At 32.4% G+C, this 122,701-nt stretch overlaps 3 protein-coding genes and 1 non-coding gene across 9 annotated transcripts; 3 read left to right on the forward strand and 1 right to left on the reverse strand.

Moving 5' to 3' along the window:
* Positions 1–34,266: 34,266 nt before the first annotated feature.
* Positions 34,267–34,338, forward strand: TRNAG-UCC (transfer RNA glycine (anticodon UCC)). The gene has a single exon. It is a non-coding gene; the product is annotated as a tRNA-Gly (tRNA).
* A 2,924-nt stretch (positions 34,339–37,262) lies between these two features.
* Faa (fumarylacetoacetate hydrolase) lies at positions 37,263–44,048 on the forward strand. 3 transcript variants are annotated; one of them, XR_013027766.1, is made up of 2 exons: positions 37,263–39,593; positions 40,320–44,048. XR_013027766.1 is itself a non-coding variant. In XM_076499198.1 (2 exons), exons 1-2 carry the CDS (start codon positions 37,398–37,400, stop codon positions 40,351–40,353), a joined length of 1,290 nt encoding a protein of 429 aa, XP_076355313.1. In that variant the 5' UTR covers positions 37,263–37,397; the 3' UTR covers positions 40,354–44,048. The 3 variants fall into 3 exon arrangements, 1 of the variants encoding a protein (XP_076355313.1); XR_013027767.1 differs by having other exon boundaries at positions 37,263–38,867; XM_076499198.1 differs by having other exon boundaries at positions 37,263–38,653.
* Positions 44,049–53,467: 9,419 nt separating this feature from the next.
* Positions 53,468–60,347, forward strand: LOC143249406 (uncharacterized). Its single transcript, XM_076499202.1, has 2 exons — positions 53,468–53,648; positions 54,613–60,347. Exons 1-2 carry the CDS (start codon positions 53,579–53,581, stop codon positions 55,887–55,889), a joined length of 1,347 nt encoding a protein of 448 aa, XP_076355317.1. The 5' UTR covers positions 53,468–53,578; the 3' UTR covers positions 55,890–60,347.
* Positions 60,348–62,803: 2,456 nt separating this feature from the next.
* Positions 62,804–121,410, reverse strand: LOC143249405 (poly(A) RNA polymerase GLD2-like). Of its 4 annotated transcripts, XM_076499199.1 has the most exons (14): positions 121,203–121,407; positions 113,583–113,747; positions 111,658–112,033; positions 102,454–102,604; positions 96,854–96,968; positions 95,800–95,897; positions 93,079–93,142; positions 91,501–91,567; positions 90,729–90,805; positions 84,076–84,204; positions 74,621–74,667; positions 70,127–70,260; positions 68,681–68,796; positions 62,804–66,927 (listed from the first exon to the last, which is right to left on the reverse strand). In XM_076499199.1, exons 3-14 carry the CDS (start codon positions 111,897–111,899, stop codon positions 66,794–66,796), a joined length of 1,374 nt encoding a protein of 457 aa, XP_076355314.1. In that variant the 5' UTR covers positions 111,900–112,033; positions 113,583–113,747; positions 121,203–121,407; the 3' UTR covers positions 62,804–66,793. The 4 variants fall into 4 exon arrangements, 3 of the variants coding, with proteins under 3 accessions (XP_076355314.1, XP_076355315.1, XP_076355316.1); XM_076499200.1 differs by lacking the exon at positions 113,583–113,747 and having other exon boundaries at positions 121,203–121,409; XM_076499201.1 differs by lacking the exons at positions 84,076–84,204; positions 113,583–113,747 and having other exon boundaries at positions 121,203–121,409.
* Positions 121,411–122,701: the final 1,291 nt, after the last annotated feature.

The raw sequence follows: 122,701 nt of genomic DNA on the forward strand, positions 1-122,701 counted from the left end.
GATAGAGAGTCACAAGAATATATTGCTGGCCTAAAAACTCTTCTGTTTCATCAGATGTAAGAGGAAAAAAAGTTTAATTTTCAACGCACGTGTAATGAGCTACAAACACTAAATTTTGACAAAAAATTCATTTAATTATATCGCAAAAAATATTTCTAAAATACACTTTGCAAAAAAAAGGCCTGTGATGTAAATTTTTAAATCATTTACCTAATGTTAACCAGACTTTTATTATTATATGGTTGTGGACACTGTAATAACTATGCTTTCAATTTTACCCGCCCTACCAGTTTATAAAGAAGGAAGCATTTATCGTTCAAGAAGAATACGAGGGATAAAGAAATGAATTTGATTCTTATAACTATCAGTTTTAGCTATAGAATCTTTCATCAGAAAAGCCCTGAAAAAAGTGAAAATTTCATAAACTACTGAAGTATTTCGTAAACACTAAAAAACATTGTATTTTGAAAGTATTATAACAATCTCTTATACAGCTAGTACCTTAATATTTTTATTGTAAGAAAATGAAATCATTCAAAACTCATTTATCTTCCGATAATTTTGACAATACTAGTAGATCAGGAGTTGGACTTTAGCGACATCCTTAAGTGAACCCAGTTTTTAAATATTGATCAAATGAAACGCAGTTTCACCAGCGCCACAAAGGTTTTCACTCTCATTTTTATAACGTGCTCACAAGTTCTGTTTTTAATAGAAGTTGTCGAGAAAGAAAATCCGAAGCTTCAAAAGTGACGTTATGTAACGCAATGTATGCTCCTGATGTTATACACGACAAGCCAATAGATATATTGGCAACTAATGTTAACTTCTGATCAAAACAAACTATATATATATATATATGAAGACTGACAATTAACCTAGTAACAAATATAGCTTATTTAATTTGCTGTTTTTACATTAGTACTTTAATAATTCAAATGCATTATTTCATCAATTAGGTTCCGTCGTTGTAAGCGATGTCTGAAGCCATCATCCCAATAGTATGTCACGAGGTTGGGTAAAGTTAGATTTACTTTGCCTTAAATCCTTATTTTAAGCTAAAAAAACACAACATAATAGACCTTATAACAAAGATATGAATAGTAAAAAAAGGAAATAATGATAAAAACAGATAAATATTCTAAATAATACTATAATGAAAGTAACAGTAGAAAAAGAATATATTACAACTTACTTACAGTACACATATAAACCTCTGTTTACTTCATTCCTTATCGAATATTTCCTATTCCTTGAAACACTTAACATCAGTATGCATAAACATTAATATAATGCTCTTCACTAATGGCCCCCGTTTTCTAACATTAGGCCTAAAAGCTTAAAACATTACCAATCGGTCTTTTATAACCGCAATGGGCAGAGCACAGATAGCCGATTGTATAAATTTAGATTTAAAAACAAACAAATTGTTAACAATGTCTTAAGACCAAAGAAAGCTCTCTATACGGCTCACACAATGCAACTTTAGAGTGCCTTGATAACTGAGTTGCTGTTCAACTTTACAGTTGGGAGCAGGATAGTAAAGGTGTTATAGTACCTTGATTGGTTTGGTTTGTTTTGAATTTCGCGCAAAGCCACACGATAGCTACTGCGCCAGCCGTCCCTAATTTAGCATTGCAAGAGGGGAGACAGTTAGTCACCACCACCCATCGACAATTCTTGGTCTATTCTTTTACCAACGAATAGTGGGATTGACCGTCACATTATAATGCTCCCACGGCTGAAAGAGCGAACATATTTGGTGTGACGGGAATTCGAACCCGCGACCCTCAGTCAAAGTGCCCTAATCACCTGGTCATGCCGGGCTTACAAAACGTGTGTATTGTATAATATATTTGTTTTTAACTTGAGTTTCTTGTAATAGTGATAAAATAATAATTTATTTTCAATTACTCAATGTTTCTAACTGCTGTATATTTATCGTCTCTGTGTTCATAATACTGTGTATATATATATGTATATACTAAGAAACATAACGCTAGAAAAAACGAACGAATGGTATCAATAATTTTTTACTGATGGGACTCGAATAATTATAGAATGAACATGATCGAACGAAATGAAACAATATCATAAAGCTCTGGATTCATAAAAAAAAAAAGCATGGCCCAAGCAAGCAACAAGCAATATGACAATACCGCAACGCCACTCCATTGCTCATTCATTAAATTTGAGTAGCATTCGATAACACGCTTCAAAATATTTTATTTCACGTTGCATTTTTTACGAAATTAAACTTTTATAACTCGTTGTGAGGTAGATCGTATAACAATAGAGATAAACGAATACACCCTCGAATGAAAAAGATGTGCATTTGTGTGTATATTCTTACCAGTGCGTGTATTTAAACATAATTTCTGCAATATTTGAATCTACATAAGCATAGTAACCGTTCATCTTATGACGAAACTGGAGCTTACAATTAGTTAAACCAATCGTTAGGTACATGTATATCATAACCTTAACATATGCATCAAAGACGTCAGGTACATATATATCATCATACTGTTAACACGTGCATCGAAGACGTTTTTATTACTAAAATATTTAGAGAGGGGATCTGTCAAATAACAGCCTCAGACTTAAAGTGTTTGAAAACATTCAAATATATTATTTTAATTATACAAGATTTTTTAAAGTTTGGGAAAGAGTTGTTTTAAGTCAATGTTACTTAGTCCATTAAATAACGTTTATAAATTTATGATTGCTTTCCGACACCATTAACACACCAACAGTTGATTTTGTTGTTGTTGTTGATGATGCTATAAGAACAAATAGTAGGGTTAAAGGTAAGGTACCATCAGAAAATGAATATTATACAAAATTATCCACCCATTTATGTGCCTGCTATCATGGCCAACAGTACAAATTACATAAATAACACATTGTCAAATCGTGATTTCTGGCTGTTTAGTAACGTTAAAAATACATAGTAAATATAAACATACTTAATTTGATTATAATGTGTGCATCAAGTCCGTTGAAATTTTCCTTCAAAATTAAAGATGTAAAAACCGTCAAATTCTAGTCGGTGTTAAAGTTTAAAATTATATTAACGTCAACGACAGCTTAGAGAAGCAATTTCCAACCTTAAGTTTATATCGCATGATTTTAACTCAGATGTTACTTCGATGATCACGAATTCTAGGATTTTATAAATGTACCGGTTTCTTCCATTGTAGGGTAAATTGTATTTAAAAGAAATAATACTGTTAATATAGAAAATTATTCGTTAAAGATTAGCGCCAGTCTCCTGGTATAAACACAAATTGTTAAGCATACAGCAGGTTTTGCTAGTGTCTTTTTCATTTGGCACTCATAGAGTTAAATAAGCAAACGGAAACTAGAAACCACACCATTTGTATTTGAATTTTAAAAAAATACAATAACAACAGTGTTTACAGTGTGAAAGTTCTGATTTTCAATAATTACAATCTTTCAGTCCATTGAGTCATCATCAATTTCTAATTTCCTGAGCTACCTGGGACTCAAACCGAGAACAATGGTTAAGAGGAATATATCATGATAACTACAATATTGCGCATTATGCAATACCAAGTGGAAAAGTACAATTATAATAAAGGTGCATGTTTAAAGCAAGATTCATTGGTTTATCGCTCCACTTTTGAGCTACGACCAAAGGAAAGATAGACGGCCAGCAGTACCCTCCGCCACAAGAACTATGTCCTGCTTCTGCACTAGAATAATGGGGTTGACTGGCAGTTATATAACACTTCCACATTTGAAATAGTGTGTTTAAGCACATTGGGAGAATTTGTTACCTCACATGCACATTTGTTGTTATTTCCTGATGAACTCGGGAAAGGGGGGAACAAATTTGAATAAATGAACAACTTTTTTGAAGTAATATCAATGTGCTCTATAATTATTGTATCAATACGTTTTATCTCAGACAGATAGTTCCATAAACAATGTTGGGATGACCTTAATTTGACCTTTATATCATGCCGTCGTCCAAGTAACAAATGTACCCCAGTATCTCTAATACCATATTCCATACAGACTTCGCAACAAATGGGTCTACATATGATAGCCACATTATGTACGTTTATTCACTTGTTTCTGTGTCCTGTGTATAAGTATTCACGTGTAATACTTTTCATTGTGTGTATGTAGTTAAATACACTTGATCTTCTTATGTGTCAATTTATTGCTTTAGTTCAATGATAAAGATAAAATATGTTTCGTCTAAAATTTTCTAAGTTACGAAAATACCACTAATTATTGTTTTTCATAATATTCGCAGGCTCTTTTTATGACATTTTGATTTCTACCTAATACATTTGTATTACGAAAGCCGGTGTTATTTTATTTCTTGTCAAAATACACTTTGACTACTTCATCTAAAATGATAACAAATTGTTTCATCAGGTGGTTAAGGCACTCGAGTCGTAACATGAGGGTCGCGGGTTCGAATCCCTGTCACACCAAACATGTTCGCCCTTTCAGCCCTGGGGACGTTATAATTTGATGATCAATTCCACTATTCGTTAGTAAAAGAGTAGCCCAAGAGTTGGCGGTGGGTGGTGATGACTAGCTGCCTTCCCTTTAGTTTTACTCTCTTAAATTAGGGACGGCTAGCGCAGATAGCCCTCATGTAGCTTTGCGCAAAATTCAAAATAAACAAATAAACCTAGTGAAAAATAAAGTAGTCATCTTCGTGCGTGTAGTAAAATGCTTTATGTTAATGTATTTCTAGTGCAATACAATGCTTAACTCATTGCTCCTTATAAAATGGCTGAACTTTTTTATATCGAATCAATCTTTGAATATAAAATCCTTCTGTTGGTAAAAATAAAAATATGCTACATAAAACCTAAAACCTAAAATCTATTTAGAGAAAAGCTAAGGCCCAGCAAAAGCTTTTAATGAAACACGGAAACTTATGTATTTCTCGTTTGTTTTCAGTTGTTTGTTTATTTATTAATACAAGAACTAATATTTATTTTTAAAAATACGCGAAATGCTGGAAGAGATAATACACCTTACAAAATACAGCTGCTTTATCAAATATTGAAAGGTTTTTGTTGTTCGGTTTCAGAACGTTGTAGTTACCATTTTACTTCGTTAAATTTACAGTTAATTAAACGAAACATATTAACGTAAACATTACAATTCGTTGCTTCAAGTTGCAATACCTGTACAGTTCCGAGAAAGCTGTTGCACTTTTTGCTTCCTATAACAGAACATTAGTTTCTTCTGGAATTCACTTCATTCAAACTTGTCTTATCATTTCTCCATATTTATTAAGTTTTGTTTATGTTGTTCACGACTCGTAGTTCTGTTGTTTTATCTTATTCCAAAGCTACACAGTTTATTATATGCGCGCTGTCCATCGCGAGGAATAGACTTCGAATTTTTGCATTGTGATCCTTAAAACTACCACTAACCCATCGTGACGTGCCTTCGGCGTGCTCTCCCCACCAGTGGCACACCAAAATGTCTGTGAACTTACAACGCTAGAAACCAGATTTCGATACCGGTGGTGGACAGAGCACAAATAGCCTATCGTGTAGCTTTGTGCTTAATTACAAACAAACAAAGGTTACAGCGTAATCTTGAAATTTTGAAAAAATAATTATATATGATCATTTATTATAATTACTTGTTAATGTGAGAGTTTTTGTTGTTACCACAACAACCTCCAACTGGTAAGTTTTAATTCCGCTTGATACATCATTCAAGCTCTTAAAAATATTTTTATTTTTCAATTTTTTTTCATAATATTTGATTTGATTTTACATTTTTCTTGTCTGCCATTATTATAATTGTTTGCCTTTGATTCTTTATTTACTTTAGGACCATGGTCGATGAGGAAGAATTTTTGTCTGATTTTGGAACCTAAACTTTACTTACAGACAAAAAAGAATTTCATATGAAGAGCTCAAAAATTATTCTTAAGTGCACATTTGTCTATAGATGTCTGTTACTGCAGTAGAAATGTTTAATCGTTCTGTACTTACGATAAATTTGTTGCAATCAGATACCAACTTCGTTGCCATGGTTACACTTTTTGTTATTAATCGTTACCTGAAAAGTAACTGTCATTTAGTGTTTCATCCTTTAGATGCCAAACTGCAGGACAAAAACTGATTGATAGCTAGTGACTGATAAAAGAATAGTTAGTAACTAATTAATAATTTAATTTAGATGTTCTTTAACAGTACTAAACATGACAATGTGTATTCGCTGATCGCAGATTAAGATTCATTCAGTTTTACGTATAATTCATGTTTTGAGATGGAAGAGATAATTCATCTGGCTAGGGTTCGGAAGGTCCATCTTCGAGCCACGATACACTGTTTAATACGCTCCACATTTTCAGCTAAAGGACATTATAAATGTGACAGTTAATCCTGCTTCTCTCATAAGTGTTGCCACGTAAATGGCCGGTGCTGGTGACTGTTCACCTTCCCTTTGGACAGTAATTCTAAATAAGTCTGACTGTGCCTGAGCCCTTTGGGTCTCTTACTTGCGCGATTCTTTCCCCGCTGGTACAGTGGTAAATCTTCGGATTTACAATACTAAAATCAGCGGTTCAATTCCCTTCGCTGGACTTAGCAGATAGCCCCATGTGGCCTTACTATAAGATAGCACACACACATACTTGTGCGATTATCCGATGCGTTACTCAAGGTATTGTTGAGCTTGAAAACCTTAAGATAATTTACACAATGTAAAAGGACTTATCCTTTACTTGTAAAACGATATCTAGCACGGTAACCCGTGTGCGATATGTAAACTTTCAGAGCGTAATATAGATAACCAACAAAACAGCATGACACTGAAGCTTTGACACGTCATATATGAACTCCTTTTCTATCAGATCTAAAGCTTCATATTTTCCTTTTCTTTAGAAGTTTAACGACTTTCTTCTTAACATTTTAACCTACAAACGCCACTTGAAGAAAAGAAAGAAATGTAAATAATTTTATTTCGTTGAGAACGAGTAGTCTATTCAGATTCAATCATTTCTGTCAAAGTTTTAGTTTCTAAAGTGCATTAAAGTATGCAGATTTGAATGAAGAGACGTGTTTACAGGTTCCACTTTATACCGTATTCTTTATGATAGAAACAACTCTTTCGTTTCGTGCTACTCTAATCTCTTTCTTTAGCCTTCTAAGAAGAGAAACGCTATGCTTTAGATTTTATAATACATTGTCTAGTGTATTCAGTGTTTGCGTGGTTACGCTAGTACTGGAAACAAAACAAGGAACCAGATTAAATATGGAAAGAGTTTTACCAAAATAACTCGCATGAAAAGAAAAGGTGATTTTCGAAAGAAAAGCACTGAACATTCAAATTATGTTATCAAAAAACAAAAATTAGTTTCCATGAAATGACAACTGAATATTTAGTGTCGAGGATGAATCATAAAAAAAGGAACCTTACCATAACCAAAATTAGTGACCAAAGCAAGTCTATAGCGTTTTCTTAGACATTTGGTATTGAAAGTGTGAATTTTCAGTACGTATGTATAGAACTTTATTATCAATTTATTTGTTTTGGAATTTCGCACAAAGCTACACGATAGCTATCTGCGCTAGCCGTTCCTAATTTAGCAGTGTAAGACTAGGAGACAGCTAGCCATCACCACCCACCGCCAACTGTTGGGATACTCTTTTACCAACGAATAGTGGGATTGACCGAACTTTATAATGCCCATACGGCTGAAAAGGCGAGCATGTTTTGGTGCGATGGGGATTCGAACCCGCAACCCTAAAATTATTATTTTCAATAATAAATTGTTTTGATTGTTATTGAGAGCCAAGCTACACAGTACACTATTTTCGCTCTGCCTATCACATTTATCCAAACCCGATTTTTAGCGTTGCAAGCCTACATTTTTACTAATAAGTCAAAGGTGTTGGGGGTGAGGGCATTCATGATAAATATTACAAAGAGGATTTGTGGGATTAATGGTTTGGATATTTAAGTCAATTTTTTATGTATTTCCATGTGAGTTATAGGAATGGAAAACTAACGTATTTATAAATGTCATTACATATTCAACGACTTTGCGTCATGTAGTTATTTTTAAATATGAAAAAAAACAAACAGAATGGAAGTACGTTGCTATGGTAATCGATCGACTGATCCCTGTCTTTACTCCAATACCTGCCTCGAGGGTATTCTCGGCATTTCTCTTTTAATCACCTTTTTTTTACGACTTGAACAAGCCAACTGTAGTTAAACGATCCAAAGTGGCTGAGATGCAGGAAACATTTCATGATTGGTTTGATAAATAAGGCTATTTGTAAGAAAATCCTTCCAAACGAATAATGATATCACTTGCGTTATATTACACTTCTTTTTGACATTGATGTATGTGCTGCCATCTCTTGGTAAACGTATAATGACTTATTCCGAATATTATTTAGGTTAATAAGGTGAAAAAACTCGTATTACTAAGTTTGAAAACTGATGACTCTGAAGCTTATTAAATTGAAGAAACACGTAACAGAAAAACAAGTTTAGAATGGTGGATAAATGAAACTTGCTCAATAATAAACAATAATGGATATTCTGATTTTTGAATTCTATTAATTCAAAATAAATAAATACATTTGACATATATTTAAACAAATTTAACGAAACATGAACTATTTGTGTCTCAGCTTCACAAACAACGATTTTTTTCCCATTTAATGCAAGGCCTTCGTTGTGTAATCTGAAAAACCAATTATCTTTATTGTTAAGTTTCTAGGTATACAATTAGTAACAGGTATAGCGTACAGGCAGTGGAAGCACTTTGAATGTGGAGGAGCACAACCCTCTAGCGACACCTTTCGCAGCTAGTCATCACCAACCGCCACCAACTCTTGGGCTACTCTTTTACCATCGAATAGTGGGGTTGACCGTAACATTATAACACCCCTGTGGCTGAAAGAGCGAGCGTGTTTGATGTTACTGGAATTTCAACCTGCGTCCTATAGAGTGCGAGTCGAGAGCCCTAACAACCTGGCTATACCAGGCCTTTTGTGTGTGTGTGTGTGAAGAATGGCACTTTATTGCTTTACAAAAAATTGGGGCATGTCCCCACTCCTGTTTCCAGTGAGTTGTGACCCAAGAAAAGACCCTAACTTATAAAAAAATCAACTAATCCGAAAAAAATCTCTTATATAAATGTTGACGCACCACTCCGATAGACTTGGATTATATCTAGGTCCATCATCACGCGCTGGTGAAAAGTAACTAAAATAATGGGTTAATTTCTCAAACACGCCTAATGTGTTACTTAAACTTTATTTTAAGTTTAGTGGAGTTCTACTAATAATCTGATTACGTCAAGCAAATTCAATCATGTATGTTCTGTGATTAATCAAGTCCCACTCGTTTTATTAGTTTTCTGCTTACACGTAGTAACGTAATGAATACAGTATGTTTTTTACAACGTTACCAGATAACTAAACTCTTATTAGATATTTTACGATGTCGTAAATGTTTCAAGTTGCAGTAATGGACGTAAGTGATGAAAACTGAACTTTGAAGTAAGTTTCCTTACGATACGAATGCTGATTTTTATAAAAGTATGGTAAACAACCACTTATATATATATCTATGTATTTGTGTGTTCAAAGCTACTCGAGGACTATCTGCCATAGTCGTCCCTAATTTAGCAGTGTAAGACTAAAGGGAAGGCACCTAGTCATCACCACCCACCGCCAACTCTTGGACTACTCTTTTACCAACGAACAGTGGGATTGACTGTAACATTATAACGCCCCGATGGCTGAAAGGGCGAGCATGCTTGGTGATACGGGATTCAGACCCGCATTTGTGTGTTCAAAACTCTCGGATTGCTTTCAGCCGTGTGTACGAGTCGAACGACAAAGTAATTTTGGTCTGCTCGTGAAGTGCTTTACGTCTCAAACGAAAACCTTGACACACTTGACCATGCCGGGTCGGGTGAAAGAAAGAAAGTAAACACCAATATATGCATGTATACATAAGTGATTAAAAGCTACTTTCTTGATAAAGCTACTGACAACACTAACCTCAATGTATATACTGGGTTCATTTTTAATTGCTAATTCATTGGTAAAAGAGTAGCCCAAGAGTTGGCGGTGGGTGGTGATAACTAGCTGCCTTCCCTTTAGTCTTACACTGCTAAATTAGGGACAGCTAGTGTAGATAGCCCTCGTGTAGCTTTGCACGAAATTCAAAAAACAAACAAACAAAAGCTTACGACTTTGAAAAATGGATTTGGATACAAATGGTGGGAAGAGCACAGACAGCTCATTGTGTAGCTTTGTTTTTAACAACATCCAAAGCGAATTACTTTACACCAATATTGTACTTGTTTGCATGTGTGTACAATAAATAGCTTTGGTTAAACATTTTCAAACTGAAGCCTAAATTGTTTTCAGTAATATCTTTTATATTTTCTACAAAACATAACGCAGTCGTTTAGAGATACTAGGACGTGTTTTGGAAAGATAAACATGACTTCTGTTTTTCTCTAAACAATAAACGTTTGTCTTTATCTCTTTTAAACACGTTTCAGTAATATTATTTCAAGACGAACGACAACAAAAAACAAAAGCTCATAAAATAAAAAGTTAGTTTAACAATAATGGCACACAGTCTCCACATCTACTGGGAAATTCTTTTTGCTGTTTACCTCTACTCACAGTAAATGAGAGGGCAATACTTAACACCATTGAAAGGAAAACAATCATCCTGGATCTGAAGATCCATTATTTTGAAAGCAGTTCCAAAAAAACCCTCCATACTGTTTAGCACTTGGTGTTTCCCAGGCAGTCGCAACGAGAAAATAAGGGAACTACTGTATGGTAAAAGGCCCTTTCACTAAGCATTACCTGCTTAATAGAATCATTAATTGGTAACCATCAAGACTTGTTACTTTTCTCTAGTGTGTACTGGATTCACCTATAAGTAAAATAACGGACTGTTAACACGACTACTTCACCTACTCGACTTCGAAAAATTCAAAGATAACAATAAATTTGGTTTGAATTTTGCGTAAAGCTACATGAGGGCTATCTGCGCTAGCCGTCCGTAATTTAATAGTGTGAGGCTAGAGGGAAGACAACTTGGAATCATCACCCATCGTTGACTCTTGGGCTACTCTTTTACTAACGAATAATGGAATTGACCGTCAAATTATAATGCCTCAATGGGCGAAAGGGTGAGCATGTTTGGTGCGATGGTGATTCAAACCCGCGACCCTCATATTACGAGTAGAACGCCTTAACCAGCTGACCATGCCGGGCTAATACGTTTTTAAATATCTAATCAGTTTATAAATTACGTTGAAAAGTACTCAGTAAACAGCCCCCCGCTAGTATGTCTACAGATTTACAACCCTAAAATCAGGGGTTCGATTCCCCTCAGTGGGCTCAGTTGATAGTTCGATGTGACTTTGCTATAAGAAAACACACGCGCACACAGTAAACTGTACTGCATATATATATGATTTATTATTTAACCAATTGTGTGATATTGTGTACCGCTAGCGTCATTATATATATATAATGTAAACATTATTTAAATAGTTAAGTTAATGTTCACATTGAAAAGAAATAACTGCATTACAAACAGCAAAACCAAACCTTCATTGAAATATAACATATCTATAACACAAAACAAGTGTTAACCAAAACGCTGCACAAGGAACTAAAGTCACCAGAGCTCAGGAAGTAAGATGTATCATGGATTTTAAGGTGTCTGAGGAAGTACGAACCACACAGTAGCAGGAATACACCGTTTATTAGTCTCAACTTACGTTCGCAAAGTCTTACATGCAAAGAAATAACAAAATAAAAATAAAGTTTGAGGGTAAAATGGGGTTGCTCAAGCCCACAACGCCTTACATCTATATCAGCCTTCACTACCTGCAGACAGTGGTGGAAAGGTGGCTGCTCTCGGAAGAAAATAAGTGAAAAATAAAGAATGAAAAACAGAGGATGTTAAGTAAGAAAACCAGAAGTTGGTGTTCAATTCCCATTATGGTAGTTAAAGCTCGTGTCTTATACTCCACATTACAATATATGCTATTTGATTATGTTATAGAGTGTTTTGGTTGAGGCTTGTTTATAGATATATAGATGAAATGTGTTGTTTAATCTACTGTAGTTATAGGCTTGACTTTGTTTTTCATTATCTGTTTTTGTTAACGAAATGAACAATAAAGCTGGCATAGCACATCTGCAAAAAACCCGATGTTACGTATAAAATCCGGCATAGATATGACATATTAGTTTAAGGATGTCATGCCAGTAGTGTTAGCACATATTGAACAATAAGTTTATCTTGTAATGTTTCATTACAGTATTTGGATATCTGACTTACTTTTTAAAGTTGGAAATTTTTAACAGAAGTAACTTTGATTTTCTATTTATTACTTGACAAACGTTTTATTCCACAATCTATCTTGTTACATACTTATATTACCCGCATGTGTATGACGAGAGGATTTCCAGTACATTTATATTAGAACGATTTTGGAACCTCACTACGTCGTTATAAACCATGTCACCATATCTACTCATGCTTTATCTGATGACAGTGTATCTTAAGAATAGTCCTATGGTATAGTTTCCATTACAAAATATTTTATCTTTAGGTTGTCATGTCCAAAACACACCACATCTTCTAATGAGTTTCTATAATCCATCTAGTATACGAGGGCAACTGTTTCCGAGCGCCTGTTTTAACAGTCCAATCGCGCAAAAATACGTAGATACCGCATCTAGCTAACTGACCTTTGTATGGAAGTGAGAATACAACTTTCATTCCGCTCCTGTTTGAAACATGCAATGGTTGAACACATAACTAGTAAAGCATCTTGTGTACTCATAATTTGCGTCACTTTTCTAAATCTTTCTTTGTGTAATGTGGCCTGGGTAAGTGGACAGCTTTTGTATCTCACATTTATATTTGTGGGTTCTGACTTATTACATAACGTTGTTCTTTGCTTATCATGACTGAAGTATGAGCTATTACAGGTTGTTTGTTCTGGATGACCCTACTTGATCCATTGTTCTCTGGTACCATTAAGTAAATATCATACTGTCATATTTGAAATGTCCAATCTGAACACATCTTTGATTTTATAGCAGATATATAAGAGATGTACTATACCAGTTTTATTAATTTGTTTATAAAAAACAGATAATTAGTGAAAAACCAAAAGTTAAGTAGTTGATTTTTATTCAGCCAACCGTAGCAGTTTATTTTAAAGTTCGCGCAAAGCTACGCGATGGTTATCTCATCTAGTCGTCCCTAATTTAGTAGCGTAAGACTAGAGGGAAGGCAGATAGTCACTATCACCCACCTCAAATGCTTGAGCTACTCTTTTAACAACGCATAGTGGGATTGATCGTCACATTATAATATCCTGAAGGTTGAAAAGGCGAGCATGTTTGGTGCGACGGGGATTCGAACCCGCGATCCTCAGATTACGAGTCAAGCACCTTAACCATCTGGCCCAGCGTAATAAGTATTAATTTAAGTAATGGCAACGATTTTTTTTTTTTTTTTTGTTTCAGAGGCCAAGCAAATATTTATGAAAGAACAAACCGTACGAATGTTAATGAAAACTAAGGGAGCGTGTTGAAATACTCATAGCATTTGGAGATTAAGTGTATTAACCTTTCTGTCGCTTTTGTCCTCATCTAATAATCCTTTGTTGGAAGCAAAAACATCAATATATAATAGTTTATTTAATGATTACGATGAAAGGTGTTGCAGAGTGGAAAGAATATTAATTCAAAGTTATACCATGGTAATGGTCAAACATGGTTACCTATGTATGGTAATAAATAATCCTTTAAAACCAAATTTTAGTGAAGCAAATATATAATTTTTCTTATAAAACTAGACATGAAGCTTAAATTATTGTATGATATAAGTTATTTATTTTTCAATTAACATCCTTTTCACAGCAAATAGATGTAAAACTACGTTGCATTGTATATTAATGATTATATTAATATGAATTATGCAGATAAAATGCTAGGACATGCAAAAAGTACATAACGTAATTAAATCTAGAAGTTAAAACCATAAAACAAAATAACATAGGAAAGACTATATATCTGACTGTGTAGACAATATTGAATATATTATACATATGATTGTCGACACGTGTCAAAATTGTTATCTAAACTTTGATTCCACAAAGATATTAAAGATATACTTGTTCATGATCTTACTTCATGTAAACATGTCCTTAATAGATATGTAGATCAGATTACAAAATCTCTGGTGTAAGAAAAAATAAATTGTCAAAAATGAAATGTTTCATAATGAACTACTTTATTGTCAACACATATAAAATTAGACTAAACGTATATCCAATACAAAGAAATACAATCAGCCATATCATCTGTCTTGCTCAAATAACACTTTTATTTTTAAAAACAAAATAGTAGATGCAATAAATGCTGAGTAAAGAAGTTAAAACTATCAAGTAAACGCAAGTTGAGACATTGGTTGTGATTGTCACGTGGCTTGCTGAATTATATATTAAAATATTTTAACATAATATACACTTTACACTACTGCAAGGGGTGACAGTACAGAAATATAAAGATTCCAGTTGATAGTTGTTTAGTATATTGCATGCACTGAATGCATGTAAAGCAGCACCACATACTCCACACTCTTGATTACTCTTTTGACCAACAAAGAATGGAATTGGCAATCACATTATAATGCTGAGATGGCTGAAATAGTGGAATATATTTGGTAACAACATCCACACCCGCGACTATTAGATTGCAAGATAAATGCTGTAACTAACAAGCCATACCCGGCATCACATTAAAATTACTTTGCTTTAATCGTGTAGCCCATAGTACTTGTTTTTGGAATTAACATGATAGTCTGCTCTACTAGTGCACAACATCAAGAAATAAAAGAGTAAACGTTCAGTACATGACAAAAACTTTGCTTATATTCAGTTTGAAAGTTAGATACGACGTTAGTTATGTTTGTTTGTAACTCAGCACGAAGCTGCACGTTAAGCTTCCTGTGCTCTTCCCTCCATACGAGTATCGAACCCATTTTATAGTGTTGCAACCCTACAGACTTATTGCTGAGCCACTGCGAGAGGGGGGCGTTAGTTATGTGTACTCGTCACATGCGCTTTGTGAATACAAAGCTTTTCAAGTGTAATTTACAAGTTTTTTCTACTTTGGAAAACAGTTCCCCCACAATCATCAAGTTTTTTTTATTTGCTGTTTTAGTGATTGCTTCTGTGATGGATGTTTATTTATGACTGGGTGCTGGCTTTACCACCTCATAACAAGTGGGTTTTTGAGAGTAAGTTTCGTCCTGTTAGTTCTTAAAATGTTGAAAACCACACAATTACATAAAATTGACATCACATTTTCATGTATTCACATTCTTTAGTAGAAAAGTATTGACTGTTTTCAAACAGCTCGTTTGTAAACTTGACAACTTGGACAAAGCCGTGGAGGGCCAGTTACGTTGATTAACGACCCATGACAGCACAACACGACTGGTGGGTATCAATACTATTACATTACGAGGGTTTTTCTCAGATTGTCTTACGCTACTCATAGTTCACAACATGTTAAGTGTGACGGAATTACCATCATATGTCTATTTCAATATCGATATTTGTTTAAGTTAAATTCATATTTATAAATGCACATAACTTATATTGTTAAATCCGAATTGCAAAATTCTCACCTGTTTACTAAAGTTGTAGAGGATTCTCGAGTGTGAGAATCAACAATATACGTGTGTACGTAAACTTTGGTAAATTGTCAATATTGTTGTGCAGGTTGAAATTTCTAGAAACTCTCCTCACGCCTATAAATGTAACCAACGCGGAGCGCCAAGAGACAGTGTATATTATTAGTTTGCTATAATTGGTGTACTATAAATCTTGAAAGCTATAACTGTGATTAACGTTTATTAATCGGAATCTTCAAGTGTTTGGCCAGGAATGCTTGTAGATCTCGAACATTACAAACCGTTTAACTTCAGTGGATTCACAACAGGCATTAGTATTTTTACGAAAACATTATATAACTTCAGAGGGGAAAAACTCGACGTGTTATCAACGAAGAAGACTCAATATTGTTTGTAAATTTGTAACGTTTGTACATATATCATTACTTGTAATAACTGTTATTGTAAATTGTACTATTGTACGTATATTAAAATATATTCGTATTAAAAAGGAAAAATGTTTGTATCAATCTTGTCGGCAAATATCACAAATTTGATACATATTAATATTTAATTAACTTCTAAATTAGAATTAAAATTTATGGCTATTTGAAATCATAATACGTAATATAATAAATTCGGGATCTCAATCAGAGATAAAATTCGACCTCAGTTAAAATACAAATCATAACTTAATTTATATTTGTCAATAACAACAAGATTTGATCATGTTTGAATATAAAGGTTCTCTTGAATCACCCTGCCTCAAAAACTATAAACAAATAACAAAAATGGATTGCACGAATGTCAGATGGCCCTCGATGTGCTTCAGCTGTTTATTATAATTGTGATAAAAGCAGTAACATTACTTTTCACACCGTTAAACACACTATCAAACTGTAGCGTGTGTAGCTTTCTATGTTGAATCAAACGTGTGCCGGCCCGGCATGGCCAAGCGTGTTAAGGCGTGCAACTTGTAATCTGAGGATCGCGGGTTCGCATCCCGGTCGCGCCACACATGCTCGCCCTTTTAGCCGTGGGGGCGTTATAATGTGACGGTCAATCCCACTATTCGTTGGAAAGAGTAGCCCAAGAGTTGGCGGTGGATGGTGATGACTAGCTGCCTTCACTCTAGTCTTACACTGCTAAATTAGGGACGGCTAGCACAGATAGCCCTCGCGTAGCTTTGTGCGAAATTCCAAAAACAAACAAACAAACTTGTGCCCATTTAAACCAATGTATCTATTCAAAACTACTCATTTCAAAACAGTATTGTGATATAAGGCTAATTGTAGTTGCTTGAGGAAGTCCATCATTTGTTGCCTTCAGAAGTATCGCAAAATACCTTTTTGTTGCTTAACATATGTTAATTATTCGCAGATGCTTTGTCCAAACCACCTTTATTTCTTCATTGTTGTATAATTGACAATTTTGTATAAATATCATCTTTCAAGACCTCTAGGTAATTTATAAGTGCATCATTTTAGGGGAGGAGGAAGAAACATCACTTCATAACCACTATTGTATCTTCCTATTGTTTCCTTATAATGTTAAAGGGTTTATCAATTTACTGTATTTTCATAATCACACACTTCACGATCAAACCTACCTATCACACACGTCTAGTACACATGCAGAACTACGAACAAATACCATGTGATATTTTGTGACGTGTAAAACTGTGTCATCCTGGAAGTGCATTTTCATGGTGCTTTTATTTCATGACGCATGACCAATCTTTTCACTTGGCCACACCCTTGACAGCAATTTTAAAAGACTTGTTGTGAACTTCATTTTCTTGACTGTCTTTTGGCGTTAAACTAAGCTAGGATTGCTCGGAACTATTTTTTTTACTGCTGTTAGCCCTTCTGGCACGTGTAATAATTGTACTGTTCAACATTTAACATGTAAAGATTGACCAGTGAGAGTACGTGAAATGTAGACCAGCTATAATCATCTGAATCTGATCTTTTTTTGTCGTTGAATATAACACCATTACTTGGCTATAGAATACAATACCATCATGACCCTTGGTGTTATTCTTGTTGAACACAAATGACAAGCATCGACCTAAACAATTTGTGTTTTATTCCTCAGTCAAAGTGATAACATCAAAAACAAAACATCGCAAGACCGCAAGACGACTATTATACATTCTCAAATAAAACAAAACTACCATTAATATGGGAAAACCATCTCTCATCTCTAAGTTGCATTGTTTGGCATGAGCGAAAGCATCGATGTTGGCATCCCTGTACCAGTGGGTGTGAAGCTGACCCAGCGATGAAAGCCGTTTTTGAAACATCATTTATCTCAACCGTGTTTTAATATAGTGAAGTGTGCTGAACGATTTCTCAACAGTAATAATACTGTTAGGCATCGTCGCCTGTGTGGTGAGAGAAGCATCAGTTTTAGGGTAGGGGTCTTTGTCTGCCTGATCCACCATATAATGAATGTTAGAATTAAGCTACATCATGGGCTAACGGTGCTCTGCCCACCACGGGTATCAACACCCAGTTTCTAGCAGTATAAGTCTGCAGATACACTACTGTGCCATTGGAGGGGCATGTTCCATGTATCAATTACTATGTGGTCCTCTATATGTAAGATAAGGCATCATACAACGCAACCATCCCACGAAACAAGTAGGATCTTCAGGATCTTCTTGAATGAAGATCACAAAATATATCACGTCACACACAGACATAGATTTTGTTTTTATTTTGCAATGATAAAATAACTATAGGAAAGTAATAGTGTTTAATGCTGAAAGCGCACTTTAAGGGCTTTGTCTGACCAATATACAAATTGCTTTTTTTAAGAGTGCATCTTTAACCCTGATGGTTACGTTGATAGTTTTTCATCATAAATATCCATATATTCTTCTATCAGTGCAGCAAATTATTCAAGAAAGTATTTGAAATTGGCAGAGATCTGTGAGCCACACTCTGGTACAGCGGTAAGCGTACAAATTTACAACGCTAAAATCAGCGGTTCGATTATCCTAGGTGGGCTGAGCAGGTAGCCCGATGTGGCTTTGCTATAAGAAAACACACACACACAGGTCTGTGATGGTCTTACTGCGAATAATTTTTTGCAAGTTCTACAGTAATTCCTTTAAGCTGAATACAAAAATGATTTCTGTTTTTCTCCATTACGTCAAAATTTTCACAAAACATCGTATGTACTTTCACATAAGCGAATCTTTTTAACTGAAATCAGTTCACATTTTGTTATGCTACAATGCTGACAACCACTGGCTATAGATTTCTCTAGACCAACCATGGCGTGAGAATCTTATCAATCATTCTAAAACCCCTGAAAAACACGCCACTGGTATATGAACAGTTAACAGGAAGCATGACCTCTCATTTGATAGTATTTATTTGTGCGTGTACTTTGACTTTGTTTTTCCAGCTTCTTGTGATACAAATTAACTCGCCCGTGTTTTTAAATCCTAACATTTGCGTTAAAAATTACATAAACTAAGGAGCGTTTCTTTAAACTGTTCTTGATTTATCTATACCAGTTTCCACATAAGCTATGGTATGGAAAAGTCCTCGTAAGTAGTGATTTCTAAAAATTATATTTGTTTATATCTGCATTGATATTTTATGCATCTATTAGTTTAATTCCGAAATAGGCAAGTTAAAGTAAATATGAAAAAAATTGCTGTCTACGATCTATATATCACAAACTTTAAGTATATTGGTTTTCAGTGTTTCTCCAGCTTGCAACAATTAAGCTACAACAGTCGTATTTTTGTTGACTTAAGTTAATATTTCTTCTAGTTTAATTCTTTTCAACAAACACTCACTATTAAATATATATTTTTAATGCTCATATTCTCTGCCTTTCCTTTGTTCTATAAGTTTCCTATATCAAGATGCTTTATTCTATGAATTGAAGTGTTGTACCCTGAACATTGTGTCTTTTAAAAATGGGTAGACTGTCTGACAAAAAGAATTTGTTCAAATACTGCATGACGGATTGTGAAACTGCTAAAACATTTCTTTATAAAACTTAGTCACACAAAGTTAGAAGTATGAATAAAGCATTCTCTTACCCCAGTAGCTTTATTTAGGGCAATTCATATCTCATTATCTTATCGAATTAATCATAACTAGTCGTGACCATTATAACGCCCCCACGGCTGAAAGGGTGAGCATGTTTGGTGTGACAGGGAGATGAACCCGCGACCCTCACATTAGAAGTCGAGTGCCTTAACCATCTGGCATTGCTGAACCAGGATAATCTTATTTGAATATGAAAAAACTCTCTGATTGTGTGTTCACGTACTGATAAGCCAATGGAGATCAACAAACTGTGCATGCGTATTTTAGACTTAAATAAGTCGATAGAGCCCACAGAAATTGTATTTATTATAATGTTAATTTTTTAAGGAAAGTACACGTTGGTTAAGTGTTGTCTGCAAACGAATAAACTAAAATTGGAATCGAAATCAGTTGTCACGTGATGGCAAAATCATTGTCCCATTATATACCATACTAGTTGAAATAAAACGTTTGGCTAAGTAAAAAACAGGTGTGGTGATTGTTAATGGAAAAGCCAATGTTGTAATCCGGACTTCTCGGAAAAAAGTATTTTTAACGATATCATGCAGCGTTTGGTTGAGAAATTTGCGAGTTTCAGTTTGATTTGGTTTGTTTTGTTTTGAATTTCGCGCAAAGCTACACGAGGGTTATGTGCGCTAGCTATCCCTAATTTACCAGTCTAAGATTAGAGAGAAAGCAGCTAGTCACCACCACCCACCGCCAAGTCTTCGGCTACTCTTATACCAACGAATAGTGGGACTGACCGTTACATTATAACGTCCCCACGTCTGAAAGGGCGAACATGTTTGGGGGAAACATTTCGGACAAATAGAGACAAACGTAAGCACACTATTTACTAACTTCCGCACTCGTTCTCTGGACTGAAGTTTTATAAATTCGTGATTAATGGAAGGTTATATTAGGACATGAAAAGTTGCTTCTCTTATTAGTAATTATAAAAATTTCCCACAAAAACTACAAAGCGTAAAATATAAAAACGAAAATTTTCATGTATCTCCGCATGGTCTCAACAAATCTTTATATTAAATTTTCTGAAGATCCATTCAAAAGAGGTGAGATGGTGGTAAAAACAGCCCATAAAAATTACAAAATGCGAAACTGAACATTTCTATATCCTCCCGCATGTACGAAATGAATCTCCACACTTATTGTAGTGAAGACTCATTCACATCCTGCAAAGTAGTCACATGGACACATCAGATAGTTCGTAGTTCAAAACCAGTTCGGTCAGATACAAGTAAAGAGATATCTCTCGCTGTCAACGTAAATGATTCGATAAACTTTTTCTGATGAAACAACAGAAGCGTTTTTGGATCAATTGTGAAATAACGGTTGTTACAGTCGAGAGTGTGAACGAAATAACGGTTGTCACAGTCGAAAGTGTGAACGTAACGGTTATCACAGTCGGCAGTGTGAACTGAGTAGCGATTGTCACAGTCAGCGAAGGGAAATAAATAACGGTTGTTACAGTCGACAGTGTGAACTAAATAACAGTTGTCACAGCCTGCAGTGTGAACTAAATAACAGTTGTCACAGTCGACAATGTGAAATAAATAACAGCTGTCACAGCCTGCAGTGTGAACTAAATAACGATTGTCACAGCTTGCAGTGTGAACTAAATAATGATTGTCACAGCCTGCAGTGTGAACTAAATAATGATTGTCACAGCCTGCAGTGTGAACTAAATAATGATTGTCACAGCCTGCAGTGTGAACTAAATAATGGTTGTCACAGCCTGCAGTGTGAACTAAATAATGGTTGTGAACTAAATAATGACAGCCCTGCAGTGTGAACTAAATAATGATTGTCACAAGTGTGAACTAAATAATGATTGTCACAGCCTGCAGCTTGTGAACTAAATATTGTCACAGCTTGCATGATGATTTCAGCCTCCTGCAGTGTGAACTAAATAATGGTTGTCACAGCCTGCAGTGTGAACTAAATAATGGTTGTCACAGCCTGCAGTGTGAACTAAATAATGATTTTCGCAGCCTGCAGTGTGAACTAAATAATGATTTTCACAGCCTCCTGCAGTGTGAACTAAATAATGATTGTCACAGCTTGCAGTGTAAACTAAATAATGGTTGTCACAGCCTGCAGTGTGAACTAAATAGCGAAGTACGTTAAAGATTTAAAAAGTGGTTAAGTCGCACAGTTTATTAATGGGAAAGCATCAGTGAGATTCTGGGAGAGAATAAAGCCTCAGATAAAGTTGGCATTAACCACTTCAATAGTGATTAATCAAACAGGCATCAGTTTAAACTTTCTTTTCATTTGATTTCACGTTAAGAAGACCTGCATGAGAATCACAACGAACCCCTTGTGGGAGGCTCATTACAGGCATTGTGCGTTGTCATAGCTACGAGAGAACCTCTTTAATCTAGTAGAACTAAATGTAGAATAGGATATGATAATCAGAAGTAATTATATCTAAAAACAAAACAAGTTGTTGCCAGAAAACAAGTCGCTAGTCAGCGCACCAAATCACTCAGTGTTTACTCTCGTCAGTCTAGAGCTTCCAAATCAGCCTTATTCAAATTCTACTTGACCCTCCATTGTTCTCCCAATGGTTAAGCAGTAAGTCTGAGGACTTATAATGTTAAAACACGTTTGTTTCAATACCCGTGTTGGGCATAGCGGATCCTACTTATTGTGAAACTTTGCGATTAACAACAAATCAAATAGATCTATCGCGTCTTATGAAACAAGATTTAAGTATGAAGTAAGATATCAATTATTTAAATTTGTATAGTAAAATTAAAAAATTTTAAGGAACAAAAACAATAAAACTGAAGAAGTGTTTATAAAATGTAATAAATATTATTTCAAACGTTGTTTCTAAGAATTGATAAGCGCTAAGTGTAACCGTCATATCTTACAAATTTCCAATAAATGATTTATTCGTTGTACGAAATTTAAGCCTGTTTCCGTGAGTGTTACGTCAACTCTTTAGGTTTAATAACCTCCACAAATTGTTACCGACTGCAAATTATTGGTGTTATTTAAAATAAACACTATTTGTAGCAGTGAAAAATAATATTTGTTACGCTAATTTTATCTCCCGCTGGCACAGCGGAAAGTCTACATATTTACAACGTTAAAATCAGAGGTTCGATTTACCTCGGTGGACACAACAGATGGCCCAATGTGGCTGTGTTAAAAGAAAAATACATGATTATGATTTTTTTTTCAAATAAAAATCTTAAATTCTTCTGTGGTTCTTATTTGGGATATGCTAAATCTGGTCTAGGCCACGTATAAAAATCCATCGTGATATATTATTTTTTGTTGTTGGCTATTCCAGGAATTCATTTATTATATTATATTTATTATATAGATTTGTTAACTTGTTTTTTGATTAGTAAACTGCAAAAAGGAATTATAACTTAGCAACAGTTTTGACTTTTTTTAAGACAGATTCCTTCTGACTCTGCAGAGAAGCTGTTCATTTTCTCGAAAGAACCAAGACTTGCTTATTATTTCACTGGGGTTTCCATCTTAACTTCTTTTCACTATCAAGATGAATTTGGCCTGACATGACCTAGTTAACCGGTTAAGTCGTTCGTCTCGCAATGTGAGTGTCGCAGGTTTGAATCTACATCACTGAACATACTCGCCCATTTAGCCGTAAGGGACTTATAATGTTATGGTCAATCCAACTATTCATTAGTAAAAAAGTAGCCCAAGTGTTAATAGTTGGTGGTGTTGAATAGCTGACTCCTATCTACCAGAAACAGCTTAACGTAGGTAGTTCTCGTGTAGTTTGCGCGAAATTCGGAATAAACCAAATCAATCAAGATGAATTAATTTTAATTTGCTTCAGTTTCTTTCATTTTATATTAAAAAGGTCCTACTGCTACTGACAATTTTTTGTTTGTCTTCTAATTTATTCCAGGAAATCAAGAGTTTCATTTTATTTTTCTTTGGATCTCAAGATCTTACCTTGTCTCTTATGTTTCATCTTCAACAAATTTCTACACTTCTTTTTTCAAAAATTACATCCACGAACATATTGTTTTCCAAGAGATCAGTAACTGTATACAGATTTACCCTTGAATTATCACAAAATCGTCTGAATCATATAATATTTTGGTGCCGTAGCGTTAGTGATGTGTCTCTCCATTTCCTCCAGAGTATTTCACTTTTCTCTTTTGTTTTTTAAAGAAGTACAATCAAAGAGATACGTCTGAATTTTGGATAAACGAGAACCAGAACAGTTTTATAGAGAAAACTGAGAATCTAAAATTAGCTTTTAAGTGTCGAGTGTTCTTCTTTACACAAGAAGTGTTTTGGAGCTTTGTGGTGAGATCACGGTTGCTACAATCGATAAAAATTTGAAATACGCTATGTCTCCATCTTTGAAGGGATAAGCAAAGGAAGATCACATCATTTAAGAGTTTCACTGGATGGTTGCATGTAATTTCTGGACCCAGGAATAACAGGAAGTGTTTTGTGATAAGCTATAAACAATCTCGAGTAGCACCGTCATCCAACGTTGTGGATGAAACAAAGCCAAAAGTATATTGTTTCATTGCAACAGCTCAACCATATTTGCTCGAAGAATTATATTGTTGATAACAAGATACATGCAGGTTATGGTTTGTATTTATGACAGCAGAAATACGAGCTGGAATGATAGTACGTATATAGTGCATGAAAAAGTAACTGATACCAATGATTCATTTAATATTACTTTGACTGAGCCACACAATTGTCTCTACACCTGCGACCATTAATCAAAGATTATACACATTCTCTATGCTCAGATAAACAGCAATAAACCAAGAGATCACTGACGAATTTTGCTGATATATTCGTTGGAATAGGGAAAACAAATATTACCAAGCATGATATGGATATAAAAAAACATCCTATAAAGTAATCATCACACAGGTATCTTAGAGCATCTGAGATGTAAACAGCACGGAGATAAATCAGATGCTGAAATATATAATTATTCAACCTTTAGAAAGTTTGGTTGCTGAAAATTAAAGTCCTCCATGTTTTTACGTTGACTGCAGGGAAGTAAATATTATAAGGTACAGTGACTGATGAATACCAGTTGTGTGGTTTGTAATAAGAATTATGTCTAATTGGACAATGTTTAGGTGTTTGGTCGCAAGTTTCAAGTTGTTGATGAAAACTGAAATATGATATTTCTACATTTCAAACAAACATGTCTGAAACTGAAGCGGACACAGAAATATTCTCTCGTATAGAATATTTCGAACATACTGAAGGTATAGATAGGTATAGATAGATAAAACAAAAGTGTTAAGATAGCTTAAATCTACCAACAAGAAAGGAGTCAGAAGCTTTCTTGGCTTTATTTCACACTAGACATTTCAAGACCAATTTTTCGATGATAGAAATGTTACTTTCAGTATTAACTACAGCAGAATCTCATTTTAAATGGTCTGAACGCTGTATAAAGCGATTACAGCAATTTAAATGTGCTGGTTTTAACTTATCTAAAGAAATTTTTCATTCATCCTGAATATCGTTGTCAATGACAGCAAAATCAAAACACGTTGGCATGATCCATGTTATAGCATATTCAAGCCACTCATTTGTGTCCACCATAAACTCGTACCAATATACATCCAGTACATATAGGAGTATAATCATGAAGTCTCCTGTTCCAGTTTTTAATATAAAACATATCTTATATTATTCCGAAGGAGAAATAAATTAATCTTACACACAGTAAAGCGATAAGGCACATATAGTGATTGGCAAGTATGGTAGGTTGGTTAAAAATAAATCTGCATATGTTGAAATAAGCGTATGCATGTGGTAAAGGTCTGGTGCATATGTGTTTTCATTGTGAAGAATAAACCCTCAAATAATCAGTGAAGATTGAATGAAAGTGATAGAGAACAATGTCTTCTGTAGTTGAATCACAGACTAGCTACGATTTACCTTTAGGCCCGGCACGGCCAGGTGAGTTAAGTCGTTCGACTTGTAATCTGAGGGTCGTGGGTTCGAATCCCGGTAGCACCAAACATGCTCGCCCTTTCAGCCGTGGGGGCGTTATAATGTTACGGCCAGTCCCACTCTTGGTTGGTAAAAGAGTAGCCCAAGAGTTGGCGGTGAATAGTCTCACACTGCTAAATTAGCTACGGCTAGCGCAGATAGCCCTCGAGTAGCTTTGCACGAAATTCAAAACACACACACATTTTCCTTTAAATAGAAGTGAAGAGTGAAAATATTCATTTACCGTTTTATCTTTTTTGAACTCTCTTAATGTGGTGAATTTATTTAATTTATTTTTTGCCCTATAACCCGACTGCTGTCGACAGGTAGGCCTTTCTTAATGAGGGGCAAACTGGAAAGACAGAGTAAATCTAAATATGAGAAAAGGTGGAGTTGCATTATGGCAGACCATCATGAAAACCCGAAAGTGTTTTGATTAGCTTTCAGTGGATTATTGTGTCTCATTTTCATTGTGCAGCGCTTAGGGTTTGGTTTGTTCGTTAAAAAATCACAAAGCTACACAGTTGCCTATTTGTGTTATGTTCATTGCAGATATCGAAACCCGTATTTTAGAGTTGTATGTCATACAAGTTTCTGCTAAGACACCAGAAGACAAACTCACAGGAAACTAGAATGTTAAATATTAAGAGGTTAATGAGGTTTAGTTTCAAAGGAAAAAATAGCAAGTGCAGTTATACTGAATACTGATAAATTAAAATAGAGATATGATGTATCTATTAACTAACAAGAAACGATAAAGTAGACAAAAATAAAAAAGCACATCCGTAAAAAAACACAAATAAATATTAAGAAAGATTAGAAGAAAACATGGAAAATTCACACCACGCATAAAAAATGGATAAAACTTTTATTTTTCTGAAAAAAAACTAATTAATGTTCGAAGATCGTTGATTAAATGATATAGGTTAATTCCAAACGGTTCAACGATATTTGAAGACCAATCCAAGAGACTTTTTTTAGTCTGTCTTTGTTTTGAAACCAGTTTCATTGCCTATCGAAATCACATCACTAATTAAAAGAATGAGTTGAATGAAGTGTTGGCCAACAGAGACTTCTTTTCAGTGTTAATAGAAAATTTATAATTATTGAATCGTTCTCTAAGAGTAATTTGGATCAATCCTATGTACTGGTGATTGTATTTTTACATCCTATGAGGTAACTCGTATTACTGGCTGTGCAAGTGATGTTTCTGGTAATTTCAAAGTTTTTGTTCATATTAATTTGAAAAAAAAGTTGGTAGATATTTTTAACTTGCAGGATAGACAACGACTTTTATTACACGGATAACACCTATCCTGTGGTGGGATATAATTCACTTCAACATAAGCAAGTATATCTTTAAGAATTCTACTCTTCCAGAAGAAGAAGGGGAAATTCAGGAAAATATTTCCTCAGGAAATCAGTCAGTTGTAGTAGGTGGAAACGTTTTTGTTCAGAATATACAAACTATTTCTAGGTTTCTAGTGATAGGTTATAAGAAGGTTATATTTGACCCTTTAGTATTACATTGTTTAAAAAACTAATAACACTGAACAAAAAAAAATCCTTAATCTGTCAATTTCGATATCTCTATAATATAACTGGTTTCAAATATTTGTCCGTGTATTCTACTTTACTTCATCAGCATGTATTTTATTCAATCAGAGAGCTTTACTGTAGATGATATTCGGTTTGTTATGGGCGGGATGGCAGCTTTTAAATGAATATATTGTGGTCAGTCAGTAAATTTTCTGTGTACATTAGTGTTTCACGTGCCACATAAGTATAATGTCAACAATAATGTACACAATCACGCGCCTAGTCATCCACGGGAATAATTTATCCAAAGATGCCAAATTCGAAGAGTTGTGCATGCCTTGTGACTTTAAGAAGAAACTTTGTTCAGTGGTGAGGGACTCGACAGAATATAATAATAGAATGTGTTAGCACTTATTGTGCCATCACAATGGTGCATAACCATACATCAAGTCATCTCATTGAGGACTTAGTAGGCTCCCAACCACACTTCAGCACCATCACATAATTATGGAAATGAAGTAACACATATAAACGCACAAGTGTTTAAGTAGACGACAAAGGAGGATTTGGACTGCTACCTCAAATAGTTTAAACACGTTATTACTTTGAATGGATGGACTCAGAAACAGCAATGCAACGTCCAATGTTGAGTATTGATGGCCATAGGCCTTATTATCATAAAACATTTAGACACAGGGCATCTTTACAACTGGAACATAATATTCAGTGAGTTCTGCTACAAATTTATTTTTTTCAAGAATACGGCAACTTATATAGTACTGGAACATGGAGACCCGTGTTGTTTGTTTAGTAGTAGATTATCAAAGGAAATTGCATGGGAAGGCAGTCCCAAGCAAATCTCTCACAGATTATGATAAATATTTATTGGTATATTCATAGAAGGACTGTCAAGTTAATCAGATGGGCCTGACAAACATACCATCCCTCACAGAAACAGTTTCATTAGTGATGTAGTTTGAAGTAGTCACTTTGAACTGCTCACTAGAAAAGAGAAAAAATAGTGACTAGTAATTGCTACTGTGAACTCAAATACGAGATAATCTTCAAAGCAACAAAGGCACGGCAACATAATGTTTCCTCACCTCTACTGCAGCAGCTGCCACAAGGCAGCATGGTACAGCAACAATAATTTTCCATGTGTTAGCAGGGTTTCCCTACCCATGTGCCATGACTATGCCACCATTGCAGCCAGAGATGCTATAGTGATACGAGCATGAGAGAAGAGTGTATTTTAAACATGGTGCATTTGTTTCTTAGTTGTGAGAATGCTCGTATCTTGTTGTCAGACAGGACTATCAGACACATGTGTCTTTCAGACTAACACTGCAACAGATTAAAGAAGGTCAGCAATTGGAATAGCTGCTGCATTATTTATTAATTTAAATTAGTACAGCCTGAATTAAATCTAGCCACAAACTTGAAGAGTAAAACAGTCAGCTTAAGAACTATTAAGGTAAGGGTTTTTAGTTCTGCTTAATATCACCAATTATTAAATAAAAAGACAGTGGTTAAGAGTTTTATAGAAATATAGGGTGGTTTGGTTGTAATATATTTTTATTTTTTATATCTTGTAATATTACAAAATAGGTGAAAGTCGGAAATTTTACTGTAAAATTTTAAGGTGGTTTAATTCCACCTTAAGGTTGTGTCTAAATATAAAAATAAATTCCTTTTCACCAGGTATGGAGCAAATATTGCAGATCAATAATCGAATACAATTGTAAATACTTCATATTTTTATGAATACGAACATACAAGAATGTATTCGTGAATACTTTGTCAGGTAATATACAATAATTATAAAACAACATATGATAAGATTTCATTACTTTTATTTATGAAACAAACTTTTTAGAAACTTAAATAAACAAAATCTGAAGAGTAGAATTTCAATAACTTTATTTTTTCTAAATCCAATAACAAAGTTTTAGAGCAAAAGATATATTTTAAAGGGGACTTATAGATATTACAGCTGTCCACTGTTATTTATGAACATCAGTCTCACAAATGTCTTGTTAGTAAGGTGGTATCAATCAGATCTGAGGGTTTTCTTCTGATTCTAAACAAACGCTCAATGGAGGCAAAAGAAACTGGAAAATTCAGGTAGAATATGACTGATATATATAGGGAATGAAAGCTTTTCATGGATCTTCCAATAATTTAGAGAATTGCTATCCTCAGGAATGCAAGAACCATCGAAGATGAGGTGATTTGTTTCTTGGAGGCAAAAAAGAAACTAAAAATATTAGTTCTTTTGTGCGTTGAGGATTTACACCCCTCTTTTTGTTCCATGGTTGTAGGATTATTCATTGAAAAAAATTTCTTGACTTCGTGTTGCAGGAGTATTTGATTAGATTCATAGACCATAAGTTCAGTAAAACACCAGTCAAGTTTAAATCTGGGATCCAATGCTACAGCGAAGCAAGAAACACTTGTTGCTCATACTGAGTCATCCAGGTGTAAACACATTTCTTCAATGCAGAGACAAATTGTAAATTATATTTGCAGTGCATTTTGTCAGTCTTTGTCATCAGCATATTAACACATGGCACTGCATAACTGAAGGTAACAATGTTCTGACCCTGGATTAAACGTGTTGCCTCATTAAAAGTTGTTAATATTCTCATCAAATATGTAAGTATAATTTGATTATGAAAAGTAAGTTGTTGTATCATTTGTTGAATTATCCAGTTTCCTCTGGGTAATCTTTAATGAAGACTTAATCATCTTAATTTCTGAGTTCCATCTTGTTAATGTTACCAACTGAACTTTGGCCTCTCTCTTAAGCATATGAGCACCATGCTTTAATTTTCGAAAGTAGGACACCATGACTGATGGTTTGGAAATTACTTTCTGCAATGGACCAACTTTTTCCATGCCATCCCTGACCACAAGCTGTAGTGTGTGGGTAAAGCAGGGATAATATTTAGGAACAAATTCGTATAAATTGTCTGCTAATTTAGATTCGTCTTAAAGCTCATCTTCTGAGTCACTATTTGTAGATGAGCTATCACCATCTCTCACAAAACATAATTCATATCTAGTCATGCAAAAAGGCTTGATCATTTTGGATGCGTTATTCGATGTCACAATATTCTGTTGTTGATGGTAAAAAGATTTATTGTTTCATCGTATTCAGCTGCAATGTTATTAGATGTGTGACACCTCTTGAAATGTTAGCATGTCATCATGATTATTTACAAATTTCAGTCAAGTCTAAAATGACCAGTTATTCCACTTCAAGAAAACTATGCATTTTTCTGCCACTCCAGATGTCCACAGTGACATTGATGTTAGGTACAAGTTACAATAAGAAATGACTTTTTGTTGGGCATCATCAAATATACTCTTGATTACATTATGAGCAGATATTTGCAACTGGGAAAAATGTAACGAAAATCCATTAGATCTTTAAAATCTCTTGTTTCCATCACTGAGAAGGATTGAAGTGTACAAGCAACAAAATTAATGAGTTTGTTTGTGATATGCTTCTGACAAGAGTTTATAGACTTATATGTAGTTGATTATGTGCAGTACACTTTTATTGTAGGCTGCTGCACCTGAGCAGAGCAGATGCAGACTTATGTGGCTTTGCCTCATGATTACGCTAAATATGCAAAATCATATCTCACATAATATAGAATGATAAAAATAATAAAAATATATGATACTAAATAAATGAAAACAATAAAAAATAAAATTGAACATGCGTGAGAAATATAGTTCACCTGTGTGTATTGTATAATTTACATATAATATAATTCATGCCAACAGGTTAGAAGTACTTTCCCTGAAGTATAAATACTCCACTCATAATACTTACACTTTGACTTGATATGACCAGATCTAGCAGTAGAAGGTATGAAGTATTCATATACCACTGAAGGTAGTTTGGTAATAATTCTAAACGTTTCTCGAGTGAATTGACTAAATTACTAACTGTTTAACACATAAACTTTTGAAGTGGTTGGAGATACTGATCTGATTTAATCCTTTCACAATGGACATCCTTCACTGTGCATTTCACAATGTTTTTTGTAAGTTACATTCAAAAGTTAATTAAACCACTTTTTATTCATGCAGTTCCAAGTAGCATTATGAAAACTCGTAGCTAACAATCCATATTTTAATAGTATATAAGTTTTAAGCTCGTAATTATACAACACAATATTTTAAAAATCCTCAATTATCGAAAGCTTGATAAATGTGACTTTTTTATTTATGCATCCCTTCTTATGCAATTTATTTTTCATTTCTTCAAGAAGCAAGTTATGTATAAAACGTATAATGTTGTCATTGTTCAGACAAAGCATAATTTTCATAGTATTCAATTTTATTTGGTAATACAGAAAACAGAAAATTCAGACTCGTCTTGCCACAGCCACCTATCACATCCTCTTTTTGAGGATTTTTCAATAGTTCTCGCTGACGTTCAACATTGTATTATTTATAACCAATAGATATCCAAGATTTCATCTACAAAGTGACTTATCATATTTGTTGTTTTCTGTACATAAAAGTGTTGATTTCTTTAAGTACAAACTCTGTTCCCACAAGAAATTGTCACATTGAACGATGTAACTATGACAGTCTAGAAGTCTGATAAGTACGAAAGTTGACATTTGCTCTTAAAATATTAAATATTCTCAAACTCATTCAGCAAATACGAAAAATTATAATGTGTGTACGTGTTTTCTTGTAGCAAGGCCACATTGGGCTATCTGTCAAGCCCACCAAGGGGAATCGAACCCCTGATTTTAGTGATGTAACTCCATAGATTTACCGCTGTACTAGCGAGGGGTAGAATTATAATACATACCAAATTAAACAAAAATGCTTTATTAGCGTACTAGAAAAGTTTATCATACATGGAATAGCGTAGCACAAAATAACAAGGCATCACCACGAAAATCACGTTTTGGATTTTAACTGGACGTTTTGAAAAAAATTGAATTTGGGGTTGGGCCGAGTAGCCTGGGTTTTACCCTAAGTTATTTTTTACTATTTTAAAATATATTTGATCGCTTTCTCGTTGTTTGTATTGACTTCTGACGTGTGCCGGATTTACCTGGGTAAGTAGAAAAAAATCTGAGAAGCATATTATGCTTTCCAACAAGCAAAACGATAAAGTAAAGTGCTAACAATGAAAAATTCTGCTTATATATTTATTGGCATAGGCAAGAAGCGACGGATACTGGTACTATGCATGCGATTGCTGCATTAATTCAAAAAACCGCAGTTTATTAATTAGTGGCAACAACGTTCGAGAACATCTTTCAATCATGCTAAGATAGATGGAATCGAGGGAAGAAGTCCAGTGTTCTCTCATAGCATTGAGTATTATATCTAAACAATATCAACTCGGCCAACAAAGGACATTACAGTCACGACTTGCTGTAACCCTTGCCTAGCATGGCCACGTGGTTAAAGAACTCGGCTCGTATTCTGAGGGTCGCGGGATAAAGTCCTTGTTACACTAAACATACTGGCCCCTTCAGCCGGGGAGAGAGGTAGTGCTTAAATGATGTTTAATGTTTAAGTGACGCCTACGATAAAATGTTAGTAATGTTGTTAGTCATAACTGACCAGCGCCCTTTGTTTCTCTGTGCTATCTTCTACTATATACCTGTATTGAACCTCAGAAATGCATTTTGATGAGAAACTTTTGGAAAGTAGTGTTATGCGCTACTTTACATGCTCTCAATATTTTTAAGCTACGTATTTCACCTTTTATTAATTACTAAAACTTGCAATATTACCTTTACATTTTGTTTTGTTTTTGTTTCACGTACACCATCTATAATCAAGTAGTTCACAGTAGTTTGATTTTTTCTTGTGTTTGTTCTCAACAGCAATGCCAGAAAAAAACTATACGATGAATAAGAACACATGAAAAATGACTGCATTACGTTTCTCCCTGCTGCTAATCATAAACATTATTTTACTACTTAGTATATTGCGTATTACATTTTTCTTCAATAAAGTTATATAAAGAATGAAAAACAACATTCTGCCTTCTGAAAGTACTCAGACTATTGGTATTTTTGTATTAGTATTTATTTAGTTTTGACCCATTGAAATTTCTTTGTTTTATTAATATAAAACCCACATTTAGTTATTAATGAGGTAAATAAGAAGCTCACCATAGCTAGTGTAAATAAAACTAACAAATGAAAATAGTTTTTAAAAAATGAAGTTTGAAAAACTCATAGTAATTCATAGCTTTTAAAAGTATATATTGATTATTAAAATATTATATATATATATATAATGCCATTCTCAAATATCTTTATACTTCGAATGATAAGATTTTGATGAACATTCTGAGTCATTATGCTCTCCCAATCATCAGACAGGGCATGCAAAATAAATAAACAATTAAAAACTTTACGTCCATAGGAAGAAGAATGATTCTAACAATAGGAAATGTGTAAATAAAATATTGTAAACTCATTCAGATATTAGATTCCTTCTTTAAAGGAACATTCAAATTGAGTGAATCCTGAGTTCATTTATTATGTTCATATTAATTTATTTGCCTTTATTATCTAGTAACAGAATATTGAAATCTCTCAATTAACAATATAAACATCAACTGGAAATAATAATGCCAAGTATTTTTTCGTTGCTTTGGTTTCCACAATAAGGTAATAATTCCCTTGTATATGTTGTATGCCTGTGTGTCACGTTTTCTACCTGTTTTAATAATATTGAATATTTTGGTTGAGTAACTTCTGTGCTGTAACGGCGATAACATGTTGTCTAGAATGTGTTTTAAAATTATGTTGTCACAGATTATTATTTCTTTGTTCTTTATAATGTTTCATAATAACAAGTTGAATGGGATAATTAATTGTAATACAAATAAAAGTCAACAGATAGCATTGTTAAGGTTGGCTATTTGAAAATGGGAATTAAAAACTGAGACAATCAGGTCTAACATGCGACGGTGGTATAGTGGTTAGCATAGCTGCCTTCCAAGCAGTTGACCCGGGTTCGATTCCCGGCCGTCGCAATGACAATATTTTGGAGGAAGAGGTCAAATGTACCTGACCCTCCTGGGTATTTAACAACATCAACACTCAAATACCCACACAGTCAACTTGGAACGATGATCATTCTTAGCACGGAAGTCGAAGAGTGTAGTAGGATTGTAGTTCTACGTACGTTTGTAATATAGCACGGACAAAACGAAATTATGGCTCGCACGAAACAAACTGCAAGAAAACAACTGGCCACTAAAGCTGCCCGAAAGAGCGCTCCAGCAACAGGAGGTGTAAAGAAACCTCATCGTTACAGGCCAGGAACAGTAGCCCTCCGTGAAATCCGTCGATACCAGAAGTCAACTGAGCTGTTCATTCGAAAACTACCTTTCCAGAGACTGGTGAGAGAAATTACCCAGGACTTCAAGACTGACCTTAGATTCCAGAGCTCTGCTGTCATGGCTCTTCAAGAGGCCAGTGAGGCGTACTTGGTGGGTCTCTTCGAAGACACTAACCTCGAGGGGAATGAGCCTAAATGGAGATAGAGGTATTGTAACTTACCCTCGCCAATGATCAGGTCTACGTATGCAAAATTGATATTTTCGACATTATTTTATGGAAAAGATAACTATTGTAAATCAAACATCCTATCTTGCTCTTCACATTATGTTTTGTAATGTTTTATTGGTGATAATTACATGAAGTATTTGTGGAGAAAAACAGCTAAAACCCATCTAGTCAACCAATCACTGTTTACCATAGGTCTTTTGTGGGGAGTTGATTGTTAGACTATTTTTTATGAGGGAAGATGTTACATAAGTTTTAATATAGCAGTTCAGGTCACTGTTTATTACAGATTTTTTTTACTGGGAAGGTGGATGTTATGAGTAGTTTTAGTGGAAATGTGATTTATAAACACTATTTGATAAATCAGATCAATGAATACCACAAACCTTTCTGCAAATATTTGATGTATTCTGTTTAGTTAACGACATTAATTGAAAACATTTTTGATTTTTTGAGTTGACAAATCATTATTATACTGATTTAATCAGCTACATTTCTAGAGGGACAGCAGCTGATCGTCACCACTCACCGTCAACTCTTGGACTGTTCTTCTCTTAACGAATAGTCGGATTTACCATAACATTATAACGCTACCACAGCAGAAAGAGCGAGCATGTTTAGTGTGACGGAAATTCGAACCCGTGACCCTCAGATTATGAGTCGAGCGCCATAACCACAACCACCTGACCATGCTTGGCCTAAGTCTTCACGTATAATTAAAGTAATAGCTCTATCTTATTGAAAATGAAATTATTTTCTTTAAATTACTGAGATAGATCATCCAAATTAAAGGTAAAATTGTTAACTTTTATTTGCACTTTTATACTTATTAGTTTAGTATTCGCCTACTGCCTCCGTGAATCTTTTTTCTCTAGCACCTCGTATTTCTTCAACCAACCAAACAATTTCAAAAACACACGCCATCGTACTTCAGTCGCTTGTGACCGGCAGTGGAAAATAGTTAATAAATAATGCGTAAAGTTAAACTCAGAACACGTTGTCAGTCTAATTGTACTGTAGTTAGTGAAATGTGAATGTGACAATGGTTTAGAGAAAGAAAGTACTTCCATAAATGCATCTACGTCACGGTTATTAACTTTTGTTGTGTGGATGTACAATGTGATGAAAAGAGTTTTGTCATCTAATTCTTATTCAGAAGGTCCACGGTTGGTCAGCGGTAAGTTTCCTGACTTACAATGCTAAAGTTTAGAGTTCAGTTCCCTGCGGTTAACGACATGCAGGAATTCCATTGTATAGCTTTCCCCTAATAAAAACAACAGCAATTAATAAAACGTTAGTAATAGTCGCTAACTAGTTGTATCTTTTTAAACTGGACGTGACATCAAAAACCTCAAACAATTTAGCATGAAGCCAAATTATATTAGGCCTGGCATGGCCTAGCGCATTAAGGCGTGCGCTTCGTAATCTGAGGGTCGCAGGTTCGCGCCCGAGTCGTGCCAAACGTGCTCGCCCTCCCAGTCGTGGGGGCGTTATAAAGTGACGGTCAATCCCACTTTTCGTTGGTAAAAGAGTAGCCCAAGAGTTGGCGGTGGGTGGTGATGACTAGCTGCCTTCCCTCTAGTCTTACACTGCTAAATTAGGGACGGCTAGCACAAATAGCCCTCGAGTAGCTTTGTGCGAAATTCCAAAACAAACAAACTAAATTATATTATGAAACTATATTAACCTTACGGTAAAATTTTGTAATATTTAATTTACCTGGTTCTTAAAGCATGAAATATACCAACAGTACAAGTCTTTGAGAATAAAAAATAATTTTTTATTATCCGTACACAGTGAGGCTGTCTAATAAATTTGGAGAAATTTTGTCTTGTTGTTTTGCATATTGTCCGCCAAATTAATATTTTGTTAGATTTTAACACAGAAACTTCATAATTAATATATTAACTAAAACATTATATGTGCTTCCATATTAAAATAAATATAAAAACAAAATTATAATAAGCTGACAGATATATAAAATAATTTTACTTTGTTTATCGTGCTTGTCTTGAGCGTAATAAATTTTATTATTCTTTTCTACCGTTTCGAGACTTTTAACTATATTTATAAATATTTGTATACAATTTTACCAATGTATATGAACTAACAATATTTAAATATTAAGGAGGCAAATTTAGCCTTGCAAGTTTAAGCGAAGATTCATTGGATGATGGTAGATGCCAGTATTACTTTAGTCTTACGGTAAGCTTATGGACATACAACACTAAACTCCGAAATTCGATTTCCTGCTGTAAACTCAGCACTTAACACAACATAGCTTGCGATAACGCAGACACAAAGCAAAGTTTTACCATTCCTGAAACAGATTATTTTTTAATTAGCAGATAACTTGGCAAGGAAGCGAGATGGCGCTGTTATCCACGTGGTATATCAGGTTTGCTCATTCGTCTTGATACGTAGTTGGTGTAGGTCGAAACTTGCTAGTCGAAGAAACTGCAACTGTAGAAATTTTGAAAAAGAGTTTATTGTAGTAAAAGCAGACCCACATATTTTTTTCATTATGAAATCGTTTATCAGCGTTACTCCAGACTGCCATTTTCCTATCCAGAATTTACCATATGGAGTATTTTCAACTTCAAATGACCCACGCCATAGAATTGGAGTTGCTATTGGTGACCAGATTCTAGACTTGAGTGTTGTGAAACATCTTTTTGACGGGCCACTGATGCGTGATAAACAACATGTTTTTGAAGCTTCAGTCTTAAATCCTTTAATGGCACTGGGTAAAGTAGCGTGGCAAGAAATACGTGCTAAAATTACTGAATTATTGTCTTTAAGTGTTCCAACTTTACGAGATGACCTAGCTTTGCGTAAGCATGCATTTGTTTCTCAAAATGATGCCACGATGCATTTACCGGCAACAGTTGGTGATTATACTGACTTTTATTCATCTATTGATCATGCTACAAATGTTGGAATAATGTTCCGCGGAAAAGAAAATGCTTTAATGCCAAATTGGAAGTATCTCCCTGTTGGTTATCATGGAAGAGCATCGTCAGTTGTTGTATCTGGTACACCAATTCGAAGACCTAATGGACAAACACGACCAAATGATTTAGAACCCCCAATATTTGGTCCATCCAAGCTACTAGACATTGAACTTGAAATGGCCTTTTTTACTGGGCCATCGACTAAACTTGGTGTACCCATTCCAATAAATCAAGCCCAAGATTATATTTTTGGAATGGTATTGATGAATGACTGGAGTGCACGAGATATTCAGAAGTGGGAGTATGTACCTTTAGGTCCATTCTTAGGCAAAAATTTTGGAACATCAATCAGTCCATGGGTGGTTTCAATGGAAGCTCTTAAACCATTTTGTTGTGTCAATGTCAATCAAGATCCTAAACCTCTTCCTTATTTGCAGCATAGTGATCCATACAATTTTGATATCAGTTTGCAAGTAGCCATAAAGCCAGAGGACTCAGAAACACAAACTGTTATTTGTCAGTCTAACTTTATGTATTTGTATTGGACCATGAAACAACAACTAGCACACCATACAATTACAGGTTGTAACATAAATTCTGGAGACCTTTTGGGTTCAGGAACCATTAGTGGACCAATTCCAGGCTCATATGGATCCTTACTAGAGTTGACGTGGAGAGGCACCAAACCTTTAACATTGGAAGATGGAAGTACTCGGAAGTTTCTCAAAGATGGGGATGAAGTTATCATTACTGGTTATTCTCAGGGAGATGGTTATCGTGTGGGATTTGGATCATGCACAGGAAAAATCCTTCCTGCTCTCCAGTTGTAAGTTTCAAAGGTGTTAAGTGTTTTAATGGAAATGTTTATGAAAAGTGTGGTGGTTGGTGTATAATAAAATATTTTTGCATGAGAATTAATAAAATACATATATATTTGCATTTTGTGAAGTGTCTGGAATGGGAAATAAAGTTTAAGATGGAGATAGTTATCATGTGGGGTTTGGATCATGCACAGGAAAAATCCTTCCTGCTCTCCAGTTGTAAGTTTCAAAGGTGTTAAGTGTTTTAATGGAAATGTTTATGAAAAGTGTGGTGGTTGGTGTATAATAAAATATTTTTGCATGAGAATTAATAAAATACATATATATTTGCATTTTGTGAAGTGTCTGGAATGGGAAATAAAGTTTAAGATGGAGATAGTTATCATGTGGGGTTTGGATCATGCACAGGAAAAATTCTTCCTGCTCTCCAGTTGTGAGTTCCAAACATGTTAAGTGTTTTAATGAATTAATAAAATACATATATATTTGCATTTTGTGAAGTGTCTGGAATGGAAATAAAGTTTAGAGAAGGTGTGGTGGTTGATGTTATAATAAAATATTTTTGCATGAGAATTAGTAAAATACATATATATTTGCATTTTGTGAAGTGTCTGGAATGGTAAATAAAGTTTAAGATGGAGATAGTTATCATGTGGGGTTTGGATCATGCAAGGAAAAATCCTTCCTGCTCTCTAGTTGTAAGTTTCAAAGGTGTTAAGTGTTTTAATGGAAATGTTTATGAAAAGTGTGGTGGTTGGTGTATAATAAAATATTTTTGCCTGAGAATTAATAAAATACATATATATTTGCATTTTGTGAAGTGTCTGGAATGGTAAATACTATTTCAGATAGAAATGAAGTTATCATTCCTGGTTATTCTCAGGGAGATGGTTATCATGTGGGATTTGGATCATGCACAGGAAATATCCTTCCTGCTCTCCAGTTGTGAGTTCTAAACATTAAGTGTTTTAATGAATTAATAAAATAAGTATATATTTACATTTTATGAAGTGTCTGGAATGGTAAATAAAGTTTAAAGAAAGGGATGCAGTAACCAGTCTCTTAATTAGAATTTTTTAAAGGTCACTTGTGTTTTAGTCTGATTTCCTATGCACCAGTCATCTATATTTTATCTCAACACTCATTTATAATATTACCAATAACTTAGCTATAATCTTATGTTTTCTAGTAGTGCATCATAAAACTAAGATCCTTTTAAACTTGTGTAACTTAGTGTTCTGAAGTATTGGATTAGAAATATTTGAGTTATCATGACTGTGCTGTTTTTTAAATCATTCTGCAGCTGTGCCTTCATCAAAGAAATGTTGAATATAGTTTCAGAACTTTAATTTTTACCAATAAGTTTCATTGTATGAAAACTTTTTTTTTAAAGATCCATAGATATTAGGTATGTATGGATTGCAGACAGTTATGACTTACTTAGAAATACCTATAATATGGAAGATTATTTTAAAGTACATTATTGTGTAGATTTTATTTTCATAAAAAGAACATATGGTCAAAATTAACAGTAAACACCATATTTGTATAACTCTCTAAAGATGGTGGTGTCAACGGTGTATTAGGTTTTAAGAAAATACAAAAGTTCTTTAATAAATATTCAAGTTATAAGAATATGTTTTGATATTTTTAAACTAATTTTGTCTATAGGCAGTATCAGCTGAAAGGGGCATCTAAACTGTGAAGATTCACATTTTCCATCCTCAGACAAAACAGACTGTATGATGTACAGTCTGTAGATAGCAAAACACCTTATGTTATTATGAATGATAATAAAACGGTTAAAATATAAGTAATAGCATTTTGATGTAATTAATTAGAAACATTTAAGTTATAATGACTGTACCAGTTTAAAATAAATTCTGTTCCAGCTGTATGTTTATCAAAGAAATTTTGAATAAAGTGACAAAACTTTATTTGTGCTGAGAAGTTTCACTGTATAAAAACTGATTTTTGTAAAAAAAACTTTATAGGTATTTGTTGTATACAGATTATAGAAAAATATGATATAATCAAAAATATCTGTAATGTGAAAGTTATTTTTTTAAAGTACATTACCATATGGATTTTGTTTTCATAAATGTAAGTATGGCCAAAATTATTAATTTAAACACTATATTTCTATAATGTAGCAAGGGTTATGATGTCAACAGTGTAGTTTTAAGAAAATTCGACAACGTAATAACTGAACAAATTATAACAATATTTATGTCAAAAGAAAGGATTTGGGGGTCATGTGGGTTACATTCTGCTCAAACTAAGCAATGAGGTTGAATCTCTTTGGGATTCTGTTAGTGGCTATAAAGAAATAACATGTTTAGTTGAAATTTGTTACATGTCAACTGATTAAATTAACACTACTGTGAAATGAAGAACATAGCTGCTAATGAGACTATAATTATGGGAGATTTTTAATTTTTGGCATATAGATTAGGAAATGCTTGAGTCAAGTCATGAGGGAGAAGGGTTTTACAAACCATTTAGGGAGAAATTAGGAAATAAAAAAAATGAAAAAATATTGGCTAAAAATATAAAAAAATAAATAGTAAGGATTTCTTTCAATACATTAAGAGCAAGCAAAATGTTAGAATGGGAGTAGGGGCTATGGAGAATGACACTGAAATGCTGATATCTCATAATTATGGGATGGCTGTTATTGAATTTTAATTTTTTCAATGTTTCCTAATGAAGATTTAAGACATATTTATTATCCTGAATAGTTACAAGATGACCACATTAATTTTTAGCTTAAAAATACAGAAGTTTAGAGAATGATAAATGATTCCTCTCCGAGGGTTTTAAAGGTGTTTAAGGATTTGATATGGAGCTACTAATTTCTCTAAGTCACTGATTAGTAGGCCGATGCCAGAAGATGATAAGATGACTAATGTTACTCCTTATTTCAAAAGAAGTTATAAAAAGTGGCCTAGTATTTATCCACTTTAGTCATACATCAGTAGCTGGAAAAGTTTTTGAAGGTCTGATAAAAGATGGCATGAAAAGTTATTTAAAAACTGTAAAACTTTGTTAAATAGTCAACATATTTTTACTAAGGGAAAACCTTGCCTTGTTGATCCTTTTACATTCTTTACAGAGGTTAATGCTTATTTAGGTGAAAATGTAGTGAAAGGAGACAATCTTGGCATTCTGGCAATCTTGGCAGTCTCATAAACCGTCCAAGCAACGTAATGTTGCTAGTGATAGTACAAATAGAAATTTAGGTTATTAGCTACAGCAATATTGAATACAAGTCTAAATGTGTCATAATGTCATTATATAGATCATTTATTAGACCATATTTGGAGTAGAATGTTCAATCTTTGACTTCTTATCTTAAAAAGGACATCGGATAGTTGGGAAAATGTTTATAGGATAACACAGGAAATAGATAGGTTGTGATACAAGGCTAGGTAAGTTCTCTGCAGCTGTTTTCTCTTGAAAACAAAGCATTGGAGAAGATCTGGTGGAGTAGGAGTCATCTTAGCTAAGACAATTTTATTTTTCTAACATGGTGGTTGGCCTTTGGAGTGGATAGTTTTATGCTGTGGAAGATGCAATTAATTTAAAATGGTTTAAGGAAAAGGTTCATAAATATTTGAGTGATAAGGACTGGCTTTGAATACTTTGCTCTTATTTTAGAGGTTAGTATATTGGATGGGATGGTCTAGATGGACCAACAGATCCCTTGTTGCCCTTAGTTTGTACGTGTAAATATAAACTAGGATGATTTTACCCTTTATCTTTGTGCTAAACAGGTCATATGATGTGCAACCTCTAAACGTACATTCCTGTACTATTATTGAAATTACTATTAATAATAAAATAGTTAAATATTTCTCAGTAGAAAACACAAGCACCACTTAGAATGAAAAGATTTTGTGTTCTTAGTCGGTTAGTCTTTTATTAAATATAATTAACTACAATAATTCTTGTACTGCACCTGTTTGAAATTATGGATAGGCTGAGGAAGTACTGAAGTTACAAAAGACGTTTATGTTTATTTTTTAATTCAGCCAGTTATGATCGTCTTGTATAGCCACCTCTTAAAACTTGAGGTTTAATCCGGCTTAAGCCTTAGGAAAGTGTTTCATGGTTATCATAATAGCAGCTGAACATTTTGTTCTGCCCTGTGGTTTTAAGTAAACATAATACTGTAAGTTACAGCGTTGTTGTAAAACATTTCTATATGGCAATACGTTGAAAAGTCATTTTATCAGTTACTCATATCTGTACATTAGTAATTTAGTTACGATTATCTAACGTAGTTTGTTTTTACTAATTTTGGATTATAGTTTTAGTTCTGTATGTTTAATTGCAATTTATGAACAAACGCCATTAGTGCAAAATTTTGTGTGAAAACATTGGTATTACCTAAGATCTTGATATATGTACGCTTAATATATATTACTTTAAAATATTATTAAACCATAAAAATACTTTGTACTATTTTTATATGGTTTTATTTCATATCTTAAGTACCACAGCTTACGTCTTTACATATTTCTTTCCATGACAATTCGCTTTTGTTTATTACTCTTTTAAGCTATGTTTAGTAGCTTGCGAGAGTTAGTTTCATTATCGTAAGATAGATAGATTCGATTTTCACAATTTGATGCACCAATCTAACACAGATAAAATACGTATTAGTATGGGTTGTTGAGTTACATCAGAAATTAATACCAGAGATCCACATTAATATGAAACCTAAACCATTTTTGAAAGTCTCGATTTGCGCAACATGCTAGAATTGCCAGATCAGCGAAATTCGTGTGTTTGTTATGCTCACGTAGTCGTATCGAAAAGAGATACGCTCTCCTCGCAGAAACTTGTTTTTTCCCTTAACCCGTGGGCTGTGTTTTACAAGATGTAGGGAGACGTGAAATTATATTCATTGAATATGATTCAGATATATACAGGAGTCCAAGAACGAGCATTATATTCCAGTTGTTCCTACAATTGCATAAAACAGTTTACATGTTTATGGCTACTTTTCTGTATGAATAATTAAAAATCAGTATCGTAAGTCTTGATATACCATAATTTTTTTCTCATTCCTGTTGTGAAAACGTTAACAAAATACGTATATTTTTATATTCTAACATTTTGCGCATCATATTTCCTGTATATTTTATTTTGTATGTTTTAATTTCTAATATTTTTTCATACTATACTTATATTTGTACTTGGAATGTATGCATTATTGGGTGTATTATTATTCTTTTGGATTACTTTGTTATTTGAATATGTATGTTTAATAAATATTGTATATGAATACTTTCAGGACTGTATGCCATATTTTCAGTTAACTGAACATAACGTGTATTGGTATTTTTGTAAAACATTTGATGAAAGTTTCATAATAAAAGTTTTTAAACCGTTTCTTGTTGATATTTCATCAAAGTTATCATAAATTGTTATTTAAAATTTCATTTCACACAGAATAACTTAATTGATAAAGTATACAATTTTTCATTGTGTTCTAGATTATTAGTACTGACACCAAATGAAAAAGATTATGGAAAAGAAAGTTCCGTTAGATAACAGCTTTTGCAGAGATTGTCGATATTTTTAGTACGATACAAAACCTTCTGTTGTTGTGTGATGAAAACCATTTTAGCGTGGGGTTCAGAAAACAAATAACTTGTATCATCAGAAAATAACGGTTATATTTATGTTGAAATAAGCTTAATGTATATCCAGGACCTGACCCTTCAAAAAAAGGGGTCATATTTTTGGGATATGTTCAGGTGCTCCTCCCATATATGGTATATGTGTTGTTTTTTTCTGATTGGCTATGCCCTGTATAGAATTTGTAAAGAGGAGCTGGTCAGCAGTACCAGTTATTTATATCCTTATTTCTAAATGGTATCGCAGTGAGATCTTAGTTTAAATAAATTGCGATTACGAAGCATTGCCAAAAGCCAATGGTCAGTTTTCAACTGATTATAAAAAATTATATATCAACACAAAGATCTTAATGAAACCTAACTAATGGTATAATTCGTTGTGATGTGATAAATGATAAAATTGGCAATTTTGCATGCACGGTTACTTTCATTTTATATATACATGTTTACATACTGACATCGATATACATAAATGACATTCTTTATATGTACATGTTTACATACTGACATCGATATACATAAATGACATTCTTTATATATACATGTTTACATACTGACATCGATATACATAAATGACATTCTTCATATATACATGTTTACATACTGATATCGATATACATAAATGACATTCTTTATATATACATGTTTACATATTGACATCGATATACATAAATGACATTCTTGATGTTTTATAAAATGCACATTCCAACTTTTTTTCAAATTTATCTGGATTTCATTTCAGGGCTGAGCTCAATGGTTAGCGTACTGGACTAGGAATCTGTAGCTTAATCCTGTTTACGCAAAGCAAAAAAAAAAAAAAAAAAAACGCACTTTGCACTGTAGAGGCGAGAAGACGTTACAAGACTGAGGATCAGACGCCAGTGTAAGATGAGAATAGTCCTAACATGGGTTGTCTGTGCGATAGAGTTCTGAATTTCAGTGCTTGCGATACCACAAAATATTCCTCGCACTTTAAGCTGTGAGTGCATCATAACAGTGATAGTCAATTCTTCAGCGTGGATAGGGCTCTGCTAACAGACTGTTATGATATTATTCGCATTAATAGCACTTTACAGCAACTTGCTTAGAAAATATCCAAAACAATACTGGCATTTCATAGTCTGACTGGCTTTGACAGTACTGGTTTCTTGAGAGTAAGGTGCAAGAGACAGTTCTGGAAACGCCTGATTTCAGAATATTAATTGCTATTCTTGACTGAAATATCTGGGGAACAACACTATATAATGCTAGAAAATGTACACAAAAAGTTAAAATGTTCTAATGTTTGTAGAAATCTCTTCACATAACGGATGTGAATTCCTTTCAGGTCAAGCTTGGCTGTTTTGCACACCAATCCTCATGATAGGTTCTGTTAAGCAACCTAAAAAATTGTACTTGAGCTTCTCAGGTGGGGGTTATATTCATGTAGCAAAGAAAACGGACCATATATTGAAGCGTGCAGCTGTCGTGCCGAAGAGGACTGTCATTGTGTACCACTTGAAGAAAGTGACAGAGTTGAAAGTACAGAAAATTGAACCAACGTAACATAATGGCACGAGATTCACTTGCATAATATCTTCAGATCGTAAACTAGTATCACAGTTTCATTTACATACGTGCTACAAATGCAATGAATCACATGCAAATAAATGTTTTGTTTAATTTGATAATGGTTAACTTCTGCCGATGCCATTGATATACACTATGTTTATATTTGTACCCACTACATAAAATAAACAACCTGAAGAACTCCCACCCCGGTGACTCAATGGCTTACAAGTCGAGTTTGGAAATCCACTATGTGCAGAGAACAGATTGCTCAATGTGTAGCTTTGAACTTAATGACAAACAAACAAACTGAATATTGCTTTTGTTTGTTTGTTTGTTTCTTTTGAATTAAGCACAAAGCTACACAATGGGACTATTTGTGCTCTGCCCACCACGGGTATCGAAACCCGGTTTTTAGTGTGTAAGTCCGCAGACATACCACTGTGCCACCGGGGGCCCTGAATATTATTACACTGTAACACGAAAAAATATATCCAAAGTAAAATTTTTGTGTCGTTAAGCATTGTTTTATTTCAGAGTGAAAAAAACACGTTACAATGTAATATTATATGTTTAAATATTGAACTTATATGATAATAGTACACATCTTTAAACTGAAGCCAAGTAAAGATAATATAAATCAACTGCAGTAATCCTTAATCACAATTTGAATTATATTGTCAAAATGTTATTGTAGCTTCAGTTACAAATGAAGCTATAAAACAATGACTGGTTTCCCAGCCCATATCATCTATAGGGAATAACCATTCAGAAAATATCCACCAACCAGTTACGAAAGTGGAACCTAAAAATTATTGACAATGTGTGATTACTACGATGCTCTGAGAAAGTTTTGTCGCACATCAAAAATTCAAATTCATATCAGCCGCAAATCTTGTCCAACAACAGCAGTTATTACTGGGAACATTGAAAATCTGAAACACTTTTTAAATGCTCATATTGGCTTTAGCACGATAAGTTAAATTGACTTTGAATATGCAGATCGGCAAGTCACATGATAATAAAAGTAAATGTAACGTCTTAGTGAAACAGCATGTCGGTTGTATGATTCCACAAAAATGATCACTTTTGAGAATGTGACAGCACTTTTTGTTGCAAAACATTCTTACACACGCATTATAAAAATGTGTTCGTATCGAGAATTTATAATTTTAAGACTGGGATATTTCCTCCTTTACGTCATCAGAAAAAGACCTGCTACCAGTCATATCCCAACAGTAGTAAACAACAAAGTGTAGCGTCTTGTAACAGGTGGGAATTCATAAACACAATGATCAAAACCAAAAGTTGTCCACGTGCCCCAGGCTACAGTATGCAATATAATTTTTAAAAATCTCTGTATGAAAATATGACTCAAGTCACGTGTACTCAAGTTGCTTCTACCACATTAGTTCAACTGTTGCATATCCCAAGAAGTACTATACCATATGAAAACATACTGGTCAAATAAAGTATGTGTTTTTGCAATACACTATTAAAATTGATTCTGGGAAACTATAATCCATACAGTGCATTGATTATAAAAAATCTTCGTGGTGTTTTGAACATGGCAGCCGTATGATAGAACTATTTGCAATGGAAACTATGTTGAACAGCTGTTCTCAAAATTTAAGGTCAACAGGAAGAGTATGACCAAACTGTAACAATGTACCGAAGTACCAGATTACTGTAATGTAATGTACTCAATTTATGCAGAAGGATGGTGGTAGAATGATCAAGCTTAACAAGGTTTTATTCTAACGAATCAGACAAGGAGTGGCTCAGTGGTTAGTATGCTTGTAAATTAGAAAGTTCATGGTTCGATCTCCATATATTGAGGCTGAGTACACTATAAGAGTGATTGTCAAATTTCGTTACTTGATTAGAAATAGATGGCGCACAAGATGAGGTTGGGTCCTGTTTACAAGCGATCTTTCCTGGGTTTTTCAAACTGGTGGCCACAGGAAATTGGTTCTCAGTATCTACAGATTCATTAAGTGGGGGACATCAGTCTAGATGTGGAATGTTCTGAGAAGTCTTGTGCTGAGAAAGGTTAGAAATTAAACTTCTACGTATAACTTTTATGTAGCTTTGTACGAAAATTATAAAACAAGGTACCATATAACGTGTGAAACTTCCAATGCATTTCCAGTTCATGTAGCTACTGAACAAGTAGGCGTTAACTTATCTAAAAAGTTCTGTAAAGTGGTAGAAATGTCATATGTTCCTGAATATAATAAAAAATGTAATAACCCTTCCAAGAATATGTTTATAAAAATGTTATGATGAAAGGAAGTTACCAGTAGTTACCTTATTTTACTTTCTCGCACACGTATATACTATCCTTTGGGGGAAGGGGACATTCGAAGTCAGTTTTTGAAAACACTTATTAAAGATAATTATTTTGTATTACTAACGAAAGAAATTACATCAATTTGAAAGTACCCGAAATAAATTTTTAAAATGAAGAACATTGTAGCTAATCGTGTACTAAGGAACCTTATAATTGTTGAAAAAATACCCTTGTTAATGTTGTCTAGTTATTAAAACGTTAAAAGTGGAAAAATAATAACGAATCAAGCACATCATACAGTGGTGTGATAAAATGGTTTATAGAGGAGATTTTTTTTCCCATTTTCCACATTCATAGATCTTTCAAAATCCTGCATCATACATAGAAAAAAACAGTAAGCTTGATATTTTTCATATAAACATATGTTTAATGAAGTGTAGACCAGTAATGAGAAAGAAAACAGAAATATCCATTTATTCTTTGTTCAAAAACCTTCAGTGTTTAAAAAGGAAGCTAGCTTTTCCATACTTGGCATTGTGGTATTTTCATTCAGCTAAGGGCCCAGCATGGCCAGGTGGTTAAGGCATTCGACTAGTAATCCGAGGGTCGCTGGTTCATATCCCCGCCACACCAAACATTCTCGCCCTTTCAGCCATGGGTACGCTATAATGTGATGGTGAATCTCACTACTCATTGGTAAAAGAATAGCCCAAAAGCTGACAGTGGGTGGTGATGACTAGCTGCCTTCCATTTAGTCTTACACTGCAAAGTTAGGGACGGCTAACGCAGATAGCCCTCGTGTAGCTTAGCGCAAAATTCAAAACAAACCAAACCATTCAGCTAAGTTGATTTCCCGAAAGAGGATATTAGGTACACTATATAATAGGAGGTTTGGCAAGATAAATTCAGAAGTATTTCTAAATTTCCTTGAAACTAAATAAGTATGGCAAAAAATAAATGAACTGAACACAAAATGTGATACACAATGAAAACACAGTCTTTACTGATATCACAACAACAGTGTGTATGCATGTGTTATACGCTAGACAATCACCTTTACTGGAATTGTAAAGTAAGCTGAATCTATTCTTCTCTTTTAATAATTATTTTTTAAAACTGATTTACTAATTCAATATGATGTTTCAGATTGTTTAAATTTCACATGACTTAATTTAATCGGTAATGCTATATTTATTCAATACCACTAGCGCTATCTACGTGACTGGTCATTCTCATTCAAACATAATGAGGTAACTGAGCTCTACTCATCCCTGGTGTTGAAGTCTGATTTTTAGCGTTGTAAGTTCTCAGAGTTACCACTGAGTCACCATAGAAAATAATGTATATATGCCGTTGTACTCTTAGATGAACTGAAAATACTTTTGAGCTATTTTGGATAATGGATTATGGAATAATATTAAAAATGCTTACTAACTAAAACTATGCTAAATGAAAGAGTAGACAAAAGGAGATAAACAAAATGAGCAGTTTTTAATAACACATTAAACATGAAAACGATGTGCCTGCTTGACCACAAACGGTAACTTCTCTATGAGGGTCGGGTCATACTTGAGTAAAACAAAATAAATGCGAGACTTCTACTTAACGAAAACTTGCATTTACCTAGTGTGTTTGAACTACCTTGTAATTGGTCATTCTCATTTCACATAGGTGGGCCATAACCTCTAGTTACTACTGTACAACCATTATAATACATTGTCGTCGATGTCCTGAAACAAGGTTATTCTAAACAAGGATAACAGAGAGTACCGACTTTGAAAATAACGAAGAAATACAGATAAGCTGAGACATGGTAAACTTGACGATTTTCTTGACCACGTGTGATGTGAAAATCTAAACATATAACTAACAAAGAAAAACGTCAGAATGAATATTAATGCAACAGAAACCTGTGGTATATTCCTATACCATATTTCCAGTCTTCTTTAACTTATGCTTTCTCCAAGCTGATAATTATTTTTACAACCAATAAACTTTGAAATCAATAAATGTGTTAACCCTTTCTAGCTTCCAAACACGTACACATCTCACAGACATCACAATCCTTAAATAATAAAATATAAAACTGCAAAAATATCCTTAAAGAATAAATTTATACATGAAAGTAATCCTTCGAACTTGATTTACAAATAATTCATAGTGGTAAATGTAGCACCTTCATTTTACAAGAAATAATTTAAAATACCTTACAATCAATGTAATACACTTATATCAGTATACATAACAAAGAAAGATACAATTATAAAATTTAAAGTAAACCCTTTTAACAAACATCCAATACAAATATTTAAAAATCTATCCGTTAATACTGAATCCAAATAGAAACATATATAATGACCTTTAGCAAAGGAATTACATTTAATTGATCCCTTAACACTGATCATTCCCCTTTAGAATGGTATAGTCTAAAACATAGTGTAAGCATATAAAATAAAACAAAAGTGAAACCCTTTAATGCGATGAACTTCTCACAGTTACACACAAGATATAACCTAGTACAGTCCTTTGTAAGACATTACACAAAGATTGATAAATTACTTACGTGTATATCAGAGTCCTTTAACAAACAGGTCATAATCATAACTTCCACACGATGCAACATAAACCATTCATAAAACAAAATATTATAATGTTTCAATACTCACAAAAACTTCAACAAATTATGTAAGCATATTAACGCCCTTTATAGCAAACTAAAACAAAAACACTATAAAAATAAGTATACACATATATGTATAATGAAACATTTTTTAAAATATATACGTATTCACACACATGCACACACTGATGGGGTGAAGAACAATTGAATAAAACAATTACATGTATCGTCACTACACTGTGTATCATTATACATAAAAATAAGAATAGAATTCCATCACTCCGTAAGAAGAAGTTCCCTTTTCCTCAACAACAACAACAACAACACCTAGCTAAAGTTCTAACAGGATTCTATCCAGATTTTTGCTACTCTGCTAGATCATGTTATTGTCTCAAAATGTTGTATAAAACATTGGAGAAAATCACTGCTGGCTCAGAAAGCAAATGTCACACACCCATTTCAACTCTGTTATCAAATACTTGAGGCCCAGCATGGCCAGGTGGGTTAAGACGTTCGACTCATAATCTGAGGGTCGCGCGTTCTAATCCCTGTCGCACCACACATGCTCGCCTTTTCAGCCGTGGGGGCGTTATAATGTGATGGTCAATCCCAGTATTCGTTGGTAAAAGAGTAGCCTAAGACTTGGCGGTGGGTGGTGATGACTAGCTGCTTTCCCTTTAGTCTTACACTGCTAAATTAGGGACGGCTAGCACAAATAGCCCTTGAGTAGCTTTGCGCGAAATTCAAAAACAAACAATCAAACACTTGATTATCTTCTATTCAGTCTAGCAAATTATCAGTACACTAGTTATCTCAGAAAGCAAGGAACAATATTTTCTTTCAGTTATCAAGCTAATAGCAAATTACACAATATGTAATATCCCATGGACAGGGTAAACCAAAATGTTGTTGCTTATCGACGCTACGGTATTCTCAGGTAAACTGAAAATACCCTGTAGTTTTATCAGATAAAAGAACACTGGTATTTGAAACTACATCATTATAAGCAAACTTTTCCAAGTTTGGTAACAGGTATTACCAACTTAAACAGCAAAGTAACATAGATAACTCGAAAAAAGAACTAATTTAATGATTTCCCTAGATCAGTGTTTTTCAACTTCGTGAATGATTCACCCAAGAGTTAATAAGGTCAGGATCAAGGTGAATCAGAATGATTAGATGAATGGTAGTTGGAACAAGTATTATAAATTATACAACTTTTTTTATTATTTTCTGTTAACAATCTGCAGATTATGACTGTAGCACCCAAACAACTAGGTCATGCAGGCCTATGAGTGTGTATGATCTTATCTGTTTTCAATCACGAACTTAAGTTAAAACAACCCAAGTAAGTCAACGCCCCCGACTGATTTATCAGCCTGGTTCTACATCGGTTTTTAGTCCATGTCTGGACCAGGGAGGGTCAAGTTCAATATTGATTTATTACTCCTGATTCACCACGACTTAAATGCACCTAACTAACCAAAATGAGTAAACTTCCCTTTGGAACAGATGACCAGTGAAAACACAACAGTCGGTGTCAAGTTCTGGTATTGTTGTTTACAAAACGCATGTTGACGAGTTTTTCTCAATTTATAGAAAAAGCATGAGTTTATTTTCAAAAATAAGCAAAGAATGGCTATCAAATATATATTAGACAACAAGAATACTTTCACAGTCTTATTAAATAAGAAAAGTAATCCTCGTTTCACTTGGTTAAGGTCATTTTTCCTGTTTGACTCATTTTTACAATTGATGTGTTCAGTTGTCAATATGTGGTGATCAGGGATAGGCAGAATAAAATGATTAAATGGCTTAACCTCCTATCTCTATATAAATGTTCATTTAATAAAATAAAATTCCCCCAGTGGCACAGCAATATATCTGCAGACTTACAATGCTATAAATCTTACTTCGAAAAGAGCACAAATAGCTCATAGTTTAACTTTGTGCTTAACCTCGAAATAACGAACCAATAAAAAAATAATGTTGAAAATCGACGCCCGATACTGTAACTACACATGACAAAATTTTATTAGTTCGTGATTCGTTCGCAATAACTTTCGACATCAGACAGACACCACATAATCCACTTGTTTTAAATAATATGCTGAAAACAAGTTAAATATATGTGTTAAAAACAAATTATCACAGTTGAATCTAAAGCTTTAAATTTTTTAGCTGCCTTTCCTCTTGTCTTACACTACTAAATTAGGGGCGGCTAGCGCAGATAGCCCTCGAGTAGCTTCGCGCGAAATTTAAAAAAACAAACAAACTCAAATGTTAAAAATATAAAACAAAAATATATTTCATTTTTCACTGATATATTTCTTAAACATATTGGGAAAAATATCATTATTCGCAAATAAAAAGTAATGTAAGCTTTGGTAAGTAAAAGTGAAGTATTAATATCAAGTTTAAAAAATTAAAACTTTACTGTTGTGCGTTATAATGGCCAGTTCTCTTTTTACTTATGACGTGTCTTTAAAGACACAATAATAAATTTCTCGTCGAAAACATGGTCACTTATAACTTGTCGTAAATTATCAAGATGTTCACGTTTATTGATGTTGATTTACGTTACTGCGTTTATTGGTTGAGAAATAACAGGGGGTTCGAGGGTTAATTACGTCATGACGTTCCCTTTTCAAACCCCCGATCTGTACTGCACAAGTAGGACATCCTTATTAGATGATCAGTTCGTTTGGAAATTTGTATCGATAAAGAAGGAAAGGTTTCGTGCTTCTGTAAATATATTAAAATTTATTTCGCAAACAATTTATCCATCTTACAAACTAATAAAAATCATATATATAAAAGAATGAGACATATGTGCTTTTTCCTCGTTATTCTTGGCTTTGGAAGAATATGTAAAGCTTTACAGTTTTCGGGTAAGTGTTGCTTGGTACTAAGTTGTTCAGGAAAATTTTGTATATATATAGTATCTAGTAACTTATTTCAAGTATTTATTTAATATTATGTTTGCATATAGTATTTATATCTCGATATTACAACTGAATATATTTAGAACAAAATGGAATAAATTATACATCAATTATGGGTCCATCTCTAAAGTAAGAGTTGCATTCCACTTATCAATTTCGTTAAAAGAAACCCCTATCTCTATATATCATATATTCTCTGTCAGACACAAAATTTCCCACTTGGTTGTAGTCTCCATTCTCGTTGACATGTTAGTTTTTATAGCCATATTACATTATTTTAAAGTTATGTGTTATATTTGATCCTCCTTTTATAACTTTTTTTTTAAGTTTCTGAATAACGTTAGAGTGCAGTAACTTCTACAAATACATTTCTATTAAGTTAAACAAAAATGGGAGTTTATTATCCTAAACATTCAATTTAAAACATTTAGAAGTACAAAGCTACATAATGGGTCACCTGGGCTCTGCTCACCAGGGGTATCAGAATCTGCTTTCTGGCATTGGACCTCCCCCTTCCCACAGAAAATTAGAAACATAATTATCTATTCATTCAAGATAGGTATACGAATTTACAAAGTTTTATTATTATTATTATTATTAACTTAACAATTTCACACTACTTTACACCCTGAAAAAATATCTGCGGATCCCCTATAGGTGTTAGGTTTGTTTTCAAAGCAGCCTTTGTACAGTTTAATTGTATCTTATTTCCATATATCCGTTTCTGCAAATAAGTTAACAAATCATAGTATTTTGTGAAACACGAATTATGATCCTGAAGGTTGTTACGCTAATTACAATATACATTGTCGTTTTCGCAATTTGTATCGGACATACATGCCCTGCCACCAAGTGTCTGAGACATAACAAAATACATAGAGGTAAAAAATGTGTTTTCCTTTTCAAACAGATGAAATTTCAAATGGATCTGAACGAAGTCGATACCGGAGGCAAGTGGAAGAAGTACTGAGTTCCCGTCTTCAAGAATTTTTAGGTAGAACTCGAGAAAATGAAGATGGTACGTTCAACCCTAGCCAGATTATACAAAAATTTATTCACGATCCACTTCAGATTCCAAATTTTAATGTTAGCAGCGACACAATGTTTTATTCCGTAAACGGTCAACTGTGGGATATGAAACTGCATGGACTGAAAGAGTTGATACTGCAGAGGGGTCGAGTTAACCTGGCTACTATGGAAGCAAGCGTAAAGATGTTTGTACATGCATTGAAGTTGGAAGGAGAATATGTGTTAGATGGGTCAATAACATTTTTCTCAATTGATGGAGGTGGTGGAGGATTTTGGATGAATATTTCAGACATTGTTGCTCTTGGGCGGGTAAAATTGAAGATTGTAACTGGAAACCAAAGTTTAGAAGTGGATTCTGTTCATATTGATATCGAAGTGTCCGATATTCAACTACATTTCGATAATCTTTTTGGAGGAAGAACTTGGTCAAGTATCAGCAATAGTCTTCTTAACCAGCTCAGTGGGATGATTTTTGATCAGGTGAAACAATCAATACTGGAAGAAGTAAGGGAGAGTCTACGCAAGGAACTGAATACACAGTTACATCAAATTCCAGAGGGTTTTATCAATTCTGGGTCAACCACCATATTTGATGACACACTGAAGCGAGTTTCCATGCACTTAAAGCAAAATAATATGGACCCCTTTAATCTTCCGGATCACAAAGAAGTTTTTCGGAAAAAGTTACTCTTTTTTCTCCTCCATGGCGAGGCTCGAATCTTTAATGGTATTTTGAGTGGCTTGTCCACTCTTCATCGGACAGGAGACGTATTGATAACCTATGAAGATAATGCTGTTATTGTTGAAGTCAATATAGGTTTTAGCAATCTCACAGGAGGTTATGATTGGTCAGCTAAGCTCATGGGTATTGGTCCTAATGGGCATGCTTCCCTCTCGATTCGTTCTATTTCAGTATATCTGCAAGTTAGACAAGAGTTTCAAACCGGTAGCAAACCAATTATTAAAGCGTTTAAAATCGCAAAAATCCGCCATCTTTGGGTAGATGTGCAAGGTTTAGGGACAATGGATTTAGTTCTCCAGATAATTGTTAATCTCATTACAAATTCACTCAAGATGACTATTGCTGATGCAATAACTGGCCCAGTGCAAAAAACAGTACAAAAAGAACTCAATTCTTTACCAATAGAAATAATATAATAATTCTATACTTTTTCAATGAGGTATGGAGGAGAGGTAGAAGCAAATAAGTTAGTATTCCATTTTGATTATGATCCGAAATGACATGTTTTATCAGTTGTTACTATCGAACTTACAAACACATATACAAAATAAAAGGCTTTACAAATTAACTGTAGCTTTATGTAATGTAAACTGAGCAATTAAAATAATGCAGTCTTTTCATGAATAGTAGTTTTCTGTCAATGCTAATTTTGGTAGAAAATTTGTGAACAATAACAACAAAATAGACAAATTAGTAATTTGAACAGTAAATAAATTTGACAAAGTAACTGAATCTATGTTTGTTTTTCTTTAGAATTAAGCACAAAGCTACACAATGGGCTATCTGCGCTCCATCACCACAGATATCGAAACCCGGTTTTTAGCGACATGAGCCCACAGACATATCACTGGGGGATTTGAATTCGTCTCTGTAAACAAACATTCATAGTTATAACACTATTAGCCTTTACCTTTGCAAAAACAAAGTCCAATTTTCGTAAACACTCGTGTTATTGTAGTTTTTATGCTTTTTATTGTTGTTGTTAATTCTGAGAACAGCAAAGCGTATAACTGGTTAAGGGCCCGGCATGGCTAAGCGTGTTAAGGCGTGCGACTTGTAATCTGAGGGTCGCGGGTTCGCACCTCCTTCGCGCCAAACATGCTCGCCCTTTCAGCTGTAGGGGCGTTATAATGTGACGGTCAATCCCACTATTCGTTGGTAAAAGAGTAGCCCAAGAGTTGACGATGATGACTAGCTGCCTTCCCTCTTGTCTTAAACTACTAAATTAGGAACGGCTAGCACAGATAGCCCTCGAGTAGCTTTGTGCGAAATTCAAAAAACAAACAATAACTGGTTAATAAATGTAATTTAAAAAAAAAAACTTTGAATAAAAGGTAATTTTAAACCGTGTAAAATGTATGCCGAAAAAAAAAATAAAAACGAGGTTAATATTTATTACATTGCAGTAATTTAAAATTTATTGATATAAGTGGAGCTTTATTAAATATAATAACTGTTTTCTGTTTATATAAGTTCCCCGTCACACCAAACATGCTCGCTCTTTCAGTCGTGTTGGCGTTATAAAGTGTGGTCTATCCTACTATTCGTTGGTAAAAGTGTAGCCCAAGAGTTGGCGATGGGTGGTGATGATTAGCTGCCTTCTCTCTAGTCTCACATTGCCACATTAGGGATGGCTATCGCAAATAGCCCTTGTGTAGCTTTGTGCGAAATTCAAAACAAAACAAACGAAGTCTGAAATATTTGCGAAATTATAATCCACAGAAGTCTAGCATGCATTGTTTGCTGGGCGGCTACACGCTTTAAAACTAAAAGGAAGAGAATTAGGAGTAATAACAATACATACTCCTTTAAATTAAGAATGTTTCGTTGTAAATCAGTTCATTTCGCCAACATATTAATATAACTTATTCACGTCGGAATATTTCGTTTCGTAACGAAGTTTAATTTCTTGTTTTAAAACTACGTTAACTTTGCCTTGCACACATACTTCTCAGTCGTGACCTTTAAAATATTCATAAATGTTTTTGTTTTTCAGTGTACTATAATTCTGTATCTATTTACTGAACGAAACCATATAAGTTGCTTTATCTTCAGAATAAAATAGTTTTTAAAGTTTTTTTTAGTTAAAACGGATTTGCTTAGAATGAAGGTACTTAGTCTACACTATACGCACAGTTAGCTTTTGAATTGTACTTTCTGCTCCCGAGTCTACGGATTTACGACGTTAAAATCAGAGGTTCGATTCCCTCGGTGAACTCAGAAGATAGACCAATGTGGCTTTGCTATAAGAAAACACACTCACTATACTTTCTTTTTACCATCAAAAAATGGGATTGAACTTAACGTCAGTCTTCATTAAGATCCTTGCAAATTATATAGTTTTATTATTAAAGTAACTTTCAGTAGTTACAATAATAAGTAGCACCTTTTGAAACAAGTTTCATTCTTTCTGATTCAATTATCCGACAGCAAATACTAATTCAGCTTTTGAGGTGAGTGAATATTGTTTGTTTGTTTTTCGAATTTCGTGCAAAGCTACACGAGAGCTATCTGCGCCAGCCGTCCCTAATGTAGCACTGTAAGACTAGAAGAAAGACAGCTAGTCATTACCACCTACTGCCAACTCTTTTACCAACGAAATAATGGGATTGATTGAAACATTACAACGCTCCCAGGGCGAGCATGTTTGGTACGACGGGGAATCGAACCCGCGATCTTCACATTACGAATCAAACGCCTTAACCCGCCTGGCCATACCAGGCAGTGAGTGAGTAATGTCAGTAACAAATATAAATTAAATACAATGAATTTTCTAATTGTTTATCCCTAATTTTAAACCGACTGGCTAGAAAAAAGGCCACTAGTTGACATCCTCACTGAAAAATAGTATTTGGCCATTACTCTTATAATGCATCAACGTTCCCGAAATTCAGAGAGTGGTTTTGTTTTAATATGTTAACGTGACGTGAACCTTAGACCTTCAGATACTTTGTTACTCAAAGTTATATAGAATGTTCTGTGTAATTGAAATGTTAACTTTTAATATTTTCCATATTCACTAACCACTGAGAAACGTTCGGCTTGAATTATTTAATTTTTTCCCTCAGAAATATTTTAAGTTTTCGTGTAATTGAAGATTAATAGTTTACGTGCATTAAACTAATAGAATATTTCATTGCATTAAGAGAAAAACAAAAAACGCTACTGTCACATTTTCATTGGTTGTACATAATATTCTACCAAAATAATTTAGAAATGATAATAAATCTGAGATTTGTTGAAATTAAAGTATCAGTAGTTGATATGTGTAAAGGTATTTGTTTGAAGTTAAGCAAAAAGCTACACACTGACTATTCGTGTTATGCTCAGGGTAGGTATCGAAATCCAGTTTATAGCATTATAAGTCTGCAGACACACACATCGTGACCTATGGATCTTAGGTTATAATCCATTATGAAGATAGCATTCCTGATTCACTTTAAGTCTATTTAATCATATAATTAATGCTAAAGTCTTTAGTCTAAACATCTGAAATATGTGGCCTGTATAATACAAATTCATCACAGCAAAACTTTGTATAGGTGTCTGGTTAGACCACATTAAGAGTACTGGGTTCAGTCTTGGACTCCTTACCTTTGGACACGCTACATTATCTACTTCTGCTTCCAGGACAATTTTCTTGCAAGGTATTGCAGTGATTCCTTAATTGTGATCATGGATATCTTCCATTTCAATTTTTTTAATACAGTAGTTGGAAAACCAAGTGCATTCCATGTAATAATGTCCTGTGCTTATACATCAACAATAAGTTTCAGGTGTGAATGCATTTTCTTAGGAACCTGCATAGCATTCTGATAAAATAGACCTCACTCCATGCTTATTACCATGGTGTGTGTACATGTGTAGGTTCTGAGATACAAGAAAAAATTGAAAGCTCACAATTTTTCTAGACTTTGAACAATTTTTTCTTGTTAATATTTTCCTTGAATCTTTGAGCCCTTTTTCAAATTCCCTGATTCTTCCAAGTTCATGATCACTTTGATTAAAGTTAATTCTGCTTTTCTTTAGTCAAAAGTTAACAATGTTATCTTGAATAGCACTGATTAAGATATGAAAAATTATAAACAGATAAAAAAAAACAGGATGTCATCTGAAATATTTCTTCAGGTATAATGACTGTATTTTTCAACTGAAAACATAAAAAGGAATTTATCAATCTACGTGTCCTTTTTTACAGTGCATCTAATGTACATGTAATAAAACTGCTGACATGATGATATGAGTGAAATAAGCTGTAAATGAAAGAGAGTCAAATAAAGCAGGTGTGTTGAAGCAGACCACAGGTGTGTGTGATGTAGCTGTACTCTGAAATTATTTTAATATCTAAACAAGGTCCAATGATGAACAAAACCTTTGTATAAAAAGAGATCTCACTCATGAGCTCAGACTAAAAACATAACTAAGTCAGTTAAACTTATAAATTGCTTTAGCCTTATAAATTTAAACTTTTGTATCTATTTAAATGCCACTAGTATACAAATCACATGCCGAGTAGTATGGTTGTATACAAAAAGACCGAAGCAACAATTGTCAGTTTAATTCTTCTTCATTTGTCACATGTATCTTTATGATAAGTCATTATAATAAAAAAAATCAGTCTTGTAAGTATTCTAAATATTACATAGAAAAATGCTTACTTGTCATAAGAACTCATTCTTTCGTACAGCTGGGTTTAATCACAATGATAAGTCTCATAATAACAGTTTGTTTATGGAAATATCAAAATGTTTTCTGTTGCTTCAGATGTAGTTGTAAACATATAGTGGTAATGCAATATATTCATACTATAACTTTGTTTAACATTAATATAGAGTCTGAATCAGTCCACAAGGATTATGAGAGTCCAACCAATGGTGAGTTGTGAGTAGGTTAGCTTTTGGATAGAATATCTAGAAATAAGATAGGTATTCAGTTTATTCTACTGTATTCATTGAAGTATATAAATCTTACTTTTTTTTTCACCAAATGTTGTTTAACAAAGTTAACAAAATTCTTTATAAGATACACAAACCACATACTTTAAAATTGATCTTTATAATTGATTGAATAAGTAGTAACATAAAATAATCTAATTTTCCTTCTACTAATTTGGGATCCAACAGAATGGTGAATTGTGACCTACAAATAGTTTATACTCTATAAACGTGCCATTTTGGTGACAACAATACACAGATACAATTATTCCTACTTTACTCATTAGTAATTAACTCAAATTTTGATCACAGATCTAGTTACTTAACCAATTAGTCAACTTGTCTGTAATATTTTCATTAAATTCAGAAAAAATTAAATGTTTAAAGCTTAGATTTTAAAGAGTTAAAATATTATGTAATTTCTACTCAGTTACAAAAGTCCACTAGATTCATTTTATGTAGTTGTTTTAGCACAAAGCAATGTAACATGCTATTTGCATTTTGTCTATAAACATACCAACTAATTCACTGGAGGACAATTTTAGTTTATAAAACAAGTTAATACAGTTACACATGGTAACCAAATTTTGTGTAGAAACATTTTTAAAAATTACTAAATCATCACTTACATCATAAAATAATAAACCCTTTAAACATTTTAATGAGAGAACAATTAAGATAATGATAAATGTTCTATATCACATAAAAAAAAATATGATGTTTTAAAACATTTTGAATTAAATAATGAAACACAATGTAAGAAAAAAAATTAATCTGAAATGGTTCTACAACATCCATCCATGAGAACTTTAGATACTACTGGGTAATGTTACAGTTTTGTAAAACAACCCACCATTCCAATATATACTCTTTTTACACACAGTGATGTTTGTACAGACAATGAAACTGAAGTATCAAAATGTGTGTGCTTGCCACAAAGAGAAACAAATTTACATGTTCATGAGTTTCTTTCTTAACACACCAAATACAAAGTAATTAATAAGAATTTTATTAGCTATCTTGAACTGATTTGAGTAATTATTTTACTGCAACATATAACCAAGCTGTTTTTAATATGAAAGCTTTGTACATGATTGGCCCTTGTTAAGATTTTTAAAGTAATTTGAATGGATGACTACATCACACTCATCTAGGGTGTACTCCAATAAACATGATTCATTCAGCATTCTTAAATTCGTGCTTTTTTCACTCATGTTAGTGGCTTTCTTTTAATATAATCTATGCTACCTTGATGGATAAACTATATTTGATATTTCCAGTAAAATATGTGATCTTTATATCTGAAAAAAATACTGTAAACAATATCCTGGTTTTAAAATGTATGATCTCAGCTGTAAATGAAATTAAACTAATGGAAGGATTTATAATTCACTAGTTTCACTTGTTCAAATGTTTACAAATTTATGAAATTAATAAAATAAATAGAAAAGCCATTTTTCAATAAGAATTTCTTGATATTGTCAAATGTTTATAAAGCATTCATTTTATATGCATAATAATCTAAAATCTTAACCATTTTATTTAAACACAATTGATAAGTAACTTGTAAAAATAAAATAAAGACAACTTAATATTTTCTTTTCATCATAAAATTACAATTAAGAATTTTTGTTAAGTTGCAGTATTTAGTTCAACTTATTTTCAAGACATCAGAGACTTTTGTTATCATTCTAGTTTGAGCAAGATTAAAAAAAAGCTCTTAGTTCTTCATTGAATTGTTTGTTGATAATCACAGAACTGTACAAAGATTCACTTGTACTGTGCTCACCAAGGGTATCAAAAGCTAATTTTTAGGGTTTTATACCTTCAAGGCTTATTGTTGAGGCATTGAGAGGGAGGGTTGTCCTTGGTTTAATGTATCTAATAAAATTATTTTCAACACTTTAAACAGTTTTTTAGTTTTTGTCTATATCATTTTGGTCTAATTTGAACACTTTTTCAGTAATATTAGAAACTCAAACTATTAGAATAGCTATTCTTTGATAGATTGTTTAGGCAGAGTATTCATGATGAAACTTTGTAGAATGGATGGCAACTGCCTGTTGTGGAGACATGTGTAGAGGATGACATTTTAAAAGTTTTCTGCCTTTCATCTTCAAGTCAGTGTGTGTATAGGTGTTGTCGGTCTTTTCCACCAGGACACTATAAAAGACCAACAGCACCTACACACACACCAACTTGAAGGCAGAAGACTTTCAAAACATCATCCTCTGCACTTGGGTCTCCACAACAGGCAGTTGCTGCCCATTCTACAAAATATTAGAATAGCTATTGAATTCTTTTAATAATTTCACCTACTTTTAAATGTAAGAAAGTAAAATTTATCAGTATTAAAAATTTTAAAAATAGCAATATTGTCATTAGAAGTGAAGACATTTTAAAGTTTTTGAAACATTTTATTTAAATCTGTTTAGGAACCATCTAATATTTATATTGTAGTAATCTGTGTTAACAAACTTACGGTCAGATAATATGAATAAGACTGGTAAATAATAATAGTAATATTTAAGTTAGAACTTTATGGCATAAATTTTACAAAAGTTAGATTAGGTTTAGTGAGTATAATGTGACTTTACTAGTCAGCTTAGTGTGAATTTGACATGGCATCTGACAATGAAATAAGTTTTAAAGTGGATGAATTGATCAAGGATGCAATGGTGTATTGATAATGATGTCAGGCAAATAGTCACTTCACAAAAGATATGGTGTTATTGTAGCAGTGGTGATTCCTGTGATTACAAAACTAAGTAATTTAAACACATGGCCACTCATTGCTACAAACATCATTCAGAATTATGAATACTAGTTTGATAAACAAAAGCAGCATTTAAAAAGAAAGAATATAATTAGCAGAGGCAGGTAAAGAAGATAGGGAGCCTGCCAACAATATTGCGGCAGAAATAGCTAAAGAAATCAGTGGGGGTATGAATCATTGGGGCATTAGCACTAGTCACATATTAAAATGGAAGACCCAGACAAGCCAAGAACAATAGTAGCTAAATTCATAAAAAGAGATGTGGAAACTAACATCCTTCATGTTGAAAATAACTTAAAAAGCAAAAGGAAGTCAAAGAGGGGTTTTACCAATGAATAGTGAGATCAACCATTACATTATAATGTCCCAAAGCTGAAAGGGCAAGGATGATTGGTGTGACAGGGATTCTAACCTGTGACCCTCAGATTACAAGTCGAGCTTGCTAACCACCTGGACATGCTGGACCACAGTTGTATTGATTATGCAATTCTATCTTATTTATCATTTTCTTAAATATAAAACTTTTGTGCTCATGTTCCAGATACTTGTTTGTCATATGTACATTGCACAATTTCTTTAATTCTTCAAAATAGTCAAACTGTTACTGAAGTGATACTTGAGAATTTAAAGTAATTGATACAGTGTGTACAAAAAATGACTGTGTTTAGGTGGGATGCTGTTAAATCAGAATTTTATAAATTTACAATTAAATGAAATTGATACAGAAAATCTTATCACATGTTTAGAATTTCTAAAGGTAAATCTTAGTCAAGTTAATTTCAATGTTCTAAGCAGGAATCTCAGAAATTCATTTATAAATTCAAATAAAGAAGTGAGAGTTCTGTAATAAAAAGGAGAAAATCAAAAATAATAAACCAAACAAATTTTTTTTCAAACCATGGTTTGATGAAGGTTATGAAATTGAATGCATGGAATATATGTGTACAAGTTAAGAAAGTTAAAGAAAAATCAAAAAACAAATTAACCATGATGTCAAAGTAAAACTTAAGACAGCAGATGAAATAAAAATATATAATAAAAACAATATATATATAATAATAATGGAATAGGTTAGGCAAGATACTGGTTTAATATCAACAGGTTAGTCTCTTAACTTTGTTTCTTTATTTAAAAAAATAAAGTTAAGAAAATAACCCAAAAAAGTCATAAAGGTATAACTTAAGATGCTTAGATAAACTTTTATGACAACTCTTAACTACAGAATTACAAACTTCTTAGAGACCATGGGTACATTTGGTGATGAATAAGCATGCTTTAGAAATAATTTTCTCTCATAAATCATACTTTTGTACTTGATTCTATTAACATTTATTTGTATAGAAAACAAAAAAATGTATTGTGCTTTCAATGATTACAAGAAATATTTTGATCTAGTGAATAATGCTTATAAGCTATGGTGTGAATGGTAAAATAATTAAAAGTTATGAATGAAAATTTAAAATCATGTATTTATTCAACAGTAAAAAGTCAGATTTTTTTTATATTTAATACTGTTTGCAATTTATTTAAATGACTGATTTCTTTTAGCTGGTATTACAAACTAAATGTATTGTCAGAAGACAAGAATGAACATCTCAGTGATGAAGGTATTGAAATGTATTTAAAATTTTGTATTATTTTACTTTAATGATACAATTGTCATAGCTGAGTTTCCCTAATGAGATGAAAATGCTTTACAGTCTGTGTTCAATTATTGTAAACAATGAAAGTTTACCATCAACACCAGCAGAACTAAAGTCACTCATATGTTATGGAAAAAGTTAAAAAAGAACACTTTTTGGGGGGGATATGACCCCACAAGTGGTTGATTAATACATATATTTAGGTGTTACATTTAATTATAATAGTAATTTTAGAGAAGGAATTCTCAAGAAAGTTAATCAGACAAGAAAAGCTGTTTTCAACATGTTAGTACAAACAAAGAAACCGCATGTATCCAGAGATGTTCACTGTGAACTGTTTCTTAAACTAAATGTTTCAGCACTTCTATATCTTTTAGATATATAAGGTTATAAGGATTTAAATCAAATTGAAATCTATTATAGAAAATTTCTAAAAAAATGTATTACATATTACTAGTTATGAAGCAGATAGAGAGGTTCATGGAAAATCAAGTACCTAAGGGCCAGCTAATACTGTAAAACAGAGGATGGCAGCAATTTGGTGTAGAATAATCAACAGTAAACTGAACAAACTGTCATTCATTCTGTAAAAACTTCTAAAGAATTTAGATGCAAACCCAAATGATCCTTTCCAGGTAAATTGGACAAATATGGTTTATCAATTTATTTGTCCTTGTAGCAAGCAAAATGGAATTGCTTCCACTGCAAGAATGTTGCTGACATGAGTGAAAAAGAATGCAAATTTAAGAAAGTGTATTGAAGCAAAGCCCAAGTGAATTTAAGCAGTCATCTATTTAAATTATATTAAGATTTTAACCAGGGCTAATGATGAACAAAGGCTCTGTACATTAGTATACTCATTCATAAGCTGAGGTTGAAAAAAAAGTCAGTTCAACTCGTAAATTGCTCCTTTTCTTATAATTAAATATATTTTCTGTCTATTTATGAATATTCTCTAGGATAAATTTAAATTTACAATAAGCCTAGAATGATTAGTTAAAGATAAAAAATCAGAGCCATCAAGAATTTAACTGATACAGACAAATAAAAAACCCTCTAAGACCAATCCTTCAATGTGTGAAAAGATTTTTGTATAAATCTATAATTATTGGATTCCATTACTATGTGCAAGAAAATCTGTGAATAATGTCAATAAGTCCTAAAAACTTTGTAATACCAACGGAAAGAAATGAAAATTTCATCACACAAACACACAAAGATGAGAGAATCACTATCACATGACTCGTTATTACAAAAAGTCTTCAGTATCTGGATTGTTAAAAATAAATATACAGAAAATATTCAATGTATTTCATGCTTTTTAAGAAACAATTGTACATACATTAATGGATAAAAAAAATATTGAATAAACTTCTTGAAACCTTTTTCTAGTCAATTCTTTATAAAATAATAAACCAGAAAAGTCACAATCTTATCAATGTTACTTCTAATAAGCTAAAATATATTCCATGAAACCTTTTCTTCCCTAAAGCACTTACTTTAGTGTATATATGGGATCAAAAATTGTACTTGTACAGTTTTAAGAAAAGAAAATAAATTTCATCTAATTGAGCTTTTTAAAAATTTAAATTAATAAATATATGAATAGAAGGATCATTAATGCTCTTTGTTTAAACATGTTTCCCAAATTTCACTCAGGTTAAATGAATATAGTTATAGGTTTACTTGTAAAAAGAACAATTATATTTTAGGAATAATACTTCTTTTTATTTTATTTTAATTAATAACATTTCTACTGGTTCTCACTTTAAAATTATATTTTGTGACACCAGGGTAATAAAAACAATCTTATGTTGAGTCATTACTATCTTTACATAAACATTTTTTAAATGTAGTGGTTGTTTCAGAAAAATAAAAATTACAAGGCACACAGTTTCATACAAATTACAGATATGACAAGAAAAAGACATTAAAAAGAAAACTGTCTGGCTAGAGGGTTTCATACTTCAAACATCTATAAGTAAAGAGATATCTTTCCTTTTCAAAATAATTTGAAGACCAGTTCTGAATGCATTTAGAATTTTGTTGAATGCTAGCTGGACATAAACTGATCTAGCTGTGTTAGTTTGGTCAAAAGGCTCTGTAAAGATGAAATACACAAAGTAACACATTTTATCATAAAAGACATTCAGTGTGTACTGACAACAATATTTGTAAAAGTAAAATATTTAATTATACTAAATAAATACCCTTAAGTATTGTCAAGACAACCTATTTTATTCAATTGTTAAATGTTATTACAAGAAACGAAGTATTATAATCATTATTTTCATGAGGTAATACACTGCATGATACAAATTAATATATGCAAGTTTTTTAATCCTATATGTAGAAGTACAAGTGCACATTCCACAAGTTTTTACAGTGCCATTAAACATATAATTATACATTTGATATCAGTTATCGAATAGACCATTCATTTTACCCTACATTGCTAATATAGTAAATGTGACATATCAGGATACAGAAAAAAAAATGTAATATGTATTTAGAGGATGTAGATGTTAGGCAAATACAGTATACAAACCGCAGGATGGGCAAAGATATATTTCTGTACTTCACATGCGATTTGATTATGGTTTTGTAATGATTTGTAATATTGTGATCTAACAAGTGAATAAAAACCCTACAATGTTAGATTATAATATTATAAATAAATGTTGTAAGTGATTTTGTAGTCTAAGTACAGATTCTGGAATTAGGATTTTCTATTTGTCTGCTCTTCCTCCCATTTCTTAATACTTCTCAATCACTAAAAAAATTATTAAAAGTGTCAATACAAAGCAAGGTAGTTCCAGCATTTTGTTCTTCCAGTTAATTTTATGTCTATACTAAAGAGTATTTAAATACAGCTTTCTCCAATGCACATGTAGCTGTAATGTGTACATGCCATAACAGTAAAAAGATCCATATATGATCATGATTTAATATATAAAAAAAAGATGACAAACTAGTATGAAACACTGATTAATGTTTCTATTTAATGGGCTGTAAAGATCTTTAACTTTTAGTTGTGCTTTATTCCTTAAGGTATGTATACAGTGTATTCACTTTTTTTAAATAAAACTAAAATATAGACAAAGATCATTCTTATCTTCTATTATGAAGCTAAGGGTTAATCCCAGGATTTTCAACAGCCTATTCTGACACATTGATAATCATATACTTCAGATTTAGCCAATACACTTTCCTGTGCACTGATACTCTAATAAAATATAAGCATAATTCTTCTCTTGATGACAACTAGCTGCATCCTTTAACAAAATACTTGTGTTCTGAACATCAAGATCAAATCAAAACTTACAGAAACTCCAATCTAAATGTTTAAGTTCTTTCTTTTTTTTTGAGAAAATTTGTTAAAAATGTAAAAACGACACTGCATATATACTGCAGTTAACAGAAATCAAAGCTCATCCACCTACTTTTGGCCAATATTGTTAAGAGGGGGTCATGTAACAATCATTTAGACGAATGGTATGGTTTTATTATTTTCAGGAGAGATCCTTGAATTCATAGATAGAGGGTTTATACTTCATATATTCTTGTAAAATTTGTTGTCTGCTTCAAAAAGGTGGACAGATGCAAGTCTTATTTTCCCATAAAACAAATATTAAATATTTCCTTATAACATTAACTTCAAACTCATATTAAAATTTGGTTTATCAACTACTTTTTCATGCCAATTTATTAATATCTCATGATAATAAAGTAGTGTAATTAAATTTTGAAAGTAGCTCTAAAAATGTTTCCACATGCATTTAGACCTGCCCATGGTGAGAGAGCTAAATAAATGTGTACTACTATACCCTAGGACTGTAATATTATATCCTTACCTTCTATACATATGAATTTCCACTGTCCTGCATTGTTTTTTGGAGATTTATTACACATAACCACATGCTTTGGTACAGTGCAACCAAGTCGAACAGAAATGGCCTTCTTACTGAAGCTATAAACATTGAAAATGAGAAAGTTCAACTTAAAATTACATGAAAACTTATTCATACATCTCTTTATTTAAAAGTATTTGACAACTGTTTTACTACAAATGTTAACATATGCAACTGCTGCTACAACATTAAAAGTTATTTCACAACTAATATCAATACTTGTACAGGAAGATATTAAGTACAATGGACACAATACAACACAATTTAATGTTAAGTAATACATGAAAAAGGAAAAATATTTACATGTCAATTTTAATAAAAAGTTATTATCAAATTCTGATATTTCAATTACTATTGGCATTTCAGCTGATTATATCAAACTGGATCAACACCAAGTACTCAAATGAATTGAGACTTACTGGAAACCTTAATATCAAAAGATTTTATGCACTTCTTCAAATTATCTTAAAATTTTATTGATAAATACAATTCCATTTAATAATGTAAAGGATGAAACAATTATGTTTACTTTAATAATTTCCGTAGTTACCAAGTCTTTAGATAAGTTTATTAAACATAAAAAACTAATTCACTTTTATAATATCTACAAAAAGTTAATTATATTTTTATAATAATCATGATATAGGTCGCGTAATGTCCTTGGCTGTACTTCCTCTTATCATTATCCATAATAAACTTGATGGTTGTGATTATGCAAAATTACTTATTGTTGCAATTCCATTGCAACTAGCTTCTTTTGAGAATAGTGAATTATTTCATAGATCACACGTCTTGACAAACTTTCCACAAAGTCTCCATTCTACATGGACACTGATTTCAAAATCTCCACTTAAGTTATTGAAAAGTATAACAGTCCATTACAATGACTTGAAAGGTATGTTTGTTCACAGGAATAATGAGATATCAGTTTCTTTAGCAATGTCCTTCAAATGAAAAAAAACAGAAACTGTTGATTTGGATTTGTTGCTAGAAGTTTATAAATGTTTTACCTTCAACAGCTTCAAGTACTTGTTGTCATGTTAATATTAACAGGAAATACTTTTAACATCATAGCAATGGTTTTTATGGTTTATGAATGAGGGTTTACTCTTGTTTGTTGTATAGTTTTGAAATGTAGTGAGGTCTTCTGCTTCTCCAGAGAACACTGATTAATCCCTGCCTTGACATGAACATGTACTTTGGTTCTGTATTATTTAATAATCTTGTTACATAAATATTTTTCTTTGGAAAAGGCTGCCATATAGTCTCTTTCAACCTTAAGTCTATCTGTGGTGACACTACATTATTGAATGGTCAAAATTGACTTAAAACTTACGCTGTATATTCAAATAAACTGTATATTCTGTAGTTAAAAGACTATTTACTTACTCAAACATATAACTGTAATAATTTAGGAAGCCCACAAACAATTCTCCCAAAGTTTGGTTATTTTGTGAGTTCCACTTAGGGATTTCTTCCTGCATTTTCAAAGATCTCACATCTGAATGAAGAAGAAACTTATCCTACAAGTTAAGTAGAAAAACAAAAGTTCAATCTACATGTAAACTAGTTCAGAAAGTAATAAAAATCTCAATATATATGTGTAAAAATTGCTCGTTTAGGTTGAAAATATTTTACGTAGAGGAGTGAACAACGTTTCGACTTTCTTCGGTCATTGTCACCTGTGAATTTGATGATGACCGAAGAAGGTCGAAACGTTGTTTGCTCCTCTATGTAAAATATTTTCAACCCAAACAAGCTATTTTTACATATATATTTCTCTACAAGTGGGTTTTCTCAACATCACTGAATAAAAATCTCAGTATCAGCTTTCAACCATTGACTATATCAAAGGCAGTAAAGAATGGAGAGTGCATTTACAGACATGTATAAGGCACGTAAGTACTATAGTTTCAAAGATATATATCAAACAAAGAAGAACATCTGAACTAAAAACATGGTTGAGTAAAATCATTCATCACAAATCACAGATGAATTCAACCCAGAAGGAACTTCTAACAACAAATGACTCTGTTGAAGCAGTTACTGAGTAGGTAATGCAAGCTGCATCAAGATTAAACAAATAAGAATGTAACTAATTAACAAACAGCTTCTGTGCATTAAAGGATGTGCCATTCACGTCGAGAAACGTACTGCACTTAAGTACAACAAATTTCACGTAGCTTAATAAATGCTTGAAACTCAACAAGGAATTACCAATTGAAGACTGATTTAAAAATATGGTATTTTAACAAAACTTATCTTCAGCGTTACAAACGAAAAGAAAGATAATCATGTAAGTCCTATCAAAAAGACAAGAACTATGTATACCATACTTTTACACAGCATCCAATGTTGACTTCAGTCTCATTTATCAAACTGATTACAACTTTAGAATAAACGGGGATATTCAAAAACAGCCACTTTTTACATGTCATCGATTTTTCTTTAGTGAAACAAGAGTAAAATACACTCAATGGAGTTGATGTCTTTTCTTGCAAGCTTAAGCAAATATTAACAGCATTTATGTTTTTATGCACCAGCCCTAGACAAAAAGGAAATAAACAAAGTTAACTTGAATGTTCAAAAAATTATGAAAATCAGAAAAATTAAAATAAACAGGAAAAGCTGAACTCTGAAAGTAGGATCAATTTAAAACATAGTCAAAGACACAAACACAGATCAATCATTCTTCAACTGATTAACAAATCATTTAACACTGGAAAAATGCACCTCCTTGTGTAAATAGCTTTGGTTAGTGATATGGAGATTCTATTATTAATTCAGTTCACTAAGAATATAGTTAACATTATTATACAGGATGGCTAGAGATGGATAGAAAATACATTTTGTTCTGCCAACAATCTCTATCTCAATATCACACTGTAAACATATGCACACATAAGAACTAAATATATCAATACAGATACATTTGTTTCATTGTCAGAACTGCTGTTACCACTTTCCTGTGCTGTTACTGAAAAATAATGTTTTACTTTATGACACATGAGTAATATTACTTTTGGATCACTATGTAGGCAAAGGATTTTGGTTTATTTGTTATTAAGCACAAAGTTATTCAATAAATATCTGTACTGTGCCAAAAAGGGGTAACAAAACTTGGTTTTTAGCATCACAAGCTTTCAAACTTACTGTTGTGCCACTGGAAACTAATATTTTGATACTAAATGCACAAAAGCTAAATAAAGCAATATTTTATAGTATGGATAAGTACTATAAACTGCAGGACATTGGTGGACAAAAAACAAAATTAAAATCACATCATAAAAAGGAAATGAAATGAAATATAACTGGACATGACGAGTGAGAAAAAGACCTCAAGATCTTCAATTACAAAAAGTACAAAATAGACATGATTCACAAAGACCTGTTACATACCACCTATATATTCTAGACAAAAGGAGAAAAAATGAGTGGAACATAAAGACCCATGTAAACAGTCAAAAATATAAAAACATCAAAATCAGAATTTGGTTGCAACTAAAGCACACTAATAAACAAAATATCTGTATAAACTTCCAGCTGTTAAAACTACAAAAAATAATAAGTTTTTAATTGTTTATAGGAACTCTGCCTTACAAATGGTTATACATATTCTTTGTGTTAGTAATTACTAATCATAGTATTCAATTCTTACTGCAAACAATTTAGAAAAAGTAGACATTTTCTACAAAAGTAATTTTTGTAGGAAGTACTGCAAGAGAAAAGTGTTCAGATTGTGTTCTTCAGCCCTACACAACTGATTACACCAAAATGATTCAATGTGCAATTCTAAAGATTTTTTTAATATATTTTACCGATATTAACTGTAATTTTTTATATATTAAAAGTGCCACCATTTACTGAAAAAATGTTTTTAAGAAAGCCAGTTTTTTAGTACAACATTTAAACATCACATCAGTAAAGACACAATCAAACTCTTGTGTGTAGTCCTAGCAAAAGTTGAGAGGAGAGTACTTTTATTTATAATTATGTTCTGTTACAAAGAAATGGTTGTTGCACATACCATAGTTGTTTCTAATTGTTTAATGCTTGAACACCCAAAGTGTGAAATTATTTGTAGATTTTTGTTTCTGTAACCATTCAACAGAGAGTGCCACACTTCACAAGCCTCAATCATCATTTCTGGCATTGAGATCTTGTTGTATTTTAGCATAAAAGATGGCACCACTTTATTTATTATTTCAGTCACTTACACAGATAAAGCAATGGCCATATCATTGCTCTATTATAATAAGATGTGAGGTACAAAAACATCTAGGTAATAAAACATTATTCTCTAGTTAGCCTGATAATAAGTGGCAGCAACTGTCAATATACCAACCATTAAGACTTGGATGAAGAGAATATTTAATAATTATGAATCGAGACCAAACTCAGAAGCTTTTCACAAACTTTATCATCATCATCTTTAATTATACATACAGTTTTCAATTCTTCTAAATAGGAGAAGAACAATGGCAATAATATTTTTTGTAAACCAAAACCAAAGTAGGTACGTGAAGAGGCAGAGAAAAAAAAGATTTAAAAGTTAGAGGTCTAGGGGCTTCAGGGCCAAATCCAGGGAGAGCCCAGTGGAGATGGTAACAATGAAGAAAACAAAGCCTCCCGAATCTCATGGATTTTCAAGATAATAGAAAAAATATGAAAGGCTTACAGTGAAAGAAATTTTTACACCTTTCTCCGTTTCTTTTAACTCTGAATTTTGTTTTAATCTGTTTCTTAATCTGTTAACTTGAACACATACTTTCCAACCACCTATGGAATGATGAGAGAACCTGTTACACTTGCAAAAGTGTCATCAGTTATATTTTGTCTCATGGGAATACCAAAATAACTTAATTTTTACTGAAACTTGACTTTTGTACCCTACAGTTAATTTGTAATTAGCTGGATATTCTGAAAATTAAGAACCTGTAAGCATGGCAAAGTTGGAAATAACAACACAGTCCAGAAATGTTCCAAGTCCATGATCCATCCCCCACCCCCAATAATCAAATAAGATCAATGAAGAAATTATCATACCTGCAGGAGACTAACACATAATTAAAAGTAAGCATTATTGCATTATTTTCATGACAACAGGAATAAGTAACCAAGTTTCACAGAATTATAAAAAAAAAGAGCAGATTTTATTGTATAATACAGTCATTTCAAAACAATGAACATAAATCAACTTTTAACTGGGTAAAAAATGAGTTAAAAAACAGGAACAGGAAAAAACAATGATAATAAGTATTAAATATTTTTAACATATATATAGTTTCAATATTATTACACACAAGATGGCACAATTGTACTGTTTATACAATATTTTTCTTACATTTTTAAACAAAGATATAAGTGTAAAAGTCTCTGAGATATAAGCTTCTGTCAGTTAGTCAACAACCTTTCAAACTGATTGAAAGCTAGCCCTGAAGTAAGGCTTATATGTTTTTTAAGGTATAAATTTCTTCCCTCTCTCTACAATCCAAAAAGAGATGTTACTCCAAACCAATTTAATATTGATGAAAAGACCAAAATAAGTCAACAAAAAGTTTAATGTATTTTATCCCTATGTAAGAATCATTCATGAAAATTTGTATCTCTTGGAAACAGCACACCTTCCTGAAAAGATTTAAGCCTAACTGTTGATAAAAGCAAATTATTAATCAAATTAGTGACTTGTTCACATATTCAAAAAAGGATAATATTCAGAATATTGCATTTAGCCTTATAAATGTTTTAGAAAAATACCTTTATTCCTTTAGAAGGAGGATAAAAGAAACTTTTCACAAAATTTTCTTAAAATTTATTAAATGAATTCAAATAATATATTCACAGTATTACTTCCTTCATCAAATATATTACTTTAAAACATACCTTTACTATACTTTGAAGACAGGGGAGAACTGGAGTAGAACAACCATCTGCAGTGGTAAAAAAAAGAAAAAATCACTCTTAACATGTTATTTTTAGATCATAAGAAACATTTTCTGCTACATAACACAGGAAAAAATTGTCATATATAACTTTAGCTCTACTTGGTATTACATGTTCTCTCTTTTTATGCAAATGGAAACTTAGTTTCCAAGAATCTTTTAAAAGCAATTATGTTTTCACTTTTAATAATAACTTGAGCAGTGAGCACCTAACAATAGTCACATTAGACATACAAAGCACACATTCATATTGCAACTTGATTTAAGCAGCTCAAATTCAGTAATAATATACAAGACCTTACAGCTTATAACACAACTTTCCAACAAAGCTTCTTCCAGTATTTTGTTTTTTATTGGTACAATGAACAATGATGCCAAAGTGCTTAATCTCTTTACAATATAAAATCATGAAATTCTTTACTTTAAGGACATAGTACAATCCAAAAGCCCATAGACTATCAATCAATTCAAGAATAGAATTATCCAGTGCTTCAGAAAGGTAATCCCTGAGATATTGGAAAGAGTGTACCATGAAACATTTACCATATTTGTAAAGTGTAATTAAGATGCTGGAAGATGTATAGAAGCTTAAAACTGACATTGTTAAAAGCCAGGTATTCTAATTGCTATATTTTTTGCAAACCAAAGGTCTATTTCAATGTTTTACATTTGTATTGTTACCGTATTATATTCCTTCCATACGAAAGCAGTGGGGTATCTCATTAGATCACCCTGTTATTTCTGTTCAGGACAAATGATATAAAAGTCTTGAATGACACCAAATGTATATCATTTTTAGTTTCCTTTGCAAAACTAATAGAACGTAAATAAGTAAGTCTGTAAAAATAATGTACACAGCATAGGTTCATATGTGACAAACTCTAACCCCTTCCCATCAGGTAGGCCAAAGTGGGCATGTCATAACCTTTTACACTTACATTCAAAATGCAACTAAATATTATGATCAACGTATATGAATAAACTTGGGTTCAAAACGTAGCTAAAAAATCAAATTTTAATATATATTTTAAGTTCTTAATTTTCTAAGGAAATATTTTAAAAGTTTACATTTTTCTTTCACTGAAAATGTATTTCCAACAGGTGTTTACCTTGTCTCAAACAAAGCTATCTCGATCTTCTTTCTGTCCTCTAAGCATTAGTAACAATATTTTCATGCTCAGCAACCCCAATCTATATAGCCCATCAATTTCACTCCATTTTTGAACATGTAGATTTCACATGACTACTCTCCACCATTACACTGCATCACCTATATTGGCACAAGTAGTTTCTTCTTCTACTATTCCCCCTAAATCTTCACTTTAGAGAATTGGAAGGCTCAAAAAAGAATAATCGGGAGGAAGGGCAGAAATTGTGTGAGAAGTGGTAAGTACCTACTGGAAATACATTTTCAGCTTAAGAAAAATATTAAATTCTGATATGATCTTACCTTATCTCACATAAAGATAAAATCCTACAATGGAAAGGAGGAAGGGCTGGTGTAAGTGCTCCCCATTAAAATCAAGGGGATACAAATCAACTAGAATGAATTTGTTTGCTACAAAACAAATTAAAAGTGCACATGTAAGGTACTACACTACATCCAGAATAGTTATGTTCTTGCCCTTGAAAGAGAAAATTAAACTGATATGAACAGGTAAAAAAGATGTGCACAAGAGCAACTTGGAATCAAAATAAATTCCTAAAATACCCATAGGAGCAAAATAGTACAACAAACCAAACCCAGCATTACAAGATTGTGGTGTAACTACAGAAACAAGTCAGAATTATCCCAAACCCAATATTACGAGGAGGATCCTGCACAGGCTGGTCCTGCTCCAACCAACAGCTGTACACCTGGAAAAGGGTAATCAGAATAAAATAGGAGGAGGGAAACCAGCTTTGCCCTTTTTTCATTAAATGAATAATCGTGAGTATGCATGTTAACATAAAATTCTACAACACACTCAGGAGGAAGTGAATGGAAACTGGTAAGGACTGCCCCGTTCTAGTGGAAGAAAAAAAGTGGGAAGTAAATATGATGTAAAATTCAAAGGAATGTGAAACCAGAGAAATTGCTGAAGGTATCAACAAATTCCTATTCTGAAAACAGACCAACCCTTTGCTCATGAAGTTCATGTGTGATGGTTTAACACTGAGTCAAATTTACAAATGTTGATATACACCACTGGGTATGCCACCAGTGATCTTGGAGAATATCCCATCTCTACAGTGAGTGTTATATTGCAATCAGGAAATAGTGTAAGTACAAAGCAAAGCATGGGATTCCATTTAAATTGACGAAAAAAAAAGGGTGGGGGTTTCTGAAATGAAAACATAAATGAAAGAAAGAGACATACTTAAAGGGGAATGAAAGTGGGAAGGAGAAGATATCCACCTAAAAAAGATACAACTATATTGTATAGATAATGAGTGATGAAGGTATTGAGAAATGTCCACATTCTGACTTGAATAATCTCCCCCAAAGGACAGTGAAGGTGATCATTGAAAGACAAAGTGATAGGAAGAGTTTGGTGAGAAGAAAAACACTGTGAAGATAGCAATCTTCCATGAATAAGTCTTAATATGCCAGCCTAATGAGTTGGCAAACCCAATCAATTAAAGTGACAGGGAAGAGACCACAGGAAATGGAAGAGCTCCAGGAAATAAAACGTTTGGAACATGAACTACAAAAAGAGCAGAACATGCTACATAATACCATAAGGAGCAAGCCAGGTAAAGAAGCTGATCAGGATCAGAATTGGAGTAAAGGTGAGAGTGGAAGGTAAAGAGAAACCTCCTTTGTGGACAACTGAGGTCTTAGGGAGGAAGGGTTGGTCAGGATTAAGGATGACACAGGTGAAAGGAAGAGGATAAAAGTAGCATAAATAACTGATTGACAATGTTCACAAGCAAGAAGGAGAAGGAAATTAGTACTGCATAAGAGATGATATGTGAAACACACAGATAAAATGAGTGGAAAAGGGGCATAATGACTGAGAAAGAAAAAAAACCTCATAAAACTTAGAGAAACAAAAGGTGTCTGACAAAGCTGTTCAAGAGTGGCTAAAGTCTTTGTCAAACAACCAAGAGAATAACTGGGAAACATGAGGAAAGGAAGGGTAGGAAGGACTGAAACCATGTCAAAGGGACCCAAGGCAGAGGGTATATTATTGCCTTTGATAAACAGACATGGACAAAGGTCTGATGGAACAGTAAAGAAAAAGAGCAATAAATGGAGCCAATCTGTGCTGAGGCACTGAACATAAAAAATTTATGCATGAAGAAGGACAAAAGTGGCATTTGAATGAGCAATTTCTGACCAAGGCTGATGGAGTACAGACTGTAACAGAGGTAAGGACAGGGGAGGATGTACAAGTAAAGGTCAGAGCAGTGGGAGCCATGGTTGTGCCTGCCAATATGAAACCAACAGTAGAACTAAACACAGGGTGGTTAATTTATGGATAGATCTCTGAAGAGGAGTTAAATAGGAGGGTAAACATAAAGAAGAAGACCCCTCTAATATAGAAAGAATGCACCAACACTCATAGTCAGAAGTTGTAGAATGGGAAATTAAAAGGAGGAACTTTGGTGTACCAGTGGGTGGCAAAGGCAAAAATGAGGTGTCCCCATCTGGTAACACCCACTGAAAGACCCATGGATCAAGGGACCACTCAATGAGGAGAATCTTGTTGGGATGAAATAATCTATCTAAAGCCAGTTTCAGAGCACCAGGAATGTGCCAAATGAAAACCACAATGTAATGATGGTGAGCTCAGAAAATGAGATTCAAAATTTTATTGATCCACCCATACTTGGTGATATATGTGACCACTGTGGAGTTTTCAGAGTGTACCAAAATCACCTTCCCACACAGAAGAAAAAGGAAGTGGGATAAAGCATGACGATTCACCATAAACTCCAGTATAGTGACACAGAGAGAATACTTTTTGATCAACCAGAAATTAGAAATCTCCAAAGAGATGAGGTAATAACCCCAACCCTTTACATATAATTCAGTGAAAATATGTAAATCTGGATGAGGCAGAGGAAATGGCAACATGCTGTGGTCTGGTCTCTATCTAATGACCAAGCCAGACTGGCTTTAATTGGGAAACAAAGTGTAAAAGGGTTATACAAGAGATCCAAGTAGAAGTTCCATTGATCTAAGGGTTCCAACACACAGGAACACATATGAATCCAAACAATGGGAATGGAAGTTTCCAAGGAAGCCCAAATCCCCCAGAAAAAGAGACAGAACCATTCAAGCTGTGAGAGTATGTGAGGTGATGGCCTTGTAAATTGCTTGTTCCATTTCCCAAAGATAAAGAGAAGGCTGGACCTAATTATAGGAATGAAGAAAATCACCAAAGGAGTGGACAACTGAGTGTGATGACAATGGACTTCTCCCTTTCATCAGGAATCCCACCATAGGAAAGAAGCAAGCAGGAGTCAATCTTCCATGTAATGATGAGTGCAAAAGCCTATCAAGTCTTCACTTTACAATTATGTTGGGTAAGAGTTTGTACCAACTGGCAAAACTCTAAAAGAGCTGAGGCTATAAACGAGGATATAGTAGAAAACATGTCAAGGTTTTAGGAATACATTGAGCAGCTACTTGTATAATACAGTCAATTACAGCTGCTACACAGTCACCTATTGATGGCATACAGACAATGGCATGATCAAGTTCTGCAAGAGCAGTGAAAGAGAGCCAGTTTGCCTGATCCAGCTTCCACAGGGGCACACTAGTCAGGTGGCATCAACTACAGCCAGTCTCTCTCAAGATTATAGGAGAATGATCACTGCTTAGTGGATTATTGTCAACCCTCCATGAAAAATGGTAAAATAATGAAGGGGAGCAAACTGACAGATCAATAGCAGTAAAGGACTGAATAGGCACATGGAAATAAGTAGAAGAACCAGTACTGAAAAGAGAAAGGTTGTGATCAGAGAACATACGCTCTACAATATCAGCACTTCCCAGAGAGGATGATGTCCATTAAAGTTCCTCCCAGGATGAAAAAGGGAGATGGCAACTGTTCAATGAGAGCATCAAGGTTTGATTGATCAAGTGTCTCTCCAGGTGACAGATAGAGAGAACAAACAGTGATGGTATGACCCAAAAAAACACGGATGACTACAGCCTCTGAGGGTGTGTTGGGTGGCAAAGACAGGGTGGGCACATGCTGATCAACCAACAGTGCCACCCCTCTATGCGCTCGTCCATCACACTGCCTGTCATTTCTGTATAAAGAAAACTGCCAAAAGGTGACTGTATCAGCAGGTTTTGGAAATGTTTCCTGTAAGGAGAGACAAACAGGATGGTAAGAAGCAATCAGTGTTTTGATGTCATCCAGATTAAAATGTAAACCTCAACAGTTCCATTGTATCAGGGTGGCCATTTTTATTTATGTGTAGGCGAATTGGGTGGAGAACCCTTCTGTTTATGACCACATCTTTTTTCCTTACTTTCCTTATTTGAGAGAAGTCTATCAACCTCCATGGATCCTGCCCTGGGTCAATTGGGCAGGTCTTTGCTGTTGCAAGGGGTTACCAGAGACTGAGAACGTGAACGAATGATTGTTTTGCATCTTGGGGTAAGAAAGGAAGGTGAATCTGAGGAAATGCCTGTACCTGGAACCAAAGGATGTGGATCTTGGGGTTTGGTGGAATGCATATCAGGGACAGAGGTAGGTGTCGAAGTTGATTCATCAACTTTTTTAACCATGGAGGTCAACAGACTTTTCATTTGTTTGGAGAATGATTCTTTATGAAGCACAGAGAGATCTGTCTGCACTCCCACAGTAACTGTGGAATGAAGTGCAGAAGCATACGTCCAAGATGAGGTGGTGGACAGCAATTTTCAAGCCTCAGGATAGGTAATGTTATGAATTGTTTTCAAATGCTGCATCTCTTTTTCTCCCAACCATTTAGGGCAAGAACAAAAGCAGGACAGGTGAGAGCTACTGCAATTAATGCAATGAGGGTCCATTTTACACTCACAGGCATCATGGTGCTTGCCACCACAAAGAGCACACGTCAAGGAACCATGACATGATGTCTTCAAGTGACCAAACCATTGACACTGGAAACACTGGAGAGGATTTGGAATGTATGGCCGTACTCTGCAATTAAGATAACCAACCTGCTTTGATGGTGGCAGGCGGACATGGTGACGAAAATGTCAGAATGAGGACATTGATCGGCACAATAATTTCATCTTTGTGAGTGGAGATACGTCTCACTGCAGAAACTCTTTTGGTGGAGAAACCAACAAGAATCTCTGACTCTGGGATGTTCTTCAAATCCCTCTCAACAATAACTCCTCATGATGAATTCAAAGTAGCATGAGGTGCAACCTTTATAGTTATATCCCCAATTGCCTTTGAATGCAACAGGAGTTTACTGTGTTGAGATGTAGATGTTTCCACCAATATGTCACCAGATTGAAGCTTTTTTACTGACTTTGGAGAGCAAGCATGAAAAAGGGAGATATTTGTCCTAAAGGTTTGTCTAAAAGTGAGTGCAATAGAAGAAAATGAGGTACAACAGGTGGTACAAATGGTGAGGATTGCTGCTCAGAATCTTCAAGGTGTGGTCATTTATCTATAGATTGTTTTTTCACTATTTTATTAAGATTTTTAATTGGATATCCATAATAAAGAAAGGGAAATTTCAGTGCCTTCTGACCCCACCCACCATGAAGCCCTATGGGGGGATGCACTACAATGTCAAACAAGAACACTGCAGCAATGCCAGGATTTCATGAACACTATACCCAAAGACCAGCATCAGATATAATGTTCAGAAAACCTGTTGAGAACATCCAACACTGGTACTTGGTTGACCCTAGCCTGAGTGAACCAGCCGACTGACCCAAGGGGGCCATCCCAAGGCTGCCTGTGTACAGGAATTCAAGGCCAAAGTGGTGTGTTAGGGTTGGAACCCTCAATCACCAGGATCCTCTCCTCCTCTTCATGGGTTGTAATGCATGGCAAACATGTGAGTGGATGTTTAGATCCCAGAGGAGGTAAACTGAAAGAGCAGAATCTTCCCTGGGAGGTCCCCTCACCACGTACAGGAATCCACATCGAGGGGGACAAAAATAGAAAGTATTAGAAAAAAAAAAAAAAAGAGTGTAAAAAGTCTTCTCTTTGATTGTACCTTCCTCAGAAATATTGTGAAGTTGAAAAGAAGAAGAAACTGTCAGCAAAACATATAAACCTAGTTCCCTCCAAATTAAGGCTTATACTCTTTTGCAGATAGTAAAGTTGAACCCAATTTGTGGGAAGTCATACCAATAGTAATTTTGATTGTGACAGTCATTCCCACAGATGATAGACTGACTCATAAATTCATACTATGATCAATTATAATTTGGTAACAAGAAACAAAATAAAAAAAATATTGAAACAACTGAATGCAAGCACAGTGAAATAAAAGTATTGAAAAAATGTTAAGTGTCAAAAAAAGCACACCGTTAGTCACTACAAAAAAATAACACATCTAAACAATGTTATGCCAACTGAGATAGTCAGGATTGATAAGGAATAGCAGAAGGAGCTAGCTGTACCAGTACAGGTAGTTCAATACTATCAGTATAAAGTAGTTACATGATAGTTACATGCTTAACAATAATGTGAAAGTGTTGGAGTTATATAGACTGGTACATTAAGTACAAAAATATTTTTAGGAATATTTAAGGGCAGAAAGAAAACCAAGATGGCTTTGCATGAGAAAAGGTTAGACTGTATTAGAAAGTTCTCAATCTTCCATAGTATGAGAATTTGCTCTGTAGGTAATCCCTCTTCTCTAATTTATTATAATGCAGATATTATTCAGATAAAGCAAAATTTTATAGCCTTCAACCTTATATATTTATGGAATCTAAAACTAGAAAATTATATCAACTTGCAATGCTTACCTGTCACATCTCTTTCCCAAATTGCTAATCATTCTTTCTGACATTTAATACTATTTTATTTATAACCAATAAAAAGTGAAAATTTCAATCTATCAAATGATATATTATATTACTTGTTTTCTGTACAGAGCATTGTTTACTTCATCATTCACTGGTTTAAATTTTTTTTCTCATGATAATCAAATTCATAAGAATAGCTGAACTTTTAGTCTCTTATTGCACGGTTGGAAAGCCAGAAAAATTATGATAGTTAAAAGCCTGGTAACTTTTTAATGTGATATTATTCTATGTTATTAAATGCATTATTTAATTTGAAAAACATTATTTAGGGTATTAGTACCACTCGTATAAAAAATAGGGTTACATTTTATCAACATTGATAGTAAAGAAAAACAAAGACCCAATTTATTACTATCATATTTCTTGTTTTTCATTTTTGCTTTACTGATTATTATAAAAGTAACTAAAATATAAAACTTATTAGGTTATATTAAGGTAAAGACAAAATTACAACTAATAAAAATTTTTCATTGGGTATGCTCATGAGTAGCTTGTGCATTACATAATTCAATTGGGTGACAAACTACTTTTGCCAAGTGACTTGCAACATGTGTTACAAGAACTTTAGTCAGACACAAATGTAAAAGAAAATAATATGTAAGTAGAAACAGATGTATACTGTTGCTGGCTTTTAGCTATTTAAGATAAAGAACAATGGTTTTCTGTTACAACATGCACTCAAAAGGGGAATTTAAATTTATTTCCAAATTTTATATGATGTCACGAGATTTGTCAAATCAACCAAGCCTGTATTTGTTAGTTATGCTAGAGAAAATGACATGTATAGTTTTTATTAAAAAAAAATAATGATTGGTATTCACATAAATGAAATTTGAAAACTTTCAGATAAAGAACTATTTTTAATCTTAACATGAAAATCACTCTGTACTCAGGGAAGTCAATACTCTGACTCCATATATTTATGAACAAGATGTTACTTAATTACAAATTCTGCTTTCATTTTTTCTACTAAAGACTGTAATATTTCTGAAAGCTGGCCAAATGTTTTAAAGCTGCACCTAAAGTAATTTCAATGTTATGATACATATATCTTCATGGTTACATTGCTGTTACAGGGTTGAGTTAAATATATGAACTAGTTAAGATAGGTTTAACAAAAGCATTTCATATAATTTATGAAAATGCATACATATTTTCTTTGAAAAGTCCAAAGCACTTCAATTTAAATTCACACAGTAACTAAATTTTCCAACTTTTACCTAAAAGGAATCATATACTTAATACACAATATAAAATTTCAGAAGAAATTAGAACATGAATTTGTAAGATCATACAAGATTCAACACAAGTACAACCTTTCATTTGAAAATGTGAAAAAAAAGATTTTTGTAAAGAAGAAATGTCTTTTTTTTTTATCCTCAATATTACATCTAATAAATACAACTTACATTGTAAGTAATGGATCACCATTAAAACAAGTGAATAACTGGAAAGTGTCCTATTCTTAGCATCATTGATGCCATTATCTTTGGCCCACCTTTTGGTTATAAGAACCAGTGGTTTAACTCTCCAATCCACTGAAAGACAGTTATTAAAATAAAAGATACAGTTTTAGCTAATTTTAAAGATTACAATGTAAGCCTTTTATTAACTTGGAAGTAAATTTCAGAATTTTCAGAAACACTTATGATTCATTAGGATATTCATTCCAAAAATCTGCATCAGAAACCTATTTTTCTTCAAACAAAAAAACAGTACACAAATTCACATACATGGCTTATTTTGCTTCTTAACTACTTTTTCCACTGAATTCCAGTCTTCAGCATTAGTTACCAGTGCATACTTCATACTTGAAAAACACAAAAAGAAAACTCATTAGGATCTGATTATTTATCAAATTTTATTACATTAAACTTGTCAAAATGTGAGCTTAGAACTGTTTCTACCACATCAACTAAACGTTTTATCTTTCATAAAAGTTGAAAAGAAAAATTAAAAAAAAAAGATTTATGATGGAATTATATCACTAGCTGGTTGTAAAAAGTAAATAACTACAGTAGGCTGCCACTGTATACTTGTAAACAAGTAAACTCTTACTAAAATAAAATCATTTTCACTTATCTAGAAACCATCCAGTTCAGTTAGTATTGCTATATATCTTATACACCAAAGCTTTGATTAACATAATAAATTAGTACACTCACAATTGCATTTCTTATCAATAAAATGTTAAAACCATATTCTTGTTAGAAAACATGAAAACTAAACAGCTATTTGCTCTTGATTAGTGAGCTGTTGAAAAATATATCAATTGGAAGGCCATAAATCCAACTGAACTCTCTTCCAAAGAAGAAGCTTAAATAAAGCAAGAACAAATCAGGAATTAAAGGGGACAACTAATATCATTAACTATGCAATGATGCAAGCTTTAAAAGTTGGTCTTATCACTCATCATTTGCAGCTTCTGCAAATCTGCCTACCAACCCATGTGCAAAGATTTACAAATTTCTGTGGCAGACAATTCAAAATGTTGCACACAAAATGTCTGCATTATATGATGTCAACTGCAGTCACTTATGCTAAAACTATAAAATATCTCTTTGTTTTTGAATTTCATGCAAAGCTACATGTGGGCTGTCTGAGCTAGCAATCCCTAATTTGACGGTGAAAGACTAGATGGAAGGCTGTTATTCATCACCACCCACTGCCCACTCTTGGGCCACCCTTTATCAATGAATAGTGGGATTGGCTGTCACATTATAGTGCCCCCAAATTCAGTGAGATATGAATTTGAACCCATGACCCTCAGTTACAAGTCAAGTACCTTAACCACTTGGACATGCCGTACTTATCATCATATGATGTCAACCACAGGTGAAGGGTTAAATAACTAGAAATAATAAGATATGTCTTTTGTTGATAAGAGCAGTTTTCTTTAGGGTCTTTGAAAATCCATCCAACATTCTCTTTCTTTTTGTATTAAGTTGAGTCTTTCACTTTTTGTTCTTTTCTATTTGTTGCCATGTTTCTTTTATTGTGTTTTTTTTTTTTTTGCTATCTCAATAAGTCTTTAAACATCACTGGCTTCACCTAATTTCTTGTCTTTTAAAGCTTTTGATATGTTTCAATAGCTTCTCCCAAAAATTTCTCTGCTGATATTAGTTTAAATTCTGTTTATTCTCTTCTGTCATACATTAATTTATAACTCAGCTTTTCCTTCCTTCCAGCCTTCTGCTAGTTTCGAGATCTGTTTTCTCATCCTTTTTACTTTGCTTTATATAGCCTTCTCCAATTATTTTCTTCACCTTTAAGCCTTTAGCTGGACATGTTATGAGCATGTACTGCTTATAGTAGTCTTTGTTACAAGTACAATTTTCCTCTCAATCAACTTCTACTGCATCCTTTGATAGAATTATCCAAAAACTTTGTAAACATTTTCTTCTTTTCAGACATGCTGCTTTCAACTTCAGTATTGCCATGAGCAAAACAGGACACAACAGAATTTTCATAAGTTTGACCAGAATGTTGTATCTGACAGCTCCATTAGTCATTTGTTTTATGCAGCTTTCTGGTGTACCTTCTATTTAATATATTTTCCACTTATCTGTCAACTATGCAGTTCTATGATCCTGAATTATCTGGAACATTTATTAAAGCAATAATCATGATATTTTAGCACTAATCCTCCAGAATTAAAGTATTAAATCAGGAAACACTCATCTGAAGATCAAAGTCAATAAATAGTTAGTTTCTTTTGAATACTCTTGGTAACAATATATAAAAAAAAATTATGTTCACCACACCAAGTTCTAAAATATAGACTTCTCTTGCTTCAGTAATGAAGTAGATTCTCCAATGCCTATGTTGCCTAATTGACTTCCTATTTTTCAATATCAATAGGAATTTTTTCCTATGTCGTGTGAGATCACTGTGATTTTCAAATATTTGAGCATAAAAGACTAGACCACACCTGACATTTCTGAATATATAATATGGACTAAAGGACAGAAATATCTTCAGAAGTATATAAAACAGACTTCAAATTCAGATGAAAGTAAAGTGGGTCAATGTTAATGATGTCTTTGATGATGACTTTCTAAGGAACATCTGCACCCTTTGCATCTCCAACATCAGTACTCTCAAGTATTAAACTACTAATTACTACAGTTACTAGTTTCATTACACTGTACAACAAATGCTGGATCCTTTTACTCAAGGTCTTTCGAAAGCAAGTTAGTACTCAATAAAGAGTTCTTGGAAACACACAGCTCTCAATGCCATCATATAAAGAGAAGAAATAAATGCTTTCATCCTCCAAAGAACTTACAGCTCTCTAGCATATTTCCTGATGAACATTGTGTTTCACTAATGCTAATACTGCTATAGGCATCAAACAGGAATTTCAAAATGAAATGTTTCTGTGACCTGATATTAAAGTGCTTCAGAGCACATCATACTATAATGGAACTCTTGCTTATGTGATACTGAAAAAAATTTTTATTATGCAATGTGCAACTTCCAACTTCACAAAATTGTTATCTTGTGTGCATGTATATTTGCAATAAAGGTCATGATTTTCCCAATTCATCTACATTTCCCATTACAGAAAACTTTATTTTTCTCCACTTTCAAGGTGCAGCTATGACATTACAAATACGTCACACACTGACGTAATGCACTGGTCCCATCTATATAAACATAATAGTACTGTCTGTTGTATGTCCATGTAAGTACTTCACACAGTGTGGATGAATCTTTACCAAGACTGGTATAGAGGATGATGATTTTCAAATTTTCAATTTTTATAAGTTTTTGCTGTTGTTTGTTTTACCACTAGTTTGCTCCTGTTGATGGATTTTCACTAAATTTAACATGAAAGTTTCTTGGGTCCATGAGGAGATACATGCATACTTACAGTTTCACATTTTGTGTTTTGCTGTTTTTATGGGTGTTTCAGGTGTTTTTTTTTCAATTATGTATAAAGGAAATAACTTTTGATGTCCTAAGATAACCTATCATTAATCATGAATTTACATAACTTCCATCCAGGGTATGGGAATCATAGCTAGTAATTCAATACCTTGCTTAAATTCAGAGATGTCAACAACAAAATTTTTCAGTGCATGCAAAATTATTTTACTGAAGATACATCACCTTTGCCACAATTATAATTTTTATGAATCATTTTACTACAACCAACTAGCTTTAATCATTGTCATTGATGTGTCATTTTATGTAAACATTTCTACAGCCTAACTAATTAACCCTCTAACCACAGACCAGTCAAAGAGCACATGTGAATCTTTTTAAGAGTGAAATTGAAATTTTTATTAAACTACTTTATCATGGTATACAAATAAACTTTGCATTAAAACATAGTTAATAAACCAAATATTAACTTATGTTTGAACTTTTTAATGTTATAATATTTTAAAAAATTCTCAATCTTTCCTAGTATCACAACTGTAACATTTGATCTTTATGTCTTCCTTCTTTAATTTATCTACCACTCTTTGGAAAAGTATGGAATTTAACATAAATTACTCATTATAACAGCTATTACTCAAGCAAGCACAATTTTTATAGTCTTCATTCTCATCTTTTTACAGACCCACTTGCCACAACCATATGTCAAATCCCCTCTTTCAAAAATTGCCAATAAATGTCTCCAACATTTAATACATTACTTGGAACCAATGAAAAGTAATACAAGTGTTTCTGTTTAATAGAGAATTGTCTATTTCACAACCAGTTCAAACTTTATTCCCACAAGAAATACATTGATGAGCTAAGATGAATTTTTTGTCAGCTCTTATTGCATAGTTAATAGTCATAAGATATCGTCTGATTTTTATGCATTATTATTCTGTGTTCTTAGATGCATTACTTAATTATATGAAAATTTGTTTAACGTAAATGCACTATTAGTATAAAAAGATAGTTACGATTCATTAGTAGCAAAAATTAAAATAAAAAACAGGTAAGTACTAAATTTTGTTTTTCCTAAAAGTAACTAAAATGAAAAAATTAGAAACTTGTAAGGTTATATTAGATGAAATAAAAAAATAATAATAATAAATTTCCATGGGGTATACTCACAAGTAGGTTATGGCGTTACATAATTTGTTAGGTTAATCTAAGTTACATGTTCACCAAGTGATTTACAATTTATGTGGCAGGATTATTAAGTAGAAACAGTTCAAAAGGCAATAAAACAATAAAATTTAAACAATGTCCTGCAATTTTTCTATTAATACACAAATACAAGTGAATGAAACATTATATACTCTCAGTAGTTTTTGTTAGAAATGTAACAGGAATATCTGTAACTTATTACAACTTACTATAATAAAAAGGTGATATAGAACTCTCATGATTAGGAATGTTGATTTTTGAAGTATGCTGATAATGTAGCTGAAGATGAGAATTCACTGGAAACAGTGTTAAAACAAAATCTACATAATATGCAACAAGAAAACATTGATTAAGTAGATATTTAAATAGAAACATGCAAAACAAAGTTTGATTTACTTTACATACCTGTTTCTCAGTAAGACACAAAATTTAGGGAATCCAAAGAAATAAGAGCTTTTTAGGAATATTTGAAAGCCTACTTTAAGAAACAATTCAATAGCTCAAAAGCCAACATGAAACAGATGATCCTTTATTGTTTCTATCACCCTAACAGTATTTTGTAAAACCTTAAAAAATGAACTATATATAATTCTGAAAAGTTTCATATCAAGCATTTACTTTCCTTTTTATGTCAGAAATGTTAATAAAACTGTCAACAACAATGATTTATAAGTTCTGTATTACATAACAAAATTATTAATTTGTTAGATAATTTTTCTAATCACTGAAAATAAACTAATTCACAAAACATAATATAAAAACTGCATTGTACACACAGCCTTCTAAGTTTCTTTTTATTGAAAGCAAAGTAAAACAGTAATATCAAAATAAACTGTTGCTGTGAAAACAGAGAATGTACTGGAAATCAGAATGAAAATTAAAAGCAATGAGAAAAAAAGTTTCACAACATTTTTTTCTCAAGCCTTCAATCAAATAAACATGATTTCCTTTAGAAGAAAGTAACAATCACACTTAAGAGTGGAATTATGATACAGAACACACATAACAACTTAGCAGTTAACTAAAATGTTAAGTGAAGAGGAAATTATTCACCTGTTACTAAAACCTTTACCTAACAAACTTTGATAAGTCTTTTCCGTGATTCTACCCTACAATTTCTTTTTAAAAAAATGTGTGCAAAAGAATAAGATATGTTTTATGAAAAAAAAAGCCTAAACTCAGAAAAAACATTTCTTCAATCACAAAACTTTAAGCACTGGGTTATATCACATGAAAAATTAAACATGGACTGAGAAAATCAAACTTGTTGTTTCAACCTTTAAAATTTTCACCTGCTACAATAACATATAGCATTAAACAAATTTTCTTTCTGAGTTTAAGGCTCTTTTTTTCTTTTAATATTTTGCTATGAACTAATTTTAAATGTAATAAAAGTTTAAATAAAAAAGTCAATATAAAACTCATACATTCAGGAAAATAACATTTGAAAAGCAGTATCATTTAAATCACAGTTTCCGTCTTTTTCTTTTTTGATATGCAAATTTAAATTTGATTCCCCTTGTATCTTAAAGTTAATTTATGCAAATTAATAAAACTAGGTCTTTCCCTGAATTTTGTCTTTTTTTCTTCTAGTATGTTAACACTTAACAAACTTTATAGTTCAGTTTCTTATGTTATCAGAAAAAAGTTATTTTACTGAATGGATGTCCTTACTGGGTATCTCAACTTATTTCAGAAATGAAAGCTCTCTTCACTTAATAAGCAATCAATTTTTTTTTTTTTAAAGAACACAATTAAATTACTTTTTCTATCAGCCTTCAGACACCATACTCCCAAACTTATTTAATGATGGCTAGTGTTCTTAACACGTTGACCTTATAATAAAAAAATGTCAACACAATTACTTGTTTTTTCAGTCTTGTTTATACACCTTACAACAAATTAGATTCAGCCATAATATATCTTGATTTTTTAAGTTCTGAACATCTTGTTTGTAATAACTTACTTCTGGAATAGTAGTTCAAAAGCTGGGTATTACGAACTCCTACTGTATTGTTGATGTTCAGGTCAACTTCAATGCCACTGAAAATAGTAATTGTTTGGAAAACAAAAATACATTTAAACATCATATTAGAGGCTCCCAGTACTTATCTTTATTTAATTTTCAAGCTAACTTACAAAGTAACAGAAGGAAAGAATAAAAACATGAGAAACATCACTTTAAAATACAACCATTATATTTAACATACTAGCAAAGACCTGCAAAACATTTGCAATAGTACTTCTTTAAATATAGGATGTTTAGAAAGATGCCTAATCACAGACACTGAAATCTGTAAGTTCACTTGACTTAGGCCTAACAGCAGTTAAGCCTTTATTAACTAAGGATTATATCTGATAAAAATATAAATTAATATTATTATCTGTGTACATTTTTTGCTTTAGTTTAGTTAGGGCTAAACTTTACCATATTTAATACTATCAATAAATACTTATAATGTTGTTCTATGATGTAACATCAGACTTATTGAAATAAGTATTACTCTCCCTTAATTATATGAATAAGATACTTGTTTTTAAACTTTTTAATTAGTCTTAAATACATGCAGTTCACAGAATATTTGACTTACAAACAGATAGACATAATTAACTAATTAATCTATCAATATGTTTTACAAATGAACCAATAGTATCTGTGTAAATCAGATTAAAAAAAGTGATTTTATTCATGTTCTCACTCAGATCTTAAATTCAAATGATGATATAACTTAACATACCTTATTCTGTCAGTGAATTTCAATATAGGTACTTTTGCTCTTATGACTTCAGGTTTTTTAATAAAATCTATCAATGTAAAGAAAAAGTAATGCTTATCATGCACTGATTTTTATACTTTCCAAAATTCAAAATACATTTAACATACAAGCTTGTTTGATATTCTCCTTATAAATGTCAACATACATCAGTATGGCAGCGATCATGTAAATGTAAAAACATTCTGTTTATACACAAAAAAATTATACACCATGTTTAATGTGTAAGATTTGTTTATTACCCATGTCTCTGCTATATATAACGACAAAAGCTCTTACACTTAATGTGTGAAAATTATTGTTACAACAATAAGCACTTTGCTCATTTAAATGTAACTATATTGATCCTCCATTGTTATTAATACATAAATACACATCAGTACTATTGATCAGTGTGCAACACTTCTAGTCATTAACTATTAAAGCCAACTGTATTATTCTGCTTCATAAAATTCTTAAATTACATTTCATATAACTCAATCAAGTCACTACTCATGTAATAATAAGAAAATTCTGTATTTTTTTATTAAAATACATGCACAGAAGCCTGCAAGTGTCATAAAGACAAATCAATACTAAGCTGAAACAGTTAAAACATAAAAAAATTTTACACAAATATTCATTATTTTCAAATATAAACTTTCTAAGTCACAAATCTAACTTTGCAATTCCATCAAGCACAAAAAATTATTCTTAGAAATCAATAAGTTGTTTCTTTCAGTTGCATAAAAACAGATGATCTTGTGGTTACGAGAAATCCAAATTGATATGTGTGTCTATTAGAGAACATTACCAAAAAGATGAGTTTTAAATTAAGTTTATACATAATCAGTGATGACAAGAAAACCCACTTGTAGAGAATATACATAAAAATGGCTGGTTTGGGTTGAGAAATTTGTGGAGGAGTGAACAATGATTCGACCTTCTTCGGTCATCGTCAGGTTCCACATAAAACATTTCTCAACCCAAACCAGCCGTTTTTACATATACGAGTTTATACATAGAATAGCAGGTCAGACTTTATATTTCTGTAGGACTATATTTATTACACACATTTCATTTTTTTCTTATGGAGGCAAGTTTCTAAAAGTCCAGAGTAATTTCTAGAAAGTACCTAGAATAAACAAACAGACCAAGAACTTCCTGTCTTAACTTTACATAATATACAAAAGTATGAGCTGTACAGTTTTTATCCTTAATTATGACTTGTGAATTTAGAGAATATTCATATCATTGGAACAAACTTGTTATTCTCACCATTTTCAAACATCTAAAAATTTCTGCTAATCTTTATCTTACAAAGTAGTAACCTTCAAACTCCACATTTCACACTTTAGACTAACACAAATCTTTATGAAAATCACATTTTAAAAAAATTTCAAAAGCTTAGCAACAAGCAGAGAGGTCAACATTAAAATACTATGAAGTGCACTCAATTTTAGCATCATTACTTTTGAAATTAAAAGTTATGCAACAAACCATAACCTTAGAACATCAAATATTTGCAACTTCTAATAAAACAAATGCATGTTCAAAACTTACGGCATTCTCTAATTTTCCGTAAAATTTGCATCAGTATGCTCAAGGAATTAGACTCTTGCTCAACCTGTGAGGAAAATCAAAAGCAATATTTGTCTAAAGTAAGAAAATATAAATACATAACACAACAGAACCTTTTCAATAACAAGGCCAAAACCATATATCAAACAATTTAAGTTAAAAAAACGTTTATTATATAAAATGTAGTAATAGCATTGAATTTTTTGTATTATTTTAATCACTTTCAGTTTATGTAGCAAATTCAGTGCTTTGTGACTTCCATCAATGCTTCCATTCATTTACAAGCACGTCTGCATTACTTTTTTAAAAAAATATGATTAGTGGTAGCAAACAAGAATATCTTTTTCACAATTAAGCCTTAGTTAAATAATAAAAAATTATATGTTACATTAATCCAACTGTATATAACTGAAAAAAATGAATGTTTATCACACAAAAATTAATGTGTTTTTATTTACAGCTCATGTTTTCATTTTCTAATTCAATTTGTAAGCAACCTACACCACCATGGTTTTTCAAATTGTTGACAAAACAGAAATTTAAACATTTTCAGCCTTGAAACTAATCACTTCCAACTTGTACAATAATTGGTATTTGTGTTTACAGAAAAAAATGCCCTTACTATGACAAATCTTGTTTGGATTTCAGTTATTTTTTTCCTTTTTTGTATTACAATAACTAATTCAAATGGCACGACCTTTTAAAACTGATCCATACTGTTGTAATCCTGGACTAAATTAATGGAGGAATTTAATTTCAGACATCCTGGATGAGAAGCTCTATTTTTTTTATTTCTTTTTGCAAATCAAAGAGGTAGGGAGATCTTAATTTTCATTATAACTTTCAATATCTCCAGTTTGAATTAAAAACTGCATGTGTGTAATAGGTGTAATGAATTGTAAATGGAGTAATAACATCATAGGAGTGTTATGTGACATAAAAAAGTAACATTTAGCATTTGAATTATGAACTACGCTTTGATGTCAGTTCTATTCACATAAGTAATGGTAAAAATTATTCAATAAAATTAGCAGTAATGTATCTATAAATCTGAAAATTGCAGTTATTTGTTATGTTAGATTTTTTTTTATAAGCTGTATACAATTGTTAACTTGTTTGAAATCCAACTTCAAAAACATTTGCATTTAGTAATAAATGAACTTCACTACTCTGTTCATTTAGTTCACCTTAAATCTGTTTACCAAAAGACTTCATTTATGTACAGTTCCTATTCATTATTTTCATTTGGAAGAACTTTAAATTGTCTGCTCTTTATAGGTTCATTGAAATTATTGAATGCCTGGTTACTAAACGTTAAAAATTATGTAGATTTTACACTTGGATTTTCTTGTATGTAAACTAGTAGAATTATGTAATGAAGGGTAGATTTTGACTCTTAAAGGTTTAGAACATAAAACCGAATAAAAGTTTGAACCTTTGATGGTGATAATTTGCATAATTTATCAATGATATCACCATAACTACTATTTTGAACTTGAGAGATAACCCTTCTATTTTACCATATAAAGAAATAAAACATTCAGACGTAGTTTAAAAATATGCTGTTTATACACATGTATTTCATGCACCATGCAGCAAACTTGCATTAAAAAAGTATCCTATTGTATGGAACTGTAGCTGACTTAAGCAAAACAAATCTTTACTTAACAGTCACCATTCTAAAAAGGTTCAATAGTCATAGTCTTTTTATCATAAATTTCTTGAATGATCAAACTTATTTAATAAACATAACTGAAAAGAGCAAGAGAGAACACAGTAATACTACATGTTTGAATTAACAAATAAATACAGAACTTTATTTTAACAGCAAGTTACAAGAGAGAGAGAGAGTTATCATCAGTCACATTTGCTTTAACATAATTTATTAAGTAAACATATGCTTTAAATAAAAGTACCACGAACAGATAAAAATAATTGTAGGTAAACAGCAAAACAAAATACAGTAGCAGTAACACTTCAGCCTGAAATACATGGAACCTTCTTACATCTTATATGCTATGCCTTCAATACACTTTACTGAAACAATGAACCCACTAAACAACCAAACTTTCCATTCTTCACTATAATAAGAATGTCCTGACACTAAAACTCATAATAGTTGAATTTATATATACTCTATGGTGCTTGCTGTCTGAACACACTGTTAATTTTAGAAGTATGAAAGTTGGAATATAAAACAACAAAATAACTCAATCACTTCACCTTAATTTTTTGTTTTATGTTTGGAAAGAACTATACAGAATAAAGTGACTGCAACCATTTTTTGTTGTTGTTGTTTTTACAGCAGGCATAGTTGGTTAACAACATCAGCTTAGGTCTTCCTGGTATATAAATTAATGTTATTCAATATTGTGATAAATATAGGGACAAACAAACTAATAATGTCCAAGTCACTGACACTAAAAGATTTATAAATGATAAATTTATTATATTTAAAGTTGATAAACATGTAGAAAGTTTTCTGAATCATATTATCTTAACAACAGACATTGAGTTCATAGTTAAACATAAAAAGAACAACTCAACTTGCACTCTTACACACCATCATTCACAAAAAAATTAAGAGTAGTGTGGTTAATTTATTACAAATTATTGAAGTATTTGTGTTAATGTAAAAACATGTATATTATTTTTAAAAACTGTATTTCTACTTATTCCATTTCATAGTGAATTTTTTTCTACCTTCTCATGTGGAAGCACTAAACACACATCCATGTCACTTCTGTTACTGCCCAGTCCATTCACAGATGATCCAACAACAACTAATTCAAAATCTAGATCTTAAACAGAAAAAAAAAACAACGACTAAACATTAGCATATAGTCGTGAATGACTTAAATGAGCAGAATAAGGTTGAGAAATTCTGAAACACTAAATGAGCCATCTGCATAAATTAATAGTTCTTGCCCAGATCATTTAGACTTGGTAGCCAGTGACTTTTTTTGACAAGCGAGGCATGTGATATACAGGGCTATAATTTCATTCAACTGCAATCAACTTATGCTAAGTCAAATAACTTGTCTCTGCTGTGCCTATTCTTCACTTCCTAATCAGGAAACAGTTTTTTTATGCAAACATTTTAAGTCACAATTAAAGCTTTATTAGCAATTATGTTATGGTATACTGTTACAGTACAAATCATAATTAATAATAAAAATATTATGTTTGGTTTAAGTGTTTAGATTAGGAATATGGACACTAAAATTCTTACTTAATAAGTTGAAACTACATGAAAACAACAATAAATAATTCACAATCTAAATATTAAAAATAATAAAAACATTAGCATAGCTATAAATAAGTAGAATTGGAAGAATATAGATTTGAAATTCAGATTGACTAAATTTATTTTAATCATTACGATCTGCATAAAGATACATTAATAACCCATTATATGTACAGAGACGAGTAAATATATGACATATGTTTTATGAATAATTAATTTACCCTACATATTTGTGCTTTGTGCTTTATGCCTACGCTCAAAGTTTTACCAAAACTGAAAATTTGTCGCAATACAAAACACTGAGAACAAATATAGGTGCTTGCAATAAAACTTTTTGCTAAATAAACAAATGTGTTTATTCAGTGTAATTCTACAAAACATCTATACACTTCAAACACAGAAAGATTTTCGAAATAATGGCACTTAAGTATTTATATGTCATGTATATTCAAAACTGAAAAAGGGTCATTCTTAGTATGTAAACACAAAAACCCCACAAATAGCACTCACTTGGCAACTTGTCTTTTAGTAAACTTGAAAGCCTCTCTTTAAGATCCATTTTACTTCTGTATTTTTCTTTAGACTGTTGCTGATTAACAAAATAGTCCCATACTTGATTTGATAGCTATGAATTATAAATCAAAAGTGGTTAAAATGAATGTTTACAGAAAGTCCCAAGCATGGATTCTAAAACAACTGCAAGAAAATCCTTCTCTCTAAATCAGTCCAGTTTATATTTTCCTTAAAAACAGAAAATATATATAAATAAAAACCTTTTAACTTATCTATGAAAATTTAAAGAATAAATAAGCAACAAATTTTACTACGATTATGACTGGGTAAACAAAAAATCCAAGTAATAGGTCTGATTTATGAACAATCATTTGGATTACATAAATTGCTAAAATTGGATACTTGAAAAACCAGCATATATCATGGTTACTGCTTTGTTATTTATTAATATACATCTACAGCGATAAAGAAAACAATCTCATAAAAAAATTATATATATATAAAAATATGCCATACTTCTATTTATTACCTGGCCCAGCATGGCCAGATGGTTAAGGCACTTGACTCAAAATCTGAAGGTTGTGGGTTCAAACCCCCATCACACCAAATGCACTCACTTTTTCAGCTGTGGGTATGCTATAATACAACAGTCAATCCCACTATTCATTAGTAAAAGAGTAGCCCAAGAGTTGTCTGTAGGTGTTGATGACTAGCTGCCTTCCCTCTAGTCTTACACTGCTAAATTAGAAATGGCTAGCTCAAATATTCCTCATATACTTTGTGCAAAATTCAAAAAGAAATAAACAATCTATTTATTACCATCAATTTTTTCTTTTTCTTCAAATAATAATCAGAGTATTAGTTCGAAATATCAGAAATTCTAAGCCCTGCAATTACTTTTATTCCTAATAAGCATATTATAAAAATAATGATAAGATATTACAGAAGTAAAAAACATCATATTTTAAACCATATTTTTCTGAAACAGAAACTTATACCTGTACAGTATAAAATTAGAAGATTCCCATCTAGGTCTAATTTCTGAACTTTTAAATATGATTATTTTAATCTCATTATGAACTTTATAGTTCTTATTCAGAAATACATTTTCAGTACATGAAAATTACACCTTTTGACAACATATCTTACTTCTACTCACACACATAGCTAGAATCACACACTAAATAGGGAGTGAGACCAGTCCAAAGTACACCCTAATGAGGGGACCCTCTAAATAAGAGGATTATGTGAAGTCTGTATCACTTCTGTATCAGGTGTACTCTTTAACCAGATATGGAATAGTGTGGCATATCTGAGTGGAAAATTGTGAGAAGCACATTCCAATGTAAGAGAACATAAATTAGGCAGTGATCCAAACTGCAAAATAAAATAATTTCAATCTCTCTGATGAATAGAGCATGGATAAATTAAGGGATGTGTTCCAAAGTTTAGAGTAGCCAGTGCAAGATGGTCCCATGCAAAGTAAGCCAACTGTATTCAAACTTGACTGCCAGGAACCAACATCCATATATGGGTATGAAAGTAGATTATACAATCTTCATCTCATATTCAGCCAATCACAGGGAGAAATATGGATGAACAGAAACAAAAAAAGATGTCCCTATAATGTGTTATGTCCCAATTAAATCAAACAGACCTGACATACCCCAAACACAGTAACATCTTTGGCATAAAAACATCAAGGAGTAGTGCAAGAGAAAAAAGCAGAGCAACAAACACATACACCCGCTGTGACTCACAACAACAGGGTAATCCACTCAAGGCAAATTTATTGAGGGACAACAGACAACCTGAACAGATGTAAAAAATTTACGTTGATTGGTACAGCTCTAAATCCAAAGCTCAATAGCTGGTAATTGATATCCAAGGAGGGGTAAGATGAAATATCCCAATCACACTACACGTGTGAGGCCATGATTTTAATTGGTTCAGCTACAAGGTCAAAACTCAACTGCCAGAAACTGACATCCATGCAGAGTTAGGATGACGGATCACAATTATTATGATGGCTCACTCTAAAGCTACATACCCTCAAACACAGACATGCAGAATCCATTTGTAGAACATTTTTTCCATCTACACCAGCAAAACTCCACCACCTTACTCTCAAATTTTTATTGCTTATATTGTATATCTCTCATTCAGAAGGATATCGTCATGGTTCACCACCCCAGTGGCTTGAAACAAAAAGTGACAACGACTCTTGTACTTCACTGGAAGAAATGGGAAAGGAGGAATGCAGTGGAGAATCCGAAGGAAAATTCACATTGGAGACAGTGCAATAGGTGGCCACAAACTCTATACTGAAAAACAAACCAAACCCAATTTATTCAATTTAAAGAATGGTAATGATGGACAACAATCCCTTTTTGCTTTTCCCATGAAATGCATGGATTAGTATGGCCTGATATAAGCATATTTAAAAAGTAAGTATATCATGAGGAAAAACCTACTAGCAATATTGTGGAACACCTAGTCTCTGATTTATGTGATTGAAATTAACAGTATGTATTTTGTAGCCATAGAAATTTTTAAAATTAAGTCAATATGGCACTACAGTACAGGTTTTGTTTGTACAATTGTAAGAAATTGTAGTATACCTAGACAGACACCACTTACCACAGGGAGAGATCATGGTCGAAACATGGAACAGGCACTTGAAAATAATGTATTAAAAAAAAAGACAAAATTTACTCAGGTAAAGTCACATCAAAATATGAAAAATGCCAACAGTTGAAATATGAAAACCTGAAGAGGAAGAAACAGCAATATTATGCAGACAGAAAGAGATGAAAATGTGGAATGGTACACACGCCTGCTTGAAGAATTTCCTCAATTGATGACAGAGAAGAGACACCAAGGAAAGATAAAAGTGCTAAATCTGATGGGAAACACCTGGAGCAAAGTATAAGAAGAAGGAAACAAGGAAGAATACACTATTTGAATAATAAGCTTAACACAAGTGGTAAAGGTAAAAGGAGAGACATCATGAGCAGATGATAGCTGCCAAGGAAAGAAAAGGTGAGAACAGTTATTACAGGAGAAAGCTATGCAGGCAGTATAACAACAAAGAACATGAATGTAACAAAGGAATCTATCCAGGCCTATCAGGAATAGAGGTGGGAAATGGAAGGAAGGAACATTGGTCACAAGGAGAAATTACTCTCCTGTGCCACCAAAGTTTTAGGATGAAAAGGTCAATCAGGCAACAGTGGAATTGTTTAATATTCGTGCAATATTGATGGCAAGCAATTTGGACCAACAATGTCCATAAGCCAAAAGGAAATGCACCTTACGAGATAAATGAAATAAGGAACAAGATGACAAACGTTCAAATGGAGGCAAAGTAAGGCAGTGCAACACCACATTAACATCCCAATTCAGAAGGACTGCATGCCTTGAAGAACAAATGATCTGGAAGGAATGCAACAACAGTGATAAGATATGAATGTTAAAACTTTATGATCCCAGTAAAAAAAGAAAAGTGTGAGATAAGGCAGCCTGATAACCCATGATCAAGGAGACAGAAGTTCCTTGATCAAGAAATCTATAACAATAGGAACATTGAAACAGGAGAAAACCCAAAGACCAATGACAAAAAATGTTCCACTTATGTTGGTAACTCTCCATGCAAGAAGGGTAAATGGAACATACAAAAAGTGAACCTACTCACCGTGACAAACTAGATCTCCTCACTAATAACCAAATAAAAATCAGGAATAAAGACAAAAGGTAAAAACAAATGGATGAATTACTTGAAGCTGAAGTTGCCATTAAAGGGATGGAATTATGGGAAGGAGCCATGCTGAAGCAAATTGGATCTAGATCACTCATGGAAACCATGGCTGGGCTGACCAATAAGGGGCAATCAGAAGGATTTAACACAGAATAGTGTGGATGATAAAAAATCACCTGGAAAAGAAGCTGGACGAGTAAGTACACATAAAATGATTTATCTGTCCAATCTTAACAGAATGCATCTGGGTAAAATAATAAAAGAAAGATTCCCTGGAGGAAAGAGCATTTAAAAATGGAAGAATTCTAATGGGAAATGGAAATAAAAGATGAATGAGGCTCAGACTGAGAAAAATATCAAACTGAGAAGGAAAGAGTCAATTACTGTTTCACTGATTCCACTCTGATTCTAAAGTTACCAGAAGATCCTCAAATAGACCTTATGGAAAAAAGGGGTGAGGTGCATGGTAAATGACCTTGGGACAATACTATCTCTTTCCAAAAGATCCTGACAACAGATGAAACATCTGAAAAAAGAGAGCCAAGGTTGACAAATGTGCAAACACTGATGTAATAAAGGTTCAGGATCACGAGTAATTGCCACAAAGAAGAGATAGATAGTAGACAAGTACCATAAAAGAGATATCAGGGTAAGATGTAGGTTAAGACTTGGGCAGGTAATAAATGAACAGAATAACCAAAAAACAGAAAATCAGCCTGATGGAAAGATAAAAAAAACTAACATGAAGCTCGTGGAAGGTGAGGTGTGACAGCACCCGCATGTAAGACAAATGCAAAACACTCATCATGGACCCTAATATCAGGGGACAGGGAAAACATAAAATAATGGGAGGAAGAAGTATCATGAAACAAGGAAGGGAGAGAGATAAAACAGAACATACATATCCAAAAAAAAAGCCATATGATGCCTAGTTAATCCTGCAGTAAGAACATGGGAAGACAGAAAATTCAGGTAGAGGAAATAAGCTGGCTGTCAAATGATATCTTGTCTTAAACAAGTTCAGTTTGTTCAGAAGGAAAATTGGCAATATCAGGAGAAGAAGGTTAATTCACATAATGATCAATCTCTTGACAAATAATTGCCAATAATTTCACAGTCAAGGACTCTCACAAAAAGTCTATGTAAATGTGCTTGTAGAAGGTACAACCTCCACAGTAGTAACTCAAACTTTGCAATTCATAACTAAACATGAATAACCAAGCACAGCTGTATTGGTAAAAAAACAAAAATGGGCATGAAAAAGTTTGTAGCAAATGACTAAATTCCATAACTAGGTAAAAATGTAAAATAATTCATGTTCACAATAAGTTACAAATCAGTAACATGGATAATACAGCACAAACTCAGCAAAAGTAAACTGATACAATGATTTAAAAAAACTTGTAAAGAGCACAAACTAAACATCTTAAAACAAGCACAGCCAAGTGAGAAGTGATAGTTAGGTAGAATACAACAGAGTCACATGATTCATGTGGGCATGTGGTGCTTCTACTGGTGGAGGTTCACCACACGATAGTTTGCATGTAAGAATCAGTTAAACCACATGAATCAAGGGGAATATGAGAGTAAGAGGCTTATGGTATACAAAAAATACTTGCAAAACAGAAGGAAGCACTGAACGAGAATAACCATATATATAAGTGTAAGTAAGGTACCTTGTCAGTATTACTAGAATAAATCATTCAACTAGTGATTATTCCTCAACACAGAGGTATCCCATTGCACACAAAACTAAATCTATAACCATCTTATCTAGTTAAAGGACATAATTATTCATTTACTATTACAACTGACATGAATAAAAACAAATCTGCTTTACCTTATCCCACACTTTTTTATTCTGAAGTTCTGGGTGATGCAGCTCATTTGAAATATTTTTTGACAATGAGAATTTACGCTTAGGACATAAATCCAAGCTTTCGTTGTTTTCACTGCTAGTTGAAGGAATGGAAGGAACTTCTAAATGCCTTCTGTCAAGTAGAAGAGTGCAAGTTTAAATCCAGAATTCATTATCAGGATAATGATTTTTACAAGAATTTTACTAAATTAGTTTATTACATGCAAATTACTGTAGCACATAAACATTTCCTAGAAAGTATATCATACTTGTGTTGAAAGTGACTGATGATACATAATTTTTCTAATCTGAAGATATGAAATACTGTTCAAAAAAATTAAAAAGTACACAAAAGCAGGTCGTAATTTATCACAGAACTATAATCTATAATACATCATATTGCAGAACATTATTCATTATTCATGCATTATTTAATAAAGACAAGACAGGTTACATGCTAAGTCAGTTTGCTTAAATGTCATCTTCAATATAAATGATCATTCATGCAGTCCTCACACTGATACTTATAAGACTCACAAATTAGTGGCAATTTATCCATATGTTAATGAGTCTGCAGACTGATAACACTAATTAATACTTATTAATTTCAATCACAAAAATTATTACATTAAAAACAACACTAAAGAATATTGTTTAACAAGAACCCTTCTCATATGTCAAACATTTTTTAAAATAATATTTCATGATGTTATAAAATAAAATATTTTTAACACAAACTTTTCTCATATATTAGATATTTATTGAAGCAATATTTTGTTTTTAAAAATGCTGAGTTTGTTACAGTACTAGTCCAAGTGCAAGGTGATTTTTTATGTTATGACTGAAAATGAATCTTCATCCCAAAAATCTCAAATATATTATTTGTGTAATCTTTAAAACCTCTAAAACATATATCAAACATTTATTTTCAATAAGACTACATTTTATCTTTTATTTTATCTCCCCTAACTATGTGGGATCTGCCAGTTTGACTAACCACCATAAAAATTAGAAAACAAATATAAGGTATGCTTTTTATTCATTCTAGAATAACTACAAATTACAACACAAAAATACAAATGTTTAGTCCAAATAGGTTAAGTTTCATAATGTTATATATTTGTTATTTTTTTATTAAATTGACCTTCTAGTCATACCTGGCCAGCATTACAGAAGTTGCTTTGACTCAATGCACCTGCACTCACGTTACTGCATTCACTAATATTAAACTGACCTTCAGTCTTTATAAATGCCACTGTTTTATAGTATTGTGATATTTTGTAATATATGGTCACATTTCAATTACTATACATTATACATGCATAATTCTAACTATTTAGAAATATGTTATTAAACTCATTTTTCTCAAACTATAGAACAGTAAATAAAGAAGTAAAGCAAAAAATTATCTCTTCCAGCTACAAACTTTAAACTTGGTTACTGCTGGATGTAAGTTGCCAAGCCTTTTAAAATTTTGCACACACAGTGTATAAAACAATTTTTTCTTCATATTTTATACATATATACACAGTTGAGGAACTGAAAAAAATCATAAATTACTATACTGATAGATACCATAAAATTCCACTATAACTTATCAAGCTTAGTAACAAAGCTGCACTTATATTTCAAAAAATATGAAATTTCAGGCAAACTAAAGATGCAACCAACCTTCTTGAAATCTTGGTTTGAAAGAACTAAGTAGCTTTCTAAGAGATTAAAATGGCTGAGAAAACCACCAGGAGACATTCTAAGCCTTTGGTTGGTTATAATATTAAAATCTCAATTATAATATACAATTTATTACAAAACTTAATGACATAAAATCATAAAATAGTTGTTGAATAAAATTTTGAACTGTAACCCATCACACTAGGGTTAAAAAATTATTCATGGATCCAGAGCACACTATATTATTTTCACACATGCTTTGAAACTATGTGAAGTAACTTAATCTATATTGTAAGTATCAAAATCTTTGTATTAATCTGATCATATACATATATATTCATTGATAAATCAGATTAAAGAAAATATTTTCTTCTGTTAACTTCTAATTGTGCATACAGAACACTTCATATACACACACACACACACACACAGAATTACACCTGCTGATAAAACATCTGAAATGTTTATAGCTAAATTATAACACTCCCCCATGATAATGCACAATCTTACTTGCAGGGGTTACTGTAACTGGCATAATGTTACTCTAAACAAACACGTTTGTATTAACAGGGTTACTGCATTAAACTAGTACACTATTCAAGAGTCAATGTCTAACTTTATTGGAAATTGTGGAGAGCTAAATAAATATAACATAGTTGTTAATAAGAGAATACAATACAGTAAACAGAAAAAAGTGGAAAGAAAGGTTATGGTCTGGCAACCCTTCTAACCCACATGTTTGGCACTTTTGCAATATTTTCATTTTATGTTTTAACATAATGCTGTTTATTATAAATAAAAATTGTTTATTTCTATGTACAATAACAAATACTTTGGCACTGTATTCTCTTCACAATATTACCTCATTCTCAAGACTATGGAATGAAAGCCTATAGATTCAAATCAACACCAAAATTACTAATAAAATTCAGTTACACTGCACATCCTTTATTCCTTCCTGTTCCTAACATTGTTTGCTGCTTGACAAAGAGTAAATTTTTTCTAATATTACTCACATAACTTATATGTTCATTTAGATTATAAGATAAGCATAACCTATTCATTTATTCACTGGCACAAGCTTAACTCTTCGATTAACTCTTTCACCATAAGCTTTGTCCCAGCGATCAATTTCATAACCATTTTGCACTTACTGGTGCAACTTTTACATTAGTAAGCATATCTTCATGAAATTTTGTGTGTTATTAGTAAACATTATCAGGCTTTGATATAAAAGATATATTTTTATTAAATGTTAATTTAGTTAGATTTCTTAACTAATGTTTTTCTCATGGCTTTATAATGTCTAAATGTTGACTATCCAACAAGAAAAGTAATTTTGATTTTGACATTAAAAATACTATTATGCAAAAGAAAATTTTTAAATTTCACATGTGAAATATTTATAACCTCCAGATAATTATCAAATGTTCTTTTAGCAAATACTTCATATTCTGTTATTTTCACCATTGTATCTTTACAGATTGGGGCAATTTCAATGACCTTTTAACCACCATAAAAACTAGAAAATAAATACAAATTATGCATTTTTTCATTTTAGAATGAATACAAATTATAACAAGAAAACATAAATGTTTATCCTAAATAGCTTAAATCTCATAGCATTAGACATCTATGTATGTCTGACTGACCTTTCACCTATGCTGAGCTAACATAAAAAATGTTTCAATGGCACAGCACTCATGTTACCATATCCAATAATATATAACTGATCTTTAGTCTTTCCAAATTCAAACAAAACACCCAGGCATTGAAGGATAATGCTATGCCAACAAATGAACTATGATATACCACAGGAAGGTCCTGAGTTCATCAGAAAATTTATCAGATGACTGGTAAAGGGCTTGAAACAACAACTGTGAGGAGGTCAGGACAAGATGAATCCTAGAAAACTGGGGTTTATTAAAATGCATCAAAGCCCTTGGATTTGAGCTCCACAGAAAAGGATGAGGATCCAAACACTAGGAATCCAAAAGTGAATCTAAGATACGAACTAATAAATACTGGTCCATCAACCAAGGAGGACAAGGCATACACACACCCCTAAAGCAACTGCTCAACAAACCATTGAGCATCAACTCATATGTTTAGTGACGGAGGAAAAACATGATATTTTGAGCAAAATTCATTACCTGACAATGAAGGCAACGAATGAAGGACTGAAAGTGAAACACATACAGCTTGACATACCTGATCAATAAGTTGCAGGAAAAGTGAGGTTGGTAAACTATCTCGACTGTAAGCATTATATGATCAACCAAAAAAAAACAAAAAACATATTCCAAATTGTCTTTACCTCGATTAATTCTTCCTCAAAAGCATGTTCAGGATGAACAGAAAAAGCCATTGAAGGCTACACATAAACTTCTAACTCCCTCCAAATTAAAGCATGAACTCCCTTAGCAGGTATCATCTACTTTCAGTGCTAGAGACTAGTGTCATTACCAACTTCAACATTTGAGGAAATGTCATCACCTGCCACATTAAAGTTAGAATTCCCATCACAAAGTGGAATTCAATAAATAATAAACCTCTGAAAATGAAATGAAATAAGCTAAAGCAAAAACTAAGGTTGAAATTGAATAATCATAAACAAAATTGTCGTAATCACATGTAGAGCAAATTAAACAGACATCAAGATACTAATGTCAATCAAGGAAGTGATGATTGTACTACAACAATAGAGAGCTAACTGTACTCATACAGATGGTGCAGCATGATTGGTGGAGGGTAGTCACATGATCAGTATATTTTGAAATGATGAGAAACTGATGTGGTATAAAATACTAGCATGCTGTTAGTGATGCTTAGAGTGCAGTCCAGAACTGAAATAGTTTTGGGTGAGAGGAGGTAAAACCATTTTGGACTTAGTGGCATTTTATAACATTTTTCCTACCTCTATCCCTGGCAGATAAATCCTAAAAAATAGTTGGTGTATCTGAAGTCAGACAAATTTGTTTGAGTTATAGCAATACTATTAAGGCAATTTGCTGTTGTCACTGGCTTTGAACTACTAGAAACAGAGAAAGCAATTGGCTGCCAATACTCACTGCCAACTCTAAGCCAAGAGGGCATTGTAAAGTCACAGTCAATTCCACAAATAATTTGAAAAAGGTTACTTCAAGAATTGACAGTGAGTACTAGCAAATTGCACTCATTCTGATTAGCAGTTCACAATTAGTGGTAGATATCTTTAGTAGCTTTGATATTTCTCAGAAACAAAGAAACAAATACTCCCTCATGGCTAAAAGGGGAAGCATGATTAGTATCAACAGGAATCAAACCTAAGACCTTAGGCAACCCCCTAATAACTGAGTTGTCCTGACCCAAAGCTGAATGAACCTAATTAAATAAGAAAAATAAGAAATCATAATAACAATATTTTGATTCCTTAGATATTTGGCAATATTGAAACTCATAATAAGTGACCATTGTAATTTTGATTACTTGATAATTCTTGTGAGTAGTAACACTAACAGATTCAGCTGAATAAATATGAATTAACAAGAAATTAATGTGGCAATACTTTAATCATTTCAATATTAAACAGTTGGAATAACAGAAGACAGGATTTTCAATTTATTTAATACTAAAAATCCAGTGAACAAACTGAATTAATAAAACATAAGAATAAACCATTAATATATTTCAGTTACATGGTTAATTAAAAATAATCTTGAACAGTAATAATTAAAAATACTAATTTTGATTAGTTGATTATTTTTGGCAATTTATGTGTATGACATAAATCATGATAATTGATTTAATCTTAATTTTGAATAACTAATTCTTTTATATGAAACAAGTTAATGCTATTTTTATTAGTATTATTACTAGTATGAAAGCTCATTAGAAATTACAAGAAACCACTATTGAATGACTGATGAAAATTATAAATTTAACACCTACTCTACACTCATTTCATCAGTCTCAAAGTGATTCTTTAACCCTTTTGCTACGAGCTCGGTATAACATACACAAATTCGTCTACACATTTGCACATGTTAAGTATTTGCACTATAATGTTTAATACATAAAATGTATCTTCACAAAATACGATAGAATTTTAGTACAGATTCCAAATATTCTGTATACCAAAAATTGATTTTTAATAAAGTATTTTTACTGAAGATTTGTTTGTGAAAATAGAGTCTGTTTCATTACAGGTTTGAGTGCAAAATGATTTCATATTATGACTAAAAACCTATTCTTCATCCCAAAAATCTCAAATATTTGCATAATCTCTAAAACCTCCTAAATACATTTAAAATGTTTGTTTTCAGTAAGATTATATATTTTATGTTATTTTCTGTACTCTGTGTGGGGTCTTTCACTTGACCAACTTTGTAACCATCATAAAAAAATTAGGAAATATAAATTATGCTTTTTTCATGCTAGAATGACTACATATTATAACATGAAAATACAAATGTTTAAGTAGTTTAACTCTCATAACGTTATATATTTCCACACATTTATTATTTTCTATTATACTGACTTCACAGAAATGCCTAGCTAACTTTACATAACTTGGATTGACTTGGTGTGCATGCACTCATATTATGTATCCTACAATATAAAACTAATAATTAGTCTTTTCTATCTTGGCTGTGTGTTAGTGGACTAGTATTTTGTAATATACAAGCACATTTCAATTATTATACATTATATATATAAATTATTACTATTCAGAAATACTCAATATAACTTATTTTTCTTAAAATATGAAACTATAATCAAGACATAAAGCAAACAATTATCTCTTCTCGATACAATTTTTGAATTCGTTTGCCGCTGGACATAGGTTGCTAAGCCTTTTAAATTTGCAAATGGAAGATATCAAACTTTTTTAGGTTTTACATACACAGTTAAATAACCAAAAAATCATAAATAACTACATTGATATTATAGAATTCCACTCTAATTTATTAAGCTTAGTAACTAAGATATACTTAGATTTAAAAAATATGAAACTTCAAGTAGACAAAAGACACAACCTACCTCACAGAAATCTTCGACTGAAAGAGCAGGGTAGCCTTTTCAAAACTTAAAATGAGGAAAATACCATTCTAGGGACATTCTAAGCTACTAACTGGTTATTCACATGTCATATATTGAAGTAAGGGTATATAAGGGGGTTGTTTCCAAAAATAGAAAGAGGTGAATGGGGCGACTGTGTTTGATTCAATATGTAAGCCATATCTCAACAAACGATGAGGTTCTTATTTTATACTGTAGTTTGTTAATAGTAGTAATTTGAGTTCCTAATTTGTACAAAACTATAGACTTAGTATTTTGACATCACAAAAATTTAATTTAAAAAAGTGATGCATTCAACATACAACATGACTCACCAAAAACTATATTTGAATCTATTTCTTTTGATATTTTATTGTAAATTAAGATATTAACACAAATATAATATTAAAGTTTGAATTATAATCTGTTATTTGATTCCAAACTTATTGACATAAATTTATAAAATAGTAGTTCAATAGAATTTTGAATGCAAGTGAACAAACATAATGACATGGCCTTTGACCTGTGATCCATCATGAAAAGGTGAATCACAAATATTTTGTAAAATCTATACAAAAAAATGAAATGTTATCATGAACAAAACTACTTGTGTACTTTAAAAGAAACTTTAAGCGGCACTCTTGAGCATTCTCACTGTAATACTGTATTGTAGGTCAGGAAGTAAAAAAAAACCAAAAAACAGTGCAAACATTCCAACACAAATGTTGAACTCTTTCAACTGTATAAAAGATAAAAAACATTTGGTAGTTATAAATATTTATTTTTCTTTATATTTTAAAGATAAGTAGATAGTATATGAAATATAATATCAAAAGAATATTTATTAATTAACATTTAGTCCCCACTTAAAACTTTTAAAACACTGACTAATATTAGTAACAGTAGTCTATTTGTGGTCTAATTTAACCATTAGGCCTAATACATAAGAAGCAGCTGAAACACTACTTCATAAATTTTATTTTGCTTTTGGCTACAACTCAATGTTATAAAACCTCTGAATTTAAACTATTCTGCTGTTATATCACTGAAGTTATAAAAAGAAATAGAGAAGAAACCTTTCTAACAAATCAACATGAACATTACATATCAATATAAACACCATAACTTGCTTAAGAACAATAAGATAGTTTTATTGCTAAGTGATGATGTATATTGTTGAGCATTACCAAAATAACAGAGTGTCAAAATGTTCTTAACAGAGTTATACAGGAAACAAGCCTTATACAGTTAGTGATTTAAGTATTATAACATTCTTCTTTATTACCATGTATAAAAGGGAGCAAATATTACCTCGTTGAATAACATTACTTGGATAACAAGAATTCTCGTATCATAAATTTGAGAGATAGTTAGCCCAAAGTTTCTAAACTAATCAAAAAATAATTTATGGCACTTGTTGGGAATTACCTTATCATTATTTCTCCCTTTAGATGCAGACATCTGTTAACACATAATAATTACATATATTACTATAATTATTATATTACACACATACCTTTTATTAGCTTAAATGTTACGTACTTACATTTCGTACAACCTTGGTTAAGTCTCAACTACAATGTATAACATAACCCAACAATTACACTACTTTGTAAAAGGTGTTAATTATTGATTGAATTGTGACATAGAATGTTTAGCTGCAGTATATAAATATTTTACTCCAAAGTTAAGAGATGAGATGGGGTTGGTAGTTTTCATTACTATCACTTCTACAGAAATTATTATATAGGTTTTAATCTATCAGTGCTTAAATAGATTCACCATTCAGCATTTAAATATCATTTGTACTATATTCACTATCGAGCTAGCTCAAGCTGCTCTCAATGTCCTAGATTAACTAGTATGAAACAGACTGTCATCCACAAGTCAAAAATAATATGGGAAAGAAAAAAGAAAGAGGCTGACAAAAAATTGACAATTCTTTTTTAACCTAAGGACAGCATTGGATAAAATCCAACAAAGAATCAGTATATTAATTACATTTTTTGTAATCATTAATCTATAGTTTGATAAACATAAAAACAAACACAGATCATTATAGTAGTTGACCTTTGGAATGGATTGTCTTGATATATGGTGCATGCAGTTTAATCTAAAAAGTTTAATTATAGGCTTAATGAATTTGATGTTTTTTTTAAAAGTTTAATTTAGTAGATGGGACAGCTTTGATGAACCAACAGTTGTCTTGTTGTCCTTAATGTTGTTATATATCAGCTTACCCTCTTTTGATCAATTAATATCCTTCTTTAATCTTTGCCCAAGCTAAAAATATCTAACTGGAGAAGCCCATTGTATGTGATGATTTCTACATTATAAAATATTAAAAATACATATTTAAAATGTTTTACATAAACTAATTTTATGTTATAACATTACACTTACTGAAGGGTCCATCAATGATAAATCACTTTTTATACCTCCATGATGTATGAAACAAAAATTAGTTACACTTACTTTATGCCTTTCCCTGGAAGTACAGTCTTCAAATATCTTTTATCTTCTGCCAGCAAGTTTGCTCTGCTGGTATTCAGAGTGGGAGACTGACAATATACTCCACTACAAGTATTGCTGTTATGCAAGTCACTGTTTCTTTTAAAACGCTGAGCATGGGCCAGATGTAGAATGCTTCGAGGTTTAATATCTGAATCATTTATAGTAGGCACACAATGTGAAACACGATGTTGAGTATTCATCATAGATGGAATGTAAATTAACTGTAAAAACTTTACAGAACATAAAATATTCCACTAAACATACTTGAAGAAACAAACCAGTTTTCTTGAGAGTGATGCTTGATCAACAGTCAACAAAAATAAATAGTCTATGATACCTGTTAAAGAAAAATATATATATATATATCTTGTTACTATACTAATTGAACTATTACCACATCTGATATGTTGAAACATAGCTTGGTATATTCTATGTTGACCATTCAGTGATTTTGTAATTTGCTTACATAATTTAAAGTCTGATTATCATTACTTTTCATATAAAAAATGTATAAAACTAACATAGTTTTACTTCCACTGTTCTTATAAAATATTTTGATATATATACATATACTTTTTCACTTCATAATAAATTTAGCTAAGATCTATATAAACTAAATTAACAGTTTAACTCCAAATATGGTATAAAATATCCTAAACTAATATAAAACTTTCTCTTGAGAAAGATGTGTAAGAAGTATCTTACTGAAATTTACAAGAGAAATGAGGCCTTTATTTTCTTTGTGCTATATTTTGACTACAATGGGATGAAAAGACATAAGTTTAGGATTTCAAAAAGACATGATAGGCTCAGTTAAGTTTTATTTTTATAATAAGGTGACTGATTTAAGGAATGAGTTGCCACTGACAACAGTGGAGACCAATACTTTAGGAGTTTATGAAAAGGGAAAATGATTATTTCCTGAAGTTTAAAGGGTGCATACATGTGCAGCATTGAAGGACCAAATGATTCTTATTCACAGTTTATTGTCCATAAAGTAATAAATGATAAGTTTATACTGATGTCACTCATGCATACAGTTGCTGGAAACCTTAAATTTTATATACAAAGTTGCAAATGTAGTAGGATTTTTAAAGTTTAAAATTTAGATTTTATTAGTTCATACAACCTTTATACTCATTTTTTTTAAGTTTGCAAAATATAAATTGCAGTAATTATTGTACATAGTGATACTGTGACATGAGGGCCTACCAAAGAATTTCTTTATAAATGAATACATTTTTTGCTTAGTTTGTTACTATGCAGTTTGACATAAGCAAGAGGCACCAAAACTGTTGAAACTGCTGAGTTCTACTTTGCTTTGTTGTTCTTACAGCAGATGGCCCCAAATCTGCTTGCAAGATGCTACAGTATCATTTTGGTGGCTGAGTGATTAGAGGACAAATGCTGTGAGAGAGTGATCACAGCACATGATGATGCTATAGCAAGAGAAAATGTACAAAGTTTTTCTTAAATCGTAACTTATTGTCTCAGTTTACATGGTTTTCATTGTGGCTAGTTCCACAAAGATCTATCTTGAGAGAAAGAGTTGCAGATCTAATCACTAATCCAGTAGCAAAAATTATCCATTTGTCTACACAAGTACTCAGTTTTGTTGTTGTGTCATACATACAGTTTCATTTAACTTCAAAATAATTTAGCTTATATCTCACAAAGCTTAAAAATCAGTCACTTTTGATATTCAAAACACTTTGTGAATTTCTCACTCAAGCCTCTCATTCTTAAGAAGACTTATTATGTAACACAAAGTAAAAGCCAGAACAACACATTGAAGTAAAAACTCTTTCTGAAAACTACTGTGAAAAGCAGCATACAAATGAGAATATTTTAGTATGGAAAACTGATTTATAATTTACATGACTAACCTATCCTGGCCCAAAACCAATCTTTTAACCCATAAAATGGCATGGAACACTTGGTTTCAAACACACAAGAGTTACAGCGTGATGATGCAAAATCTTTCCCCATATATGGTCAACCACCCATTCCAGACTATCAACAGTTTTTTCACACATCTTCTCAGAACATTTCTTTTCAAAGACATAGAGTAAAGGAAAATATGTAAGACATACCTGAATGTAAAATAACACTATTCCAATATTTTTATCAAATCCTTCAGCTTGTTACTCACTCAAACTAATGTGATGCATTCATTATTAAATAACTTGCACAAATAAAGAGAGCTTAAGTTAATTTCTGATTGCTGGAAATTTTTGATACATTACACATCATTTCAGCTACATTTAAAATTTGTTAGATGTACCATTTTTTCCTATCAAGGCTGTATGGCTGCAACAATGTGTCATTGAGCTTATTCAAATATTTATATTAGAGGAATCAGTGGTTAGTAGTTATTTATTAATTCATTCATTTGTTTGTTTATTTTTTATGTCCTTCATATATTTGTTTCATTTATTTATTTTTGCTCATGCCTTATTGATTCCATGACCAGCTAAATATGATTTGTTGTGTGATACAGAAAATGAATGCATCATAAGGAAAACAATTATGCTTTATTATCAAAACAGTGATTAAGCAATAAAAAACCCTAAATAGAGCAACAAGAGAACATAAAAATGGACTCAAACATTTATTAAAGCATAACTAAAATAGCAATGTGAATGTGCACTTAAAAAAAAAAGCAACCAAACCATTCTGGGTGATAATAGCTATACTTAAAATTTCTTAGAACACTGTTCTTAAGTTGTGCGAAGAGTAAAAGACGCAGTATTAACAGAATTTAGAGGACAGGAGAAAGTTTACAAAGTGAAAAGACAAACATGTCTTGAGATCATTCATGCTGTTTTGCAACATGTTAGGCAAACCAAAAAACAATGCTCATTTAAAAACTGGTCAGCAGTGCATTCCTGGATGTGTTTCTGGAAACAGATTCACCAAAATAACTCTTGATATTTCATTAAATTCTTTCTTTGGTATGCTGTATTTTTTCATCACTAGTGTAAAAATAAATGTTCTTTCTAAAAGTAATTCAATCATAATCCATTGAAATACAAAAGTCATGTTGGCAGGAAATGGTATCACTGATCCACTACATAATACATGTAGAGGCATCCAAAAATTCCACAGTTGGATGAATCTTTCTGAACTCCAGTGTCAAAAAGTGCCTGAACGATCCACTCAAACCAATCAATCTGAAACCATCTGAACATTTATAGATGTTAGAAGCATGTCAATACATTTATGACAGGCTTTTGTTTGAACCAAGATACATAATTCTCTTTTTTTTCACAAAAACAAAAATAAGTATTAACTGATTTGGTGGGAGAACTGGTAGGAATCATCCACATGCCCTTTTTCATAATATCCAACTTCAAGACAAAGTTGTGCACAATTGAAATGTGCCCTTTTAACTCAAAGTGAATTATTAACAGACTAAAAATACATGCATCAGCATCTGTGTCAGACATTCTCCGGGGATGATCAAGTGTGTAAAAATACCTCAACTACAGTGTTTACTCAACCAATTGTTGTCTAAGAGAGATTTCATTTCTTAAGTTTAAACATTAATGAAAATATTGTGCACTGTAACGTCATAAGTGGATAACCTGTTACATATTCCCATGGAACTTAGATGAGAATTTTTGCAGTTTGAGAAATGCTCAAAAGTTATGGTTCTCTTGATTGAATATGTAAAATGTACAGGAGGACAAACATTCTTTCTTGTTTGGTCTTATTCCACCTTCTTGTGTGTTTGTCATTGTAATGTCTTTCTGCTCTTCATTGATTATAGTATCAGGCATTAGACCAGAATCAGATATTGCAATGATTCTTACAACAGCTTTCAAACAAGCTTCTTGGGAAATCTCTGATAAAAACCATTTTAAAAAAATATTATCTAACAGTACTGTAAATACATGTAAATCTCCAAACGTTTTACAATGTTTTATTATGAAGAATCAATAAATTAGATATCCATGCCAAATGATTTGTAGCAGCAGTAACAAGATACAATTATCTTTTTCAGAGAAATCAAAAACTGTTTTGAGAAAACATTAAATTTTTCACACTGAGAGGCAAGTATACTCTTTGAAATATTCACTCTTTTATCTTTCTTATATATAAAACCCACAAACAAAAATAACTAAAAAACAAAACAATAACAATTCTCATTATATTTAGACTACATTTAACTATATTATTTATTTTGTCTTTATTTAAATTTATTTCTAAACTCAGAGTGATATTACCATGTTGTGAAAAAGTACTAATGATCTGCCAGCTTTGCTATTGAGATCAATATCATGGTGTGAAGAATTTATTCCTTCTTTCTAAGAACTGTGGTCACAATTTACAGGAAATGACAACATTACTCTACAGATACATATAATGTGCTATTGCACCTTGATAAAAACAACTTTATTTAAAATGTAGAGTAGAACAGAAATGCCACCTAAAAGAATCACAAATTGACAGGTTTTTTGGTTTTTTCCTGTAAAACTATGTCCTTTTTGTCCTAACTTCTGAGCATCAAACAAAAGAAACATTATTTGTACAGTAGTTAAATAACAAGTTACCAGAACATTTTTTTGCTGTTATTTTTTCCTAGACAAAAGGATAAATATTGATTGACTAAATACAGCACTATTCTCTCCCTCTCAATATTAAGCAACCAAAACAATGAGCAGGTCATGAAATTTTAGACTGTTTCTTTCAAATTCATGGTTGCTGTGGGTCAAGAATGTACCATTAAAATAAATAAACTAAGTGAAGCATGCAAGCAAATTTATTGATGAATAAATAAACACTAACTGCAGTGCTCCCTTTAGTGTAGATATAGCCATAAGATCATTAGTACACAGGTGAATGCAACACTGTTGAAATAATATAGTCTTAACATACAAACATGAAATGCATTAAGTATAACTGAAGGAAAGGGTAACTTTATTTCAAAAAATTTCCAACATCAGAAGTAAGTTTAAGCCATTTTATTGCTGTAAATTTATTTTGACACAATGTGTCATGTTATTCCTATGGTACTTAAAAAAGTGAATATTTTCCAGAGGATATGATAAAAATATAGGAGTTAAAATTTTTCATTTAGCTTATACCCTCAAAACCAAGTGTTGAAGATAGTTTTTTATCAATATGACTATTTATAGTCCTAAATGAGCAGTTGAAGGCTGGATAATTTTGTAAGTATTATTATAGTAGTCTTACTTAGTAATATTACATACCGTATTTTCCGGTTAATAAGCCGAATCGCCGAATAAGCCGAGGCCAGTTTTCAGCTCTGAAAATGAGGGTTTTTGCTTATTACCGCCCAATAAGCCGAAGCCATTTTTAAGAAGTGACAAGTTTCTTCAAAATGATTTCTTAGTCTCGTTTCAGCATCAGCATGCATGTTGTGTGTGATCACTGGCGTTCTGTAGTAAAGCAGAACGTGTCGTATTGAGACAGAGATGGAATCAATATGTCATTCGTTATTGGCTCCACTCACTGTAATTAGGTAACCAATGAAATTCCAGAAACAATGTTTCACTGTAGTCTTAACATGCTTTGCTGATGGGACAAAATTACCGCCTATGATAATTTTCAAAAGAAAAACATTTCCTAAGAAGAAGAAATTTCCGAAAGGAGTGATCGGCCAACAAGCCAGCCCCCAAAAATCAGGTCCAAAATTTAGGGCCAGAAATTCCGGCTCATTAGGCGGAAAATACGGTGCATGATTTTTCTTGAATAACTACCTACTCAACCAGGTGTTACAACTAGTTTTATAAATAGTTCCTTACAACCTGGATAATGCTATTAACCCTTTTGCAATGGATCATGGGTCAAAGGCCATGTCATCACATTTCTTGACTTACTTTCAAAATTTTACTGAATTTCTATTTTATGAATTTATGTCAAAATTTGGAATCAAACTGCATATCATAATTTAAACTCTAATATTATATATGGGCTAATTTCTTGACTTAAAAAGTAAATATTAAAAGAACACACCAAAATATAGATTTTAGTGTGTCACATGATATGTCTAATGTAGCAATGTTCAGAATTAGATGTTTTTGATGTCAAAATGCTAAGTCTGTAATTTTGTACAAAGTAATAAATCAAATTACCAATATTAACAAGCTAAAATATAAAATAATAACCTCATATCTTTTTATTTTGCTGAGATATGGCTTATGTACTGAATCAAACACAGTGGCCCCATTTACCTATTTCCAATTGGTCCTTCGCATACCTTCTTCAATATATGGCATGTGAATAACCAATTGACAACTCAAAATGTCCCCCTAGTGATTTCCTCAGCAATTTTAATCTGTGAAAAGGCTACCACATTCTTTTGAACCAAAATTTCAAGAAGGAAGGTTGTGTCTTGTCTTCAGTCTGCTCTAAGTTTAATATTTTTTAGACCTAAATACGTATTAGTTACCAAGCTTAAAAAATTATAATGAATTTCTATGATATCACCATAGTTATTTAAGAGTTTTTGGTTATTTAACTGTATATATAAAACAAACAATTTTTTTGATATCCTCCACATAAAAAATTTTACAAGGCTTGGTATTCTATGTCCAGCAGCAACTGAGTTCAAAGGTCATAGCTAGAAGAGATATTTAATTTTATTTCTTTATTTACTGTTTTATATTTTAAGAAAATTACGTTTAATAATATATTTCTAATTAGTAATAATCTATATACACACAGAATGTATAATAATTGCAATGTGTCTGTGATGTCGAGAAAACCCACTTGTAGAGAAAAATATATATGTAAAAATGGCTCATTTGGGTTGAGAAAATTTTTTACGTAGAGGAGTGAACAATGTTTCCACCTTCTTTCCTCATCATCAGGTTCACAAAAAAAGGAAGAGGTAACTGACTGGAAGCTGACCACATGTTTGAAAGGGGTTGTGTAACTGAGTGTTGTAATGTAGAGGGCATGCTTAGATATAAAATTCATCTACACAACCCCTTTCAAACATGTGGTCAGCTTCTAGTCAGTTACATCTTCCTCTCTTTGTGAACCTGACAATGACCAAAGAAGGTTGAAACGTTTGCTCCTCTACGTAAAAAACTTTTTCAACCTAAACGAGCCGTTTTACATATATATTGAAATGTGTCTGTATATTCCAATATACCAGTCCCCTAACACCCAGCAGAGACAGACTAAATATCAGTTTTATATTACAGGATATGTAACACAAGTCCATGTACTCTGTATCAATGAAAGGTATGTAATGTAATTATATTGACTTATAATGAAAAAAATAATAAATATACAGCATTAACAGACTTAAGCTACTTAGACTAAACATTTGTATTTCGTGTTATAACATGTAGTCATTCTAACATGAAAAAAGCAGAATTTATATTTATTTCCCAATTTTTTATGATGGTTAGAAGGTTGGTCAAATGAAAGACCCCACATAGTAAGAATATAGAAAACAACAAAATATAAAATATTACTGAAAAGAAAAGTTTGAAATGTATCTAGGAAGTTTAAGAGATTACACAAATAATATTTGACATATTTGGATTGAAGGACTGTATTTTCATTCATAGTATGAAATCACTTTGCACTAAGATTATTAACAAAACAGACTCGATATTTTCATAAACAAATCTTTGGAAAAATATTTCATTAAAAAAATCTGATTGTTAGTGTACAAAAAATTACAATATTTACTAAAATTTACCAAAGTTTGTGAAAATACACGTTGTATCAAATCTTATAGCCCAAATACTTAATACGTGCAATTGTGTAGACAAATTTGTGTATATTACAGAGCCCATTGCAAAAGAGTTGAATAAAAATTTTTTGAGAAAAATTTTTATTATTTCTCAGTTAGTTAATGCTATACAGGACTAGTGGTTTTATGTTTTCAACAATTTATAGGTTGGAATGACCATTAACAGCTGTTTCTGTTGTTTTTCCCAATGGTTTATGATTCTTATTCAGTTATCTCACAAGTAATAAAAAACATTTTCTAAATATAAAATGATGTTGGGATAGCATTACCAAAAAGAATGCAAATAAGAATATAGGGGTGATACAGCTACAAAAATATTGTCCTTACTTGTTTTGAACTTTTACGTGAAGCTACACGAGGGTTATCTATGCTAGCCATCCTAAATTTAGCAGTATAAGGCTAGAAGAAAGGTAGCTAGTCATCACTATTCATTGCCAACTTTTAGGCTATTCTCTTACCAATAAATAGTGAGATTAACTTAAAATTTGATATTTCACTATAAAATGTACAAGGGCAAAATGGTTATGAGATCAGTCAATTCTACCAACCTTTTAGTGAGAATCTATAATAATTAGTTCATGCTTCAACTCAACTTGGTTTATCTTGTACACACAAATCCTAAGCTCTTAGCTACAGTACACTGATGTCTACACTGACATGATCATAATATTATAATAAACTCCACACAAACAATCAAGAATATACAACATCCAACTGCAGTAATATCAAAATTACATATGCATTTTACAGTGTAACATTAAACTTTTGGTATTGGAAGCCATGTAGAGATGATCCATGCATAGCTGTATCATCCCTATATTTATTGTCATTGAAATTATTTCTGGAACCGCCCTTCCTTCTTCATTTTGGATTTACAAAATGTTTTATTTATCATTACTTTGTGATATTTTTCCCCTGACTAAACGTATTCTATGAGTGTGTATATTAAGATTTAATGTGTATTAATTTTGTTTCACTCTTATTTCACTTTATATATAGTAAACATGTTGGTTATCTAAAGACACAAACTGTATAGTCTACAAAGTATTGAGTATTCTACATGTTACAGGCATTTAATGTTTATTCATTAGTGGCTGGTAATTCCTATTTCAACCTGTACTTGTGTTTTAAATGAACATCAGATTTCTGGAGAAAAAATCTAATTTAAAGCAGTAATGATAACATCTCTTGCAATAGAATTATGATTTTTTTTTTCAATTACAACTAGCTCTTAACTGCTCATGAACACAAAGATTAGATTTAGATTTAAAGTGACATAAATGATGTAATATTTGTAAAGTTATCTCAACTGAAACAAGAAGAAAGATTAATAATTTGGTGATTTCATCACTTTCTTGTTTGGTATCATAGCAGCAGCTTCTTACATTGTTTTGGGGCGTGTTGGGTAAAGTAAGAGATGAAAGTGAATGGTAGTCATCTTTTAAAGTAAAAGTCTCTGTTATTATTGATGTTTTGTGTGCATATTTGTATTATACCTTTTAAGTACCTCAGCCATCCCTATACACAGCCTAACTCTATGATACAAAACTGTCAGTACATCTTTGTAACTGAATATTCTAAATAATTTTTTCAATGCAGCTATTTAAAATCCAGAATGTACTGTTGAAGTAATTAGAAGGTATTCAGTTTATTTCTGTATGTTTATGAATGCTCAAGTCCTTAAAGTTTCACATTTCTTAAGCCTGATCACATAGCACTGCATACACAGATACATTTTCATAAAATACATTTATAAAAATTTTCTTACTTGCCCTGACTAATAACTCTTCAATCAAACGTTTCACATCACAATGGCATAACGATTAACAAAAGCCTAAAATCAAAAATACAGTTATGTTGTGCAAAAGAATACGTGATATAATTTACAATATTCGAAATTTGAATCGTAACCGGATGGTAAGATCACATGCACGCACCATTAAAAATAATTAATTAAAGAAAAAAGTTCTTTCAGTTAGTGCAACCACTAAATACGAAACAGCTGTATTAAAAGAAATAAGCAGACAATAGATTTCCATCCCTTAAAATAATGTAATGATTATAGTAGAGCAAGATTTGTAACATAAATAAAATGCACAATAAAGCTATTAAAAAGTAAAGGTTTGTTTGTTTTTGAATTTGGCGCAAAGCTACTCGAGGGCTAGCCGTCCCTAATTTAACAGTGTAAGACTAGAGGGAAGGCAGCTAGTCATCACCACCCACCGCCAACTCTTGGGCTACTCTTTTACCAGCAAATAGTGGGATTAAATATAACATTATAACGTCCCTACGGCTGAAAGGGCGAGCTGTTTGGTGTGACGGGGACTCGAACCCACGACCCTCGGATTACAAGTCGAATGCCTTAACCAACCTGGCCATGCCGGGCCAAAAAGTGAAGGATTGAAAGATGGGACTGTATTAAAAGTATTTGAACTTTGGTGTTTCAAAATATTGGAGGAGATTATCTCACAATTCGCACTAATATTAGCGTCGTAAATCCAAAGACATATCGCTGTTCCAGATTATTGCTAAAATAGGAGTTCGATTCCCCTTGGTAGCCCCGCTGGAACAACAATAAGTTTTTGAATTTACTTCGCTAAAAATCAGGGGCTCGATTTCCCTCGATGGACCAAGAAAGTAGTCGAATGTAACTTTTCTGTAGAAAAAACAGAAAGGGGATGACATAACACAGTGCTGATTAAACATCTATACATCATGGATGGAAAGACTTGGTGCAAGTAGGGATCAAAGGCCCTTTAACTGGTAAGAGATTAAGGGAAGAGATCATAAGGACCCGGCTACAGAGAAAACCCCTACGTTTTTTGTTTTTTCTTAAGGGTGAAAGGTAGCACGTTATGCTGGACCTGCCAGTTATCAGTAAAGTGTTGGGGAGGAGCTTACTCTAGAAGTGCTTAAATTTGGTGTTTCAAAAAAATAATGGTGGGGTTACCTTACTATTTTGTTTATTTAAGGTGGGTCGTAAGGTGGTGCGTTTTGCGACATACGACCAGTTTATACTGTATGTAAGTTAAAGCGTTTCTTTCATCCATTGACAACAGCAGGTTGCAGTCATATTTCATGTTTAGAAAAATATGACCATAATTTATGAACGGGGAGGGAGTCAAAAATTTTGAAACTCAAACGCCCCTGTTTTTTATTGTTTCCCATCATAAAAGTAACGTGTGATCGTAACGGTGCCCTTTTTAAAGGTGCCCTTCCACAAAATCATGGTCTTTATTCCCAATGCATGTAAAATAGACAGTATAT

The sequence above is a fragment of the Tachypleus tridentatus genome, chromosome 4 (assembly GCF_004210375.1).
Source record: "Tachypleus tridentatus isolate NWPU-2018 chromosome 4, ASM421037v1, whole genome shotgun sequence".
Lineage (NCBI taxonomy): Eukaryota > Metazoa > Arthropoda > Merostomata > Xiphosura > Limulidae > Tachypleus > Tachypleus tridentatus.

Coding starts and splice junctions, on each gene's coding strand:
- Faa (XM_076499198.1), top strand. CDS start 37,398: ATGAAATCGTTTATCAGCGTTACTCCAGACTGCCATTTTCCTATCCAG. Junction 38,654..40,319: donor ATCCTTCCTGCTCTCCAGTT/GTAAGTTTCAAA, acceptor TTTTGTCTATAG/GCAGTATCAGCTGAAAGGGG.
- LOC143249406 (XM_076499202.1), top strand. CDS start 53,579: ATGAGACATATGTGCTTTTTCCTCGTTATTCTTGGCTTTGGAAGAATA. Junction 53,649..54,612: donor TAAAGCTTTACAGTTTTCGG/GTAAGTGTTGCT, acceptor CTTTTCAAACAG/ATGAAATTTCAAATGGATCT.
- LOC143249405 (XM_076499200.1), bottom strand. CDS start 111,899: ATGATGAATACTCAACATCGTGTTTCACATTGTGTGCCTACTATAAAT. Junction 96,969..102,453: donor ATAAAAAAGTGTGGGATAAG/GTAAAGCAGATT, acceptor TATAATTCATAG/CTATCAAATCAAGTATGGGA. Junction 90,806..91,500: donor AAATTCACTGACAGAATAAG/GTATGTTAAGTT, acceptor TACTATTTTCAG/TGGCATTGAAGTTGACCTGA.